Source organism: Phaethon aethereus, assembly GCF_964289735.1.
Source record: "Phaethon aethereus genome assembly, chromosome: 2".
NCBI lineage: Eukaryota > Metazoa > Chordata > Aves > Phaethontiformes > Phaethontidae > Phaethon > Phaethon aethereus.
In genome coordinates this window covers 60,079,212-60,223,390 of record NC_138582.1, presented here as the reverse complement: position 1 = coordinate 60,223,390, position 144,179 = coordinate 60,079,212, and the positions used below count along the sequence as shown (strand labels likewise).

Below are 144,179 nucleotides of genomic sequence, written 5' to 3'. Positions count from 1 at the left end.
GCCAAGCAGCAGAGGCAAAATCATTACAATAAGATAGGGAAACATTGTAAAACCTAAGTTACTGGAAAGATTTCAGCAGCTTAGTCATCTCCATGCAGTAGTTAGGACTGATTACATTACTTTAACTGTCACTGATACCAACACAATTCCCAGTGATGAAAACATCTGTGCAATGGAGAGCCAAGTGAGGGAGAAGGGGCAAGAACAGAAGAAACGTGGAAATCCCAAGGAAGAGGGAAGATAGCAGATTCAAGCAGCTTTGGAAACTGCAAAGGCAGGCAGTGAACTGAAAATGTATTTTCTAAAAACATAGACTATTTTATCTGACAGTTACATAGTTTTGTTAATGGATAACATTTCCTTAATATATAATTTCTATATGGAAACATTAAAAGAAGGAAAAAGGGAGAAAAACAGCAAGTGACATATACAAAAATTGCCAAGTCCTTTCTGTCCATGGCCATCTTTTTCATCTCCAGTCTGTTGTGGAGCATCTACAGTGTTAACACGGAGAGAAGGCTGTAACTAGAAGCTTAAGTATGACAGAACACAGACACTTGCCTTGCATGCACACTGTCATTGTGAATTAGGCATGAGCTGACAAGCTAAAGACCTGGCTTGCAGTCTCATCATTCAATCATCCATCCCATCTCAGCAATTGAGCAAGGCAGTAACACATGTCCCCTCCAGCTTAAATGACAGCAAAACTGTGGTTGTAATCACAGGTCATCTTCAAAGGACACACCATTAAGGATGGCTTTGTTCCGAATCAATTGTTTACTGAGAATTACTCTAATTCTCTCTGCTCCTTTTAACTCCTGTATTTAATACTGTTTAGAAGAACATATCAAAATGAGAATTTTATAATTTCTTAGGAATAAGCTAACAATAAATGACATTGGGTAGAATACAAAACTAGCCATTTACAGTCCAAAAACCTTGACAAAAATAAGGTCATCTAGATGAACTTCCACAACTGAATCTTTAGCTAGTGTAAATCTATGGTGCCTTATTTACAGTCTAAACTATTTTAACCACATAGAAGCTGTCTCAAATTACACTGGACATAAAAATTTAAAAAATAAACCAAAATATAAATGAGGTATAGGTACCTTTAAAAAAAACAGTGCCTCATTTACACGTAGCATCTAATGTTTTTGTAACATGTAAAATTCATCCTTTTTTCCAAGTCTGCCAAATCAGGATTTTGTTCTTTATTGCCCTTCTCCAAAAAAGACTGAGCAGTAGTTGTCCTCTCTTTTTATGTAACTTGACGGGCAGTCCTGGACTATGTAAGCCAAAGTGTGACCTCAAAGGATGGAGCCAATGGAAAAATAACAGGAAGAAAAGTTACATTTTTGTAGAAAGGGTAAAAGTAAAGTGAGAATCACTACTTCAGTGAGAGGACAGGCTCATCTGGAGCTCATTCACCAGTTTTTAAACAGCAAGAATTACTTTATAAAAAGGGCTCAAATCCTACAGACACCATAGCAGCATCTCTGGGAAATGATAGAAAGAAGGACAGATTCTCCACCCATTAGAGAAACATAATTAAATCTCTATTAACATCATTTGCTTTGTCATAGTTTACATCAGCTGAGGATCTGCCTTGAGGATAACTGGAAATTTGTTTGTTCTCTCACATCGCCAGACATGACGCACACTCTTCCCAAATTCTACCAAGCTTAAACAAAATTCTAACCACCCGGCGCAGACATTCCATCACAAGTTTATTTTTCTCTATTGCACCCTCACCACCTTCCCAAGCATATCAATCTCAAACATTTGATAACAGCTACACAAAACAGGGAATAGAGTTCTGTGACAGCATATAAACACTACCGAAAAAATACTTTATTATCAGAAAATGTGTTTTAAAATTTGCACTTAGTGAACTGTTAAACATCCCATTTTTCCATCACTCTGACAGGAATATTTTTATCCAAGTCAAAAGTAAGGAACAGCTTTTAGATAAGGATATACACTTTTCCAAATAACTGCACTCTCAATAAGATTGCTATTATATTTTAACCAGATTCATATTTTCACCTCAGTGATGTTATAAATTATCCCACATATCCCACTCCAGAAACTGGAGTACCTGAACTATGCTTCAAACTCATCCTCCCCATGCAATCTGTCCCCTCTGCAAGCTCTCCCATCCAGCCTGGATGCATCCTTTGCAGCTGACCTTTTTGCCTCAATTTCAAGGAATTTTCAACAAAATTTTTTTATTGTTACAGAAACTGAATGATGGAAGATGTAACGTAGAAGTAATTACCTACTCTCTCTATGTCTGTATCAGGTGTAATTATTACCAGCTTGTGAAAAAAGATCACTTCAGGTTAGCAAATGGTTCAACAGCATTCAGTTCAGGGTAACAGTCAGTCCAGGATAAGTCCTTAAACCAAAAAACACACTAAAAACTATTTTAAATAATAAAATTTAGAAGCCAAGGATCAGTTTAAAGCTCAACTTCTTTTTTATTAAAAAGTTTATTTTTTTTAAGCAGAGTAATACCACAAATATTGGTATTTTTTTTCTTTCGTAGAGCAATCATGATTACTGTTAAGACAAAAATTAAGTTACTGAACTGCAAAATAAAAGTATTTCTATTTTCAAATGAAATACTTCGCATCGTCTTAACTCTGGAAGTATTTTTTACCCATGCAACTACAGACTCACAATCTCATTTTCACTGAATCATGTATTTTAACTTCAAAAACATACCAAATAGTCATGACAAGTCAAAAAATGCAGAGAGGAAACCATGTGTGTCAATATTGCAGACTATTTTAGACAATGCAAGTGCTGCTATTATAAACATGAGCGGATAGTGAGAACGGATGAATTTGAGAAGCCATGGCATAGTAAAGTAAGCTAACTGTGAATTTGAAGAGAAACTAACATTAAAACCACCAGATATTTAATAACTGGTGTTGCTAATATCAGGGAGAAATATTAGTACGGCTGCAACTTGATTATTCCAAAAATTAAGAACAAAAAAGAGGCTAAATGCACACAGAACAACGCAAGTACTTTGGGATACACACAGACTCCGTCACTTGTATTTATTTTTCTTCAAGCTCTAACTCATTCTATATCCTCAAAGCTACCTTTTTATTTGATCTTTGGCCAAATACACTTTCTTTCCTCACACAGATGACAAATTACTTTCATTACAGTTCTCAAGTGGGGGAGAGGGAGTACTAAAGCTTACCTTGGTATAGTTAAAATAATTGTCTAACAAAAAAGATGACTCCTAAACCAAGATTTAAAGAAGAACCTGGAAAATTAATTCAGATGTCCAAGAAGAACTGTAAAACTAACACAGAGAGTACCCAAGAAAAATGAGCAATGAGAGAAATACTACCGTTGGCACATCTTGATGACAACAAGCTCGATGCAAGCCCTGAGGAATGGTAGATATTCTGTAATTTCTTTCCAGCCACTTCTTTATATTTCACTTCAAATGTAAATGACAGGCTTCCACTTTCAGACCCCCACTGCTCCTGTGAAGGCCACGTACCCAACCAGGGACACCAGAAATGGTTGCTATTTCCTGCAGTTAATATAGCCACCACCTCGCTACGTTGGTATGGAAGTCCTCACACCGGTAGTTCTTGTGGTATAACTCTTTACATAAGTAGCAAAAGATCTGATGAAAAGAAGAATCTGACCCAGAACAGCTCCAGTCAAACATGAAACATGCTCTCGCTGTACGATAAAGCAAATCCAAAAGTCAGAAGGCAGACAAGGTATGTCAGTATGCTTTAGTATGACCTCCCCACCAACAAGGATCCTGCAGTGATTAACTGCAGGTTTATGTAGCGGTACTGCAGGATATTAGCACAGCATATCTTAAAAAGAAAAAAAAAAAGCAGGGGAAAAAAAAAACAACAACAACTTGCAACTCAGTTTTTTGTATCCTCCTAGAATTATAACAGTTCTTAAGTAACTAGTTAAAGAAAAAGTAAACTTGAACCTACACACTATACCTAGTAACTTTTTTTTTCTGAAACAGGGCTTAGTTAGGAGGAATTCAAGTTCAAGGTGACAGACTGGCAGTAATGAAATGTGAACTCTTCCATTTCTCTTCAAAATGATAAGCAACAACACAGGGAGCTTCTCACATTGTCCAGTTCAATTTCCTTCTCACTTAATTATAGATCAGGAGTAATTCCACTACAATTAATTAAGTTACATCAGAGGCTGACAAGAGAGGCAGCAGTCTGTCTGTAACGTGACGCAGGGGAAAGACGACTGTTCTTCTACCATGGCCATTCATTTTTAGCCTCAAAGAACATTAGCCCATTACATTTGAACTAATGACCAGAGCCATTCAATCAAAGGGCAATTAAAGCTCTGCAAAATTCAAGTCCTAAGATCCAATCCTACTTTTTAGGAAAGTACCTTAATGAATAAAGACAAGCCTCAGAGAAGGGCTCTCCAGCCTTCCTGTTTAAATTGACACAAAAGCAGAGGAAAGGAGGGGCATCCACCACTGGAGAAGACCCCTCCAGCTATAGTCCTCACCAAGACTCCTGCTTTTGGCATTGCCTTTGGCAAACGTCCAACACTTGTTGGACAAAATGAAAACATTTTTTCAGGGTTTTTTTTTTTTTATTTGCTGCTTCACAGCCATAGTACTGACTGCTATGGATCCTATTTTCAAGTTTAACTCTCCTTTTTCATTGCAGAGGGAACAAAATGCTCTGGCAAACTCAGATGGGTGTATGACATCCACCCCAGAACCAAGAAGCTAGAAGTCCAGAGCACTACACCTCAATGCATTTGTGAGTCTGCCCCAAAGTGTGCAAGACATCAGACGTAACGTGAGAGTTTTCAGGCATGGGCTGGATGCGAGTAAGTGGACTACAGGTGAAATTCAGCTATAACCAAGTTTCTTGACTTGGAAAGTGAGGGGAATTAAAAAAAATTAAAATGTAACAGAACTCTTCACCACCATTTCTGGATATTTTTTAATAGTATCTAATCCTTTTTGGTCACAATTCGCCGCTCCTGTGTTCTGTTTTTAGTTTATCCATTGGTTTCTCCCACATCCTCCTCCGACCTTCAGCATTCTCTCGGTCAATCTCTGCCCTGCTCTGTTCATTTTCCCTCCACTTACTCCTTCTCTCTAGTCCTTTACCATACACAGCACCTCCACGCTCTCTCTCCAGACGGTACCACCTCACTTATGTTTCACCAAGAGGAGAATGAACCTGACTAATTCTTACCTGGTCATTGACAGGTCACCATGGAGTATCTCAGCGACCGACCCCAGTTTCACTGAGTTGCTAGTGCAGACTGCAAACTGGCACTAGGAAGACAGACCTTAAGGGCAGAAGGGGGAAGAGAAGAAAGCAGAGAGAAGCAGGGAAGCAGATGCACCCCGTATTCTTTCAGGGGCTCTGTACTGCACAGATGTTGCCTTACTCAGCTCATCATAGGAAGCAGCATGTGAACAAGAATCCTGGTGCTTCAGACACTTTCAATGAAAAGACTACCCAACTACTGGAATGCAGTAGAACAAAAAATAGAATGCACAGGACACAAAATTTCTAATGGAAATACAAATTAGATACCAGAGGGCTAAGAAATTACCATAGGTTGCATGACAGCAGGAACAGTTTTCATACTTAAAAATTTGTGCATTTTATTAGCATTGGGAAAAATAAAATGGAAGTGACCAGTTCATGACTGAGTAGAATTAAAAACAAAAAGGTGAGCTACACAAATCTGAAAGAGTCAGCTTTACTCAGTGGTGGCTGCCACAAACATGAGCTGCAGGGTGGGTAGGCACTTTCCAATCCAAGCAAGGCAGTGCAAGTCAAGAGACTGTCAGCTCCTCTCTACATTGCATCTACATCAAAAAGCCACGACCTTAACATGAAACTATTTTAAGTCAGTACCCAAACAGCATTTTAGAACTTTCTGTTTGTACTTCAGTATTCCCCTTCTCTCGATTACAATTACAGAAGATGGAGACACACCGCTGGCTCTGATCCATCCAAAACCACATGGGTCCTCTATATTCCTAACAATATTTACTGACATTTTGATGGGGTCACCCTTACTAAACATGAGAACAAAGATGTTACTTATTAACCTGTGTGACAGATGGACATAAGTCTGCTTTAACCAGCCACTCCAGATCCATTTCCACTTTTTATGACAGCATATGTTGTTGTTATTTACTGGGAGTGATCACATAGGTTACTGGTGAACTTCACAGCAACCTGTTTGGTTTTTCTTCCTCAGACAATGCGTATTTCTGTATTTAGCCTGATGGCTTAAAGTGAAATAAGTCTATTAGCCTAGCCATTTCCTCTGTTAAACAGGGATTTCTGGGTTCTGCAGGTCTTCAAGCCCCACTTTAATCTACAGTTCCCCTGCAAGAACCTGTAGCATAATGGTGACAAATTGCATAGAAGGAAGAGAGTCAGAAGCTATGCATCCTACCAGCTGCAGCCTAAGCACCTATATGGAAGCCTGGCCTCACTGAAGTCAATGACTGGTACCATATAGATCAACTCCAACCAATGGGGATGTTTTTTCATCTGTTTTTAAGTCAGTTTTTAAAAAAATGCCAACCATTGCTGTCATGCAATATGGTAGGGAAAGTTATTTTTCCATAGGTATTCTTCACATCACTCTTTCACCCACATCACCCTTCCCTCGACTCACTCCCAAATCCAGCTACTTCCAGTTGCTGGCACAATTAAACAAACATTTTTATAATACTGGTCCCGTACTGGGTCATTTATAGAGGCTCCTTGTTTCTAAACAGGTTTTTTTCCTTGTTATTTTTCTTATAAATTCCTCCTGCTACCCCCTGCAGATTTTTACATGCAGGCAGGACTTAGGACCCCTGGGAGAAGCATTTTCCCCAAACAAATGAGTACTCTTTATTCACATACATATGACCAAGATCACAGATACATGTGCGCCCAAAGTGCTGATGGTGAGATTCAACCTATCAAGAAATCATCATTTAAGCACAGTTTATATTCTCTTAAACAAGATACTTCCAAGTAAAATGTAACATGGTACCCCTGCTAGATGGAAGATCAGCTTCAGCAGCAGGGCTTGCTTGAGAGATTTCGACCCCAGCTGGCCCCTCCATTCACAGCCTGCAGATTGCTGGCCTTTCCTCTTCTTCCCCCACTCCAGTTTTGCCTCCACAACCGCTTGCAGGGCTGCAAACTGGATGGCTGAAACAATCTGCATTAGCATTAACTCCCTTCCTGTTCCCACTTGGAGGGTTAGTCTAAATCCAGATCCTTTCAGCAACACGCTTTAAAGCACAATGCCACCAACAGCTGTACTGGCACAGCTCCAGCAATGGTCAACCACCAACTGACAAGTCTTCCCTCTAAGAGAGACTGTCACGAATGGGTGAGACCTTCCCACTGGGACCACACTGACTGCTTTCTTTCCTCAATTCACGCTCAGAAATACTTCAACTGATTTGTTGCACCTGAAATACCTTCCAGCCCAAAATAACAAGTCAAAAGCAGATCATCAGCAGAGAAAATTTCAGCTCCAACAACACTCACATTTGAGAAAGTTACAAACAAGTGAAATAGTCCTACCAAACTGAAAGCAACAGGCAACCTCAGCTACAGATGCTCAGTCTATTATAATTTGAGCATATATTTTTCCCTTTATACTAACTTATATTTAATATAGTGTTATGTTTTTGCATTTTTTGCTCCTGAGGATCACTAGAAAGTGTTTTGGGCAGGCTATTATTATAGCCACTTTTTATCTGAGAGCCATTCTCTCAAACTGATTGATACTAGTCATAAAGGCATATAAACTAAAGTATTAAGCATAATCCAGAAGACTTAAGTTCTTTGTCCATACAACTTAGTTATCTTTATTAAGACATTAAGGCCATATGTATGACAGTCCAAAAAATCACCGACAAAAATGAAAGACGAAAAGTTCTATTCAAGATAGAGACAGTTTCTCTAACTTCTGTTGAATGCCCACTTTTACAGCTGTTCAAAGAAAAGGGCAAGTAAGCATACAACTTCTCTCCTGGTTAAACTCAAACTCGAGAAGATTCTCTTCCATAAGAATTTCTCAAGACAGATTCTAAGCACAGTGGTTCAAAGAAGGCAGACAAAGGATGGAGCTCCATGACCATCTGAGAAGTCACATAAATACCAGTTTCCATATTTCAGACAGTGAAAAACAACAGCAACGAAGTGTAATACGCCAAGGTGTAAAATGAGATGGGGGGAGAGGGGGCAAGTACGTAACATCCTCCAGAAATAAAAGAATAGAAACTTGAAACCTACACCTCTTATCATCAGCTTAATAGTCTTGACTATTGGCTTTCTCTTCATAACATCACCAGATTTAAGATATACATTTCAAGAAAATATGAGGAAAACTGTTACCTTTCTACCATGAATTTAAACGAGAGAGGACATCACAGTCCGAGTGGCACGTCCCCAAAGCACCTCGTCTCCGCAATTTTATGCAAAGTAAACTGCAGTGATTATTCATATTGCTACAGATTAGAAAACTGACATCAACATGCTTTTGGGCTACTTTTTTACAGAAGACTCTTCCCTTCCAGGTTCAGCAGAGGACACCAGAAACAAAGGGTTTATCAGATTACATCCAAGGCATAGATCAGTTATTCAAGATGCCTCCTGCAGAAGGCAACAGAATGAAGAGAGGGATGGACAGCAACGGGGGGTCTTCTAGTCTGAGGCGCACACAGGTACAGTATCAGATCACACCCCAATCATCTCCAGTGTTATGTGGTAAACGAATAATGTATTTCTGAACAAAGGCATTCTGTAATAAAAGGGCCTCTCTCAGAGGTGATCTTTCACAGTTCCAGCAAGGTAGTAATCTTACCAGCACATGTGATTTTAAATACAATATCCATTCTTTCACAAATAGTTAAAAAAATAGATCCCACTGTTAAATCTCTCTTTTAAAACCACAGATGGAAGGACAAGAAGTGAGCTTGTCCAAACTCGTTTACGTTAACTCCCACTCCAAACTGCAGTCATGCAAAGCCCCCCACTACAGATGACATCCTTACTGTTGTTTAACAGTTCTTCCTCTCCACTCCAGAAACACTCCGGAGGTAACTCAGATTCTTCCTGGGTTTTTGCGCCATAAGTAAACATGACATTTACATGTGATTTCTGATACAAATTATTCATGCTTCCTCCCTACAGCACCCTAAACCCAGAGAAACCACTTAATGCAGAGCCAGAACTGCTGTTCTTCCTCAGAATGAGGATCAGAACTTAAGTTCTGCATTTTGAGATCTATTCACACCCTGCCCTGGGAAGATGTATTAGCACAGCAGAAATGCTGGGGAGCTATCTGGCTCTTCTGGGGAAGAAAAAAAAAAAAAGATAGACAAAGTCTAATACTCTAAGAGTTTGTATATCGTTCATACTACTGTAGTACATAAGCGCTTGCCACTATGCGCGAAGTGCAAGCTGTTGAAGACTGGGTAAGTGCCTTTCACCCTAAAAAGAACTGCAATGGGTCCACTGAAAAAACAACAAAGTTGAATAGTAAAACTAAATGGATGACAGTCAACAGTTTTCTCCAGTGTTTCCAACTGTCACGTTACATGCCACTGCCTCTGCTCTATTACCTCCCAACCACAAAACAAATCATACTGGAAATTCAACTTTAAAATGGTTAAGAGAGTAAGTGGGAGAGGAAAAGGAAACTATTAATTTTCTAGTGGAGGATAAAAATCACAATGAATCTATTACTTGGCTCTCCAAGTGAAAGCCAGGGTTCTTCTGAAGCATACGCAGTACGTTGGATTGACATGATGACTCCCAATCAAATTGCAACGCACCCTTGAAATTTTAAGTCACTGAAAGGTAAGCAAGAGCCATTACAGTGCAAATAAAACAGTTGTCTTTGCAGAAAACTAGCACAGGAAACACATTTTATCACAGAAAAACAGATACAGATGAACTCTACTATAAAACTACAGTGCCACAGTGAAGCCTGAGCTCTTTGTGCTACTGATCTAAAACACAAAACATTTGTCTTCAGATCAGCTCTCAAACTCAAGAATAAGTTTGAATTTTGTAATAATTATGATATATTTGGACTTGTGGTTTCTTTAGTTATCTATTATTAGCTGGAGTTTAGTTGTCAAGACAACAGTTTCCACTTCTACAAAATGCTTTAACTGCAAGCAAAATGTCACAGTCAATATCAACAGTTCACCAGACTGGCCTTGTCGATAGCCAGAAATGAGAGCATCTCCTTAGGACAGGGTCAGGCTGCCACCAGAACAATGGCAATCAAATACAAGGAGGCTCGATATTTCTAAAAGATCACATCCACCTGGTAGAAACTGAAGGATTCAAGGAACAGTCCACCTTACACAAGATCTGCTGCCCTACTTTGGCTTCTGTGCAGTACCATACTACAATAGCCACTCCAAAGTAGAGTATGTATGTGTAACATAGCTGATGAATGTATATGTTTTAACAGAGAAAAGATCAGATTTTACATATCAGAGATAATTTAGTGTATGGCAAAAACACCCCAAAAACATCATAGTGCAATGAATTCATACTACCAGAGAAATGGAAGTCAAAGGAACACAGCAGTTAGATACATATCCCATGCAGCAATGCAGGGCTCATATCATGACAGAAAGTGAATGGACACCTAAATACATGGGTTTTTTTTACTATGTAATGTAGGCATGATAGCAATAAACATAATGCAACATGAGTCACACCCAAAAGTCTGTAACTCGCAAGGTTCCTCCACGTCCAAAAGTCACCATTAGGAAAGCCTCCAATATGCAGCTTAGTTTTTGTAAAACCAAGTACCTTAGGACTGTATCTATTTTCCTTATACTCTATTTTTCTCTCAAAATAAGTATTTTGTATTTAAAAAACATACACAGACAGTAGACTAACATAATAAAATAATGCGGCTATCCTCTTTACAGTCCCAGACTCAGACTCTTCACTGTGTAACTAGTCTCATGTACAGAGACAGCACAACACACAGCTCCTCAGAAGGCAGCTGTGTAATCTGCTCCCTCTTTCAAGCCATCTTCACATTTACATGAGCCATTGGTTGAAACAACAGCGTTAACAGCCTACCCAAAGCTTTTTTCCCCACCCCACTGGTATTCATTCACTATAGAACAAAAAAGGACAGAGGGAAGGATACTCCGAAGGATTTAGAATTGGTTATCATTAGTCATTTCATTTTAAAGATCCATGTGACCGTTTTTTTCTTTATGTAGAATGTATATACCCATGCATGTACACTACCCCTACGCAGTCATCTTCTGCCTTGTGTCTCTTTGCATCTCGAAATACATGCTTACTTTACCTTAGAGAAAGCAACCATACCCTACACCGTACCCTATACCCCAACCTCAGATGCAATCCTTCCCCTCTGATGGAATGCTTCATGAATACTTCTGGTGTTTAGTCGGGAAATTTATTTTGTTGCAAGAACAGATGGGAATAAGCTACCTGAAAGTATCAGTATTAGCTCTTGTTAACTCAGTCTGCAGGAAACCAGAATAGCTCACTGGCAGCAAAACAAAGATGTGAAGGAAAGGCAAGAGAGGAGAGGACATCGGTGTACAAATAACCTCCTCAATATGCCACAATGAGGATTATGTGGGGAAGTTGTCTGGCAGATTGAAAGCAGTCCTCTTGAGCAACAGATATTTTTGTCAAATTTGCATTTTCAGGGATACAAGAGTATTGTTGCCTGCATCCCTATGTTGGAACCGCTCCTCAGGTCAGTCAAGGTGCCCAGCACTCATTCGTCAGATTTAAATCTTCTGGCCTCTCCTTTTTAAACATTATGTTTTATTTTTATCTCGCAGGTTGTTTTCAAAATGTGGTAAAGTATAATATCTAAACAAATAATTTCCTTTGCATTAAACAGTGCCACTGATAATCTATTCAGATATGCTTCTTTGCCTTTAAGTTTCCACAGTTTGAAACCTACACATCATGAAGGAAGGTTACAGTTGCCTGGGTGGTTGTTTTTAATTATCATTTCATATTAAGACTTAATGAATATATATACCTTTTTTTTAGTTAAAGGTCATTGTTTCTTTCAATATCTTTGATAATACATTGTAAGCATCATATAAAAATACAAAACTTCAGCAGCTGACATTGAAGTTTTTGATCCCTAACAGTAAAACAAAGCTTAGATGCTCAAAGTACACTGATTCCTAAGCATGAGCAATAGGCAATATTGCCTATTGTCACATTGTATTAAAGTACTTGTGGTCCTGGTTTTAGAAAAGAATCTTTCCTACTGAAGTCTGTAAGTTAACCATCTTTTTCTGTATCTGGCATACAATATAAGAAAATCACCACAGATCTGTGAACACTGCTAAAATTACACTGCTAACATTTTTCTTTCAGCCACAATCAAAAGACTATTTAGCTACTGGGATGCTTCTACAGAGTCTACTAACCTTAAGTTAAAGCAGATTGATTTTTTTTCTTACGCACACCCCAAAACACAAAATACCAAGGTGAGCGTTCCTAAAGCGTTACAGAGAGCAAATCTTGATGTGTTCAGTAACTCTCCTCACATCAAGAGGACCTACATTTGCACAGACACAATATGCAATAACTTAAAACGTAAAGACATTTTTCCCCTCACAGACATGAACAGAGGTTCAAACTTGAATATATTCCACATTTTCAGTTACAAACACAGACTTAGGTGTAAAAGGAGAATCTGTCTTGAGAGTAGTCAACATGTTTTCCTGGTTATAATCTCGTTCATGAACAGTCCTCTTGCCAGTGAGCACAGCCAGCTGTCAACATCAGCACAGGACTCCTGCAGAGTTGGGACCAGTAAACTTGCTTTCCTGAAAATCATATATAGGAAATATTTAATTTAAGCTCAATCATCTGGTAAGTTGAGCAGAACAGGGGAGGGAGGAAAATCACGCTTCATAAAAAAATTAAAAAATAAATAAAAAAGCACTGATCAGGGAAAACACCACTGTGTAGTTGTTTATAAAGACATTTCCATCTCTTCTACTTTCCCCATTTCCATGGCAACTGTTAACTTGGAGTTTGGGACAGGAAGAGGCTGTTGGGGAGGTTTTTTTTTTAAATACAGAATCCAAACCACAGGACCAAATTGATCTCTTGCAGTGAAATAGGCAGTATTGTCCATTTACAATTCATGCCTGTTCCCCTTTGCAGCACTGAGAGCAAAGTTGGTGGCAAAGTTTGCCACTTTTCTGCCACCCTGGCAAGGTTTCTTGCACTAGGAGGATGACATAAGCTCTACATCCCATCCAGAGTCCAAAAGTGACCTACTCAAGAAGGCTACTTGAAGACTCACAAAGTCAAATTGAGACCCAGCACCCAGGAAACTCTTACTAAGCTAAGATTCCCAGAGTTTGTGGAAATGGATGGAGACATAGTCTGAACAGCAGTGAGAGGAAAATTAAATTAACAGTGACAAGAAGGTCCAGAAGTCATCTTGGTGGTTCTGGATGGCAGATGGTCATCTACACCAGCCAGTTTAATTAAAGAATGTATGGAGCAAGAGAGTGTAAAATAACACAAGAAATAGTCTTGTTCCTTTCTTAAACATTTGAGATGGCACAAATCTAACAGCTGCTCATGCAAAGAGAAGAAAAAGAATAACTGAATTTTTTTGTAAAATTACTACAAGCCTCTGCAATATATACTTTTTTTTTGGTAAGTCTTTGCTCTAGCTCATACTGGGTTTCAAACATTCATGAACTTTCAATTTCCCTATATGCTAGCTTCATTTTAAAACAACATTTGTAAAACTAATGAATGTATTTATATGCATTATAAGCATGTTTGGGCTTTCCATTAGCCATATTACTCTACCCCACTTTATCAGTAGCTTTCAATTATACAGGGTATTGTATTTGTACTGTTTACCTTTCACAGGCTATCTAAAAATAAGATGAAAAACATGAATAAGATCTGTAGCTTTTTTTTTATTTACCATTAACAGACAGAACAATGTTTTCAAACAAGTATCATAATGAATAATTACTCGACAATTATTCTTAAAAAAAAATGCAAAAAAACATTTCATGGTCAGCTCTTTGCAGGACCATTTGACACTACATAGGGAATACGGTGTTCATAGCATAGGCACAAAAACAGTGCAGAGGAGATTGCATAATGATACTCACGCCACTTTAATCAAACTCTAATTAATCTGATGGATTTACATTCTGACAGAGTTTTGGTGAAAACAGACATACCTAATTACAACACAACTTGTTTCTCCAGCAGCGTATAAGGTTTTGACTGTAAAAGTGATGTTCACAAAACAAATGCATGCTGTAGCACGTAACTTACTTTGATATGAAAAACCTTGAACAAAAAAATTGTGCTGTGTCAGCAGACAGCTAAACAGAAATTAAAAAGGTGGCTAATTGTTTCAGCAGACCTAAATAGCAAGTAATTTAAAACAAAGTGAGTGTTATCTTATATTCTACCATTTTTAGTAGATGAGACGTTGATGTGATAACTCACCACAGTTTGTTCCACTACTAAAGTTAGACATGGTGTCCATCCCTAATTGCACATTCAAGGTCTAGCCCCTGTTAAGCAATGTTGAAATAAACCTGTTGGCTCTTACAGCATTCAAACCTGCCACACATTCAAGCTCACTGAAGAAATTTTCAAGGCAAAAGTCAAAGATGCTCTTCTTTTTCAATTATTTTCTAAGCCTTTTTCCTTTAACTTAAGTAGCATAAAGTCTGTAACACAAAACAGTGCCAACAGAAACCCCTCAGCATCAAGCATAAAGACTTTCCAAAGTCAAACATCTGTGTATGTCCCTTCTACCCCCACCCCCCTTTGTCTACAAAGACAAGGACTTAAAACTCTATCACTGAGACACCCAAGCAACAGCATTGCAGAAATTACTCCAGGAAGATGTACCACCATCCTGCATTGTCATTCTTTGATTGTAATAGTAGCCCTGTGGCAAAAGGAATACAAATAAAAAACCATACATTCATATCAGTGAAGAATTGCCAGCTGTTTTAGTATACATAAACTAAATCAGAGAAGACAGTCCAATTTTATGCTAATTGCTTCAGCATATGTCAAGCACGTAATACTCTTTTGTAACACAGCACTTCTGCGTAACTGGACAGGAACATTTAATGACAGGAAAATCATATACACATCAACACATATGAAGTGCTGAAAGAAGGAAAACACTTGGCTGATGGGAAGAAAAGTTGACATGGCCAGTACTATGCTCGTCAGATGCAAAACCTTGTTTGGTTTATTATTAGCCTTAATTCAAAGTGAACAGAAACATAAAGTGGGTTCAAAATGATTAGGCTTCTGTATAAATCTTCTTCCATTTGAAGGAACTGTTAAACTACATAGGATTAGTAGCAGGTAAACAAAACTGGGAAATGGGCAGTAGGAGATACAAAAAATACAAAAATAATTAGGAACTTGCATAGTACCTGGACATGTAAGAAAGGATGAAAAGAAGATTAATATTGCTAGCTATCAAGTCAGACAAACCATGTTCAATAGCTGAGACCAATCAGAAAGATAACCCATCTTTTATACAGTAATATATACTCTTACACAGTAAAACAAATACGAAGAGGAATGAAGCAACAGAACAGAATGAAGCATCAGAACAACAGAATTTTAGTAATCTCCCCAATCAAGTTCCAAATTTGCAGTGGAAATGCAAAGAAAGTAAAGGAACTCTGAAGGAAAAAAAAAACAACACAAAAAACCCCACAAAAACCAAATATAATTAAATAATACAAAGCAAAGCTCCCAACCAAGAATTCTTCAGTTCTTGTCAGAAATACTCCTGTGGATCTGTTTTCCATCAGAAAATCCAATGCATCAAAACAGAAATATTTCTTGTAAAGTATCCTTTTGATGACACTAATCATGAAATAATTGAAATAGGCATTTCATATGGTATTTCATAACATTATTTCATAACATTATGACTTTTCTAAATTATTTTTTATTTTATTTTGCATAGTATCATACAAGACTACAGAAGAACACATCAATCCAACAGAAATGTAATTTTTGTGGAAAAGGGCAAAAATGCTTTTTTCACTCTGTTTTAAAACAATCAAGTTTTGATATAGTAAGCTTTCCAGCAACATTTAAAATCCCTTTCTCACCAAAAGCTTACTCAATGTTACCCTGACCTGACTTCTATGTTTTTATATGGTGATGTGGAAAACATTCTTTGATTGTGTTTTATTTAAACAATGAATAGTAGCCCTGTGGCAAAAGGAATACAAATAAAAATACATACATTCAGATCAGTGAAGAATTGTCAGCTATCTCCCTTCTCAGAAAGTTAAACTGCAAGAGTCTTTACTAATTACACAGACAACACTTAGAAGAGAACATCGCAAGGAAATAAAATAGCATTGATTAAAGACATGCAACAGCTTCCAGCTACTCATGAGATGGTAACTCCCTCCTACTTGAGACAAGAGTTCGTGTCAACTTTGCTCCTTTTTGGCACTTACTCAGAATCTCTATAATTGTCTTTTTTCTTACTTTATTTTCTTCCACTTGACCTTTATGGAACTCCTGCCCAAACACAAGCAATTCAAAACATACAAAAAAACATCAATTTTTGAAAATTAAGATCTAAATAACACATTTCTAGATTCAAGAGTATTTCTTCAGAAGATCCTTAGTCCTATTACTGCAGGTTGGGCTAGATGAACTCCAGAAGGTTCCTTCTGACCTGAATTATTCCACGATTCTCTTTGTATCATCAGAAGACGAAGCAACAGTGAATACAGCTCACCTCTTTGATCTCTGTTTCACCTGGACAACTCTACGCTCCCCCATGGAATTGTCCTGATTTTACTTTCACCTACTTTTTCAGCTGAGAGCTGCTACTATGTCCACAAAAAAATGTTTTACACCTGTAAGAAGAGAGGCCCCTAGCGTACAGCCAAGAAACAATTTTTCTTCTGTGCCTTATTTAGGATCTATTTCTCAGCTTTATTTAGGACCTGCACAGACTACAGATTTTTTGTTGAAGTTCGCTAAATATTTTTATCCATGTCCACTAATTTTTAAACAATGACTGTCATGTAAAATTTACCCAACTCAGTAGCTAGCACTGCATTGGCTCCAATCACATGAACAGCTCTATTCAGAAAAAGCTGCGATGGTCTCTCAATTCCCACCAAAATCAATGTGATGCTGCATGTAGACTCCCTTGCAAGATACGAATGAAGATTTACTGATGGACCCGGTTGTATAGTGGTTTGTCTGAATACACATATGCATTTTTCCACATTAAATTCACCAGATTGCCTCAACACAGATTAGTAAAATTGCCATTAATATAAAACATTCTTTTCATCTAGATTTGCATTTCTCCTGTTGTTTTCCCCCTTCTCAACTCAACTCTGACTCACAGACAGATTAGAAATCAGATCAGCCTAGAATTTGCAACAGTGACTTAGCCTCCTTGGGCTAAGAAGAAACAGCAGATAGAGCGGCTGGGAAAAAAAAAATATTGACAACAGTCAATCCCGATGTGCTCTATTTTACCACAGAAGAATGAGCAGTATCTGAAGTTTACAGGGCTTCTCTTCCCACAGTACATTTCCACCACAATCCCTGCAGCTCTGACTTTGCAGCGCCATCAGAGAATACAGCTGTCTAGAATATGTATGTTGAAGACTGTGAACCTCTTAATCTTGAATAAAGATTTCTATTAAAGCTAGAGAGTGAAATAATCACACGATTTACTCTGTGTAGCTGGGCAAGACGTTTACTATTACAATTCCAGCTCTGACTGCTGCAGGATGAAATCCTCACACAGCTCCCTGGACTAAAATAATACCCTAAAGTAGCAGCAGCATGATTGGATTTCTACATGCATCTAAGGTCACCCAGGTCTTGCGTCTAGTCTGTTGATCCCTCTGCCACCCAGACACCTGCACCACATGGGCTCCCCGCACAGCACGGCTGAAGCCATCTCCTAACAACGTGCTCATTCGGAATTTGGGAGTGCAACATCCTGAAGTAGATAGATGAATCCCATCAAGCCACAAACTTCCTGACATTCTCCAGAATGGGCAGGGTTTTTTTCTCCAGAGCATGGAGGTTTTGGTATTAATTTGAACAGGGAGGAAAGCTGGAGTCTGCTATGCAGAAACATCTAGTCAAATAAATACGTCATTAAGCTAACTAGCTACAGGATTGTCTAGCAGATGGATGACATCTTGGTTGCTAGTGGAACACTTTTCTATAGCCTTGTTTGAGGCAGACACATATGGCTCTCCCAAGCATTGATGCAAGTTCCCAGATGGACTAGATCACTGCTGACACCTTACTATAAACCCTAGAGATGAAAGAAGGGAGCACAATTTTTGAATCACAACACAGGACTCTGAAATATTCAGACTTCCTAAAAATCAAGTTTACAACAGAATATTTTAACTTCTTTCTGTTGAAAGAAGCTACTTCTAACCAGGAACAGAAAATAGGGGAAAATGCTTTATCAAGGATGATTAGAAGAGCCTTGAGGAAACTTAAAGACCGGAAGATCCTTACTGTAAATGTGTATCATAACTACATATATGGAGTTACAACTAATACAGCTCTGAGGATGCAAAAAATTATCTGCTGTGCAGCTGTTACTGACACGAAAGAGCTTCCATCTGGAATTTCTTGATTGGGGTGGAAAGGGAAAGGAGAGAAGAGGAAGCCATTTAGACATTACAGATACATGACATCTCTGAAATGTCTGTATCCTAAGGGACTATGGAGAGAGAGAGAAGTCTAGCTACAGGAGCAACAGGAAAACTAGCAGAAATACGTGGGATAGAACAGAACCAGTTGCATACAACATTTAGTTTTTGGTAGGTGTCAGGGACACCTGAGAACACCTCAAGTACACGAGGGGACTATGCCATACTTTACACATTGAAGTCAGAAACAGGAAAAAAAATATTCTTTTGACATTTTTACACTGTGAAAAGAGACTATCCTCAGCATCCAGTAAGACTTTTACTCTTCTGCACCCAAATGTAAGATTCAATATATCAGGAAGATGACTTTTTCCATATTTTCTCTTGTCTGTAATACCATGCTAACCAAGAAAGTTAGATCTTTGAGACTATTATAACTCTGTGACAAAACTTTTCAATTTCAAAACCACATCAACTCACTGACCCTGGGAATATGTTAGGGATTCTGTACATTCATGAGTCAGGGAGATGCTTAAGCTGCTAAAATTTATCTGCCTCTATGGCAGTGGCCATAAACTCAACACGTATGCAAACCATCTTGGAAGCATCAGCTAAATGCACACCAGCTAATATATCAAAACTCATTTGTCTCTTCACTTTCTAAAGGGACAATTGCACTTTCAGTGTAGTCAACCATACAATAATTTCAATGTATTGAAATCAGAGTTGCTCCCAAGTTTTCATGCACAGCTTTTAGTGAGGCTTTTTATCTTCTTGACCAACTGAAAGTTCAGAAGGTTTTTCTTACAGGGAGAATACATGCAGCCTTGAATCATCTTATAAAACAGAATGTTTATAAATAAAGAGACAAGAGTATCCTTTTTTAGAGAAATAATACAATCTCTACCTCCATCACATCATGGACCTCAACAGGAATGTCCAGGAAAAGTCTCAGTTTTGTAAAGGTCACTTACAAAAGGGTGTAGGTGGAACAGGATTTCCAGCTACGTACACTGCATCTGCAACTACTTCAACTAGACAGTTCTTCTTCTCTGCAATACAACTGCCCTTCTGGGAGACAATGCAACAGCCAGACAAAAATAGAAAAAAAGATGACAACTGTCTCTGTTCTTTCTCAGAACCCTGAAGAATATACACTTCACCGTTCTTTTTAATCTGTTAGAATATAAAAACTTCATTATATTCTTTCCTTTATGTAAGTCTTCCTATGCAAGACATCGGGAAGTGCAACTTGCAAACCTCTGTGGTCAGGGCTGATATGACAAAGGGTAAATTAAAGCCTTTAAGCAACAGAGGCTTTGGTTCTCCTGATGTACTCCTTGAGATGAACTCCAGATTCAAAAGAAAGGGGAAGAGAAATATTAATTGGCATCCATGAAAGCATAATGAAACACAGCTCAGACTAGAACTAGACAACTTCTGGGCTGCAAGATTTCCAATATTATTTATTTATCTCAAAACAGACAAACGCCAAAGAACTCCCAATTTTCTACCAACCGAAGGCTTCAGTTTTACAACTGTCAAACAGAATGGATTTTTTTTTTTCTTGGTTTTATTCTTTAGATGATGGACAGTTTCAATATGTAGATACAGATGATCACCGCAGGTCCCCAAATCTGAGGTGGGTCCACAGAGATTTCTTCAGTCCTTGACTTTGCAGCAGACTTCTCACGCAGACTGTCCAAGGAAACCACATGTTCCTAGAAACACAGTGTCCCTGGTCACAAAGTGGAATCCTTGGCAGTTCAGCTCCATGCTGAGGACTCTGAAAACACCAGCCTCTAGCCATAACACAGTTGAACCAGGGAATCAAAGAGAGGTTGTGTCTTATTCTGATTTCAGTGAAAGTCTGTCAAATCTAAAATATCTGCAATGAAACATCCCACGTTCAATGAACTGCCATTTTCTGACTAAATTAAGTTCACTTGAAAGTTTGCAATTAGCTCCATCTAAGATGCCTCTTAATAGCAGCGTCATGAAAACTGATCAATAACAAGTGAGATAAATCAAGTACAGTATAAAACGCCAAAGTTAAAGCATGGTAAACATCTATGTCAAGAGACTCTTATTCGTACACAGATGGGTTTAGATCACTGTAATTTAACTTATGTTCTGAATGATGTTCTCCTTCAGATGTAAAATGACCTTTGATTGATTCAAGCTAAATATATAAGGCTGTTCTATATTCAACACAGCATTCACACACAAGTTTAACATACTTTAACATATACATCTTGACTCGACACTTCAAGTGATTTCCTTCGGTGTCTCTATGTAGACATGATTAAAGGCTTTTACCTTCAACCTCTAACAATACCCAGGGGAAAACAGGGAATGGGAAAAGGCAGAGTCTGTTGTTGGTTGCATATTCAACTGCAGAGACAACTCATCGTTTCAAAAGACACTTTCAGATTATCTTGCACATTTAAGTACCACCCTACAACCGACAGAAGCCCTCTCTTTCCTCTCTGTATTTCTTTTAATTCCTCTTGGTTTGCTATGTTTTTAGGTAACTTCAAACAAAATTAAAAAGAATCATGAACCAAATGCTTCTTAACTCTTTACTGTGCATTATCAGCACTAACACACATCAGCACTGTGATACTTCTTTCTTGAAATTTACCTACTTGCCCAGCCACCACCTGTGAAAGAAAGGAGACCAATCTACATAGATTACTGGAGCTTTCTGCTGTAGAAACTTTACATTATTCCAGTCATTTTCATCAAAAGGCTGTAAAGATCATTAAGACAGAACAGTGATTTTCACCTACAGCTGTTGAGTTAGAATACTCATCTCTCTACCCACTGCAGGTGGCTTCCTCTTGCAACTGAAGAGGTATTTATCTCCCTAATCCTTGGTACATTAATCCCTACATTAAAAAGTGATACCACTGTTGTTATCAATATCTATTCCTAATAAGGCACTGTAGGAATAAAGATATTTGTAAAATGCTTTGATGAGATAGCTTTGCCATAAGGTGCTAAGCAGAACAGGTCAGATAAAGCACGCATTTGACAAACACTGGCAGTATTTCTGTTCATCAACAGATGGTAGGTTTTTTTAAAAAAAAAAAAATTATTATAAGCTATGTGAAAGCAGGCACCAAACAGTACCTGTATTCAACATTATGCAAGCTGCTTTGATTGGATAGATGGATCACATTAGGCTTCCCAATTAAACAAGGATAACCCATAATTTAAGACATTTTAAGTGAAAATTGGGTACTTGCAGAAAGTTAATCTCAAATGTGTTGTTTCTAAAAACCTACTAGGAAGGTTATTACAATAGTAAGAGGAATGTGAAAGGGTCACAAACACAGAAAACATCCGTGTTGGAAATATTCATAGAACCCACTTCCTCTCCACTTCCACTACCCATACAAGTTTGGTGAGGAATTATAGTCAACACAAACCTTTTGTACAACAAAACACCTACATATGAAGCACACTGGCCAACAGAGGCTATCAGACAGCCCTCATCTAACTTTTATATGACCAGATGCAATCTTTAATTTAGGAGTAGTGGATCTTATCTACACGTATTTTTACAAACGTTCAATTTAATTTTGCTTAACACTAGTTAAGCAAAACCTACAAAACCAGTCATCCATTTAGGTAAAATTATAAGAGAAGAACACACACCAATTTGGTATTTCACAGAAGGCGCCAGTTCAACAGCTATGGAGATTAAGTTAGGTTATTTATAAGCATTCCTCAAATCTTCTCTCCCACACCTTCTGCTATGCTACTCGACTCTGACCCATAGGGCAGAAGCCAGGCAACTCACTTTTGTCTTATGAAAATCCCAAGCAAACCATGGCAAACGTCCAGTTGAAATTCTATATAATACAGGCCAAAATATGCTCTATGAATTAACATCACTTGACTCAATAACTAATGGTTACGCAAAAGCAGAAAATGAAGCAATACCATGTACACCCAATAACTTAAGAAATACTGCTACATTTAGGCAATTACATATTGTACATCACTACTAGACATAGGACTAAGAAATTCGTATTAATTCTTGCTTCATGTGTCATTAACACCTAATGGAATGTTTAAAGGTGTTTACAAGTCCAAAGTAATAATGGATCACTCTTAATTAACACACAGTAAAAATTTCATGAAAGTCGCAGTCGAAGAAGGTGGTTGTTGAAGAGATTGCTTCATATCTCAGTCACAGACTGCTCCCTCCTTTCCCTCTATGAAATGGAGAACAAGTAGGTTACAGGTGTGAGAAACCAAAATAACAGGCTCAGTACACAACATAAAGAGGTAATTAAAAAAGAATCACACATTTTCCTTCCAATAATCTTTGAAATCAAGAAGAGTGGAAGCGGTATTTACAAAAGAGAGTACTGTTTGAAGATGCTTGCAAGTACTGGATGCTGAAAATACAACGACAAAGCACAGTAGGCCTTACACTAGCATATGCTAGATAATGCTAGGCAGATGAGTCAACTCTTATTTTAGAATTCTGAGTAAAAAAATCAAGGTTTATCCAGAAGAAAATAGTGTTTTCCAGTCTTCTCTCAGTGTGGGAGAGATTCTAGATTTTACTTTATTAAGCATTAATATTTATTCTAACAGAAACTCTAACAGAATGTTGTACTGCCCTCTAAAATCGTGACTTAAATACATTCGGTGGACAAAGATTATGACAGAATCATCCAAACCTCAAGATATTTTATCATACAAACATTCAAAAAAGCACATCTTCCCTAAAAGCCAGTACATCTTTTACAGATGATTTCAGAACATAGGAACAAAATTAAATACTGAACACAAACAATGGGAATCTCCAAACTCATCTTTCACAGGCAATAGCAAGTTCAGTATTGTGACCATGTTTTTTCAGAAGCAGATTTATTATCAGTTTTCAACAAAAACGGTACCAGGGTGTTTAGCATGGAAGAAAATCAAGAGCACTAGGAGATGGAAACACAATGAAATTCCTACAGAGGCTTCATGAACCCACTCCATTCTCATGTGCAGCATTTGAGCAGTGTATCTTTTCTAGGAGATACTGTCCTGCTTTTTAGAACTAATTCTAAACACGTGCTGGTTTAAAACTTGGGTACAACGTCCACCACTCTCATCACTTGTTTTCCCTGTCCTATAGGCAGCCAGGAGTCAGTGTCAACACAGATAAAACTTTGCAAAGATCCCCGTACAACTGTCAAAACATACTTGTCCTTTTTTCTACTGCAACCAGCATTGAAGTCCAATTACTTTAATATTTTCATCTCAGCTTAGTGAAAACAAACAAAACCAAACAGGAGCATCTGGATTACAATTTAGTCCTACTCAAAAGTACGCATCAAGTAGATGCCACTATTCTAGTGAGTAAAATTCCTCTTAAGAGGAATAGTTCTCCAAAACTGTAAAATACACAACTGAAAGGCAAGTAACAAGCACACACATTTCCAAATTCAGCCAGGTACAAAAAACTCCTATTAGAATAATTTTGGCTTAAAAAAATGTTTTCAGTCATGCCTACCAACCAAATGTCCATTTATAAATTTGTCTAGATAGGAGTAATGCTTTTTTAGCTAGGTAGGAGACACACTAAAGCCTGGGAAAAAAGTTGAAAATGTTCGTGCTTTAAATGTCTGAAATAATATTCAGTTCAGAATACAACTAAGTTTTCTTAATCAGTTTCAGCCTTTAAGACTAAACATTTGATTCAACATGAAACAATATATACTGTTTCTAATGGCACTCAGTGGAGAAATGCCTCAGCTTGGCATATGACAATTTTTTTTAAGTTACCTAGCCATCAGAGAGTCTATTACACCTGCAATTCTACTTAACATGTAGTAAAACCTAACACAGTGACATCCAACAGAGCTACACACCACAGGTTTATGCTGAGTATAAGTGTTTTAGCAGCAGTAGCTTATTTATCCCTGCCATGTAGCTTTAACAGCCTTTCTGTGTGGATGCTGGCAATCACTGATTTCCATTGTCCCCTAAATTGTCTAACAACATCTTCAAATGCTTTTCAGTTTTAGTAGATAATAAAACACAAAATCACTATCATTTCCCATCCTCTTTTGGCGCTCCCCTCAAAAACTAACGCCCTTAACTCATAAATTACTTTCGCATTTCTATGAGAACACAGCTACCTCAGTTTGGAGCATCCAGACTCCTGCGCCCAATGAATTTTCAAAATCCAGTGGTAAGGATTTCTGCTCAGTTTCTCTGCAAAATGCAGATTTTAAAAATAAATTATGGATGTGGATGTGTCGCCTTCCCAGCCCTCTCCCCACCGCACGCACTTCCACCCCCAACTTATTTGCTGGTTTTCATGCAGATTTGTGCCAGACATTCGGCATCCTCATTAAGTGGTGTCTGGCAACCTGCCTAAGTTTTAGTGGGTTCTGGGAATGCCAATATATTAACCAGAACCTTTTTTGCATACTCTGGAGAGATTTTATTCTAGAAAAGTCAACCATTTGGCACAAAGGTAAGTTACTTCAAATCTAGAAAAGCTCTCCATTGGCAATAGGAAGAGAAATTGCATTTAGATTCTTCTTAATTTCTGTCTCCTATCCGAAAGAGAAGTTTTATGTAGAGCAAGATCATCCCACCACAGTTTAAAAGGTCAGAATGCTGTTTGTAGTAGGATTTTAGAGAAAAGAAAAACAGATACGAACAATATGGACACAGCACAAGATCAAGAAAATGATTCATTTTAATTCCTTTGCCTCTTGTGACCAAAATAACCTTCATCAGGAAGATTAAATTTACCCATTATTATACTGAGTGATAATGAATGGTGACATCGGTACTTGCAAATTTCCATTGCTGAACTAAACAGTAAGAAAAAGCATTTAGTACAATGCATCTACATTTGGCATTTTCCAAATATGCAAAATCAAGGCATACGCTACTGAAATGCATATATTAAATATAGACGATGAATACAGAGACATTTTGCCAGCATGAAATACAGAACACACTGCAGTGTTGTGATCACTCTTACTCAACTACAGCATTCTTTCTACTGCAGTTCCGATACAGTTACTATTACTCACCTGACAGTCTCAGAAGTAAGCAAAAAAAACTCCTCTCTAAAATAAAGAGCTTAAGCTTCTTTTCCAAATACAAGGTTCAGAAAAACATGATGGAAAAAAAGGTCAATAGCTTTCCTTCACTGGAATATTCTGCCTGTGCAACACGTAGTAAAAAGTTAGAAGTATGCTGGGCAAACGTGTCATTATTTCATTCCGAGACCATTTCTGCAGGCTTATATACCTAGAGAATCCCATTCATTTCAATAAGTTATTCAGGTAGTCTGCTATCATTTAGATATTGCTACCCATTATTATTAGAAATTACTTCTAACTGCCATTTACTTCAAACTCATCATCTTGGTTTGTACAAAAAATTGCTGACGTCCTGACAGCAGCTCCAAAATGTCACAATCCCTTTACAATGACCAATTAGGAGAAGAGATTTAGCAAGAATCAATTAAAATCAATTACATTTAAATGTTTTAGTGTACATATTAGAAGCCTGGCAAAAATAAGATTATGTTCGGTGGGAAAGAAATTTTTAGCTATCTAGTCCGCCTTTGCTTAGATACCAACCTTCTAGGCAAGACGGCTATCTTTAAAAATAGCTGTCAACTGAGAAAAGAAAATGTATATGTATGAATCGTTTCACTACAGGGTTGGATTCCCAGCAACTGATGCACCACTGTTCTGGCATCGGTGCCTTTAACGATCAGCTGATACTAGCTTGGTGCCATTGAAGAATTTCACGGTTACCACAGAATCAATCTGCAGAAAAATTAATCTCTAAACTCCTAGAAGCATTTGTATTCCATAACTGGCAATTCACTCGCAAGGAGCTGTTTTAAGCTATTAGAAACCAGACCAAAAAAAACTTTTCCGAGACCACTCACAAATTAAATGCAACAACCACGCCTGCCGATGCAAGAGTTGTTGGGCAAGCATGCACTTTTTAACAACTCATTTCTCTTAGAGATTATATTGAGTTAAAGTACTTTTAAGATACCTCTCTTATTTCAATAATCATTTACTTCTTTCTGGCACATCATATCCTGAAAGTATTCCAAATTATTTTAGGCAGAGTCACTGATATGCAACTAGTTCTTGATGGAAGGGCAGCAGCCACTAGACAAGAGTACTGCAGGGCAGCTGTGAAAAAAGAGAACTGAATTTGGGTCAAGAAAATCAGAGAGAAAACTTCTCTCCCCTACCCTCTCTCCTCCTCCCACCTCCCCCCCTCCAAAAAAAGACATGGTGCCTTCAGTGCACGGAAAACTAACACCTCATCTTTTCAAGCCTCACCTTAAACGTCCTATGCAGAGAAAACAGCATTTTATCTTCTCAGAAAATAACAGGACAGGTTAGTTTTAAATTCTCAGGTTAAGCTACTGTTCAACAGTTCTTACTAAACTTAATAGAACTGTGCCTCAATCTTGAACACCAATTTCTTTCTACTTCCACAAGTTTTCTTATAACGAGTCTAAGATGCTGAAGACTGAATTCAAACTTCATCAGCCAAATGCTGCCTAGTGCCTATAATGTTTCAATTAACATAAAGCAATGGTCTGAAATATACTCAGATTGTTAACTCATTCTGCATTACACACTTACCATCTAGGCTCGCGATGGCATCTGAATTTACTGGTCAATACCGATATGCCTTATACATATACAACAACGATCTTCACATACCTGAGTCAGAATTAAATACGCTGCTATAAACACAGATTATATAAAAAGATGTATTTTTACTTGTATGCATAACAGCATATAGTTGACACATTCCAATTTAAAGTCTCCTCATGCTGGTTGCTTTATGTATCACAGTAACTTAATACCTGGTGCTAACACACCAGTACGGATTTAGATGTTTAGAGTACCATCACTACTTCAGCTAATATGGATGAGGGGATGTTGATTAGACTGTTTCCCACCAGTGCCCTGTTTTTTCAGCAAAACTTCCCCTTTTATTTACAGACACGAAGCCATAATATTTATATTCTCATTAGTGGAACCATACACATGTGCACCACACGCACAGTTCAATTCTCCTCAACACTGCATCATACGTTATTTAAAAAACTCTGGATCGTTGCAAAGAGTAGATTTCCCAAAACATTATCCTAGAAATGAAATTGGAAGGCAGAATAACAGTTTGGTCTAACCAACATACTCGGGGGTTGAAGGATGAAAACCAAAGGACGCTTTCCAGAAAGGAGCATTACCGTACTTATGCATCACCTCTGTTCTTACCTCATCTATGCCTACCAGTAATTGCCTCTCGGGCTTTCTTACCGGCAAAAAGTCTCTCCCTTTTTGGCTAGCCTCAGCTGTACGACGCTGCATGCATTTCACTCAGGTTACATGGTGCACCTTTCCAGCCCACAAACGTTTTAATGCAAGAATGTTTTGTTTGTAAGAACAGACAAACCTCTTAAAGAGTTTTCCTTCCTGACAAGAAGATGCCTGTGTTTTAAATCAATAAACTTTTATAACACCAAAGACTATTTCTAGTACCATTTGAAATTATTCACCAGATTTCAGTTCTCTTGCACACATCACTTACTATTGAGAAAAGGTTGGGAACAGTAAAAAAAAAAGTCCCACTGAAACCTTTATCATTCCAGGCGTTCAGCTAAGACCTCCTAACGAAACAGAAGTTACTTTTGCATTTTGCCCGTTTCCTGCTTATTGTTTAGTGAACCTAAACCTACACACAACGGTGTGTCCGTCTTTTCAGCAAGCATCAAACCGTAACTACCTACCCATCTACCCGGTGGAAAATCCGGGACACCGTTCAGAAATCGGGGATGCACATATTTCACGCAAACAATGCAGGCAGACGGCAGATACAGAGAAGCAAAGCCAGACTTCTGCTAATAAACTTTTTTTTTTTTTAAATAAGGCATTTCATTAAATAGGGGAGTGCGGGAGCCCGGTAGCCACCCTGCTGCTTTTCCTTCCAGCCTCAGTTGCCTGCTTGGACCCGGGCGCACGCCGCTGCAGAGAGCCCCGCCAGGGTCCCTCCCGCCGGGCTGGGCAGGACACCGCCACAGGGCCGCTCCGCCAGCGCCGCCCGCCGAGCTGCGGGACACCAACGCCGCGCCGCGGGAAGCGTCCAGACGGAGCTGCCAGTATTTACACTTGGAGCAACCGGGGTGGACGTGCCGCACGCTCCGTCTTCCCCCGGCGCCCTGCTCGCTGCGCCGCCTCCCCTGCGGAGCTCCGGGGCTCTCCTCTCCGCCCCGCCGGTCTGACTTCTCCTCCCCGGCTGCGCGGAGCAGCGCGGAGGCGGCGGGCGGCGGCGGGGCTCGCCGGCGTCCAGGCCGCCCCCCGCCAACGGCGCTACCTGTCACCGCTGCCCCTCGCGCCGGCCAACGGCCGCCCGACACCCCGCCAGGCAGCACCCTCCGCGCCCGCCCGGGCGCCGCCGCCTCGTCCCTCGCACGCTCCCGGACCTTCACCTCGGGCCTCCCCGCACTTTTCCCCGGCACTTTCCGCCGCGGCGACACCCGCCCGGCCCCGGCCCCGCCGCGGCGGGCAGCCGGCCGCACTCACTCACCTCCCCCCGGCCCCCGCCGCTCGCCCCCGCGCCGGGCTGGCCTCCTCCGGAGCGGACGGGGCGCCTCGCCGCCTCCCCCTGCCTGTCTCCGGCCGCCTCTCTCCCTGCGCTGAGGCTGTGCCTGCCTCCAACTCATCCCCAGCCTCTCCTCCTCCTCCTCCTCCTCCTCCTCCTCCTCCTCTTCTTCTTCTTCTTCTTCCTCCTCCTCCTCCTCCTCCTCTCCCCCCGCCCTGCCCGCTCCGCGGGCTGCCGCCTGTCTGCAGCGAGTCTGGCTCTGGCGGACGGGCGCGGGGGCCGCCGGCGGCGGCGGGGGGAGGGAGGGGAAGGGGCGGGGGAGGGGCGGTGGCGCCCCCCTCCTCCCCCCGCCGCCCCCCCCGCTGCCGCCCGGCTCCGCAGCTCACACTGACACCTGCCGGGCGGGTGTGCGCGGCGGCAGCGGGGCCCACGGCGGCAGCGCGGCCCCGCCAGCGGCGCGGCGCGGAGGGGGCCGTCTCCTTCGAGGAGACGCTTCTGTGGGGAAAGGCCGGCCGCTGCCGCGCCCGTTGCCACCAAGGCCCTGGGGGGGGAGAAGAGAGGGGCACGGGTCGAAGTGAAACTTGCGGCGAGGAGGCGCCCCCCCCCGCCCCCGTCGGTAGGGCCCTGCCGCGCCCGCCGCCCAGCCCTGCCGGGAGAGGGGCCTCCACCGCCCCCACGGGGGCAGCCAGCGGCCCGGAGCGCCCCCGCCCCGCTGTTAGGGACAGGGTCGGGGGGCAAAAAAAAAAAAAAAAAGTACACTTTGTCCCATGCAGAGCGAGCAATTTTTTGACATTTCGAAAAATGTTGCAAGACAGGAAAACCCAGTTCTGGTGGCGGCCGGGCGGGCAGGAGCCCAGGGACGGCTTCTGCCCTGCCGGCGCTCCCTCGCAGCCGCCGCCCGCCCCAGCGCCGGCAGCCCCGGCAGAGCCCGGCGGGGCCGCCCGGCCCGCCCTTGCCGTCGTCCCCCCGCCTCTCCGCCAATAGCCTGCGGGACGCCGGGCTGGGGCACGGGTCGCTGAGCCGGGCGGCCGCGTTTCAGCTCAGCTATGCCCAAGCCCGTCGAGAGCAGCTGGAAGTTGTAAGTCTGTGTTTAAAGGCGGAAATATTTATGAACGCCATTCCCCCGGGAAAAAAAAGAAAAAAAAATACATACATATGCCTTGATTCTGTGATTTAAATCACATTTGTCTTGGAAATCCCTCCATGCATGTTCATCAAGAACATGCCAATTACTATTATAGAGGAAAACAATAGCAACAGCTTCAATTAAAATACCATTTTTACTACATTTTAAAACACAAAATTTTCCAGTAGAGAGCAACCTGATCTAGTGAAAGATGTCCCTGCCCATGACAAGGGGAGATGGACTAGGTGATCTTTAAAGATCCCTTCCTGCCCAGACCATTCTATGACGCTGTGATTCTTTTTCTGTGAATTCAGATCAGCCACCATCCACATTCCCATCCATGATGCACTCTGAAGATTTTTCCCTTCCCTGCTGTACCTGTGGCCCTAAGAATGAAGAGAAGAAATAGCAGGGAGCAGGTAACAACATATTGTAAAGGTTGCTAACTTAAGCATGCACACTTTTGCCTCAAATGTGCTTTTTAAGTGTAGTTTCTTTCCCTTCTTGCCTCACCTCTCCCTAGTTGCAAGTTGGAAGGAAGATGCAAGTCTGCCTGAAGGAGCTGGGAACCTGCCAAATCAGAATTAAGAGCACCAAGCTATGAAGATCGTGGAGGTGATGGCCTGCAGTCTGTGCTGCCCGTCACCAGATCTGTTGGGGAACCAGTGGAATAGTTCCGAAACACAGAAACAGTCAGATCAGCAGTGAAAGATGATTTTAGCAAATACACTTTGGATTAATCTGCAAGGAGCCAAAGGAACATTAAACAACACAGGCAAGAAGAGCTTCCAGTAATCTGGATGACATACTGGGGCTACTTGTCCTGAAAGTTGCAAAAATCATAAAAAGGTCACAGGGTGAATAATCACCATAATCAACTATTAATTGGTATTTATGATTGATTTATAATCTAACAAATTGAGAGAACCTTGATTTCAAGTTTGCTCTATAGTTAGCCATCAAGAGCCCAGTGCTCCATTTCCAAGAGCGCCTCAGTCATACCGCGGCTCTGTACACACTTCATAACAACTGAGTGTGACGTGCTTCAGCTGTCTTCCCTTGCGCGACCTCTCACGGCAAAGAAGTCGTCATTTGCTTCCGTCAGAGATTCTTGCCATGTCCAAAGGAATATCCCTAACCCATGGAAAACTTTTTAAAGCGTAACAAAATCACCTATCAATTAACAAATTACTTCTATACAATACCTCTTGGGTGGAAAAATTTGCCTGGCAGCAATTTGAGATATTGCGAGCATGTAGAAGGAGGACAACAAAAACCAGTGAAAATGCACAGACTCATGCAGATGCTCAGAAAGCACTATGTATGGATTCATGTCTGGAAAGCAAGACGCAGAGAACACTCAATACTGCTGGTACTCTTGTTCCTATCCAAGATTATCTCTGGAAGAGGCAATCTGCAACTTAATATACTGGCACCTGCCAGAGGACAACAATTCCTCAGATACATAAATTCCTTTCCTTTTTAATCACAAAAATTACCATTACAAGTTCTGTTCAGTGCCTGGCTCCACTTAAATGTGTCGGAAGAATGCCAGTATTTCTGAAGCTTGAAGAGAGACAGTCTAAGAGGAGTGTTAACATTTATCACTGATTAAGTTATAAATCATAGGAGACCTTGGAGCTGTGTAGAGGTTTAACTCTGAAGAGAATCACAGAGAGAGTTTGGTTATATGAAGAAACTTATCTTTAAAAAAAACCAAAACCAAACACCGCTAAAAAAAAAAAACCCAACAAAAAAAACCCAAACCATCTCTTCAGTGAAAACAATACTCACAGTATCACGAAACTGGGTTTTCATACCCATGAGGTTGCATAAGCATCCTGACAATTTGTTTCCTGGAAAAGTAAGAGAAAGTTCTTATACTTGATTTAAGGTATAGGCAAATCTATGTGTGATTTTCTTTCTTTTCTTTATCCTCCTCTCTAAATCTAGTAATGACATAGTTAATATGTGGACTGTTGGGGGAGTTGTTTTGGTTTTTTTTTTACTACTTTGTCATTTGTCTTATAATAACAATTACTTCAACATTACTGGTAGACAGCATGGTGCTGCGTTCCTAAGGGTGTAACTTAACAACAGGAGCAGCCACTCACCCCTGCCATGTCCAGAACCCCAATGCAAGAACCGAGGAAACCTGGAAGTCAGGTTCTCTGCTGCCTCTATAAAAACTACTTGGCCCAATCGTGCTATTAGGTACAGCAGGAGATACAGAACCTGGTGAAGCACGTGGTCTGAGTGTCTATATCCATCATCGCTGGTAGGGCCCCTTCTCTGGGCGTGTTACATATGCTGTCACTGCTGTCACCTCTTCCTTCCCAGGCTTGCAGCCCACAAGGTGTGCCACACTGCTAGGGAGGAAGCCAGTGGAGAAAGCAGGTATTTGAACAATTAGACCAAGAGGAACAAATTTGAATCCAGGGACATAATACCTGTTGGTTTTAGCTACTGGTGACTCATCTTGTTTCCTACCAGGCAGCCACAGATCAGTGTATTTCAAGTATTACTGATTCCTATTATCTGTTATGCTGAGAGAACAAGGAGGAAGAAATTAAAAATATTCAAACCGCAGTAAGAACATAGCCAAATAACATATGGGCACATGTAGTAAGCCAGTCTTACTAAACTAGGCTAAAAGCATGCTACAATTAAAACAACACTTAAAACTAGTTAGAAGAGTATTCGTTAGGGTTTTTCACCCAAGAGGTCATCCAGATTTATCACCCAGTTGTCCACCCTGAGCAGATAAGCACTGCTCATAATACTAACCTGCTGCTGTTTCACAAAAAGAGACTGCAACTTTACTGGCACTCTGCAGCACATAGGGACGGAAAAATCTTCAATATGCTAACTTCCAAAAGACACTACTCAATCAAGCCCTTGGGGTAGGGGGAGGTGGGTTTCAGTGGTTTGATATTTTTCTTCTTGTTGTTTTGGTTTTTTATCATGGCAGAATCTAGTGAGAGAAGACACTACAAGAGAGAAAGAGGTGACAATTCTCTCTTGCTAAAGCCAGGAAGTTATATTCTTTCTCTTGGATGATTCCCAAGAAGGTAATTCCTTCCACTCTCCTTCCTGATGAGACTAACAAGAGTATGTCAGGGAAGAAAATTTCTATGTTAGGTGATGTATGGAACTAATGGCAAGCAATCAAATCTCCTCAAATTTTTAAAAATTAGTAGCATATGAAAAACATACCACAAACTTGCCATAATGTTTTTGCCCATTTCAAAGGAAAAAGGTCTGACAAATATTTTTATAGAAGATTTTGAAATTTTCCAAAGTGGTTCAAGATCTTAATGCAAATTCTAATGCTTCAGTCACAGAGGGACAGAGACCTCAGCCTGCACTGAGCTTCAGAGTAGGTGTGAAATTACTGCAAAATATTCTCCTTGGAAATCAAAGAAAATCTGTTCATGTAACACTGTTTAAAAACGGCAATGTTGGGTCATTCTTTATTTTATGAGGATGAGTAAAGGAGAGAATTGACACACACCTCAATGCCCAAGCAGATGTGTGCAGGTGGACTCGTAGGGCCCCTTGACCACACTCACTGGGTTCCAGGGCCCAGACTGTATTTCCCAACAGCATTGACAGTGGTGTGCAATTGTGTCACTCCAGTGACTGCACCATCACAGAAAAGGACCACTGTGTATGCCTTGTTAAGTAGATGGTAGGTACTAAAGCAATGATGGGGGGGAGAGTACGTAAGGATGTAAGGAAGGCAGCACAAGAAAGATTACTCATAACATTTTGCTGTCGTACAAAATCCTCTGTTCTAGTCATTCACTGAAATTAGACTCCAGCTAGTTTGTTGTTCATGGATGCGCACACACACACAAACACGCCCATTCTGCAACGTGTTGTTCATCTGCCAATTCTACCCACACACCTGCAGACCCCTCCACTAGATGTCAATCTCAGTTTTAAATAATCATAGAAATCTTAAGAGGTGTTTTGGTTTTCTTGTCATGATGGACATAACGAAAAAGATTTTCACGCCAAATAAAATGCAATGTCAGACTGTAAACTTAGTGAGAGCTATGAATATCTGGATTGCATCCTCAGGTTTTAACAATAAGGTAACATTACAGAGCATATATTTCTTTGTTCTTGACCATAAAAAGGCTTGGAAAGGACATCAATTAGACAAAGTACTATAGAGACAGCAATCAGTTGAGTCCAGACTGGAACCCTCCCAGATACCATACACAGTAAGTAATCTAAGAGCTTGGGTGAGGCATAGCAAAAATCTCAGTGGAACACACGTGCTGTATTCCTTGTTGAAATTTCAAAAACTGTACTGTTGGTCATGATGACGTTTCTAGAAGACAGAACCAGTGAATTCAGAGCTTTTAAAAAACAGTGGATGAAAATCTCTGGCCACTCTTACTGTCTCAGAATTTATACATCTGACACACAGCTAAAAGAACCAGCACTCCCAAGACTCTCCAAACTGTAACAGCAGTAACACCCTGCTCTTTTTGTAAAAGAAGGCCTAATGCAAAATACTCCACTGGGAAACAGCATAGATCAGGTTGCCAGGTCTACCTTTAGCTTCTGATAAATCGGCAAGAAAGCTATGATGTGGAAACCCTCTGCGAGGAACCAAGAGACATGGACTGGAATCGGATCATATCACATAAGCTACCAAATACCACATACACTACCATAATAAAGAGAGAAATTACATTCCCTGTTAAGAGGGGCTGGATGACTGAACAGCAATCGAAATGGAGTTCTGTATCGACATCTTATTATATAGAGTCAATAATGTATGTAGCAATTAGACAATATTAGATCACCAAATACGAAACAAATTTTTGTCTTAACCTGGCTATTCTTTTTTTATAAAAGAACCCCAAACCATTTTTCTTGGAGTTAGCAGATCCCTACAGATGTACCAGGTGTCTTATGAGGCAGAACAGAAAGAACGGAATTTTTCCTTTTGACAGCATTGCTTTAAAATAAAAATGGCAACTACAGTTCTGAATTGATTCCCTGACTTGTAAGTATTTGAAATACCAAACTGTCTAGTTTGCTGAAATGTCAATAGCATTACCACATTAAAATAGAAAGATATTTAGCAACTTCCATATGCTTTCATATCCATTTATCTGCTTTACAAATTAGTCAGATCAGGAAAAAAAACCCTCCAGTATGCAGATAAATAATGGTAATAAAATGCTATTTCCAAACACACAGCACTAACGCACTTCGGACACTGATTCAGTAATCTAACACGAATTTATACACAGGAATTTACATTGAATTTGTAAATTGTTTGTAAATTGTTATCAATTTACAAACAATTTACAAATAGGTGTATTTTCTGCTTTGCAAAAAGTCTCTGCAATGTGAAAGATACAAGATCTTGTTTGTAACAAAATTTCCCAAATATGTTTCCATTTTCATTCCCAAGCCTCAGATTGATTTGTGTTGGAGGATAAGCCTTAGTATTTCCATGATACAGATAGAGAATCTAAGTCATAAAAGAAATATGGTTTGCCTTAAGAATGTACTGTGAGAACAGGCAGAATCAGGAACTGATCCAAATTCTCCTGGTTTATTCTACAGTGTTCTGTCTACTGGACCACAAAGCAGCTATTCACTGCCTGTTATTCTACAATTTTTAACTTTTAAAGTACTACCAAAACCCCCTTTTTCTCCAAAACCATAGCCAGAATTACTTTCTTAGCTACTGGTCCTACTGTACTGGTTTTTGTTAGTTGTGAAGGAAGTAATTAGTTTGCAAAGCACTTTTAAAAGAAAGAATTGACAAATATTCTTGAACAAGATCCTAACTCTTTTCAGGTCCACACCAGAAATCCCACTTAACTTCAGTAGGACCAGGATTAGACTCATTTTACGTACGCAGACACACACACACAAAACCTATAGAAAAAGTATTCGATAAAGAATGCTGTGCCCATCTACTACTCAAATGAAGCCATGACCCAAAAACCGCAAAACTTTGCATAGTTTTGCATGAAAAGAGGGAAATCATACGAGTAGGATGTGTAACAGAACTGATTATCAGTAACAGCACAATCATCTTACGCTTAACTGTAATGGGAGAATCAGTATTACAATCTATAAGCTTCTGTCTCTTCTGTTCACTAATACAATCATTCCTATTCAGCTGCCCACACTCCTAGCTGTCAAATCCTTCCCAGTAACTTGACACATCCACCTGTGTTTAAAAGCTACTCTATTCTTCTTCCTTTGGGCTTCACAGAATAATTCTACCTTTCTATTTACACATTTAAAAAAAAAATTGCCTTATGTTTTGTGATAAGGATCATCTTCACTGTGTCCCTGGTACAGTACAGAGCACCTGGTCAGTGCTTAAACTTTAATTGCCTTCATTTTAAGAACTCTACATTGCAATAAATTTCTCTTCATTCTGCCGTTCAACCCTCCCCAAGGATAAAGCTGGAGAGCTCTGAGAAGTTCCCAGTGTCCACGTACTACAACTATTTCCTTTTTCTTTCTCCCTTTTCCCCTCCCCTGCTTTTGGACTCCTTTTAAATTAAAGCCTTTGCATTAATGCAGCATTGAGAAATCCGAAGGATTTACTATGACGGAAGACAAAATTAAGGCAAATAGGTTGGACAAATTGCATACATTGTCATATGAGTAGTAGCTGAGTGTTTTTCATGCCTAAGAGGCAACTGTACATCACCTTCAGGCATCCCAGGCTAACACTGCCCGCTGAATCGGATACCTGTATTATCCAGAATGAGAACAAGTGGGACCTGCTGCCTCCTTTGCTTCATCTGCTGCTGTGACCAAATGCATTTTTTCATGTCTGGAAAAATACTTCTACAATTGCTTACAGAAATACTGCAAATAAGACTGTTAGATTGTTCCCTTCTAGCTTACTCCTCCCAAAGGGATCTTAGGAACTGTCTCTTTGCTCTTTCATGTTAAATGTATCCTAGTGACTTTTTTTTATGCTCCCCACTGCATTTGCAGGTCATCTATAATATATTTTTAATATTGAAAATCTGCATAGCACACAGTCATTTAATGCCTTCCATTAAAGGCTCTCAAAGCATTTTGTTGTCACTCATCAGTTCAACCTCACCAACTCAGACGTACACAAGCATTATACCTATTCTATAGAAAAGAAAACAACTACAGAGAAGGCTGAGTGTCAGAATTCATTCCTCCATTCAAACTCCAACCACTAGATCATGAAGAGCTTGAAAAAAGACAAACCGTTCTCTAACGCTCAGATCTGTACAACTGTATTAACAGGAGTTCTTCCAATAACTTGCTGTCTCTTCTCTCATACTTCCTTAGCTACTCATTTATTTATACGTAGGCTACCTACAGATCTTAACATACCTTACAGACACCAAGAACAGAGGCTAATATAAAAAAAGCTGTTAAAAAGGATCTCTCCCAGTTATTTTAGCATCAGTATAACAAGTTGCAAGAATGCAAAATACATTAAAATGATAGATTTTAACATCTTTTTCCTTTAACACACTGACTATTCCTTTGGCTGGCATCTTCAGTGCTCTTCACTGACAGCTGAACCGCTTTAAACAAGACACTACTAGAAAAACACATCCAAAATTTGTGGGGAAAAAAAAAATGTTTCTACATCTCAAAATTTTAACTCCAAAGCTCTGTTATCATCATTATAGGTACCATCCTAACAGGTCATTCACATCTCTCTCTAGTGAGTGCTAACCAAGATGTGCCCTGTCATGTTGTGAAAATGATATCCTGATTCAGAAGTTTAACGTAATGAGATGTAAGAAAACCCCCTGTATTTCTCTCTCAAATCTAAGGAATGAGAAGGTACTGTGTTCAAGGACAGTCTGCTGCAACTGATTAGAAATGCTATGCATTAGATAGTAATATGGACTTTCACAAGTAAAAATGAAAAAAGTTTTCCCAGGTTAGGAAACTATTTACACAATAGGTAGTGATGCCATATACAAAAGTTTGGGGTTGTTTTTTAAATGTTAAGTGAAAGGATGGATTGTAATCCTAACATTGAAAAACTCCTGTCGCAGATTAATGCAACTTCAAAAATTCTTCTGATAAAATATCATCATTTGCAGAAATATGAGTCAATTTACACTGTGACGTTAACCTCTATTTTTGTTCATTTTCTATTATTACACGTTATCGTTTCTACAAGAGTTTTCCCTTCATTGCACAGAGTGGAGACTGCCCAAAGGATGAATCAGGAATACATACAGAAAGAGTTCCCCTTGGTAGAAGCTCTGCCTCACTTGTGCAGATTAACATCTCGCTCTTGTTTAGCATCATATTCACTACGCCACGCTCTAACAGTGGGAATTAATGAACAAATCGTCACACGTTAAGCGGGGATGTCAAATTTACTACAAATCAGTTGATCTGCAATGACTTTCTATAAAATGTATACTCATTTTGCCCCAGCAACACGTGCAACAGGAGTTGGTCTTTAACCAAGGAAGTAAATGGCTTCGAATTAGCTCGTATTGACCTGACGATAACAATTTGCATGCAGGCACAGCCGACTTGCAGCAATTTACTTGGCATGAGGAGCTAGAGACCGAGCAGGTTATTCGTGTATGTATACTCTCAATATACATGCACTTACATTATGTCAGCCAGTTGGGCAACATTTTTATAAAATGCAGCCACACCTATATCTTACGCCAATCTAAGTCACATTGTTTCCAGAAAATTTCACTTCTTCAAGCTATGTCTTTCTGGCAAGATGACAAATGTGTGAAATAATCTCTCTGTTCCTCAAACTTCAGACTTTTCACCAGTGTGCATACATGGGCAAATAAATACCTGCTTATGGTTTATCTGTAGCTATACCATTCACAGCTTTTTAGCACATAACTATCCCAAACTCTGTTGCTTCAAAACACGACAACGGTAAGACAATGTTCCTGCTCACAGGTATTAGAACTACCTAATTCGTGTTTATTTTTGTTTAATCATCGTTTTTACAGTGGTATTTATTTATTTCTCTGCTCTACTCCGTTTGTTTTCCCGAAAGCGTGAGAGATGAGCCACATCAAAACTTGAGTTACACCCCATGGCCGTGAGGCCAGGCAGAGACCTCAGAGCCTCCCCAGGCAAACAGGCACAATGTTACCTCCAAGCCCCTTTCTCCCTCCAAATATCTGCCTTTCTGCTGGGGGCAAGGCAGCAGAGCAAAGAAGGTGATGTTCTGTTCAACCCCATTCCAGGCACCGCAGCCCGGCAGCGGCGTGGCAGCCTTGGCAGGGAAGACCAGCGCTGGGAGGGTTTGACCAGCGGCGTGGGGCATGCAGCCAGAGGCTGCCCAGCTGCTGCTGGAAGAGGCCCCAAGCGACCCTCTCACCTACTGGGGCTCTCTGGTTTCACAGACCGCTCCCTGACGCAGGGAAGGCTGTAGCAACATCAAGGAGACTTCCTCCCTCGCCCCGTCCGCAAGTCCTATGATTAACTGGTATAGACTCTGCTTGGTCGTTAACTGCAACGACCCACGCACAGGCTAGATGACGAGTTTGTTCAAAGAAGCCTCCAAGAACGTCAGACTCACATCTGCCACCAGAAATGAAACCAAAACTGCTTTGGAGACAGTCTAGCTGTGATTTGTCTCTTCTTAAAGAGAATTACATGATCATAGGAATTTATTTGCCAGTGGGCAGTCCCAGCTTTCTACCAGACATACGATTTTATATGAAATCCAGATGTCATTTAGAACAGTGTCAAAAGTCAGACTAAAATTAGTATTCATCGAATGACTTTTTTAAAGAAAAAATATGCTCTGCAGTGTAAAGAAAGAATTGTAAAAATATCTCAGATTCGTGTATTTCTCTTACCAATGTAATTGAGTTTTCTCTCGTACAGACATATAAGCCTAAAGAATCATGAGTGGAAATATTTTCCATGTTCCTGTTTGGATCTGGCTCATAACTCAGGATCAATTTATGAGTCTTAGTAGTTCCTCCCTGGTAAAAAGCTGTCCACCACTATAGTTTGATTTACGTGCACAGTATCTACCTACATGAAAAGTCTTGATACATTGGAGAAGACCAAGATGGGTTTTATACATTTATTTAGCAAATTAAATTACTTTCAACAGTCTTAGGTTTTCTTAGGCAGTATTAGAACTGCCTGCACACTACTCTACTAGTTGGTACAAGCAGGGAAAAAAAAAACAAAACCCAAAAAACACCATTGCATATTTTGTTCTGAGACAGCCACCCCAAAGTTCTACCTAACACTCCACAGAGTGAGTTCACCTTCATGCCATGCTGTGCCTACCCAAATTGTAGCAGTCAGCCACTTTCACTGAATAAAATAGTACTTTATTTGCAAAGATTGAAATAAAGCTCTTTCTGTTCATGAAAGATCTCTATTCTTTTCAGCAAAAGGCATGATCTCATCATTCTGATATAATTGTCCCATTAATTGCATGAAAGAAACTTTGCATTGCCACAGCTGAGACAGACCACTCTAGAAGGTGAATCTGGGAGTCTAGAGGAATGTCTACAATTTACCTCATCAACAGGAAGAAGAATATGTGTCATTTAGCTATTCCCCAAGAATGAGAAAAAGCAAAATCAGCGCAGGGCTAGGCTGACATCGAGATGCCAGTCAAAGAGTATCCAGCCCCAACAATGTCTCAGCCTCATAAGCCTTTTACAATCAGTTAGTCCCCAGCTGCCTTGCAAAATTTCATCTTAGAAAGGGATTAAAGATGTCTTTTAGCCAGGAACATTCAACTGCACCTTCAGGAACACCTCTTTATTTTAATGGTTGGTGTTGATATTTTCTGCTGCATGGTCGTCTCTAAGTTCTGCAAAGACATACTGTATGTAGCTTTTTGTTCAATTGCAGGGTTTTGATTTAAAATTGTTTAGATTTGTAAGTCACAGCAAGGCAAATTTCAGAAAGACAATGATATTATTATAGGGTTTTTTAGAAGAAAACATTGTGGTCATACAATAAATAAATGTCTCTGTTGTAATAGATACTACCACTCTTAATACAGTTTTTGAGCCTAGTGACTGTCTTCCAAGTCACTCATCCTTCCAGAGTTCTAAACAAAGAAGTGAATAAGAGATGATCAGATACAATGGCTGTATGAAAGAAAAATCCCTTCCTTCAGATGCATCCCAGTACACAGATTGTTTCAGCAACTTAACACTTACTCTTGAACTGACATGAGTACTCAAGACGTTTCTGAAACAGACATCACAGGAGTTAGCTACACTAGGAACATGTTACCCTTCAGTGCTTTGAGACTTTTAATTCATCAAGACTGACAATCTACAGAAGCTTGATGCTGAAAGAGCAGTACTGATCTGGGTAAAAGGATGCTACATTAAATGGCCAGCTTGTTCCGTAAGTCCCACTAAAAAGCCTGAAGTCCTTGTGATTAGACAGTGTTCCTGGCGATTAAAGCCAGAGATTCAGGAATGTGGAGTTACAAGGTTAGGCCCATACCCTAATCGCTACAGAAGGCAAGACCAAGTAAAGCACGATCTCCACCATGGGTCCTTCTCCTTTTCTCAGCTGGATGTAGTGGTGCACATCAACGCTTCCTATGCCAGAACAGACTTTTCACCTTTCTCTTATACTCTTGTGGCCCTAGGATTGCAGTCCTACCCTTGTACTCCCACCACTTCCACTTGTATTTCATCTAAAAGATTGGGTTTGCATCTGGCACACCTGACTCCACAGGCGCAGCTGTTCATCTGCTTTTCCTGACATGATTTCTTGGACTTTGGGCCTGAGTACAAATATATCTATCTCCATCTTCAAGCAGGAAGATCCATTTGAGGGATATATTAGTCTGACCTGCTAGATCTTAGGCCTATCATATTAACACAGAAAATGGACCTCATCCTATCCCTGAATAATCACATAGGGCAGATTCTTGGCAAGAGTAACCAAAATTTGCCTCCTTTAGATATCAATATTTCTTATGTTTCATATCCTGAGATACCAGTGTGGTGATTCTCTGCAGAGAGGAAGTACTGCCTCCCACACTAATAAGTCCTCAACTCATGCATCCAGAAGAACAAATGCTTGAGCACACTGACCTGCATTGGCTTTGTTGCTTTAGGTGGGGAATATGACTTATTTCTGCACTGCCTACAGATCTGTTGAAAACTGCTGCTCATAAAAAGCTAATCTCACCACAGGCTGCTTCCCTCCCCGTTTGAGAAGCAGGATGTCAGCTTTTTCACAGACCTGACCAAATGGTCGCAGGCTTTTTTCTTGGATATTTGTTTTGGTGTGCCAAAGTGACTAAAAGAGTATTTTATGCAGGTCAAAAAGGGACCAGCCTCTGGCCAGCAAGTATTGGTGCATGTACCTCTTCATGCCTGGACCCTCTGCACCAAGAGTCTTTCACATGACAAGAATCTGCCTAAGCAAGCAGCATGGGCTTTACCCATCAAAAGTGCAACGTATGAAGCCCACTGTTCCCCAAGGCAATTGTCATGCAACTCCCACATAACCAAATTAACAAAAAAGCATCTTAAGACAACCTCCGTGTTACCACTTCAGCACAAATAAACTGGATTATTGAGGAAGCAGGTTTTCAAGAACGGCAGTGCACTCCAGGGCGTTAACAGACCACCCCGTCTCTGCTGTCGCTGCTGCAGCAGCTGTTCCCCCTTTTGTTGCAGTTAGGGGACAAGAGCATCTGGGTTTCAACCCAATCTCAGGACGTCCAGAAAAAACAGCACCTGTAGGCGGGCTGGTCTTCAGTCAAACTGACAAAGGCATCCTCATACTTGGCATCACTGTTCCAAGCTGGCCTGCTTTCCACCCCAGCATATATTTCTGACCCGAACAGGCTCTAAATACTGACACCCTCCTCTAAGTCTCACGCCTATAGAAGGGAGCAGATCAGCAGCACGGGTGGCTCCTGGCTGTGGAAACGCCAGAAGCAGCTTTCCAGGGTGAGGGGTGTCTCTAAGACCTCCGCCCCTGCACCAGTTATGCTTGCTTCTGCCCAAGTTTTGGAATAACTAACGTGTCTTAAAAAACTCCTCCAGCTCAGAAGAGGTTACAACCTCCAGCCGCCTGTCATCACCCTTCTGCTAGAGATAATCTGCTGGAGGGGCTCTTATTACAAATGTTCCACAATCTGTTGCCTTCAAAGTGAACTAAGTTAACTTAACAAAAAAAAAAAAAAAAAGCAAGCATCTTTCTAACCTAACTCATTTTGACAGACAAGTTAGCAAATGACAACACACACAACGAACAGATCTCAGATGATGATAATCACCAGCTGAAAAGATGGTGACAAGCAGCTGAGGGGCAGTTACCTCTTCTGCAAGCGTAGCAAGATCCAGACCATAACTTCTGCCCATTACTTCATTAAACTACAATTTTGTCTTCTGAAAGGAAGCTTATTTTCTGTACATTGCTAGAATCAAGAAAAATTATATTAGTATATTACTCATCTGTGTTGCTAAAGCTAACAGCATCTACTTGATCCATAAACAACACTTTCTGCACAGCCAAGTGTCAAAAGTATCCAAAATCTCTTCCCAAAACCTTTGTTTAAAAGACCTCACAACTTCCTTACCTTCAATAAGTCAACATTTTTCACCTGTTTGTTTGTCTCATTCTCTACTGCACCAAAATAAAAAACTGTTTTAAATTATTGTTAATGTTCCAAATGCAAGCTTCCTTTGAGTAGATGAATTTCTCTTTCATTCTACAGTCATAAATGTGCTTTTGCAATTACACAAAATAAAATTCATCTTTCTACAAAAGACTGGATGAGAACCTCCATGCCATAAAATAAGATCCATTATAACCCCCTTACTGAAGCGGTGCAGAAGCATCTTACCTAGATCCTTCCTAAGAGGGTAACTACTACAGGGCGGCAGCATAGCTGCTTTCGTTTCTGGTGATGCTAGTGATTATTCTTCTTTTGAGTAATTCTATATTATTATAGCAGTTCTGGGAAACAGCCTCAGTTCTTCTGTGAGAGATTTCTGTTCATTTGTTTTGGGTTTGGTGGAGTTTTTTAAACTCACAAACACCTTTTCTTGTTTACAGCAGTACTGAAAACCCAAACAGACTGGTTCTATAGGCCACACAGAGATGCCTGGAGCTATGACAGTAGTTCCTCTGAGGACTCCAGGGGTGACCACAAGGGAGGGAGGTACCCAGAAACTGTAGAGTCTACGCAAGAAATACGCAGCGTATCGAAAAGGCTTTGAAATTACTTCCTAACATACACCAGCTGCCTAACACATATTGTTTGAACCCAGGAAAAGCTGTGCAGGTGTGAAGGGGCAGCAAAAGGGTTTTGGGGAAGTACATCATTTGCCTGTATTAAATGGTTTACGCAACTAAATAGCAAGAGTAAGCACCACTTGTTGTTGCAAATGCTTTGAAAATTCCATCCCATGATTTAATTTACTTGATTTCTAAAAATATCAAACCTATTAAATTCCTGTTCAATTACACAACACGTTGCTAGCCTGTAAGCCAGCATTCTTTCCAGAGACAGCTTTTAAGCTCATGGTCATGTTTTCACAACTAAAACCAGGTAAGGATCTTTACCTCATGATCTTAGGTTACGTTCACATCCTCTTCATGCACATCTTGCTTTCTGTTTTGTGGCAAGGACAATACAGCTTAGATACTTTGTACTACCACTTCTGTCTTTTCATTTAATTCTTTTAGTTCCTTAATTCTTGTAATACATATTCCATTTTCAGCTATTGCCGGCAACTAAGTGCATCAAAATTTTCCTTTCTTCTTTTTGACTCTCTAGAGAGAAAGCTAAGGGGCTGGTGGGTGTGTGAAGTTTAAAAATTTAAAACAAAAAACATTACATTTAATGCTGTTAGTCCATTTCCTCCATGGTTTTTCATATCAAATATGCTACATTTAGAAGAAAGACTTCTTTGAATTGCCAGTACAATCAACTATAAAAAACAAAACCAGGTTTTTAACTATATGGTAGAATTATACTCAGATAATAACAACGTATATATTTATATAATCTACATCTGCAAAAGTTCTACTTGCAATAAAACTGAGATTGCACCACATTATGGGACATGCCCCTCTGATCCTAATGCACAATTCCTGTTTATTCCATAGAAGAAACCATAAAGTATGCAAGGTAAGCCTTCAAAAGGCATGGTTTTGTGAGAGATTCTTCTAGGTACCATCTGTTTAAATCATTAGGAAATAAACTTTAACATTTCACTAAAAATTGTTTTGTCAGGTCATCTCTAGATTCCATTAAATGCATCTTCTGTCCCTAACACTTAGCAGAACAATTTAGAAAGGAAAGCATGTTTGTTCAAGAGCGGCTTAGAATAGAACACAAGGTGCAAATATTCTTGAATTTTGGGAAGTCTTCTCCACACTGTTGTCTTTAATTACACTGGGAGAGACAGAAAACTGTGAGGAGCTGTATTAATAACAAAGTGAGGAGGATATTTTAATACTTTGCCTTTGCATCCAATGTTTCCCATAAGAAAAATAAATCCAGAAACCACTCCACTTCATTGCAATCCAAAACATTGCAATGAAAATTCAAAAAAAAAAAACCCAAACCACAACCCAATACTAAAAGCTCCTAAACCCTACAAGGACATACTCTCAGAGAATCAACAGGGTGACATACCCTGATTTACCTGAAAGGAAGAAATTTTTCCTGCTCTTTGGATCTTACACATGCCAGTGGGTTCAATTACGAGCCTTCGTTGCTTTAGCATTCCCTTCCCTCTCCGTGGAGGCCCTGGTCTCCAAACACTGATAGCATCCACAATACCAAACAAACAAAAGTTCTGAGCTTATTTTCACACAATTGCTGAAAACCTGCAAGACAAAGGTGAAGAACACCTGAACAGATTATTGAAAAACAAAAAACCTGCAAAATGAAGACACAAGATACTTCTGAATACAGACGCCCCACTTGCCTCACTATCATCCGTTACTACGAACAAACTTTCAAAGACAGTTTCTCTCTAGTACTCATGAGTCATTTTCTAACATTGGGTCTTTGGCGGTTTGAAGCATTTTGAAAGTGGAAAGCAAACAAAATTGCTTTTAATGCACTCATAAGAGGGTACTTCAGGTTTTTTAAAAGCCATTTTTTCTCTATCTTTTAGCTGCTAGGAGGCTTTAAATGGGACCCCTGTAGGTTTTTGTCTGTAAACCATACGAGAGCATAAAAGCTGGGAAAACTTGCAGAGATTCTGAAGCAGGTTCACACAGCTTCATTGAAACTGTGTGTGGTTTTGAAGCTCACCAGGACTCTACTCACCAGGAACCATTTAAAATTGCCAACTTAAAAAATAGATTTAAAACTCATAAAGGATTATGATGAAAACCTAGGACTTATTTTGTAGGCTTCCAGCTTGAAAGAAAAAATACTGTTCTGTAAATAGGGAGGAATGGGTCTTCATTCTCTAAAGGTTTTTGAGTTTTGTTTCTTTGAAAACACATATAGTAGCCTGAAAAGGGGATCAGAGTAACCTTTGTAAACACAGCCTGAATTAACCTGCATCAAAGCAATTTACCTGTATCAAAAGAATCAAACTGATCAATCCATTATACCAGCGCATGGTGGCTCGACTACCCTAAAAGCATTTGCAGGATTGTTACAATGGAAGTGTGTCAAATCTTTCCCTGTCTTTGGAGGTGACTCTTCTCAGCCCATTTCAGTATCAATCAGAAAAGAAGGCTTGGAAAACCACCACTGCCATCCATAAATACCATGAGAAATGTGAAACTACTTTCATTTATAGGAAGAATCAGTCAAATACAATTTTTCTGACTAACACCGTTATCTTGCTATCACCAATTTCTCATTTTACATTGTAAGGTTTACTAGAACTTGGTGCTGAGAAAGAAAATGGAAAAGTATTGTTTTGAATGTTAAGGGAGACATGAAAAATTCATCACGGTAGGGTCTAATATGGCATTTCTTGTACATACACAGCCATCATTGAAGCCTGTGAAAGTTCTGTGAGGAAAGATTGCCAGACTGGATTTTTACTTCAGTCAACACTGAAATTCTAGTAAGATACCAAGAAATTAATGACCAGAAATGAAACTGTGTTTTTCATGTTTTCTGATGGCAAATGGTACAATGGATGGAGGATGTTTCATATTATTTAAGTCTGCTATGGGATTGATTTTGCCATTAGTAGTTGCTTTTAGCTTTTATACTCATTACTTATAAATTGTATACTCATCACTGGTGAAGAATACTCAGCAGTGCTGTTGGTTTCAGATTAACCATTCAATATGTCAGCAGCTGTGCAATGCCAGGCAATCAATGTAGCTGTTCACTAGGATCACAAAGAACATGGGGTTGGTCATGGAAGCTTATTTTTCCACAGTGACAACCAGCCACAGAATTAATTCCTAACTCAGGAAGGCCTATGTAACATCTCTTCTGTTGATGTATAATACTCCAAAAGATGTTGACATTTTTTCCTAGCATCCTATTTGGCCAGGAACCCATTAACCCACATTAAATGACCAAAATCTATAATATGTGAGCCCTAGCTTAAGAGCAGGAGAGAGAAGAAATCAACAATTTCCTCAGTCCTTACAACAGCTGAGATCTTAAAGAGCTCCCAGAGGTACAAAGGAAAAGGTTCAAACCATGAAGAGGAAACCAAAACAATTATCCCTGACCATTTGGACTGGAGGGGACAGAGGACCTGACCCCAAATCTAGTGACAGGAAGCAAAATACACTGACCAGGTGCTTAAAAGACTTTATTGCCAGAGAAAGCATCGGTATACTCTGCCAACCTTGTGTGTACACTTGTAGCAACCTTCAGTGCTTCAGAAGAAGGGAGGAAAATGAGAACAGAGGGGAAAAAAATCCAAGTAAACCAAACCAACCAACCAAAAAAAAAAAACAAAAACAAACCCCAACCTTTTGAAGGGAAGGAAGAAGGGAAGGGAGAAGGGAGAAGGGAGAAGGGAGAAGGGAGAAGGGAGAAGGGAGAAGGGAGAAGGGAGAAGGGAGAAGGGAGAAGGGAGAAGGGAGAAGGGAGAAGGGAAGGGAAGGGAAGGGAAGGGAAGGGAAGGGAAGGGAAGGGAAGGGAAGGGAAGGGAAGGGAAGGGAAGGGAAGGGAAGGGAAGGGAAGGGAAGGGAAGGGAAGGGAAGGGAAGGGAAGGGAAGGGAAGGGAAGGGAAGGGAAGGGAAGGGAAGGGAAGGGAAGGGAAGGGAAGGGAAGGGAAGGGAAGGGAAGGGAAGGGAAGGGAAGGGAAGGGAAGGGAAGGGAAGGGAAGGGAAGGGAAGGGAAGGGAAGGGAAGGGAAGGGAAGGGAAGGGAAGGGAAGGGAAGGGAAGGGAAGGGAAGGGAAGGGAAGGGAAGGGAAGGGAAGGGAAGGGAAGGGAAGGGAAGGGAAGGGAAGGGAAGGGAAGGGAGGAAGGGAAGGGAAGGGAAGGGAAGGGAAGGGAAGGGAAGGGAAGGGAAGGGAAGGGAAGGGAAGGGAAGGGAAGGGAAGGGAAGGGAAGGGAAGGGAAGGGAAGGGAAGGGAAGGGAAGGGAAGGGAAGGGAAGGGAAGGGAAGGGAAGGGAAGGGAAGGGAAGGGAAGGGAAGGGAAGGGAAGGGAAGGGAAGGGAAGGGAAGGGAAGGGAAGGGAAGGGAAGGGAAGGGAAGGGAAGGGAAGGGAAGGGAAGGGAAGGGAAGGGAAGGGAAGGGAAGGGAAGGGAAGGGAAGGGAAGGGAAGGGAGGGGAAGGGAAGGGAAGGGAAGGGAAGGGAAGGGAAGGGAAGGGAAGGGAAGGGAAGGGAAGGGAAGGGAAGGGAAGGGAAGGGAAGGGAAGGGAAGGGAAGGGAAGGGAAGGGAAGGGAAGGGAAGGGAAGGGAAGGGAAGGGAAGGGAAGGGAAGGGAAGGGAAGGGAAGGGAAGGGAAGGGAAGGGAAGGGAAGGGAAGGGAAGGGAAGGGAAGGGAAGGGAAGGGAAGGGAAGGGAAGGGAAGGGAAGGAAGGGAAGGGAAGGGAAGGGAAGGGAAGGGAAGGGAAGGGAAGGGAAGGGAAGGGAAGGGAAGGGAAGGGAAGGGAAGGGAAGGGAAGGGAAGGGAAGGGAAGGGAAGGGAAGGGAAGGGAAGGGAAGGGAAGGGAAGGGAAGGGAAGGGAAGGGAAATTCCTTCCTGGATCCTACAGGTAAATAGCAATTCTGGAGCATGGCATTAATACAGCACAAGTGTAATGTAAACAGATACGCAAGTAGTCTCACTGTTTAAAAAAACAGGAGGGGGGAGGAGGAGAGGTACTATTCAAAGTACTACTCAAAGAGAGTAAAGTCTGGAAGAGCACGGCCCATGGCTGGCATCTCAGTATTTCTTTTCCATCACTTAGACCAATTTGAAGAAAATCCCTGCAAAGAAGCTTTCATAAGATGGCATTTTTGTGATTCAGTATAGCACCAATATTCCTTTTGAGTTTTATAACTGTTCCTAGAACATTCTTGGCAATGAATTTAAACTTTTTGAAAGAGGTTGCATTTCACTGTAAATGGTTATCTGGTATTCACAACACAAAATAAGCATTTGAATATTTATTGTGAGCACATTGCATTTTAGGGAGAACACACAAAGATTCTTACCACAATTATCTTGTTCCAGCTTTAATATATTAGCTGTCACCTCTTTAATGGATCTTGTGAGAAAGGAAAGTTTCTTTCTTTAACTCTCTTTTCCCCCTGAACGCAATTACCACCTCATTCAGAGCTCTTTGTGTCCACCTAATCTCTCTGATTATGTCTCTGACACCACCACAATACTACATGACTGACATACCTGACAGCTGTGACTAGTGACAGAATACTCACAATGAAAACCAGCTCTATGCAGGATGAGTATTACCTACCGCCAGCCTCACAGAACAAACATGGAAGGAAGGTAAAAAAGGGGTGGGGGCATTTCACGACTAGCCTAACCCCTACCGATTTTTCCTCCTTTTAGAGCCAAACAGCATTGACAAGCAGAGCCTCTTTGTACATACCTACCTAATGAACCAATTGTTGGATGAATACAAAAGAACACCCATTAGTATTTTAATTTTGAATTTATAGAGTAGAAAATGCATGTTTGGAGACCTGACTTACAAGTAGGACTTGATGGATCATTTTGTCTCTCTCCAATCCTTTTATGCTTCTCCGGGTCATAACTCCCAGCTGGTGCTCAACTGTCAGATTTAGGCAGGTGGCAATAGATGAAAGCCTGTGAGGAAAGCTATACCTGAAAATGTCATTCCCAGACAACAAGCTGCCACTGGAATCAAGCACAAACTAATTCAGAATTCAGCATTTTGAGCCATAAAGACATGAAGTAGTATTACAAATAATTGGCTAATACAATAGCAGTAATGAATACACTAATCAGGAAAAATATTAAGGTAGAGTGCTTTACAAAGTGTCTTATACTTAAAACATTCCAGGTTTTTAAGTGGCATTTCTACATTAAAAGTTTCATCTTGTCAGCACTGACTTCCTTCCCCCCCCCCCCCATTAAAAACAAGATGAGAAATTTGGGAATAAGGGTGAGGCAGATTTTTCTAAATATATTGAATATATAAACAAACAACTTAGTTGCATCTTTCTGAGCTCTTGAGCAACTTCAGAAATTACACATTCCCAGAATCAGAGAGAAGGAGCAGAAATCAAACTCGCATTTTCAAACTGGAATGTCTAGAGCCAAAATGTGCCACTCAGGCATCCAGTTTTCAGAGATGATCAGATACTATTCACAGAAAATTAATCTGAGTGCTTCACATCTATCTGATTTTACATCTAAAAATTGCTTCTTTAAGAGTTTCCTCAGACAATCATACAGCAAAAATAAAACATGCGACCTTGAAGGATATGCTTAGGAAAGCTTTGTGGTCAAACAGCACGTTATTGAAAGTTGAATTTTTCATTTTCTATCTTAACTTTCTTGTGCTGCGAGTAAGGTCTTCATGCTGTTACTATAGATTCAGCACAACATTACATTAAGTTTGAAAAGGGTTAAGGAGCAGTTTAATTAAATTAATAAAATATTTAAAGAAAACCCTCTTTTTAATCCATCATGTTCCAGCTTGCAGTACTTGTTTATTCTGTACTTTAATTTACCACTACCTAGGAACCTGTAACATAGATTCCATGTTGCATGATGTATCAGTGAATGAAGGCAGTGTTGTAAAGAAAAATATTCATTAATGTTGATACGCACACTGAGAAAAATCTCTTCTACTGTTAATGCCAACTCAAATTTTCAAATGGGAAGCTAGAATCAATATTCTACTTACCAGCTGGTAAATTCGGTGAGAAAATTGGTATGATGTAAATACTGACCCTTAAAAAAATTATTAGCAGTCATCTTTCCTACTGACTATGAGGCATCACTGCAGGCAGGTAGATTCTTCACACAAATACTTCATGTTTGTCGTACTGATTTTAAGACATGCATACTCTTCATGGATGCTAAACAATGAAAGCAGTAAGGCATGAACTTCTATTACCCAGTTTTGGGGGGGGAAATTAGAACAAGATAGCTGTGAATAAAAGTCAGGATATTCAATTACAGTCCCAGGGACAACTGATCTTATGACAAATGCCCACTCTTTCATTAGCTTCCAAGGACTTTTGTTCCTGTAATGCCTTTTCTCATTTCCAAAGATGCTACAATACAGAAAGCTAACATGCATCACATATGTAAGATACATTACCTACTAACCTCGTAGTGAACTCTGATAGCCTTGTAGCCCCTCAACTCCTCACAAATCGTAGGAGCAACAATATACCAGCATTTCACCTGACAGGCATTGCTACCACAGCAATGCCTGAAAGTCTTTAATACTGTTATTTGAAAAAGCCAGCACTGCCCTCAGTAACTTACTTTATACACAAAAAAACCCTCAAAAACTCTTTTTACCATTTTAACCTTTTATATGATAAAAATAATTTTCTAGACAGACAGACCTTCATATGCACCTTTACTAGGTTTTCTGAACACTAATTAGCTTCAGATGCCAGGGCAACAATCTCCAAAACACACTGAAGCACGTGTACGGAATGTATTATAACTCCATTTGTAATCAACGATGTGAAAACTTTACAAAGCTGTTGAATAATTATGATTACTAATATCCCAATTAGGTTAAGCAAGTACAAAGACATCCTCAGTGTAAGACACTTAATGGATTTTTAAAAATAATTTATTTCTGAATTTCTCTCCAACTGGTCTTAAAACCAACAAGTAAAATTACTATAATTAAAGAGACATTGTTTGGGGTTGTTTTGTTTTGTTTCTTTTTTAGTTTGCCTGCTTGGGATGTTTGAGCCAGTCTTCCCAGTCTGAGACAAAGGACTGCATCCAACAACAGGAGAAAATTGAAAAAAGTTCCAAAACTGACAGTGACCAAAATGAGAAAATAATTATACCCAAAAATAATTCCGATTCTTTTATCAAAAGTATCATGGTTTAAACTCTGAATCCAATTTGTAGTCTTTGAGAATTGGTCAGAATTGTTTTATTTTTCTGTAACCCTAAAAGATGTAGAGACAGAGATCAGGGCTTCTTCACGGTAAGCACTGGACAACTCAAAGCAAGATCGTCTCGACTACAAAAGTTTACTACATAGATAATGCAATCATGGGAAAAGGAAGCAGTCCCATTTATGGACTAGGACTGGAAGCAGTTTGAAGTGATGTCCTCAAGACTTTTGAAGTCTCACTGATGATGTCACTTTGCAAGTAAAAATATATTGGCTACGCTCCAGCTCTTACACCTTCATTACTGGGGAAAAACTTCATCCAGGAGTGATGAATCAACTGTCTATCAAACACTGTCTATCAAACACTGACTGGTTGACAGACCCTTGGGAGGCAGTCCTGAAGGGCAAAGGAGTCCAGGAAGGCTGGACATTCTTCAAGAAAGAAGGTGCAGGAGCAGACCGTCCCCATGTACCAAAAGATGAGCCAGCGGGGAAGACCAGCCTGGCTAAACAGAGAGCTTTGGCTGCAACTCAAGAAAAAAAAGGCGAGTTTATGACCTTTGGAAGAAGGGGCAGGCAACTCAGGAGGACTACAAAGATGTCGTGAGGTTATACAGGGAGAAAATTAGAAGGGCCAAAGCCCAACTAAAACTTAACCTGGTTACTGCCGTAAAAGACAATAAAAAAATGTTTCCATAAATACATTAGTAAGAAAAGGAAGGCTAAGGAGAATCTCCACCCTCTGTTGGAAGTGGGGGGAAAGATAGCCACAAGGGATGAGGAAAGTCTTTAATAGTAAGACCAGTTGTTTTCCGGGTACCCATCCCCCTGAGGTGGAAGACAGAGAGAGGGAGCAGAATGAAGCTCCCATAATCCAAGGGGAAACGGTGAGCGACCTGCTACACCACTTAGACACACACAAGTCAATAGGGCCAGATGGCACCGACCCAAGACTACTGAGGGAGCTGGCAGCAGTGCTCACCAAGCCCCTTTCCATCATTTATCAGCAGTCCTAGTTAACAGGCGATGTCCCAGATGACTGGAGACTTGCCAATGTGATGCCCATCTACAAGAAGAGCTGGAAGGAGCCTGTCAGCCTGACGTCCGTACCGGGGAAGATTATGGAGAGGTTCATCTTGAGGGCGCTTACAGGGCATGTGCAGGACAACCAAGGGATCAGGTCCAGCCACCAAAGGTTTATGAAAGGCAGGTCCTGCTTGACCAATCTGATCTCCTTCTACAAGGTGACCCACTTAGCGGATGGGGGAAAGGCTGTGGATGTTGTCGACCTGAACTTTAGTAAAGCCTTTGACACCATCTCCCACAGCATTCTCCTGGAGAAACTGGTGGCTTGTGGCTTAGACAGGTGCACTCTTTGCTGGGTAAAGAACTGGCTGGACAGCTGAACCCAGAGAGTTGTGGTGAATGGCATTAAATCCAGTTGGCGGCCAGTGTTCCCCAGGGCTCAGTATCAGGGCCAGTTCTGTTTAATATCTTTATCAATGAAGGGATGAGGAGATCAAGTGCTCCCTCAGTAAGTTTGCAGACACCACCAAGTTGGGTGGGAGTGTTGATCTGCTGGAGGGCAGGAGGGCTCTGCAAAGGGATCTGGACAGGGTGGATGGGCCAAAGTCAACTGTATTACGTTCAACGAGGCCAAGTGCCAAATCCTGCACCTGGGTCACAACAAACCCCATGCACCGCTACAGGCTTGGGAAGGAGTGGCTGGAGAGCTGCTCAGCAGAAAAAGACCTGAATATAAGCTGAAAGTGTGCCCAGGTGGCCAAGAAGGCCAAGAGTGTCCTGGTCTATATCAGAAATAGTGTGGCCAGCAGGAGTAGGGAAGTGATCGTGCCACTGTACTCGGCACTGGTGAGGCCGCACCTTGAATCCTGTGTTCAGTGTTGGGCCCCTCACTACAAGAAGGACAGTGAGGTGCTCAAGCATGTCTAAAGAAGGGCAATGAAGCTGGTGAGGGGGCTGGATGAGGAGCAGCTGAGGGAACTGGGGTTGTTTAGTTGGATGAGGAGCAGCTGAGGGAACTGGGGTTGTTTAGTCTAGGGAAGAGGAGGCTGGGGGGAGACCTTATCGCTCTCTACAACTACCTGAAAGGGGGTTGTACTGAGGTGGGTGTTGGTTTCTTCTCCCAAGTAACAACTGATAGGACAAGAGGAAACAGCCTCAAGTTGTGCCAGGGGAGGTTTAGATTGGATATTAGGAACATTTTCTTCACTGAAAGGGTTGTCAAGCCTTCAAACAGGCTGCCCAGGGAATTAGGTATTTAGAAGACATGTAGATGTGGTGCTTAGGGACGTGGTTTACAGAATCACAGAATCATTAGGGTTGGAAAAGACCTTTAAGATCATCAAGTCCAACCATCAACCCAACACCACCATGCCCACTGAACTGTGTCCCAAAGTGCCACATACACACGTTTTTTGAACACTTCCAGAAATGGCAACTCCACCACCTCCCTAGGCAGCCTGTTCCAATGCTTGACCACTCTGTCCATAAAGAAATTTTTCCTAATATCCAATCTAAACCTCCCCTGGCGCAACTTGAGGCCATTTCCTCTTGTCCTATCACTAGTTACTTGGGAGAAGAGACCAACACCCTCGTCGCCACAACCCCCTTTCAGGTAGTTGCAGAGAGCAATAAGGTCTCCCCTCAGCCTCCTCTTCTCCAGACTGAACAACCCCAGTTCCCTCAGCTGCTCCTCATAAGACTTGTGCTCCAGACCAGCTTCGTTGCCCTTCTTAGGACACGCTTGAGCACCTCAGTGTCCCTCTTCTAGGTTTAGTGGTGGACTTGGCAGGGCTAGGTTAATGGCTGATGATCTTAAAAGTCTTTTCCAACCTCAATGCTTCTATGAATCTATGACTTGGGCTTCCACTGAAGTATGCCCTCCTTCCTCAGCTTCTCTGTCTCACCAAAAAAGAAAAAAAAAAATCTGTCTTGAAGTTTACATTGCACACACTAGAGCATATCTTTTCCTAGAGGTAATTTTCTTTACCCATATATTACAAGGTTCAAGTCTAGAGATAATTATTGCCAATACACCCAATGACTGTTATAAACATACCAAAATAGTATGGAGGTACTTAAATTGGAGGAGAAAAAAAAAAAAAGTCATGCACAATTTATTCTTCTTTAGAGCAGAGGGCAGCTGGAAGATATCCAACTAGGAAATGCAAAGGCTTTGGAGATAGTAACATTGAGCTCTGTCTTTCTTCCAGCTCTGGAAGGGACTTCTGATTATGCTTCTAAAACTGAACCAACATAGGATTTTGGACACTAGGGTCTTTCTCAAAGGAAGCAGACGAGCCTGTTGAGGTAAGGCAGCAGACAGAAGATTCCCTCCATTCCAATTCGGTATTCAGGAGAAGCACACAGGCATCACATCAACTAGGGAAATGTGCAAGCAACATCTGGCAGAGTGAGGGCAAGAGGAACATGGTCACAGTATCTAGCAGACAGGAGCTTACATATTGATGGGAGAATAAGGAGACGGCAAGTCTTCTGAGGTCTAGTTTAATTTCTTTTATCAAATCTTCCCTTCCTCGTTTCCATATTGCTGAGAAACAAGGTTTTATGAAGAAATAGCAGCTTTAGTATACTTTAAGATAATACTGATGGCATGTATCAAAGGCAATGCACTAGGTACTTCAGGGTTTTCCTCCCAGATTTTTCTAATTTCAGTTGTTTGAAAAAGCAGTTAAATGAACAATCTCATATCAAAAGGAACTTCACTCACACTTCTACCAATCTGAAGAAAGGAATAATGTACATATGCTACGACAGAACTGTACTACCAAAAAGCTACACTTCTAGCTTAAGGCAACTTCATACTTACAGTTCCACTCTACAGAAATAAATAGCAGAGACAAAGTGTACAAAGGACATGGTAACAACAGGTAAGCTGATTGTGGAACTGTTGTTCATTGAATCCTACAATATGAGAACTGAAGAGTACTCAACAAAATTAGAACGAAGCCAGTTTAGTACACCAAAAATAACTTTTGTTAGAAGGGCACATGGTGAACTTTTAGAGCTTGCTGACACATGAAGTTGTGGAAACAAGGTGTCAAAAGGGTTCAAAAAGTTGAACAGAAATTCACAAACAGGTCCCTATATGAAAAAAAAAGGGAGAGCTGGGAACCTACCTCCCATCCCTAACCCAATGACTGCAGATGCTGAGAAAATGCAAGTGAAGTGAGCCATAGGCAGCAGCCAGGCTTATGTCATCTCTCAAAGCAACATTTTTTCACCGCTGTCAGAGACAGAATACTGGGTTAGGTGAATCGTTCTGGAGTGCTGAAGGCAGTATTGCTCATGTTTAAGTTACACCACTACCACATTGTTGGAGTTCAAAACAATGCTTATGCCTGCCACTGAACTGCATAAAAAAATTAGGGGCTGATTGTCAGATCATCAATCTGGTCCCAGCTTTACCAGGTGGAGACATGACATTAACAGGTCAGCTTCTCTACTGCAATCCCTCCCCCTGGTTCCCAAAATCCCCCCAAAAATTAGCATTGCCTAAGAATAGGCAGCTTGATCCCTCACCTACAACAAAGAATCCTCTAACCAGAGACAGAAATCAGGTAGAATCAACTGTTAACACATAAATTTTATTTCTGTATTTACAATGCTTAAAATAAAATATATCAGTATCTAGCTATTCCTAATAAATGCAAAAATAGAAAACTTCCCTTTTCAACAAAAGTGCAGAAACATAAATTAGAACATGGTAACTTTAAAACATACAATGCTATTTCTCAGTGGTTTTACTATGAAAAGAGACTTGTAAAACAAGCACCATAATTGATCTTACAGAAGACCTTCCATCAAAGCAGCATCACAGGGCAAAACAAGTAGGACGTTAGTACAGAAATGTAGTAGCAAATCTTTGAATGTTTTAAATGGCATAAACTGTATAAATGATTATCAAGAGTTATAAAAGTGTTCTGACTATTTTTTTGCAATAGCTTTACCACATAGCCGAATATTAACTGAGCCATATTTGGTCGTCAGCACAATGAAGAGACCTTCAAATTTTCCTTCTGCCTTTGGCTTGAACTGGACTGGAACATTGATGTAATGATGGGACCTGTAAAAAGGCAATTATGTGCATATTCATTGTTAATAAACAAGTAAATCCTACCAGATAGAGAAATTTTTGTATAGTTTTGATTTTCACAAAAATAGTATATTGGATGTGCACTGGATCACCAAGTTTATTTTTATAGATTTTATTACCTGTTATTCTTCTGAGGGACTTTCATTGTAAAGGTCATTCTTTGCTACTGATTATACAAAGTACTACCATACTTTATTGCAGCTGGTTTACCTAGATAACCTTGGTCTGCCTCTCTGCAATAATATTGACAGTGTATAAACTACATTTAGAGCAAAGTTTTCCTTCCCTTCAGAAGTCATGTGACAAGTACACTAAAATTTCCAATTCTTTTTGAAATTCCATCAATTTGAAGCTAGTAAAATAATTTCCATTACTTTTAATTGCCCCCACATTAAGAAATATTTTGCTAAATCATTGCAAGTCAATATAGTCTTCCTCAAACAGTGTTTTAAAGATTTTACATTACACCTTTTTAGGTTATATAATTCCTCTTCTATTCAGATTGTATTAAAATATACCAAGTGTAATGGGTGGCTGTCTTAATTGTCAAAAGCCTCCAGTGAATGTTTTAAAAATATAAGCTATACAAGCAACAAGCTGGAAATGTTGCGTGGCAGCCTGTTGGATTCCACGGCATCCAGCGGAAATACCCATCACTAACAGACAGGTAACAGTAACAGGCACATACTGGCATAAGGAAAAATGAACAGCATCACCGAGTAAGACAAAGAAAGAAAAGATGGCTTTGTTTTCTTTTATTGTAGCTTCAGTTTTCTCCCCTTAATAGTATTTAGTATTATCCATCGGCCTCTGGAATATGCTTATTTCCCCTACTTTTTCATATTTTGTTCCTACCTTTTCATATTCCTTTCCTCTACACTACTTCAACCTATCATAATCAGTCTGTGCTCCTACCCTTCTCCTCCATTTGTAAATCATAATATTGGTCCCACATATAAGCCTGACTCCAACCTCACTTGTTTAGTATTGTCCTTAGTGCTAAAATTGTCACTCTAGCAATTTTATTTTGATTTTTTTCTTTTATTTTTTGTTAAACAGTTCCTGGTCAATCAAGTAACTTCAAACTACACACTTTCAGAATAAAGACTGGTATGCTACTGTATTTTTTTAATTGGATTAATATAAAAGCAAAGCACTAATTACGTTCTACTGAACTACAATCAACAATACAGCAAAGGAGTACAGCCAGATCAGGATTTCATGTCTCATACTTGACTGCTGAGTGTTGTATAACAAACCTGGCATGCTCTGTCTCTTCATCCATCAATAATATATGGGATGAAGATATTTACTCAGCTTTATTTTTAAAAATCCATTTTATAAATGAAGAACATCAGTATGACTATTTATGTGTAACAGAAGCATCATTTTAGGATGAATACAAATTTTAGTAAGAATACAGTCTGAAGCTGCATACAACCAGGCTCCTGAGAATTTACAAAAATAAAGGTAAATTCAGTAGAAAGTCAGGAGGGATGCACAAGTCTCTATCATCATCTCCAAAACAGTGTATGTATGCTTCCTTATATATCCTAACACTTACTCGAAAAGAACAACATAACCAAACTCAAAACTTAACAGTAAGTCATGTATTTCTCTTTTAAAGAGATGGCCACATCTGGCTGTCAAATACTAATTTTCAGAATACGTACTATATGACCTCAGTGATACAGAGGCAGAGCACAGTTCCTTAGCATACGACAGCTATATTCAATTCCATTTGACCTCTAAATTCAGGTGTCCAGTTGGTGGGTGCTATACACTTTATCGTTCTTTTCTAAAAGCAGAATTAGTCAGACATTACGTAGATTTTGTTCTGTAGCAGTCAGTTGATTTCTCACAATTGGGATAAGGCTCAACACACTTGAATTCTCATGCCTCCTAATCCAAAGGGAAAGATGCTATTTTCATTTTCTTCAACTAACAAAATGGGAAAGTTCAGACTCCAGCTACAACAGTTCTTTGGGCTACTACAAAGCGTAAGCGTTCTTAGAAATGAAGCAACTTGGAGGATTTTTCTCAAGTACGGTAGCCAGAAACTAGTCAAGAAGTATAGTGTCAGGACAACCAGAATTCCCCTGCAATTAACTGTTGTTCTCTTAATGAAAAGTTTTACTTCAAATTTTTCACTATGCCTGCAACTCAGTTAGTCTATGAATACTATATTGCCTTTACAGCTTATTGCATCAATTTCAAGTGGTATTTCTGAGAAGTCAGGTATGTCTGAAGTTTACGTCACAGACAAACTAATACTGTAGTCCCCTAAACACACTAGCAGCAATAGGTAAGCTTAAAAGGAACAGTATGGATAAGCTGCATCTAAGCCATAGAAACGAGACTTCTGACACCCAGAATGGTGGCTAGTGGAAACAAAAATAATTAGCCAAGCAAAAAACAATTTTACCTTTTAGTAATATCTCAAGTATCTACTACCCCGAAATCAGCTTTTCAGATGGTTTCTGAAGGCAATACAGCAGAAACATCCTAGTTTTCAAACTTTTTTTAGTAGTTTAACCTGGTAGTCCTTCTAGAAACAGAACTTCGCCAAAGGTTTTTTAAAAAGTCATGTGGGTTTTTCTTTATGTTTCATCCATATGTTTATATCACTTAAGAGTCATCTTGTTAAAGGTACTCTCTTTGCAGTAAAAAAAAAAAAAAAAAATCTACTGTCAACAGATAGAACTCTTCTTTTGAATGTGAACTCCAGACAGAATTCCTTCCCACCCATTCTTTGCAGGACTTATAATATTAGCTAAATGACATCTCTCTAGTTAAAAAACAAAATATACACTTTAAGATATTTGGTGAAGATTGTTAATTTTTTTGCTTGTTTGTTTGTTTAGAGTTTTCGCTGCAAGATACTGTATTTGGATAAAGCCTGTTACTATTCTCAACTAAGCAAAATACGGTAGAGGAACCAGCAGTGCTATGTATTGGTACTTGTGATGACATAACCAATTGAACAAGAACGGGCAAGCCACTATACCAACTTCTGAGGATCAGACTCCTGATATGAAATAGAAATACAAACTTGCAATTCCATTATCCAGATTTAAAACTTGATTACACAGGTTTGCTTTCAAATTTGGCCCTCAAGATGAAGAGCACGCAACAGACCATGTTTACTACATGACACATCTTTGGTCCAAAAAATATAAGTAGGTGGTACTTTCTATTTTTACACTCCTATTTACAGACTAATATTCCAAGTTCCTGCAAACAGTTTTCTTATCCAATTACTTTTGAACATTACTTTGTAAGATGCCCAGTTAACTTAGTTCAGAAAGAAACAGCTAACATTCGCTTTCTTGAAATCCTCCTTGATGCTGTTCTCAAATAAAAGCCATTTAAAGGCGTTCTTTTAACACTTGTTTAAAAAGCATCTACCCAAGTCAAGTAATTCTTCTGTACTTTATGCTCTCAAATGAGACAGCTTCTTCAGAGAGCTATGTTGACTTCAGATAAATGGATTTTAAAAAAGCTAAGAAAGGCCAATATTTACAACAGAAGAAAAAACAGCCAAAATTACTAGAAAAAAAGGTTGTAGAATGTTATTAGAACATGCATTATATTCGGTTGGTAGGCTTTAGAAATGGTAGTCTGAATTTTAAACTTGTTAAGTCTACTTGGGGTAAATGCAATGGGAGTTTATCATCTTTCATAGGTGTACAGCCTCAGACAGATCTAGTTAGTCATTTTTATTTGGACAGATTTTATCTTGGTCACTGCCTCCAATAAAAAACCCTTCTGTGCCGCCTGATGTGACATATTTAATAAAAAGATGCCAATTAAATAGAAACGTTGGAACACATGCCTAAGTGGAATTATAACGCTTTGCACTGAAAAGTGGCTTTAAGAATACCTTGAATACCTGTGGCTAACACCACCACAGCCTTCTCTTTATTATAAATGCTAAGTATCATTGGCAGACACAAAACTAGATTATCTAGTTAACTAATAGGAACTAGTACCTAGTTCCTATTCTAGTATCTAGTTTATTTAAAAGTAAAATTTATTATTTTGCTCACGATTTCTGTTCTGTATAACCTTAGTTTCCCTGTGTTTAAAACGGGGACCCGTTTGAACACCGAGAACATATGCTGTATGACTTCTAATGAAATGGTTGCATTTCTGTCTTCTGACAATCCCACTGTTACAGATGAGCACTTGAGATGCAATACTTCTTGAAGAGATGACTAACAGGACTGTCAAATACTTGTTGTAATTAACTCCAAAGATGACTGGTATTATTTTGAGGGATTGTTATCACCAACTTGAAAATTCCTTTTATGCAGGTAATATGCTGAAATACTTGTTATGACCCGGCAATTCCACTCGCTGCTCAAACCTTGTATTTGCAGAGAATCTTTGATGCAGCTCTGCAGGTTTGTCAAATTAGAAGCATGATGAAGGCAATTTGCTTGGTCTGTTGTGCAGAAACTATAAATGGAAGGAATGACTTGATTGTGCACAGCATGCCAAATGGTTAAATGAAGCATTAGGCTTAGCATTAAAAGCAGCAGCACTGTTAGAAACAATTTGCAGGGAAGAAATTGGCAGATGCAGAAATAACTGTGTGGGCTCATTCTGCTTCTAACCAAGATTACAGAGTACAGCTTAAGAAAAAAAAATAACCAAACAAAAACCTTTAACTAGACAGCCAGAATGTTGGATATTTATATCTACATTTTAGCACTGTACATACAGAGAAGATACTTATCTTACTGAATTACTTGTTTAATTTTTTTGTTAGGAGAGAACGTTAGCATATGCATTACTCACCTTAGAGAGTATTTTGAGTGCTTGATGTAGAAAGGCTCTCTGGGACTTACAAATTTCAGCTGCAATTTAATACAAAATGCTTAAAAGTGCACCATATCTAAGCCTATCATATTCAACTTATAGCATCCTTAAGATAAATCAGGTCACTTACACATACAGCTTTACACAGACCCAAGGTTTAAAAACAAAGCATGCCTAGATTTGTGCGTACTAAGAAAAATACACATATCGCTATTTTAATGAAGTTAAAAAAGAAAAATAAATCAGGATAATAACAAACCTATGCAAACTATGACCTATTATTTTTTCCATTGCAAATACATTACAAATACACTCAGTGGTTCAGTCAGACAAAAGAAAAGAGAAAAATCACAGGAAAGCAAAATTCTTCAAATATAATATTGGCTTTTGAAACTAACAAAGACTTGTACTATTGCAATCTTCTGTCGAGTAAAAAAAACCAACAGTGCAGTTGAACTGTTGGAAGGACTTATGAAAATGTATTTAAAATAAAGTCTGTCAAACTTACCAAGTGTGTCGTAAAGGAATTATTCCGCAAGTTGACCTTTAATGTGCATGATTCCCCAACTCTAGTTGGGGGAAAAGTGTACAGGTCTTCTGGTGCATATACCCCTCGAATTATCTCATTTTGCCTGATTTGAAAAAGAAATTTACGATATTAAGATTTCCTACTTATATGGTCTGGATTGCATACTTCAAGGTAACAGGTGCATTTTCTGAGACTAAATCAGGAAAAACAGGAAGATTCTGAAGGCATCAACTCTCTCACCTTAAATTTTATAGGCAATACATTTTAGCCAGAAAGAATAATGAAAGCATCACTGTGGCATAAATATATGTACATTTACTCATACACACTTTCATAATCTGATTTCCGTGCCCCCCCATATGCTTTACTATAGAATAAGACTCTTCTCAGAGATGCCATGTTTAAGCAAAACATTTTACTCCCCTGCCATGTTCACATCGTACCATAGTAGAAGAACTGGAAATCATCTTAAGACTGAATAACAGCAAGGTTAAGACGTGCAGTAGAGTGGTTTTCTCAGAAGTGACTTTACAGTTCTACAGAGTCTCCGAAAGGGGAGTATACAAGAAGTATACACAAGATTCTACTGCTAATACCAGTTCATTTACAAATCATGGTTAGGCAACTTAGAAACCCAACTGAAAAGAAAATAGGTGATTGAACAATACAAAGCCATTAAGAGGTCGGGCAAGTCTGGTTTTTGCAGCTATTTACTCTTTAACATAGAATCATCAGATAATTCAGGTCAGAAGACATCCAGGAGGTCTCTAGTTCAACCTCTTCCTCTAATCAGGGTCAGCTGTAAGGTGAGACCCAGCTGCTCAGGGCTTTGTCCAGTCAGATCCAAAAAACCTTCAAGGACAGACTGCACAGCCTCTCTGTGCAGCCTGTTCCACCTTATAGCTGTCCTAATGGTAAAAGGGTTTTGGCTGTGGGGATGTTTTTTGTCTGGGGGGTGTGTGTGTCCCCCTGCCCTTACCCAGTTGCAGACTCCCGTTTCAAGTTTTTGTCCATACATACCCTGCTTTAATTGTACATGCTTCAGAGTAAACTTTCATTTCTGGTATAACTGGAAGCTCAGTTTTTGTGAGGGCACTTGCAGAAGCTTTCACAATTGAAGTTTCATTTTCTGTTTTAGTACCCTATTGGCAAAAATAGAGAAGCCTTTAAACTTTGCATTCAAAAGTGTTTAAGTACTCAAGTATGTAAGTCATCTCCCTTACCCAATCCAAGACTTTTTATTTAAAGTATAACCTTTCAGGAATGGCAGAGTCTGGATCATTGAGACAGAAGCAATGATTTAGGAAGAATATTTTAAAAGGCTTCTTTAAGGGTAAGAACACCTCTGCAGGTATTCTGCCCATATGCCTCAAGCACAGGAAAGTTGGCTAAACAACTGCTTAGAGAGAAGGAAGGTGTAAGTCATCATTATAGTTTGAATTCTCACAACAGCAAAAAGCTTTGTCATAATTTTGTATTATGAACAATACATCCTTCTCAAAGAAAGGTCTCTACAGAGAAACAGAATCTAATGCATTATATGGTAATTGTTACATTCAGAAATTAGGCCAAAATATTTACCATTGTCAGGACCTTCCTTCAGTATACTCTAACATAAGGAGACCAGATCACCCTAAAGGAATACTTCACTAAGTAGCCAATTTCAAATTCTGCGTTGTTTAACAAATCTAGCCAGATACTGTTCTGAGCTCCTTGGGTCACACCACCTTGAACAAAGTCAAAGAACCGCCTATATTTATGGTTGTACAACATTATCTCAATTTTTGAAACGGTACTGACATTTTACACAAGCAGTTGATTCCCTTATGCAGAGAAGATTAAAAAAAAAGATTAATCTTCAATAGAGCTGCTACGACAAACTTGTGTTTTAGACATTCACTTCTATTGAAAGAGCTGCTGATCATTCTGTCAGAAATAGCAACAGCCAAAAAAAAAAAAAAGTTTTGATTTTAAAGAATATTTTTCAGTTGCAAATAACCCATGAACCACAGCAAAACGCAATACATAAAGACAAGAAAGGATCTGTACATATGTCTTGCTTCAAGAGCTTTTCATTTTCCATGTAGTGAAAAATTATTGGGTGTCATGCCTCAGTGTTATCATTCAAATTCTAATTTATCAATAAGGCAAGTTTACTGCATGAGAATAAGTCACATTACGGAGAACAATCAGAAGTTCCCCCAGTTTTTATAAGGGCATCTTGAAGTACTGCATGCTTTACCATAGCCCATACTGACTTTTCCTGTTTTAAATGGAAGCAGTACGTTAACACTGTCCAAATGGGTACAACTGAGTGCTGTTCCAAAGCAACCTCAGGAGCACAGAAATTTGTTTAGCTCTGAAATCGGAATTATTTTGCTCAGACAGCTTAAAAAGATTTTTCCTTCTGCTGCTGCTGGGATATCTGAAGAAGATGAAGCTTTGTACTGCTGATAATAATCAAATCAGGACTCTTAGTTAGCAGTATGTTTTGTGTTAAGTATTCAGAAATTCATCTCAGTTTGTCACAAAATGAAACATTGAAAACTTACATAGCTACGCAGCTAAAGTACATAAACCATGTACTTTAAAAAAAGGTATGCACTTAACATTTGTAATATCTTCAAACAACAGTTGGGATTCTTTATGCAGTCCTCAACTTCCCATGCGCTAAAGGAGCAATCGGAACTTAGGTGCTGCCTCAGCCTTCCTAGCAGGCTCTTGCTAGTTCCCCATTTCACCCAGAAGGGACCAACAATTAGACCAAAACACCAACCCAAGACTTTTGTGCACAATGACAATAAACATTCTTAGCTCAACGATCTCAGAACAATACCTCATAGCAGCCTAAATAATGTTTCTCAGGAAAAGAAAAAAGTAAGTTTGAATGGCCAGTATTGAGAGGTTGGGGCTGCAAAGCACATGTAAAATCCCTCCTTTCTTTGTCTCTGGGATCAGTTTTGGAGACATGATCTTCTGGGCTCCTGACTATGGTTTCCAGTGGTGGGGACTGCAAACGCATGCAGAGCATAAGTGCAGTCACAGTTAATTGTTTTTTTTGGGAAAAAATGAAAATGGCAAGTGACACTGATTTTCCTAACTTCACCTTGTTCTTTTAGTTCTTTCTTGAGCTCTTCCAAATTCTTAATTTCTTTTGAAGCGGTGCTATAAATAAATACTACTCAGTCACTCTGAATGACAGTCAGTCAGTCTTCCCACTTCGTCCTGTCAAAAGTCACATTAAGCAGAGCTGTAACCCTCTGCCTCAGCAAACCCAGAAGGATCCCCGTCCTTTTCAAAGTTCACAGAATCACAGTATAAACTCTTGATCCCTGGGACATAACAGATCATAATTGACTTGTCTTCTTGACTGAAAGTGGATCTGATTAAAAAGCTGCAACAATCTAAGTAAAGGTTCGGTGTTGACCCCTCTTCCAAACCGAAGTATAGGTATAGATATATACCCAGTTGATAAACATTCCCTTTCAACTCTTTTTCAAAACAATTGTGACACATTTCAAGTATTTTCTACAATTTTTTTCCCACATGCACAAAGAGATGCTGGAAAGATCTAATTGTTAACACCTTTGGGGGGGGGGGGGGAAATCAAGTGGAACAAATCTACCATGGTAGTTCAAAAACATTAATACCAAGTTGTGCCACTCGATGAGTTATACAACTCTGACAACTAGTCACATTTTAAGAAGAAAATTTTTTAAAACTCTAGATTTCTGAAAGAATTTGTCATCTCTCAATTTCAACTAGCTTTAAACAGACAAATGACACAGACATTTTCCTCATTTTAAGGAAAATTATGCTTAAAGAATTAGATGAAAGCTGAATAAAAAACCCTCCCAAACCAAACATTATACAGGTCTCATTCTTCATGCCAAAATTAGAAGTCATTTAACATATACTTTTTTAACAAGTCCCCTTTTCAACACAATCAACTACTGGGAAGAACAAAGACCCTACAAAATAAAAGGTAAGGTACTCCAGCAAGAAGGGTAAATAAGGTTCCTACTACTGAAACAGGCTTGGTACTCTAAAGATCCCAAATCTTTATCTGGGCTTCTTAGAAAAATCAAGTCAAACTCTCTGGAGAAGACAGCAAAGCATATATAGCAATCACGCAATACTGAACGTACAAAGGCCTTCATATTCATCTCATTTAACTAATCATTCAAATTAATTCTTCCCAATAGTAACAGATTCTCTGTCCTGTGTAGACTCCTCTTGTATGGATGGTGAGGTAGGGATTAAAAGCAAGGTAAGGAGCAAGAGCACAGAAAATCAGTTTTAACTCCCAAACACCTCCTTCCACCATAAAGTTAGAGCTGTAGAACAGGGGAGCAAGGGAGACCTCAATCTAATCACTCCCATGTACCAATCTCAAAAATCACCCCCAGCTACATTGTAACTCTGACAAAATATTCTAACAGGTTCTATCAGAGACACATTCATATCTCCAATACGGATATTTGAAAAATCCAATACTGCATTAAGTTACATATTATAGCAAAGCTCAGTTACTTTGTTATTTATTTACAAAAATAAAACCAATCCACTTAGTGTCTGAGACAAACAAATCTGCACCTACAGAAACAATTCCCACAGAGGGAAATTTTGTCTCTACTTTCTCTGAGAAAAATAAAATTTTACATCTTAAATGGCAAAAGATAACACATTATCACATAAGCAAGATGAAAAAAGTATTTTTTTAACATAAGAAAACCAGTATAGTTTAATCCAACAAAAATATCAGCAGGGTTTATTTTCACAATACTATTTCTCATGCATATGAGAAATAGTACTGTAGGGTAAAATTAAGATGTTAGAAAAAATTTGTGCTCAGGACAGCGTTTATAGCATTTATATACTCACTGCTCCAGAAAGTTGAAATCTTAATTTGTGTTTCCAACTAGGTTTTTCAACTGGGTGACACTCAAGGTCCCAGAACTGGGAGTAATCCCCTTTATCTCTAGGTAAGAAGATTACAGCAACCTAGCAAAACAAGAAAAATTTTGCAGAAGTTTATTAAAATAATCTATACATCTTCATAATTTTACCTACACAAAGTTACAGTTAAGACAGCACAAAATTTACACACTACAGAACATACATTCCACACACAGGTGATCTCACAGAAATTCCGATGAAATAGGTTGTGCAAGCAATCTTGAACAAAATTTGAGTTCAGCTAATGTGCTTTAAGCAAAGTCAGCAAGTGCTTGCACAATTATTTCTATTAGTAAAATGGGGGAGAAGGTGACCAGGAGGGAAAATACAAGCAGCTGAAAAACAGCAGTACCTTCCTTCATCTGTCAGCTAAGCTGTGAACAACTGTACTCCTCCAGCTCTAAGTCTGTAAGCACACTGTGCTACAATTACTAGAAGGCCTGAAATTTAAACCAACTTGGAGGCTATGCATTTGATCATCCTTAAAGGTCACCTATGTAACAAAGGCTTGTCTCCATACAGTGCTGTACCAGGTTAATTCAAGGGTAAACTTGCATTCTTTTCAGAGTTGAGGTTGGGGGAAGACAGAGAAGGGGAGCAACAGATTGGAATAGATCACTACAACTATATCTAATTAGCCAAATATTATCATACCCACTGCAAAAAACAGCAAATCATGATAGCACTGTACCTTATCAGCTCCAGCCAACAGCCTGACATGCCAATAATGTAAATGTTATTCATAACATCCTGAACTACGATGGCTAAGGCAAAGACAATTGTTTAAATTCAAATAATTGTTTTCAATATGATGAAATAACTATGAAACTGGACAGGAGTAAGTTTTTTTATGTCTTGTAAATAAGATTACAAACTGCATCATCATGTAAGTAATGTTAGTTAAGCAATGTCATAATAATCCATGAACAGATAGAATTGAAGTAGCATTAAGGGAGAAGGTGAGGCACAAAAGCCCTGTAGAAACCCATTCAGTGTGTCCTTGGATGTGCTTTATAATTGTGGTTATGAAACCCTCTACTGGCCAGGAGATAATACTGTAAGTCAAATTAAATCAATTTTAGGAACAGGCAACTCTTCTTGAACAAGTATGACAAGACTGCTTCTAAGGAAGGGAAATCTTTCTCACACCAGTTTCCTCAGAACCCAGTATTATTTGCAATTTTCTTGTGGATATTTACAAAACATTTAAAAACAATTTTCTATTCTAGAATAATTTATCTTTAAAAAAAAAATAACAAAACACAAAAACCACCACCACGTCAAAATACAGATTGCATGAATTCTTAGAATCAACTCAGCTGACATTGTAACAGCTGTGGTTAGCAGATGCTGACTACATAATACACCCCAGAACCCAGTTTTGGAAGGCCAACATTTTATTGTTATCATATAAAGTATGAGCAGTTTAAAAAACTCAACTGTTATTTCAGAGAATCTCTCATGTAAAATCCTATTTTAATGGATTATTATCCACTAATACGCTTGAAATATTTATAAATAATATATTTATAATATTTATAATATTTATAATATTTATTAAATATTTATTAATAAACTTTACCTTCTCTTCTCCGTGAGCTTCAAGAGTACCAGAGACATGAGAACATCGGAATGCAGAGTAAGTAACCCTATAAACACAACCAGTTCCATCCACATCCTGCAAATAAAGTTATGAGCCAGATTCAGAAGGTAAAGAAAAAAAATCAACCAATCAACCAAACCACACAATACACCCTTACACACAATACGCCCTTACACATGCCATCCTCGCAAAGGACTGAAGAAAATACACCCAACCAAGCCGCTTTCAATAATACTGACTCCCTACAAGCAAAGGAATAAAGACTAAAACTACTACAATATTTATGCAGTCACTATGACTACTGACTTCCAGTTTAGAGGTGGTGCACTGGCTAGAACACAGCCTACTCAGTCTTCTGGTCTACAGCTGACAGTGCTACATAACCATTTTTCATCATTTCATGACAACAGACCACAATAATTCTAGCATAAAATCAAAGTGACCATCACAGCATTTCAGACTATCAAAAAAAATAGGGAAGCATTTACAAATATCAATGGTACAGCTACAGTAATCGCACAGGCAACAGCACTGTAATTCAAATACCCTTGACCTAACTTAAATTACCTACAGAGATGCCATGTACAGTGTAATTCCAGCAGCACAAGCTTCAAAACAAGGCAAGTCTACATTCTAGAACCAAAAAGGACACCCATCTTTCATGTATGCTTGACTACTTAATGCAACCTGGATGATGATACTGGATGAGCACAAGCAAACTCTATACGCCAGTAAGTGAACCAGAAATTGTCCTGCAGAGCACTGATTGATTCACAGTTAGGGAGCGCATCAGAGACGAAAAAAGGAGTAAAAGATTTCCCTGATATGGACAGAGGCAAAAAAGAAACTTTGTACCTGAGTTCATGCTCAAATATATATTCTTTCTTGAAAAGATGGAGGGAGAAAGAGAGAGCAGCAGCAGGAGAGATGGAAAAAACCCAAGAGATTTGCATAAAACTACCAATGCAAGCATTCACTCACTTTAACATAGGGTGGTGCAAAAGATGACAAATGCCACTTCACGTTTTCATCCCCTTTATTCTCCATTTCCAGGTAACTCTCTAGAAGAGAAATATCAGACTAGTTATTAAATGTCTTTGTTCCAGTGTTCAAGTATCTTTAGTGGAAAGAGTTTAAATAGAAACTATGTTTCAAGACACGCTGAAGTTTAATGGAAACAACTCTCACCATGCCAACTCCAAGGGCAGACTCAAAAGCTTAGACAAAAGGAATTTGGAAGTAAAGTCTCCTAGTGAAGAATCATACTGAAGATGCTTACAAGAAACAAAGTGAGACCTAAATCTCACTCTCAATAACCCTAAAACAATAAGAGATAATCCTCCAAAAGAACCCGAAGCATATCATGCAGTATTATGTGAATGTATTGTGGTAGTAGGAAGTTAGCGTCTTATATATGCATAACATGACATAGCAGAGATCTAAGTCACCTCCAACAGTCTCAGTTTATTGCATTCAGATTTTTGGCATACACCTTTACATACTGATGTACAAAAAAATATCAAAAAACCCTGACAAGATACCCAACTCCCTCCCAAGATATTATTTGACTATTCAGGGGAAAAACACTGACAGCATTCTAGTTTTTGGGGACAATCAAATAAAGTTCCATCGCATAAAATCTGTTCTCAACCTAGTATGGATTTGTTACTCAGCGTACACACACATATGTAAATATGAAACCTCAACATAAAGCTTATGCTTGACTTGCAGAAAGGAGAACAACTCACTGACATTATTGGAAAATCCCAACTTTGACGGTATCAATAAAGCATATTTCACACTGTGAAATGTGCCTCTTGCCAAGAATCAACAGGATATTCGTAAGATCATCTCAGTCTAGAGTAACATTTCAGGGAAGTTTAGCTGCATATATTATTATATGGGACATTTCTAAAAATAGGAAAGGAGTATAATATCATACTCCTCTTTCGTTAGTGTAGCAAAAAACCACAGATAGAATTGATAAATTAAGCCTTGAAAATTCTGAAGTCTGTTAAATAAAAATGTAGTATCAGTCAGTCATTTAAAAAAAAAAGTCTTCATAACCAAGAAAACTAAGCACTACCAAAAAAATCTGGTATCTAGATAACAGAATAATAGTTTCATACAGTAATTTGGAGAATTTTAAGCATTACTGGAATTAAAAGTGCAGGCAGAGGATTTGAGACTCCATTATCAACAAGTGTCCGCCTCGATTATTAAGTACAAGACACGGGTAGCCGGACCCGTAGCTGACATTCCTATCATCTTAAGGAATAACGCTTATTTCTCTACTACATGCAGATAGATTTATCTCACACCTTAGGGACACACACACAGATGAGGAGAATGGGTCTACTGCAGAAGTCCATCGACTCAAAAGAGCTTCAACAAAACGCAGTAACCTCATAGTCCCCTCCTTGCCCAGGCACAGCATGGTTGCATTCATCATAGTTGCTTAAAAAATTGGCAAACTAACTGCCTGAATGCTAACCTATCTGTGTGAAAAAGTATGGCTATACTGCACAAGGAGAAGGGAAAAAAAAAAAAAAAGAAAAAAAAGAATAAAAAAAAAAAGGACTTCTGAAACTAGTTCCAAGGAGTAACATTTCAAACTGAAGTCAGAAGAGAGGAACTGGTCAATCACACTCACCAGACTAAAAGAACAAAACCAAAGTCAAGGCATTCAAGTTTCCAAACATTCAACACAGTAAACAAAGACCTCCGAACACAAGGTACTACAGATGTTGCATTTACTAAGTAAGCAATATTACCTGAGCTTTGGCCAGGTCTGGTTTTAGGAAAAACAATGGTTCTGTTCTTTATTTCCATTTTTGTTAGAGGAAGCACTGAGAGAGGTTTTGCCACATGAACGGTAGGACCTTCAGACTGTGGAGTAAATATCTCACATCTTCTAGATGGAAAGTCTGCTCCAGAGACACTCTGTGTGACTGCCTCTCGAATCTGCACTTTAATAAACTTTTGCACAATTTGGAGAAAAAGAAAGATTTAAATAGTGAACATCAATATATTAATAAGTCAAACTACTTAGTTCTATTTCCTTGAGCTGTAAGAGTTCATGTTGTTCAGCTTTACATTCCAACAGATAAAGTCTCATATGTTAAATCACCAGGTCTCCTCTAACTTCAGTTCACAAAGTTTAAAGATTTTAGGACAAGTTTAATTTAAGAGAACAGGAAAATTTACTGAAAATTTGCCACCTAGACATTTTAATTCAGTAGGAATAATAATTTAAACTAGTTAAATTTAATTGACAACTCCTACAATATCTTCTGCTCACACAGAACAGGAACAGGGCTGCCTCACACAGAACGAGATTTGTGTTCACTTCTGCGACATAATTAGCACTTCTAAAAACTCCAGTTAATGCTAGTAAAATCTTAGCATGCTTTTTACTTAACTGGAAAAGAATTGGTAGCAAAGAAATGGCAAAACCATTACCAACTACCAGATCTCTTATAATTTGATTCATTTTGCTACACTCTCTACTTTTGTCCTAGTAGGTTTCTTCTCTTAAATAATTTTCTCAAGTTGTAGACCATAACATAGTTAAATACGTGCACAGCCTCAATTTCCTTCTCAACTCACTCTTTTCAACAACTTCCCTGTTTGTTTAGTGGGTTTTTTTTAAGGCAGTTTCCAATGCTGTATCATACCTCACCTTCCTCCATCAAGAAGGAACGCAGGTAGATACACTGTTTTACCCTTTCTGTGTCTTTTATTTCTCTTCATGCATTGTTACAAGTAACCCAAAATACATACTGACTGTAAAAACAACAAAAAAAACCAAACAGGTGTTTATTTCTTTGGGGGAGATTAACAAGGAGTCTTTCTGCTTTTACAGTGATGAAAGAAGAAACTGTTGGCTTCATAAATTTATTTATACGCCTTAATTTAATCAGGGAAAAGTTCTGTATTAAAATGCATGAAGAGCAAGAACCTGTTCTAGACATTCTTTATCACAGACTTGTTAGCCAGAAGCTTAAATTTACCTTAAGGGAGCTCAAAAGGAGCTATGGTGACTTGTCCAATAACATCCTTTAACTTCTTTTATTTTATTTTGAAATATTATATAGACTACTTTTATATATGCATGTGTACATATATATATTTAGCTTTTCTAGAAAATGATGCATAAGGCGGTGTTAGGTACACAGATGCAATTTTGTTGGCAATTCCCTCTAAAGGTTCACATCAGATTTCTTCAGAGATGAATGAACTAAGAATCTCAGTTTGCAAAACAGCATCTTAACTATGCTTATTCTTTTCTTTTTTTTTTTCCTTAAAAGAGAACTTTACAAATTAGAGAGAATAATGGAAGTTGACAGAACTGATGTCTCACGCCTAAAAGGTTTTAGCAACATTACTAGACTTTATCCAAAGTAAAATAAACAGTTGCAATCTCAACTCTCCAGTAAGCCACGTACCTTTTGTCCATTATCACAATGGATATAGATTAGGCCACTCCAAGGAATTAATGAAGGCTTTGTGGCAAGTGATGGATTAGGACTCACCAGAATTAGTGTACTGCTCCTAATAAAAGAAAAAAAATATTAGCATGATCCTCAGATTAGAATGAGTATCTACAACAGATCTCACTAGCCATCCCCACCCGCCAAAAGGATGCACTGTTAAGATAGCAAGTAACTGAAGATGATCTAGAAAGAGTTAAATTTAAGGTATTCAGATCTCCAATATATTATCAAGTTTTAGTAGTTAGAAACTTAACACTAACACACTTTATAAACTTATTCATATAAGGGGTATAAGGGGTCATAGGGAAAGACCTTCTCCCTTGTTAACATATGCAACCAGTTAGGCTATGTAAAGCAGATATATAACTACATGTTTCAGAAAAATAAGCTTCAATACTAGTCAACAAGGGAATTGTACTGTTCAAAAAAGTACACTGCACAAACTACATGTCAACAATGTTGTAAACTAATTCTAGTTTTAGAGAAGCACCTTGCTTTCCTTCATCCAAGGCAGAACTGATCTTGGAGAAAAGAAAAGCCTTTTAATGTTATCAGTGCTTTCTATAGTTATTTAGACTAGGGGACGCTGAAGAGTCTAAACTCACTTGAAGCAGTTATGGCATCACACAATAATTTAACCAGTAGGAACATAAATTCTGATTTACAGTGTTCCATGTTCTATACTAGAGACATTTAAATAAAGGAGGGAAGAAAGTAAGCAATGAAGTATTTAAAAAACTAAGTACAAAATTGCTAAAGTAAAGGTCATTGGTTGTATGTTAGCAAAAGCACTCAAGCTACACCTGAAGAATTAGCTCAACATGTCATTAGCACAGCACTTTGCATTTGAAAAGTTTAGTGTAGGAACAAGATCAGTCCCCACAGAAAAGTCAGTTCCATAATCATTGTCACAATATGATCATGTCTACAAACTTCAACTAACAGATGCTAATGTCCTAAAATATTAAATATTAAAGGATTGTGGGTTGGTTTTTTTCTAATCTCAGCAGTTTTCAGAATTTTTTCACTCATGGTTCTCTCTCTCACGTACGAGCTGGGTACGTGAGAATATGATGTACTAAAGTACACATACTATCCGTTATCACAAACCATTCCACTGTCTTTACTCCTACCAGCTTGTCTTTGACATTTACTGCAAACTTCTCATGCAAATCCAACTTGCATGGGGTCACAAACCACATGTCTCTCAAAAGAGTCATACTCAACCTAAAGACACTACCTCTCAGTGCTTTCATTGCCATGGAAAGGAGCAGAGCCTAGGGAAGAAACACTTTCCCAAGGTGGCTCTTGCAGCCTTTGGAGATTCCAACACTCCCTGCTCCAAAAGTGCAATTGCTTTCACAACACTTACAAATACTCCCAACACTGAGGCAGAACAACATGCCAGAAGCTAGTTTCAGTTCACCTCCATGAGAAAAATCTCTTTGAATACTACCAAATTCAGCAGGGACTCAGGACTTCATTATTCCACATTCAGGCAGGTTAGAGATTGCCTTTAGCTCACTCCATGGAATTTAAGGGGTTTAGTCAAGGTGAAACAGGGGGTGGTCTGCTTGCTCTAGCAAGGCAGTCAGTCCTTGATCTTAGGATCTTCTTTCACCATCACTGAGAAATAAGACCTTCTCCTTTTCTGGCCCAAATCAGTTCAAGAATTCTGTCGGCCCCAGCCACCACAATGCATAGTATAAAAGATTCTGGCTGGCTCCTGTCCCAACAGGATGACCGCTCTTGGCACTGCAGGGAGATGGTCATGGAAAGGAGAAAACTGGGCAAGCACAGCTCGCTGTGCTTAAATCAGCTGTTCCCACGGGTCTGTTTCCTACTTGCAGGCCTCTGTTCTTGATCCAGACTACTTACTTGGACCCAACATGTGAGGTTTCAGCTCATTCTTTTCTAGTGAAGGGTATACATTTTAAAATTATGCACTGCAAGAAAAATGCTTGCAGAAGGCCTTGAATTCCCTCTTTTTAAGAAATCATTCCACAGACTGAGTCTAGGGTATGAGACATTCAAGATGTCCTTACTGTCACAGCTACTAGAAAGTTGTTCATCGTTCTCTTTTTGAAACTGTTGTTCTCATTACCGACTGAATCTGCAGAGAGTGGCAGATATCCTAGCCCTTCCAGGGAATCCTCTTTATTTTGTTCTCACTAGCAATGAAAGTTCCCCAGCAACAGATCCAAGAATTTACATCTACATGAATACGGAATTAAGTGTTAAATGTATCATGTCTTGCACAGTAATGCAGGACTGAAAAGAAAGTATCTGCTTTGGGCAAACTCCTACAAAGTTAAAGCAACTATTTAAATAAAAAAGCAAAACCTATTTTTGTGGAACATAAGACTTTTTTTTTTTTTTTGAAAATGAGAACAGTTTAATAACAGGGTCTGAAAAGCCTCTCTGACCTTAAAAAAACCCCATAACTTTAGAAGTGAGAGGTGGTCAGAACTTTCAAGCGTTTTACTGTGGCAGACTTTGCTGACATCTATGATAAGTCTCATACACACATGCAGCGATATTGTAACTACTGTTCCAAAATACTGCTAATTAAGACACAGGTGATCTGACACTGGCCTGTCATTCTTTTCATACGTATAGATATTGAGAAGCCAAAGGCTGAGTGGCAAAAACTGGTTTTGTCAGGATACAAAAACAACCCACAATCAAGTTCTGATGAATATTGGCACATTTGCAAAAGAAAACTCTAAGTCGCCAGAAGAGCAGCATTCTATAAGAACTGTTATTTTTGGGTTGGTTGGTTGGTTTGGTGGTGGTGGGAGGGAAGAAGTCCATTTTGGTTTTAAACACACAGGTCATTTTTAAACAAAAAAATATTGTGACAGGAGATTAAGATTTCAATTTTGTTGACCATCCAGCTCCTGGAAAATTATGCAATAATAATAGTATTTCCAGGCACAGAAAATTCCTGGCCTCCAGGTATCTTTGTCAGTGGAAGAAGAACATTCCTCCTATACAGAACTATAAAGGAAAGGTCCTAAAACAGAAACGCTACATTCGCATGTTAGCTAACAAGGACAAACTAAAATAAATCCCTAAAAACAAACTAAAATTGCTAAATTAACTAAATTCCTAAACTAACTAAAAATAAATTCCTCCAAAATCTCTCCACACTTTCACACATAAAGGAAACCTATGAAAAGAAACTTACTCTGGTTCAATCACTCCATGTTGTGGGGTTATGGTAAGGCAGTGAGCTGGCCATGAAAGCTCAAATGTCAACATCCTATTAGAATGGTTGACCACTTGTACATGTCCAGTGTCTGCTGTTCCACCTGTAATATAAAAAAAGCTGTAAAAAGCTAACACGTACAAAAATTCACAGAAGCACCCAAAATACAGAGAAGCACCAATTAAGATAAAGCATTTTCTGCCCTATTTTTACCTTCACAGTGCTTTAAAATCTCCATAGCTATGCAGCGCATATTATATGTATGTGCAGACAGAGAACACTACACTTCTGACACTTTAAGCAAGTGTTCAAACCAAGTTTACTGTTTAGATGTAAAAGTTACCGCAGCAAGATTATTGGCAAAGCCACATTCACAAACACAAAATAATTACAAACACAGTATGCAGTACAGTTATTTTAATACTAGAATGGTTATTTTATTAACTCCAAAAAATACTTACTAATAGAAGGAGATGTCAAAGTCAAGTACTCAGGTTTAACAGCCCAAGTCTGTTGAGCATCTGATTTATTCTGAACCAGATTATCAGTTTTTACAGGTAATGGAGGACCCTGAGGTCCTTTAACAGGAAGAACATCCAAAGTTGCACTGATATGTCGAACAGAGTTCTCCAATCTGAAAATCAGATTGCATTAAGCAAAAGTAGTCATAAAAATAACTTATGGGTAATTATAATAGATGACTTTCAGTATTTCTCAAAATTTAGTACTGAAATACAATGTTCTTTACACAGGCCTTCGATTTAATTAGATTTTCCATTATTAAGAAAAAATTAATTCAGCAGCTATATCACGACAGCTTTTTCACAAAATGTTTAGAAGTGTAAGGTACCATTCAGAATGAAAGGTACTAAAATAAACAATTATCTTTGGGTGCTAATAAAGTAAAATGGTTTCTCTATACATGTATCATTCAGATTAAGAAGGTACTGTGGAGAGAAATAAGGCAATGTTGCCTTTCAAAGAATGCTGGAGGTCAGTAGGGACCTCTGGAGACCACCTAGTCCAACACCCCTGCTCAAAGCAGGGTCAGCTAGAGCAGGTTACTCAGGGCATTGTCCAGTCGGGTTTTCAATTTCTCCACAGAGGAAGACTTTAAAACCTCTCTGGGCAACCTGTTCCAGTGTCTGACCACCCTCACCAGAGAGAAAAAAAAGTTTGGTTTTTTAAAGGTTTAAATTGAGTTTCTTGCATTTCAGTTTGTGTCCACTGCGTCTTGTCCTGTCACTGGACACCACTGGGAAGACTCTGTCTTCCTCTTCTTTACTTCCCTATTAAGTATTGATACACATCAATAAAATCCTCCCCCTGCTCAAGCCTTCTCTGCTTGACACTAAACAAACACAGCTCTTAGACTCTCCTTGCAAGACAGATGCTCCAATCCCTTTGTCACCTTCATGGTCTAGCATTTCACAGAACCACAGAATCATTAAGGTTGGAAAAGACCTTTAAGATCATCAAGTCCAACTATCAACCCAACACCACCAGGCCCACTAAACCATGTCCCGAAGTGCCACATCCATGCGTTTTTTTGAACACTTCCAGTGATGGTGATTCCACCACCTCCCTGGGAAGCCTGTTCCGATGCTTGACCACTCTCTCAGTAAAGAAATTTTTCCTAATACCCAATCTAAACCTCCCCTGGTGCAACTTGAGGCCATTTCCTCTTGTCCTATCACTAGTTACTTGGGAGAAGAGACCAACACCCGCCTCACCACAACTCCCTTTCAGGTAGTTGTAGAAAGCGATAAGGTCTCCCCTCAGCCTCCTCTCTTCCAGACTGAACACCCCCAGTTCCCTCAGCTGCTCCTCATAAGACTTGTGCGCCAGACCCCTCACCAGCTTCATTGCCCCTGTCTGGACACGCTCCAGCACCTCAACATCCTTCTTGTAGTGAGGGGCCCAAAACTGAACACAGTCTTCGAGGTGCGGCCTCACCAGTTCTGAGTACAGGGGCACAGTCACTTCCCTAAGTGATTTCACACCTTTGCTTGCAAAACACATGGCAGATAAGCTCATATATGAAAGCCGGGAAGCTATTATTTTAGGATGCAGCATATTTTCTTAAGTTAAAAGCTTAACTCACAACAAGTTTGATTTTAAGTACTAAAATAAAACCAGAAATCAACAATTAAAGGAAAAATAGGTAACTTTTGCTGCATACAACGTTGTGCAAATGTACAGTTCTTCTTCCTATTATTTCTACTTCTACTTTTAACGCTTCTGAGAATCTTGACTCAGTTCAGGATAGCTGAACTGAGAATTCATCCCTTAAGATAGGAGTGGAACCAAGAAGGCAACTGATTCACATAATTCATTGATAGGGAATTTCCTCTAAGTCAGATTAGTAATTAACATGCTCAGATCTCTTCTGAAATTAGTCTACTCAGAAAATGAAGATCCACATGATGCTTAGCCAGGGAATAAATTCAAATCTAGAAGAACTGATAAGGGTATTGAGTGGAAAAAAACAAACAAATGACAACCACAAAATAAGAGAAATGTCCTGCTTGCTGCTGCAGACACTTGTTTCTAAGCTCTAGCTTCACAATCCCACTATGCCTGACAAACACCTTGCTAGCCACCAAATCTGTCAAGTGCCCCAAAGTGTTCAGCATCTGGAGTTCAACAGGTACAAGCAATTCCAAGACAGTAACTACATATGTAGATGTTAAACACAACAGGACTAGGTAGGACCCTTTTGTCACCTGTGTAACAGGATCTTGAGAAGAAAAAACATGAAGACTCAAGAAACAACCTATGCAAATATATTCCTTATAGTGTTAAAGTTAACCCATTTTTATTTAGTTGTTATGCTACGCTATCTTAGTAAGTAGGACTTGTACAGGATTTGGACATTTCTTTCCTTTTTCAGGGGTCCAAATGCTACAGCAACCCATCTAAACAGAAGTGAGAGGTCTATTTTTAAAGACCAGGTCTCTGCCAGTCCTCCAAAGAAATCCTCCCACTAATGGACCACTTCATTCCAGGGAGTGACGGGGTTGGGCGTAGCCTCAGCACTGATCATTCTTTTGACAAGTATAGTACACACTACACTGAAAGGCTAGCACATGGCCTGGACAAATCCACCCCAGACATCAAAAATTCATTACAAGGAAATAAGTGGTTATACTCCTATTAGGACTACAACAACAAATGCACTTCGGACGTGACTATGGGAAAAAAACAGTTTCTTCAGCTGAAGAATAGGAAGTTGCAGATAAAATTAATGGTGTCAGCTGAAGGAATAGTTTAGAAGTTTACATAACAGTTTAAACAGACTATGTACAGAAAAATAGTGAGAAGAGCCACCTAGATACTAATTGGAGCCATTCTCGTCACAGAGCCAGGTCTTTAAATTGTAAAGCAAGTCAATTTTCATCACTGACACTAAAACCTTCAATGAAAGGAGATGCACTTCAGCTAGGTGTTATTTGATAGTTAGCTTTATAATTACATCACCTGTCTGATTCCAAATGACGTCCAGGAGACTGATGACATCCGTCCTGATCAAAAGTGGAATATCCAACCACAGAAAGGATAACCTTTCGCATATTTGCGTAGAAAAGATGGATATCATTTGTCCCCCGTGGGATATCACATACTAAAAATGAGAGTAATAGAGCAATTCTAGTAAGAACAAATCTATAATACTCAGAAATTACACAACAGAGATTTAGGATATAGACCTAGTTAATAATCTGTTGGCTAAGATATCCTAGATAATTCAAAAATTACTTACTACAAGTTCAGTTATCAGGTATAAAGCAACATTAACATGAGAAGTAACATATAAATCTAAGTACACACTAATTTTAGCTTTTTAATTTTAAGATAGATGTTTTCCACCTTTATACAAATGGTACCTACTAATCTGATTCTACGTCAAATTAAAGCATAGAGTTTTACTATTTTTAAAATTTTACTTTTTTTACCCTGACAAATAAGACTAATACATTCCTACAGCTTCACAGAAAGAGATTCAACGTGACAGAAGTTATTTTTCAATTACTCAGTCTATTCAATCTAACATTTCATTATTTAATTCATTATACCTGTAAATATTTAAAAGGTCAGGAATGTTAAAAGCATGATTTAAAATACTAAAATGTTCCATCAAAATGTTTAATGATCAAGCCAGTTTTCTCTTTTGATTTAAGCCATTTCATGTTGCATAGACAGAATGAAGAAGTGAACAGTTCTCACAGAAGATACATTTGATCCAGCCATTATTTCCTTTGCTGCGTAGTAGATACCAGGGACAATTATTAATATTTGTATATAGCTTCTACAACTCAGCTATGGACAAGACAGAGCAACAAATGTTTTAGAAGTGCTTTTAGTTAGAGTTTACATGCATCCAGAAACCTGTTAACAAAGCGAAGTCTTGAAAAAGGACGTCTAGCAGAATGTGTTTTTTTGAAGAAATAATTTCTTTATTCTGTCATCTATAACAAAATTCAGTACAGAAAGATGTTCCTTCTTTAGGATGACCATTATTTCTACTCTAAGTTTCTTTTATTCCTTCCCCCACCTCCCAACTGAATTCCGTTCAGTTTGGGAAAACCCAATTTTCAAATATCCCATTAAAATACTTCACTCTTACAACCTATCTCATTTTCACCAACGTAAATTATCAAAATGGTTAGTTCATGATATCATTAGGGTAACTTTGAATGCCAAGGCCAACTCTGAATGCCAAGTGCACACAATTCCAGACCCAAAAGTGTCAGACCCAAATCAGAGCATGCAAACAGCATGATGGTGCCACCTTCACAATCACAACAGACAGAAACAGTTTTATACAAAGGCTTATATCCTATAAAATACAGTGAAGTACATCGTATGATGCGCAAGAGGATCTTGTGAAGAATACTTGATCAGAATTCCTTCCCTCCTCTTTAACAATACATCCATATGCTGACAAGAGGCTAATATGCAGTGGAAACTAAATTCATTTTAACGACCCAAGTACAGAAGGCACAAAACATTTCAGACTGCTTTAGAATAAAAAAAGTCGCTAGATGTTAAATATCAACAACCACTGTGTCTGTTCAACTAGTAATTGAAGCATACCTTAGCAACTAGAAATACTTGATCAGTATGTGAAGATATTTGATTAGCGCAGCAAAGCACATTAGTGTTAGGGAGTAACTGTATCTGGCAGCCTGGTGAGGCTGCCACAGGTCCAAGCAGTAGCAAGGCTGAGCACGTGTTCCCAGTACGCACCCACTCACACGTGCACACACGGAGCCAGCCGCACAGACCAACGCTCGGCACTCGCGCAAGCACCAACAGCACCAACGGCCTCATCCTCTCCCTCCCCTCCAGCTGATCAGGATGAAGGCTCGTTACTGGGAACGTACATATGTACAATGTGGATCTCTCCAGCTGCCAGCCCTAGACCACACCACACTGATGCATCAAGTGAGCAGACTGGTGAAAAACTGATACCATGCTATTTCAAACACTAAGATTAGTATGTAACTTCTTAATAGGTTTTTCAAATATCTCTGAGGATTAAGGCAATGAAGAATGGAGACCAAAACAGTCTAGGGGTCCAACTTTACATTAAAAGCAATCCTTATAGACAAGGCATTCTATTCTTTCAGCTTTTTTTCAGCAACATCTCTTTAACAGTCTTTAACTTAAAAGGCAAAAAAGTAAAAAAAGCATTTAGATGTTGAAAAAATAACTTACTTTTCCCCCAAAAGGGGGGTAGGGGGATCATATTTCTTAATTCTAGGTACTACTATTACTTCCTGCAAAGTATTTGACTTACAAGAACATGTAACAAAAAACAAAAAACAAACAAACAAACAAAAACCTGTGGATATCCCCACTGAAAAGTCATTGAACAATAATCTGTATAAAGTAAGATTGTACTATTCACACTGGACATCACTGGGTGACAAGAAGGTAAGGAAGGGCTTGAAAATTGTATCATCGTAAAAATGAGTAAGAATAACCTAGTTTACTTTTCTAAGAGCTACTCTTCCAGCAGCACTCCTTGAAGGCATATCTGCAGTGTTATACAAGTCTGCCTCCTACTTTATTTGTAACAGTCTTCATCTTAAATTTATGGATTGACTACAGAAAGTAGTACATAAGAGGGCAAGGATCTTTCATGTCCAAGATAAGTAAGTTTGAGTAAATAAAACAATTGTGACCAAATGGGGAACAATAACCTATATTTCACAAATTCAGGAAAGTACGCTCTCAAAGAGAGAGAGAAAAACATGAAGATGCAAGATGTAGGCCTTGTTTTCTACAGAAAGAAAAAAAAAGTTAAGCTACCATTAGTAAAACTCTAGTAATAAGGCAGTAAGAGATAATCAAGGATGTCTAGGTTCTGGCCTAACAACTTCAGAGCATACTCCAGAACACAAGTATCTTATCTTCACTAGGATTTCACCTCAACCAAGATGAATGATCAACAATCTTTACTTTTCCAAGGAAAGACAACATACAACCTATCGAGGAAGACTCTGACTACAACATTTATTCAGGTGTAGTAGCCTTACAATAATAAAATCTTTCCACATGTGAATAGAAACAGGCTTTGACAGTAAACTTCTTGATGACACACAGTTTGGGGAGGGGGAGTTGTTTGGGGTTTCTTTGGGGGGGGTGTTATTTTTTTTAAGGACAACTTTACAATATACTACATTCTTTTACAATAATTTCCTTGTTAACACAAGCAGAAGTACAAAAAAAAGAAGTTACTTAATTTGGGAAGGGAAAAAGGTATTTTAATGTCAGCAAAGTTGTCTGCCTCTCAATTTTCAAATATAAGATATTTCTGTGTACGAGAAACTGAATCCTTCTCCATTATTAATAAGGCAAATACTCTCCAAATAAATGGAGCATTTTTAATGCTACAACATTCATAGACTGGGGTTTCATTTTGCTAGGAGAAAAGTACAGTAAATTGTTTAAGTAGACAGGCCTTGAACAAAAGAAAGCAACTTCCATTGTGGTGGGTTGACCCTGCACCAGGTGCCCACCAAAGCCACTCTACCATTCCCCTCCTCAGCTGGACAGGGGAGAGAAAATACAGTGAAAGGCTCATGGGTTGAGGTTAGGACAGGGAGAGAACACTCAGCAATTACCGTCACAGGCTTGTGGAAATTAATTTATTGCCAATCAAAGCACAGTAGGATTAATGAGAAATAAAAACAGATCTTGAAAACACCTTCCCCCCACCCCTCCCTTCTTCCCAGGCTCAACTTCACTCCTGATTTTTCTACCTCCTCCCCTCTGAGTGGCACAGGGGGACAGGGAATGGGGGTTGTGGTCAGTTCATCACACGTTATCTCTGCCACTCCTTCCTCCTCAGTGGGACTCCTCCTCACACTCTTTCCCTGCTCCAGGGTGGGCTCCCTCGCAAGCGAGACAGTCCTCCACCAACTTCTCCAACATGAGTCCTTCCCACAGGTTTGCAGTTCTTCACCAACTGCTCCAGCCTGGAACCCTTCCACAGGGTGCCATCCTTCAGGAACAGACTGCTCCAGCCTGGGCTCCTCCCTCCAGGGGGCCAGAGGTCCTGCCAGGAGCCTGCTCGCACGCAGCCCTCCCATGGGGTCACAGCCTCCTTTGGGCATCCACCTGCTCCACCATTGAGCTCCATGGGCTGCAGGGGGACAGCCTGCTTTACCCTGCTCTTCACCACAGGCTGCAGGGGAATCTCCGTGCCGGTGCCTGGAGCACCTCCCGCCCCTCCTGCTTCACTGGCCGTGGTGTTTGCAGAGTTGTTTCTCTCACACATTCTTACTCCTCTCTTTCGGCTGCTATCACACAGCAACTTTTTCTCTTTCTTAACTCTGTTCTCCCTGAGGTGCTACCACCATCACTGATGGGCTTGGCCTTGGCCAGTGGTGGGTCTGTCTTGGAGCTGGCTGGCATTGGCTCTATCAGACACAGGGGAAGTTTCTAGCAGCTTCTCACAGAAGCCACCCCGGTAGCTCCCCCCACTACCAAAACCCTGCCACACAAACCCAAGACATGCATTCAAATTGAGAATTTTGCTTCTACGTTTATTAAAAAAGAAACAGTGGAAAAATAACTAAGGTTCAAGCCTAAAAGCACATTTTTCCACACAAAAATAAAGTACTGCACTTTTCTTTTAGCAAGTCATAGGCTTACCTTCTGTCACAAGCTGCTCCCCTTGAAATTCTTCATCAAATACAATATTTCTCAATAAGCTCTTTTCTGGGATTATGTGTTTTTCCACCTCAGGTTTATACATCATAGCTCTGTTAAAGAGATAAAGAAAAAAAGTCATTAAGTTACACATAGTACCGGAAACAACATTTTAAAAAAGTTTATAAGATTGGTAAGAATCCAGCATAAATTTATCTATCATTTTTTGAATACACTAAGCTCCAATCTGGAAGCATTCGCTTAAAACTGAAATATTTTCATAATCTTAAAATGGTTAAAGAAATACCTGCTCTATTGCTGCATAGTAAAAAGAATCACTGAAATAATGGCTACCATACACTTGCCTTTCCAAAATAGTTGTTCTCAGCTGTCAGTCACATCTACCTAGATTTCTGATAAGTACATCAGGCAACTGAATGATTTTTCAATCACCACATGAAGCAAGAGAATGCTGTTTTGGTCACAAGTGAAAGCCTTTTGAGGGGAAAAATTGACTAGTCAATGGCAGAGTGGCAGCAGGTGCCAGCCAACAGCAGGAACATGGAGCCAAGGAGCGTGACTGCCAACAGGACAGAAAAGACTGGGAGGCATAGGGATATACACAGTCCTGGGAAAAATGAGCAGCTACAGGTCAGTAAGAGGAAACCTGGCACTCGGAGCAGGTCAGAGCTGCGGAGGGGGAAAGAATACCTCAGCACTACTAAGTCTCAGGTGTAAGCTACTTACCAGGCTGCTGACTATGTATATTTTTGGAGTAAAGAACTTGAGCCAGAAGTTGGCAGACTAGGCAGATTACTCATTTCACATTCCTGCCCCTAAGTCCCAAATCATATACTCGTTCTAGTACACAATTAGAGAATGGGGTTTGTTTGACTGGCTGACAGTACTCAGTTGTTTCAAGAAATAAGCATCTCTCTCAGATTATCAAGGGAGACTTCAGAGAAGCTCCCACCAAGAAACAACCAACTAGACCACCATGTTCAAGAACCAAATGCCACACCTGCTGACTAATAAAATCAGCAACTAATAATTTCACTCATGTACCAATGTCCAGAGTCTGAATAAAAGTTTCCGAGACTACTTATATAGGTGCATCAAGCTTCTTAATGGGTTTTCTGTTGATCAGTAGATCAAAGCTTTTCCCTAAGCATCTTTGCCCTTTGAGAAGGATTCAATGATAGTGAGCATTGCCTCACACAAGAGTTCATGCAAAATCAGTAAAAAGCATCTTCTGAGATACCTGAGAAGCAAATTGTCTATCAAGTAGTCACAAATGCAGCTATTCCATGAGTTTTTTATTCAAAGTCAGACAGTTAAATTCAGCTGTGTTTAATACCTTACTTGGATAACAATACATACAGTGATTACCATAAAGTTTCAGGCAGATACATTTAAAAGCAACAGTGAAATACTGCCATTCTGAAATTTTGCACTGAATGATGACCATCAGCACCTTCGTGCTCTGCCTATTCTTAACATTTTGCCTTATCACTATACACCACACACAGCACAAAAGTGCCACTTACGTCATTAAAGGCAGAGTATGCCATTTTTATGCATTTGAGTTATGCAAATTGAAAGGCAGAGTAATGTAGCTTCTATTTAAGCTCAGTAAGATATAATATACAAATTTCCTCAGTGTTACAATCATATGTGGATGTTATTTCTCTCAAACACACATCTATTCAAACATTGTCTTTTTCAACAGAATTCAGCAAAGCAAGATGCGAATCTTGTTCAAAACTTAATACTACTGAATTTCAGTACTACTCCTCTCATAAGCCTTTTCTTTAAAAATTAAAGCTACATATGTATGGAAAGAGAGATACCAAGACAGAACACAACTCTCTTCTGACACAAAAAAGCAAAAATTTTCCCCCAAACCCACCACACTCAAACACAAGAATGTAAAAAGAAAATAAAACCCTTAACTAGGATTGTGGCTACAGCATGTAAACAAAGCCACAAATAAACAAACCAAACGCCCATCAAACAACCTACCAGATGTAAGACTTAAGAGATATCTCCATATCATCGCTGTCTTTTGGTTTATTCTTGCTATTTTGAGAAGTATATTAAGACCATACTCATGGTAGCATGCACCTCTAATTTTAACTTTTTATTAAACATCTGTCTCTGTTACAACAGTAAAGTACACCTTACCTACGATACTGCTGCCTAGAAACTTCATCTCCACAAAAAAAACATACTGTTGATACCAATGTGTTTGTTTTATGGAAGTTCTTTTCCTTTTCCATTGGATTCCATGTTATAGTAATCACCTGATAAAAAAAACAGACAACATACTCAGAATAAAAATATCGTTGTTAGTACTAACATTTGGAATACGAGTCAACAAATTCTGCAATACAAGTGAAACAGTATTTTACACAAGTTAAATGAGATTTTAATAAAGAACTAGTCAGACACATTCTCATTGATCATTCTCATTGATTTAAATTTAATTTAAATTAATAAAATTTGATCAGAATCAGGTATTATACTTACTTCATGTGTTCCTTCTTTTAGTACAAACTTCTCTGGAGATACCATCATTACCTGAGGATCCATAATTGTTTTTGTCCGTAGGTTTGCAAAGCACAGTGCTTTAACATAGGCAGCCCGAGAACCTGTATTTCTTAAGCAGAAGGAAGCTTTCCTTAATCTTGCAGGCAGTAGTCCATCCAGTGTTACCATGTAACTATCTGACAGTTTTTTAACGTTGTCTAAAGTTATACTGCTTGTTCCTCCATATCCAGATAACGGTATCTTGGGGGGTGGAAGAAAGAAAAAAAAACACACACAAAAAAACCCACTACTTCAACTGAAAGAAAGCTTCTTCCTAAAATTTCTGTACAACTATGGTGAACAAAAGAGTTACAGAAAGACAAATGAAAATGCTTAAAATGTGAACTGAAAAGACTGCAAGAAATAAAAAAAGCCTAAGTTTATTCAATCTTTTTCAAGTTCTACTGAAAATAAATTTAAGGCCTACCTATAGAACAAGACAAGTTCAGATTTTTTGACAGGTCTAGAGTTACAAATCTTAGGCTACTTTTAATAAAGTACATAAAATCTTCCTTCTTCCTTCACAAGGGGAAAAACAGCATGCAAAATTGAGGCTAGTGTTCAAACTGTAAAATTTAGTGCCCAAGCAACCTTTAACAAGTATGCAGATACGCATAGTGTATACCTTGAAAAGTTTCAGCTTTTTGATAGAAACAGTTATTCAGTGATAGATTTTAAATAATTATGAAAAATGTATGTTTGAATTTATTAGAAGTTAGGTTTGGACTCTTACACTAAACTTAATTCCTGGCTGTGATCGAATCCCCAACTGTTTGATTTCCAGCTTCGCAAAAAAGCAAGTTATTCGAGTAGGTGTAAACATCAAGTATATGTTAGTATCTTCTTTGGGATGGATTTTGAGTTCCCAATTACTAGTTAAGCGTTCTTCTGATCCAAATATACTTTGCAGCTATAAAAAAAGAAGACACCAAAAGCAAGTGACTACAATAGGAAAAACATATAGCAGTAAAACTTAACTTCACTAGTAACCCAGAATTGAGTCCTTCAAAATCTGGATTAACTCAGTTGACAATGGCATAAATTTAAAGTTGCAATGCTTAATATGCAACAAAAAAGACCAAGTTCAAGGTACTTTATATTCCCACAATGAGCATATCAATGCCTCTCAGTTTAGACCACAGGGGTTTTTGCCTTCCATCCACAATAAAGTAAGGCTGAGCTTAACAAGCACTACATTAATTCTCTCTCAGTTTAAGATTTTAGATATCAAATCTGAACATCTGAGTAGAAAAGGGGATATAAATGTATGTGGACTACGTGACAAAAAAAAAATCTCTAATTATGGTAATTCCCAAAGGCTAATTCCAGTTTTTCTTTCCTCCCTCCCTCATATACACAGAGTCATTTTGGAGTGAGGTCTGGAATCCCTCCTGCAAGAAGGGCCACTGACAGATCACTCCAAGTATTGACTTTGTTGTGCTACAGCAGCTTAAAGAGCTGTAAAATGAGCTCCAATTTGCTGCAGCACTCTCATCCTTCCAGCTCTTCCTAAGGCTGCCAATGTAGCTTATGCACTGCTACCATGTCCATCCTAGCAGTCTCAGAGCAAATACTCACACAGCCTGCCAGTCACTGACATTTATAAAAAGAACACCACTGACTTATAAAGGCAAAGACATTTTTATTATAAACATATCCTGATTAATTGTCATAAACACTGAAAAGACATTTTCATGACAGTTACCTGAAAGCAGTCTTGATCCTGGCCTCTTATCAACAGTCTTAAATGCTGGGTCACAGATGGAGAGTCATTTCTTAGAGTTAACTTCTGCTGGCTGAAAAATATGAAGTTTAGTTATACTTTACAGCAAGTGTAAATTAACTGCATATATTTATTCATGGAAACAATGGAAATAGAACAGTCAATTTTAAGGTAATTTCACGACAAAAAAACTCACCTCTTGAAACAACAGAATAGGTTAGCCAATTACTCCTGTATTCTCAAACTTGCAGACCTTGCAACGTTATACACCATTACACATCAATCCTCATGCAGCAAAACCACCCCAAAATATATATAAACACAGCTTTTCTGAAGTTCAAGTATTGTACTTAACAGCTTGAACTTTTAAAGCAAACAACAGTTGTGTCAATACAAAAATCCCTTTAAAAAAAAAAACACTTTAAGACACAATAATAATTAGATTATCCAGAGCCACTTAGTTATGCAGAAACAGTCTTGCGTGTAGTCTGGCCCAGATTCACTGGAACACTTGTAAAGAACTAATTTAGGACGATTTTTCCTTTTCATGCACTTTTCAACATGATAGTATCACAGAAAGTTATGGCCACTTGGCAGCATCACCTTGACCAAAAAGTAATTTTTTTCTCTCTGATATATCCTGGATTGACCAGGTTTCTGGTACTCAGATCTTTCCTCAACAGAGGAAGGAAACCTCACCAGCAAGAAGAGTGAATGCCTTTGTAATTTTAACAAGTCAAACACAACCACAGAAGGATGTGACAAGCCCTGGTAAAAACTGGTAAAAACATGAAGGAAGAGGAAGGATCATGCAGTTAGAATTAGAGGAAGAGGGAGAGAGAGCACAGCCTGTCCCCAGTTTTCAGTGGCAGACACTGTTTTCTACTCACCTAGAACAAAAATTCTAAAAATAATTGCAGCTTCCTAAAACCAATGGTACATCAGAACTTTTTTTCAGGAGGAACAGAAAATAAAAGGTAGCAGCACACAGGGAAGAGAAAATAATTCCCAAACACCAATGAGCCAAAACTACTATGTTATAAATACACTATCTTAACAAAACATAAAAATAAGAATATAGCTGCCGGAAACGGTTCTTGGCAACCAACATGGATCACTTTTCAACAATCAGGAACATTATTAGATTCCTCAAAAAGTTCAGTATCAAAAACAACAGTGGATTCGTCCCTAAAGTAATACTTACTAGAAGTCCAGAGATCTGCAAAACTTGCAGCCTTTACATACAAAAGCAGAAAAGTGTATCTAAGCAATTACAAACAGTTTCACTAAATCATGGAATATTAAAGCTATGAACATGAAACTAGAGAAGTTCAGACAAGAACTAGTCTGAAGGATAAAGCAATCATAATTAGAGTTGCAGTGGATTCTCCATCACTAGAAGTTTTAACATTGAACATCTCTTAATTTATCTATCTGAATTTTGAGTGTGTTTCAACAGCCTATGCTATTCAGATTGTCAAATTACATTACAGACTAGATTCTTCTAGTCTTAATGGATGAACTGAACATAAACAAGCATAGATATTTCCAGCAAGAGATACGTGTCAAAAGAACCAACAGAATTTTTCCACCAACTTACTTGGAACATATTTTCCACTACATTTCTACTTGTATACCACACCTTACAGAATCAGATATTATTCTAATGATAACTACAGAGTCCTGAAGAATACAAAAAGCTCAAACAAGATCACAGTTTGTTTCCAAAAATTTCTTGCACAAAAAAATAATTGTATTATACTGCTTCTCTCACTTGTGTCATAAAACAGCTTAGTTTATCACCTTTGGATTATTAATGTTAATAGGTAGTTTTACTTCAAGTAAGTGCAATGTAAAATATACTTACACAGATGCTCCAAGTGTTACTCCTCCCCAGGCAATGAACTGCTTGTTGGAGAGAATGGGTGGGATGTCTGAGCAGCCAGCAGCTGTAGACACAGGTTTATTCTCCTCAGATTCCACCTCACCTTTTATCACCACTTCATACTGAGGCCCAGATGGCAGCACAAGGATTTTCAAAGTACTTCAAAAATAAATAAATAAATTTAAATCCCACCACAGAACAAGATTAAGCTGATGAAAACAAAACATAACCGAAAACAAAAAATAAACAAACCTATAGACAGGCCTTTTTGAACTACCTTCTTAAGGGGAAAATACAAATACTTTATTTTACGACAAAGGCCAGCTTTAGGCAAAGTTTTAGCAAAATTTAAATCCTTTGGACTGTAAATATGCATGCCATATGTACCTCAAGCAATCTTCTGAAGTATTTAATCTGGAAATGGTCCAGATAAGTCTAGACAAATTATTTTTTGCCAATGCTAACTTCTGACTGACAGACTAATTTTGGAGAGAAACAAAGCGTGGCTGTCTCTACAGAGATGAAACAGATGCTGTTTGAAATACCTGCGGAACTTCAATGAAGTTTTACAAGTGTGAGATACACGGGAGTGTCAAAATTAAACTGAGTCCTGTTAACAATGGTAGTGTTCTAAGCCACAAACCCAAGGGTTTTTTCCCCACTTTGTTTCCTGCGATTGCTTAGAGAAAGAACACTGAGCCCACAGACAGAGAACCAGCCACCTACAGCTGGCTTTTCATGATACAGCCTCTACCCTACAGGACACAAGCACAGTGCAGATGACTACTGCCTTCTTCAGGCAGAGAAGAGAAACACGAATGAGAGCATCAGGAGTACAGATTCAAACAATGAAGTAGAAAGAAATGGGCTAATACTGAATAGGAAAGCTAGACCTAAATAGCAAAGAAAACAGAGAAGAAACTAAACACACAGAAAAAAAAAACAGAAGAGGAACCAGGAAAAAGAAAGTGCTGCCTAATTAAGAGGGACGGAAGGCAACAAAGAAATAAAACAAAAGGCTCAAGTATATAGGGAAGGAAGTGGAGACTGGAAGTATCTAACCAACGATACAGGGAATGAGGGGAAAAACAATCAGAAAAACAAACCAGAAAAAGAATCTAGAAAAAAGGCATAGGGCAGGAAGGAAATCAAGCTTTTAAAGAACAGGATGAAACATTTGCTATAGCACAGACCCACAAAAGCCAGGAATGAAACTCAAGAAACTCCTAGCGGTCAGTTGAATTCTTATGATGCCTACTGACAGAGCCCTGCATCCCATAAATAGGGAACATGAACCCTTGTTACTGCTTTACTTAGTTTATTAGTCTTTTGGCAGCACTTGCAAGTGGACTGCAAGTTTCAACCCTACTGAGTATCTTGATGCTGTAAAGCAAAGCAGTTTTATGCATAAGACACAGGAAAGCAAAGACCAATCACTTTGTCTGTCTATCCATTAGGATCATACTGTCATTAGCACAAGACTTATCATTGTTTAATTTAATGCACTGGGTAGGCCTAGTTAAGCTAGATAGTGAAACTGAACATATTTTGGACAGATTCCTTTGTCCATTCTTGCTCTATTACAGCAGAAACTCCAAAACATGTAACGAAAAAGCTGCTCTGGAGAATTGAGTCAGACCCCTGCCATTGTCAAAAAAACTCTGACATGACACCAGAATGGACAGTTGAACCCATCAAGTCTACTTCACAGAATGAAGTTTGACAGGTGCTAATGTGCAAAAATATGAATGCTTACATCAGCAAATGGAACACGGACATAAGTGCTGTACAGGATTTAGAGCCAAACTTTTATTTGATTATGGCAGACAAAATGAATGAGTACTTTTGATCCTACCTATGCTTGAGTTTTTTCATATGTGAAACTGAAGTAAAATTTCCCTTCTCTCAGTGGACTGAAGAAGAGGAAAGCAACTGAAGAAGCTGCTGAGGGTAAGTATTTTAAACCTTTCCTGTACTTTAGAAACATGTACCATATAAATAGCGTCAGGGACTTACTCCATTTATTTACACTAAAAAAGTCTCAGGACATCTGTTGATCTCTGAGGGGAAATACCAGCTACTCATTAACTTATGTACAGCAAAAGAGGCAGGAAATCTATGGAACAGGTGAACCTTAGCAAAAATCTACTTTGTAATGAATGAGGACTCTCACAAAAACAACTGAAGTCAAAGCCTCCCTCGTGGGTAAAACTTTCAATTTCTTTATAACCTTAAGGCCTAAAGTAGTTCTGTTTAAAACAGGCAGAATAAAATCAGTTATGTTACCTTTCTGTAGTCATTACGTTTTTTGGAAAAAACAGGACAGTCACCTCTCGTTCTTCTCCAGGAAGAAGGAAAAGATTCCCAGGTTCAACAGCAAAGCAGCTGTCCTGATTTGATGTCTAAATGTGGGCACAGGGAAAAGGGAGGCTTGGTTACTTATTTTAAGGGAGTAAACATTTCTACAACATACAATACAATTTGGGTGTGCATCTACTGTACATACAGTTCAGACAATTCAAATGCACCTGGCACCTTCAGAACTTTCACATAATCCTGCACTACTTAAACTCTTCTAAAAATTTGGACTATAATACAAATACCTCTAAAAGAGGAATCTTAAGACATCAACTGTGTATACAACGCTGAAGGGGCCACAAACAGATTTAAAACACTTAACAGAAGTACCACATGGCAACAGTACACCACTAGTGAAGTAACATCACCATTCTCAACAGTGTTACCAACGATTACTGGTATCAGTTAGTATCCAATATCATCATGTTAATGTGGCATTTGTGATACTTACTAGTCATGCATCCTATTTCCACGGCCTGTAAGTCATGGAAACTACATATAAGCCATGCCATTGTGTAAGGTCACAGGGCCATGTCTCCTCAGCTCAGAAACAATACAATAGGATGGGAAAAATTTGGAGAAAACAGCAGTTTTAAGAGACATGTAAAGGCTTATGTACAAAGAAAACTGGGGGTCCTTATCATAGAATAGTTTGGGTTGGAAGGGACCTTTAAAGGTCATCTAGTCCAACCCCCCTGCAATGAGCAGGGACATCTTCAACTACAGCAGGTTGCTCAGAGCCCTGTCCAGCCTGACCTTGAATGTTTCCAAGGATGGGGCATCTACCACCTCTCTGGGCAACATATGCCAGTGTTTCACCACCCTCGTTGTAAAAAATTTCTTCCTTCTACGTGGTCTGAACCTACCCTCTTTTAGTTTAAAACCATTACCCCTTGTCCTATCGCTACAGGCCCTGCTAAAAAGTCTGTCCCCATCTTTCTTAGAAGCCCGCTTTAAGTACTGGAAGGCTGCAATAAGGCCTCCCTGGAGCCTTGTCTTCTCCAGGCTGAACAATCCCAACTCTCTCAGCCTGTTCTCACAGAAGAGGTGTTCCATCCCTCTGATCATTTTGGTGGCCCTCCCCTGGACCCTCTCCAACAGCTCCATGTCTTTCCTGGGCTGAGGGCTCCAGAGCTGGACGCAGGAGTCCAGGAGGAGTTACTCCAAAGTGGAGTAAAAGGGGAGAATCACCTTCTTTTTTGGCCACGCTTGTTTTGATGCATCTCAGGATATGGTTGGCCTTCTGGGCTGCGAGTTCACATTGCTGGCTCATGTCCAGCTTTTCATCCACCACTACTCCCAAGTCCTTCTTGGCAGGGCTGTTTTCAATCCCTTAAACCCCCAGCCTGTACTGATACCACCGCTTGCCCCAACCCAGGTGCAGGAGCCTCCACTTGGCCTTGTTGAACCTCATGAAGTTCACACAGGCCCACTTCTCAAGTTTGTCCAGGTCCCTCTGGACAGCATCCCATCCCTCAGGCATGTCAACTGCACCACTCTGCTTCGTGTCATGTGCAAACATGCTGAGGGGGCACTCGATCCCACTGTACATGTCATTGATGAAGACAGTAAACAGTACTAGTTCCAGTACAGATCCCTGATGGACACGACTCATCACCCATCTCCATTTGGACGTTGAGCTGTTGACCACTACCCTCTGGATGCGACCATCCAACCAATTCCTCTTCTACCCAACAGTCCACCCATCAAATCCATCTCTCTCCAATTTAGAGAGAAGGGTGTTGTGGGGGACTGTGTCAGAGGCCTTACAGAAGTCCAGATAGACAACATCTGTAGCTCTTCTGTTATTCACTGATGTGGTCACTCCATCAGAGAAGGCCACTAGGTTGGTCAGGCAGGACATGCCCTTGGTGAAGCCATGCTGGCTGTCTTGAGTCACCTCCCTGTCCTCCACATGCCTTAGCATAGCTTCTAGGAGGATCTGTTCCATGATCTTCCCAGGCACAGAGGTGAGGCTGACAGGTTGGTAGTTCCCAGGGATCTCCTTTGTACCCATGTTAAAATGGGTGCAATGTTTCCCTTTTTCCAGTCTCCAGGGACTTCACCTGACTGCCAGGCCTTTTCAAATATCATGGAGAGTCATTTGGCAACTACATCAGCCAGTTTCCTCAGGACTCTGGGATGCATCTCATCAGGTCCCATAAACTTAAGTATGTTCAGGTTCCTCGTGTGGTCTCGAACCTGTTCTCTTAAAGTGGGAGGGACTTTGCTCCTCCAGTCCCCATCTTGCAGGCCATGCCCTTGAGAGGTGTGGGAAGAGAGATTGCCAGTGAAGACTGAGGCAAAGAAGTTGTTGAGACCTCAGCCTTCTCTTCATCTATTGTTACCAGTCTGCCAGTCTTGCTCATCAAGGGGCGTATGGTTTCTTTAGCTTTCCTTTTCTGGCTGACATACCTGTTAGAAGCCCTTATGATTCTTCACATCCCTTGCCAAGTTCAGCTCCAGACGCGCCTTAGCCTTCCTGACCCCATCCCTACACAAGCAGGCATTGTCCCTGTTACTCTTCCCAGGACACCTGTCCCTGCTTCCACTGCCTGTGCATTTACTTCCTGCCCTTTAGTTTGACCAGCAGGTCTCCACTCAGCCATGCCAGTCTCTTGCCTTCCTTTCCTGATTTCTTAAACCTGGGGATCAAGAGCTCTTGCGCTTTGTGGAAAGCAACCTTAAAGACCTGCCAGCTCTGTTCTGCTCCCTTGTCCCTTATGGCAGTTTCCCAGGGGGGCCTACCGACTAACTCCCTAAAGAGCTGGAAGTTTGTTTTCCTAAAATTCAGGGTCCCGACTTTACTCTTCATCTGACCCATATCCCTCAGGACTGCGAACTCCACCAATGCGTGATGAGTGCGGCTCAGGCTGCTTCCAATCTTGATGTCACCAATTACCTCACTTAAGAAGTTATCCTCCATGCATTCCAGGAGTCTCCTGGATTGCCTACAGCTCACTGTGCTACTTTTCCAGCAGATGTCAGAGTGGCTGAAGTCCCCCAGCAGGATGAGAGCCTGCGAGCATGATGCCTCCTGTAGTTGGAGTAAGAAGTCTTCACCAACAGACTCCCCTTGTTTGGGCAGTCTGTAGTAGACACCAACCATAAGTCTTGCTTTGTTGCCATGGTCTCTAATTCTTACCCATAAGCTTTCAACCTGCTCATGGCTATTCGTCAGAGGCAGCTCTTCACACTCTGTCCATTTCTTGATGTAGAAGGCAACGCCTTTCCCCTCCTTCTTTACCTGTCCCTTCTGAACAGCCTGTAGCCATTAATAGCTGCACTCCAGTAGTGGGATTCATCCCACCAAGTTTCAGGAATGGCAACTAGGTTGTAGCTTTTTAGCAGCATGGTGGCTTCCAGCTCCTACTGTTTGGTTGCCCATGCTGCATGCATTGGTGTAGAGGCACTTCAGCTGGGCTGTCGGCAGCATCACCTTCTTAGAGGAACACCCCTTAATTCATTTGACGTATTTCACTGGCGTTTCCCTGTCGGCTCCTATTACCTCAGGAGCCCCCAGCTTATCTCCCTAAGACTTCAACTGTGCTGCAGTGTAGCCAGCACATCTCAAAGCAACAGGCTGAGGGCCCTTGCTAGCACCCCGTCCCTCTAGCCTTGGCATGTCATCCCACAGCTTGTCACAGGCTTCCCCCTTCAAATCTAGTTTAAACCTCTGTCAATAAGACCTGCCAGCTTGTGAGCCACAACCTTCTTCCCCCTTTGAGAAAGGTGAATCCCATCTGACGTCAGCAAGCATGGTGCTGTGTAGGCCATCCCATTATTGAAAAACCCAAAACTGTGGCAGTGACACCAGCCACAGAGCCATGCATTAATAGACTGGCCCCATCTGTTTCTTCCAATGTCACTGCCTGCAACTGGAAGGACAGAGATAAAAATAACCTGTGCTCCAGATTCCCTAATGTAAACCTTTTCTCAAACCACACAGTGAATCTAGCATTGCAAGGCTTGGCTCTAGCTTCAATACAACATTAACAGCACAAAACTCATGATTTCAAGAGGAAGAAGCCAACCTACCTTAACTTTCAAATATACACCAATGTTTCCAGCATTTTTCAATGGCAGCTGCTGTTTGGCGGTGGAACCCACACTAGCAGACAGATACATTGTCTGGAAAACGTAAAGAAGTGTGTATGTATGTATATATGCATATATAATAAAACTAAACATTACAAAAGAAGCAGGCTAGGAGAGACACACTATTATTAAAACACATTTCATAAATACATGCAAACCTGTAAGTCCTTTGGAGCATGTATCCTTGCTGTTCCAGCTCTTGCTCGGAGGGGAATACTTTTAATTACACTGCTAGGTCCTGGACTATCCACTTCCACATCAACTCTTGCCAAGAATTCATCTGCTGGACCCAAGGAATCTAGGAACAATTCCATGAGTAACAAAGGCAAGCAAGTCTGCTAGCAGCAAAGGACATTCCTATGGATGCATGTCTCACTTCAGCTACTGTCCAAACTTAACACATTAATGTTGTGGTAACATTAACAGAAACTCTCCCCATTATCCCAGCAACATTTTTTTCTTTTATTTAAAGTCTCTCAGGATTTTATTTAAGATTTTTACCTTTCTGTCAAATGTGGCTGGAATTGTCCTTAAAGCAAACAACAAAAACATCCTATACTAGCCAAATTAGTTGATATATGTACTCTCTACTGCTTGGTGTCGTGGTTTAGCCCCAGCTGGCAACTAAGCACCACGCAGCCGCTCGCTCACTCCCCCTCCCACAGTGGGACAGGGGAGAGAATTAGGAAAAACCTCGTGGGTTGAGATGAACACGGTTTAATAGGACAGAAAGAAAGAAGGGAACAATAATGATAATACCAACAAAGGAATGTACAAGAACAAGTGCGGCCCAATACAGAAATTGCTCACCACCCCGTGATCGACAGCCCGTCCCCGAGCAGCGATTTCCGCCCCCCGGCCAACTCCAGTTTATGTACTGGGCATGACATCGGATGGTAGGGAATATCTCTTTGGCCAGTCTGGGTCAGCTGTCCCAGCTGTGTCCCCTCCCAGCTCCCCGTGCACCCCCAGCCTGCTTGCTGGCAGGCCAGCACAAGAAGCTGGACTGTCCTTGACTGCTCAGCAACAACCCAAAACATCAGCACATTATCAACAGTTCCTCATCCCAAATCCAAAACACAGTCTCACACTGGCTTCTGTGAAGAAAACCAGCTCTATCCTGGCTGAAACCAGGACACTTGGGAAGCCAGAAAAACTCTGGCTTTTTGGAAGCCAGAGAAATTAGAAGAGGTTTCTTCCAATTTCTTTTCTACTTTGCAACCAGTGCAGTGTTGTAATCAATGATGATTTAATTCCCTCAGAAAAAGGAGTAAAGCAAATTCCACACATCTTGCAGTAGCTAACCGCTTCGTACAGCTTAATAGTGAAGTATAAATACCCCTGTTAGCATCTAAATGATTAAGACATGGAAGTATTCCACCTCCTTCAGTTATGAAAACTAACACGATATCCAAAATATTAGGACACAAACCAAAGATGGAATATTTGATTTCAAATTTGCAGCCTGTTCCTGCAATTCTAAGACATGCATACACTAGAAGTCGAATTTGTTTTAGCTGAAACGAAAATCAAGTTGCTATACCTGAACAAGAAATTTGTTTCTTAGGTGCATGGAACAGAACCCAAACTGTTAAAGCTTCCGGATCCTGAAAAAGAAATTGGTAGACTCATCTTATGGCGGGGAATTACTGAAGAGAAAAAAAAAAAAAATTAAATAAAGCTAGCAACAAAACTCTACTGCTCGAATAGGTAGACCCCCCAAAAATCATTACTGTCAACCCAGATATTCACAACCATCATTTCAGACAGCAAGTAACAGGAAGAATCAGACAACTACAAAACTACTCACTTGCCCATCATAGCTTGCATGTATCACATGATTTACGACTGACGGAGCTGGTATCTGAGAAACTGCATCTGTTTGAAGTGATTGTTCATTAGAAGCATTAACTGGTTCCTTGGAAAACGTGAAGCAACGCCAAGCTACTGCATTCTGTCAAAGAAATAAAACATTAAAAGTATTAAATCTCTTATTGTCACTAGCAATAATGCTGACAAAGCTGATAAATACGAGGCAATCTCTGAACAATCTAAGCAGTTTGGAAAAAAACAATCAAAGATTAGCCTGTAGTTTCAGTCAGTATGTGATAATCCAGCAAATCCTCTAAAAATAGTCAGAAATCCTTCTGCAGTAAAGGAGGCAAGCTGGAACTGTTTAGTTTAAGCCTTCAGGAAGTTTGGCTGTTCAAGACCAAAACTCACTAGTCATTAAGATGACCATCCAATCCTAACATAAGGCCAGTCCTTTCTTGTTCCCCACATAAGGAAACAAGACCAGCCCTTCCCACAGCAGAAAACAGCAGCAGCCTAGCCAAAAATCTGAAATTTCCATTGCCACAGAGAGATGCAGAGGAGCATACTGTAGCCTATAATACAGGCTATTATTTTCTAGCGTGAGACAAAGGAGATAGAGTGAAGAATCCTGCTCTTGCTCCTGCAGAGGAAGAGAGAATATGTTAAACTTGCTACGAAGAAAGTTTGCCTGCTTGTTTGAACAGTCAACTGTTCCACTTGAACAGTGGACTTCTCGGAGGGAAGGATTAAGCAACCCAATCCTTTCGCTATCTGCTGCCCTGTGCTATCAAATCAGGCAACACAGAGGCAGCAGTCCATGGCTGGGCTGTGAAAAGCTGGGGGGGGGGGGGGCAGGAAAAAAAAAAACCAAAAAATTAAACCACTAAACAAAACCCCACACCTATCCCAGAAGCATTTTTGTTGGTACCTTTACCATGATAGCTGAATCAGATTATCACCCTGCAAAAAGAAAAAAAAAAATTTCCTGCCTAACCAAAGATTTCTTGGGAATCTTACATCTAGTGTCCAGGGTATATTTCTTAATGACACATAATATAAAGTGTTTTGGTATTATATTTCATTACCACAAGAAGTTAACTTTCACATACAGGAAGTTTACTGTACTTACAGCATTAATAATAAGTCTAATCGGCACAAAAGCATGGGTTTTGTTGATAAGTTTTAGTGGAAGAGCTTTCCAACTGCCAGAAGTCAAGTCACCAAAATCCAGATAATCTCTCTTTCCTGTTTCCACCTGGTTTTAAGGAAAAGCAGAACTTCAAAGGAAGGATAAAGTCCTAAAACTTATCTAAAACTTTACTGTTTTGGACTCCAAAATACACTACCATACAAAAGCACCAGGAAAATAAGGACATTATTCAACTATTCCATACTCTTAATGCTATACCCACATACAATACACACCTCCTACCTGAGGTAGGAGGAGTCTAAGAAATGTTTCCTTTGATATCAAAAAGGTTTACACTCAATTGGCTATCTCCCACATATTTTGCCTCAGTCAATTAAGACAATCTTAGTGCAATATTTATCCACTAAAACCCAGTACACAATCAAATTATTTTGGCTAATTTAAAATAAAAATAAATCTAAACTATGATTATTGCTAGCAAGTAAGAAATGTCAGGTTTAGATCATTAAAATGTCATTTTAGCAAGTTAAAAGTTAAGAAACAAAGTAGTTAACTACTAGAGAGTAGTTAATTTTTGTTAGCAGTGTCATGATCTGCAGCAACATACAGCATTTATTTGGTACTTTTTCCAATCTGAGGAATATAACAAGACATGCAGAGATAGAGAATAAGGTTTAATTTTAACTTAAACATGAAGCAAGTTTGAATGAACTGTACCATAAAGAACATGGAGAATGATGGATTTTGCCAAACTATGTATTAAAAAATGCATTAAAAATTAAATCAAAATTTATGGAAGAAGCATTATAAATTATATTCATTCATGTGTATTCAACTAGAATATCATTACTTTAAAACATATACTTAGCCCAAAGCAAGTTAACAGACCACCTTAAAACGGAAAAAAATTGTTAGCTGTGGTTAATGGCTGAAAATTTTACTTTTATCAGCAATGTCAGAGTATCATATAATTTTTTCAGTCACCTCCAAAAGTACCATTAAGCCCATTTCTGCTTGTCCATACTCTTTACATTTAGGACTACATAAAGCCAGATTTAATTCTTACCATCATACTGTCTCCCACCTGGTTGTTTTTCATGGTACGAAACAAGACAAAGTATTTTATACATCCACTTACTTTTAATTTTTATTTAGTCCAAAATAGGAAAACATTCTCTACAACCATAAATAAGCTGAAGGTAATAAGAAACCAAGACAAAGCCTACTTGATGTAAAAACTAAAGAAATCCTTACAACTGGAAATAAATGCTTTTTGTTGCATTTTAATGCCCAATGGTATCCAACATAGCAGATACTTAGAAAGCATTAGATGTTTAAGATCTCATCCAGTCTTTTAATAATGAAAAAGTAATACCTTTTAATTTATTTTTTTCAGCCTAGTTATAGGCTTCTCATAAACATTCTCCTATATTCCTTCCCCACTCCAAACATACGAAATTCCAGGTTCCTTTGAGGAACAACCTAGTGCTCCTGTTCTTTTCCAGTGACATTAAACTATTCGTAAAATCCCCACCCCCACAAAATAAACCCAACACAATAAGCAGCTACTTACCTCTAAATTAGGATTTTCAGCGACTGCTGTCAGAACTACCCTACTTGCCAAAGCTTCTGCCTGAACAATTGTCTCGGCATCTGCAGAAACCGGCCAAGATGAAACATTGAGAATACACTGAAAGATCCCCGAATGACAAGGTAAGAAAAGTATTTTCAGATCATTGGTAGAATAGGATCCTACGATGGTTTTGTTCTTGAAAACCAGACATTGATATTTCACAGGATCCATCTGAAAAACAAAATGTCTGTCACTTTCAACAGGCCTCTTGCCAGAGGACAGCTTCTTTCAAACTAGCACATTTATCTGGTGCCACTGCTCAGCAGTGGTTTGTATATCTTTTGCTTAATATTAATTACTGCATCTTCATATTCATGCCCCACTTCCATCCCACTCAACTGTGGGCATCTTCTTTTAATTTAAAGAGTTAGATAAGTCAGTCTGAAAGTTGCTGGGGTTTCTTCCCAGCATCTAGTGAGAGATTAACACTGGGATTATAGTATTTATTATATTTGAAACTGAATTCAAGTCATTGTGCCCCTGTACTCGGCACTAGTGAGGCCGCAGCTTGAATACTGTTTTCAGTTTTGGGCCCCTCACTACAAGAAGGACCTTGAGGTGCTGGAGCGTGTCCAGAGAAGGGCAACGAAGCTGGTGAGGGGTCTGGAGCACAAGTCTTATGAGGAACGGCTGAGGGAACTGGGGTTGTTTAGTTTGGAGAAGAGGAGGCTGAGGGGAGACCTTATCGCTCTCTACAACTACCTGAAAGGGGGTTGTGGCGACGAGGGTGTTGGCCTCTTCTCCCAAGTAACCAGTGATAGGACGAGAGAAAATGGCCTCAAGTTGCGCCAGGGGAGGTTTAGATTGGATATTAGGAAAAATTTCTTCACTGAGAGGGTGGTCAGGCATTGGAACAGGCTGCCCAGGGAGGTGGTGGAGTCACCATCTCTGGAAGTGTTCAAAAAACGTGTGGATGTGGCACTTCAGGACGTGGTTTAGGGAACACGGTGGCGCTGGATTAATGGTTGGACTTTATGATCTTGAAGGTCCTTTCCAACCTAGTGATTCTGTGATTCTGTGAATTCTTAAGTAAAACTCTGATTTTTGAGAAAGAACAGCGGCAAAATAAACAAAGCCAATTCTGCTTGGTGCTTTCTGCCCTCAAAGATGGGAGGAAGAATTATGGTGGAAGCCTAATGGAAAGGTCAGTGGATGGAGGTCACCAGTACATCCTAGCGCAGGATTTACTTTCTGTTGCGAACATATTCATAATCTTCAAGCAGAAGAGACAGACTGCAAGTCACACTCAGTGTATCTCAAAGTTAACCTGACTGAAAAAAGTGAGTTTTAATTATATTGTGCAACAAACAAATTACATTTATGTATTTGTTCATGGAAACAACTGAAAATGGGACTGACAACTATAAAGTAATTTAATGAAAAAAAAAAAAATCACTTCCTGGTACAACAGAATATCATGTTTGAAGAGCTGCATAAGAGCCCCATGACATTGAGTGACTAGAAAAATCTTAACTCTCATATACACACATGTATATATACATACACACAGAATTGTGGTTTGGTGGTTTTTAAAGAGGAAACATTCAGAGAAAAGGAGAGCAAAACTACAATTCATACTCCTGGAGAGACACGTGCTATGTCTGCTGGAAAAAGATACCTAAGGACGGATATGATAAGGATTTTTAAGACTTACAGGCAACAATATATAAGTGAATTTATATACCATTGTTTTTTGGTAATAAAGACCATCAAACAAAACCAGTGAGAACCAGATTTTAAAAAGGAAAAAAGTAGTACTGCATAGAATCCACAACTGAACTGAACTGTGGACAATACTACAGAATTTCAAAAGATTAACTAGATAAAGAATAGTCCATCAAAAACTAGTAAGAACAGAAAAAACATCTAGCTCAGAAGTTCCCAAGCATCGAAGTGCCAGAAGCTCAGAGTATACTATGCTTGTTCTGCTGTTATATTCTTCTCTACTAAGAGTATTCATCAGTAAAGGAAGTTAAAGTATACTGATGGACCTTTAATCTAACTCATTCTTAAGTTCTTGAGACCTTTTACCTCTGGAACTATTATTATGATGCCAGGAGTAGACAGAATTTAACAAAATTAAAGGGCAAGATGCCCAAACTATGGCCTACAAGCTACACTGTCCTGGTTTCAGCTGGACTAGAGTTAATTTTCTCCATAGAAGCTGGTGTGAGGCTGTGTTTTGGATTTGGGATGAAAATAATGTTGATAACGTGCTGATGTTTTGGGTTGTTGCTAAGCAGTCGGGGACTGTCCAGCTTTTCATGCTGGATATTTCCTGCCAGGAAGTGGGCTGAGGGTGCACAGGGAGCTGGGAGGGGGCACAGCCAGGACAGCTGACCCAAACTGGCCAAAGAGATATTCCATACCATATGACATCATTCTCAGCATATAAAACTGAGGGAAGAAAAAGGAAGCGAGGGACGTTCGGAGTGATGGCATTTGTCTTCCCAAGTAACCATTACGCGTGATGGAGCCCTGCTTTCCCGGAGATGGCTGAACACCAGCCTGACCATGGGAAGTGGGGAATGAATTCCTTGTTTTGCTTTGCTTGCGTGCACGGCTTTTGCTTTGCTTATTAAACTGTCTCTATCTCAAACCACGAGTTTCCTCACTCTTACTCTTTCGATTCTCTCCCCTGTCCCATCGGGGCGAGTGAGCAAGTGGCTGCATGGTGCAGGGTTGCCACTTAGTAAGCAGCTGGGGTTAAACCATGACATACATATAACCCAAAGAATAACGCATCTAGTTTGAAGCCTGCTCCAAATATTTGTCATTCTCTGTCACGCAAGATCTCCCAATTTCAAGAAAAATGAGAGCAAAGTACACAAAATGTTTTAGCAATAACAGTCCTCAGCATGGATGCTTTCTTTTCTAGAGCGGACTTTTCTTGCATACGAAGGTAGGAGTGAATAAGCGGTGAATCCAAACCTACTACACTTTACGCACGCAAAACAATTCTACAAGTCAATCCTGTCATGTGGCATTTACCTCTCTACACCTACTTGTTGGAGTAGGTCAAGTGGCCTGGCTGAAAGAGGGTAGCACTGCTTTTGTGCACAGTAACTATAAAATGGGAAAAAATTACAAATCTCTACAGAGGGCTGTAATTTTACATACAATCTGGTAAGATTACAGCATTGTTCCTACAGCTTTATTAAAAAAAAAAAAAACACCTTACCTTTTCCCCATTAACTGAAACACTGAGTATTCCAATGCTGACCTGCAACCACCGTTCAGTTGGATTAAAAATGCTAAGAACCGTCTGTGATGCAATTCCCACGCAACAGGCATTAGGGAACTTCAATTCTTCTGGTACTTTCACATGTCCTTTGGAAGAAAATATGCTCATGTTAGTTCCAAGTACCCAGAAAGCAAATCAGCACTCAGGCAACCACCGTATCAAGTTTATAAACTCATTTGACGACTGCTTCATTATGGGAAGGAAATGTTTGACAGTTTTCATTAGAACGTTTTCCACAAGCCTGATACTCAGAATGTCAATCAATTGTTTCTAATTTGCATCTTATTTGGAGTTCTACTATCATGAACAAAAATACTTATGGAAATAACACCTCCCATGCAGACACTAACCCACAAAGCATATCATATAAAACACTCAGTGTTCACAATTTAATCAGTACTAACCCAATTCAGAAAATGTGAATATCAGTATTACAACATCTTTAGAACATTTACACTGACCACAAGGAAAATCTTTTTTTACCGGAGTATTACTGTTACCTTAAAAGTTGTTTGGTCATTTTTTGCTACAGAAAATACTGAGTACTCCTAGAGTAGATTTTTGCTGTAGAAGTGCAGTCATCAAAAGTTATCACCAGATCAAAAAGAAATCCTGCTTCAAATATTTTACTTTCAGGAAGTCCTTACTTCCAAAATATTAAAAATAACTTTTTCAAAGTAATTGCAGCATAATAATGACAACTCACAGCTCAAATGAAGGTAAGAGCTCTCTGGCATGCTGAGGATCTATCTTCATTATATCCAGAAACCCACTAATGGGCAGTCATGTCAAATTAAAAAATTTGATTTCTCAGTTAGAGAAATCACCTGACGTAGTTTTAGTTACTTGAGCAACAAGTTGTTGTGGTTTTTTTAAGCCACACACTGTTGTTCCCCTCCAAAAAAAAAATTTAGCACAAGTATGAAAGTGAAAATATAAACCAAGACTAGCATCACTGGAAATTAAGTTCAAAAACTTAAGTTTGCCAAAAATCAAGTTTAGACTACATAGATACTCAGAGTTCAAACACATGTACAAAATCCTAGAAATTATGTATTTTAAAAACAGGCAAAGAGTAAGATTGTTCAAATTTTACTGTTTTTAAATGCACTAACAAGATCAATGATTTTGAACAATCAATAAACAGAAAATAGCTTATAAACTGTCACAAATTCAAACCTTCAACCCCACTAGCTTGCCATTTCATCTGAAAGAATTAGCCAGAAAAAAGTATAGCAAATAAACAACTAAAGAGATCATAGGTTAAAAGTCATCTTTAAAATGAAACACTTCATTTGCATTGCTTAGGTTTAGAGCTAAGTCAAGATACAGAGAAAGAGCAGAAATTTCCAGAGTATGACTTGTCTTGCCTAGCATAAACTGCTGCTAGGATTTCTCTTCCTCCTATGAAAGACAGTTCTAGATCCTCTAAACAAACACAAAACCACTGAATGCTGAAGAAGAATGCAGAAATTGTTCCAGATTATGAAAAATTTATTTTAAGACCATTAAGGGGACTATAAGAATAGCCACTGAATTCAGAGAACAACATTAAAAAAAGAAAATTAGTAATACCTTTTTCTAAAATGACAAAGCTTGCATAAAGAATAACTGTGGTTACACTTAGCAATCATCTTAATTTTATTTACTATAATATTAGAATCATCACTATCACCATTCTTGTCCACAGCTTTATTTTAAACACACACTAAAAAACACACTTACCAATACCAGGTGACTTCAGCAACTCCCACTCATTTCTACCAGCTCCAAGAGGTTGTCCAGTACAGGATTTTATGTTTAAGATATTCTTGTTCCAGGAAAAAGACTGTGTATTACAAAGTGAAGCTGCACCCAAAGAGCCAGGACCAATATTTGGACCTAAAGGAATTCCTGCCATAAGTGGATTCTCAACATGTCCTGCTGGGATACCAGAACAAGGAAGCCCTCCTGGAAGACCAAAACCTGCAGAGCTGCAGCCATGAAACTGAGACAAAACTGTATTTCCAGTAGATGGTATATTTCCCAGATGCTGTTGTGCAAACGGAGTTGTTGCAAGAGAACGTTCTGTAAGCAGTGTAGGAACAGAAGAAATTGCTTGACTCTCAGAGGTAGTGACATGGGATTTAAAGCTTGAAATAGGAACATACTGTTCAGCAGATGAGTTTTGACTGAATGGCATGTAAGTGCTTAATCCAGGATACACCGGTAACATATTCAAGGAAGGCAATCCTTGTCTCTGTGCTTTGCTTGTTTGATCCTGCCACACTTCTTGCGCATCAACATTAACAGAAAGTGGCTGAAAGATGCAGAATTTACTTGGTAAAGCCGATTTAACATGGTCTAGCTCTTTGTGACTTGCTGCTACATTTGAAGGAATAGATGCGTGCTGCTTTTCGTTCTTTGGAAAACCTTCTTTGGACAGTTCTTGACCCAGTACATCATCAAGTTTTCTTTGAAGAAGTTCTTTTTCTTCTGATTTCTGGGCAATACTAAGCAGTGCTTCATTTCTATTTCTTTGACATGGGTGGTCTTCTAGATTTTCATTTTTATGTTCCTGCGAAGGAGTTGGGCTGGCTCGAATTATTGTTGTGCTCAGTTCACTAGCATTTTCACCCTAGTAAACAAGTGTAATATGCAGTATTACAAATTTTAGAATATTTATAATCACTCGGTAACAAGTGATTGCTTTTACATCACTTCCCTGCCCCCCACTTCACTTATTAAACCATCTTTATCTCAACACACAAGTCCTCCACCCTGCTCTGTTCCCCTTCCAATTCTCCCCTCCATCTTGCTGTGGGGGGAATGAGTGAGAAATGTGGGGGGCTCAGCCACCAGCAGGGGTCAACTCACCACACTAATACAAGAAGAAAGGTCTGATCTCTGAAGTTACCACCAACTAAAAGAGTTTCCACAGAGCCAAAATTGTTGACTTCCTATGATTTTATAAAGCCAATCTATGGGAAAGTAACTGTACTATAAAAAAAAAAAAACACAACAACAAATGGAGCAGATTCCTAATCTCATTGACTGGTTCACAGACATTATTATTCTAAAAAACCAGAGACCTGCAGTGAGTTGTCTTATTTATTGTGTTTGGATCCAATACCAGGAAGATTTTCACATTTAAAAATGCATGAATCAATCCTAAATAGCAGCATCCAAGTATGGTATAGATTATTTCCGTCAGTATTCTTTACGACTTTCTGGAATGCAAAGGTGCTTACTAAGGTCTAAGTTTCTTTTAACAAAAAATGAGAACCCCCAACTATTAAGAGTCCACTAACAAAAAGGTGATGTGATTAGGTATCAAATCTGTACTTAGGCTTCTTAGTAAAAAGGACCTAGAATCAGAAAGTTACAGTAACATCATAGCAGACAGATTCTTTGAGAACAAAAACACTGAAGACATACTTGCCAGCTTTTTAAGAAAAAAAAATTAAAAATCAATGGCCCTGAACCAAATCATTAATCAAAAAAGGATTAAGTTTAAGATGCATGAAAATGCACCTATACAAACACTTTCTTTGTGCACACACACAAAGTAATCAATCCCAAAGACCTTCCATTTTGGCAGGTATGTATGGCGTAGGTGGAATGAGTGCATCTCATCCTCAGAGTCTTGGGATTTTTGTACTTATAAATCAAACCAAGAGAAAAAGAAGTACGAACCATAAATATGCGTACACACAAATGTGTTTCAAGGTATCCCCTATTGAGTTAGAGTGTCAGGAGCAGAAGTGATTACACCCTCTCATGCACTGTTGTAGCTACTAACAATAGCATTGGCCCTAATCAGTGCAGGAGGATTCACCATGGAAGAACCACGCTCCCACAACTGGCATGATACTTGGCAGTCTTCACAGTACAGTGGACAGAACTCCAGCTATCTCCCCTACTGACCTGAAAAATGGAAGTGTTCTTTAGATGTGCTACAAAGGTTAATTTTTTCTTGTGAAGTACATCCAGATCACAGACTCCATTTTCAAAAATGGAGTTTCAAAATAATTTTTAAAAGTTTCAAAACCAAAACTAGACAGTGTGGTATCAAAGCAATCAGACATCAGCTCAGGACACGTGTACCTAGAGGACTCTGACAAAGAGCACTACACAAAAGGGTGAGGAGTATCAACAGTGTAAAGCAATTGTTCAGCTTAAGTAAATAGGACTTGGGAGGCAGGGAAAGGCATGTGAAAAAAGGGTAAAGAACTATAAAGCAGTTGTTCAGATATTGTTGTAGAAAAAAGTAAGCTGCAAGTTACAATCCTTTAAAAAGGGCATTCAGGGCAGCTGCCTGAGGTGAGATGGCTCACCAGGCCAAATCAACCAAACAAGAAATAAAAAAAATATATATTTTTTAAATCATGCACCTTTGACAACCTGACCCTAGTGTTAAAGGGAGAGGGCTGGTTAAACAGTTTGTGCTTTAGGAAGTATTCATATCTGAAGATAACACCAATACAAACACTCTCGTTGTCTGTAAGAAGCTGCAAGCAAGGGACATGAAAGTGGCTCTTAACAAGTACAAATAAGATGAAGATACCTCGGTCTGTCTCTCAGTGTAAAAGATGACTAACCCAAAAGAATAAATTAACACTGCAGCCTTATAAATGGGACTTATAAATGTGCTCATAACACAAATGTAAAACTTTGGTGAAGTACTTGAGGATCTCCTTGCTAAACTACCCTGGGGAACAAAGACTACTCAAAGAGTAACACCTCTTCAAAGCAAAGGGACAAACTAGTAGGCAGCCAGCTATATCAAAGCATCAAGAGCCACCTGTTTGCATGAGATGACAGGAATCGAGAACATTTCAAACATGAAATACACCCAAAAGCGGATGCTATGCCAGCACTGACTGCAAGCAAATACCCATTTAAATTTGCTCTTGGGTGCCTTCCTGCAGGACTGCAATTCCCACTGGAAACATCAAGATGGAAAAGAACAGATACTCCCTGTGTAACTTGAGCAACTAGACCTAGAAAAAAATGGGCTATAGGCCAGAAGACACACTTCTGTCTTCCAGATGCTTTCAACATGAAGGAACACTGGCTGCTGGTGTTCCTATAGGAGGAAGAGAAGGCTTCAATAAGCTTTCAATAGCCACCAGTCCTGAAAAGCCTCACCCTCTGCAAATGAAAAAAAAAATGTATAGCAGAGAGCATTTCTATTTCCTGTGTTAGAGGAATCCACAACTCAAAGATATTACAAAATAAATGTAACCACTCAGATTTACACAGACATGGATGCAGTCAGGGAGGCTCTTCAGCTTTTGTTTGTTTGGTTTTTTTAAAGTTCCATCCACATTTCCACACACTTTGGAAGGGGGGAGGCGTAACAGAAAGATTCCATGGGTTCCAAGGAACCTGTGGACTTAGATAAAAGAATCCAATTATCTTAATCAGCATAAGATTGCAAGTCTGAACAAAAGTTTCATTCTCAGAGTACACTCTTTGCTAAAGCAGTAAGAACAGTCAGAATGACTGTCAGAAGTAGAAAATGGTAACTTCAGTCCTGAAAAAAGAAGTTAAAGCTGAAATACATATTTATAAATGTTTCTCCAAAAAAAAAAAAAAAAAACACCAGGAAAAATATTCTCCTAACAGCTGCAGATGAGCAGAAAGGGAGCCTCAGGGCTGATGAAATCAGACCTAGATCCTACAAACTACTACTGGAATACTGCACTGCATTCCAAGAACAGAATGACTTAACAAGCAATTGAGGGGAAAAAGAAAAAAAAAAATCAAGGGGGAAAATGCACCAACTCTAACTTTTGAAAAAAGTTAGCAGTTCTTTGATTGTTCTACTATGTTTATATTCATTAGGGTTTGTGCATTTAACACAATTTATTTCAGAATTTAAATTTCTGAAACTCAGGAGTAGGGGAGAAGCAGAATACCTTTTCCCTATGCACAGCTTATTCCAAACTGTTCCGAAACCTTTAAGGCTTTTCTAATTTAGAATTATTTTGACCATTTACCAGTTTGGTTTTGGGGTGAGGGAGACGTATTGTTTTGTTTGTTTGTTTGTAAGAAAGGGAATTACTACATATTTAGAGTTCAATATTTTCTTACCCAGTATGTCTCCGGATTATGTATTAAAGCTGTGTTCTTAAGGGTACTGTCAGATGCAGAGACATATGTTAATCTGCTCATGCTAGGACTTGAGAAAACTGACTGAGGTAGTACACTCTCTTTGCAAGAAGACCCTTGATAATGTGACGTGCAAGTAAAGTCAGTTTCAGACCTGAAAAACAGATTCAAAGCATGTCAGCATTAGAATATATTTATAAAGCTGCCCCCAAGAAAAATCAATGCTACAGGTTAGCTATACTATTCTAAAAATCAACTTACTTAGCCTTTCTGTTTAGTACAGTCAGTAGAAATGAGAAATCATCTCTCAGTTAACCCTTAAAAGTTCTGGCTTTGTTGTACATAAAACTCATTTTCATTAGATATAAATCCATAAGGCAAAGCATCAGAGTTCCACAACTGAACTCAGATGCTAAGGCCACAGAAACAACACAACAACTTATTAAAAGAAAAAAGGTGAATCAATATACTTGTATCTAACTAGATGCAAGAATGTCAGATGAAATCATTCAACATCCCAGGCATCACACAATAATATTTCCTATACTGTATTCCACTGCTGAGATTCTCTTCATTTCACACACCTGAAACCACAGGATCTCTCACTGCTTTGTCAAGTATGAAGAGATAACATGAAAACAATTAAAGTCACTGTCAATTTTAACTGTAAATCCCAATGTCTATATAACGAGCTTGCAAAAATACACATACTTCTGCAGATTTTATCTTCCAAGAAATGCCACACAGCCTGTAATTCTAATATCATAGACAACACACTAACTGTAGGTAAATATCCAACAGTGAACTTAAAAGTTAAGGCAAAGAAATCAGCTGCCTCCTCTTCTTATGAGAATGTATATAGCCACTGGCTACTGGCCACGTTTATATGTTTAAGACTACACAATCAACTTCATTGTAATCTTATAGTTTATATAACACTTATTGTTATGGGAGCTCATTTGAAAAACATTGCCCTTTCAGTTGCTAAGAAGAGCCTTAAAACTTAGACACAAGTTGCAGTTTCAAAATATGAAATGGTCAAAAACAATACAAATATTTCTACCCATTCTCTCTCACAACAAGCAGTGGTATGAATCAGAGAACCAAACTAAGTGAAATACTTATAAGTTTAAAAAACACATCTTCACTGCTGGATGAAAAGCCGGACATGAGCCAACAATGTGCGCTCACAGCCCAGGTGGCCAATCGTATCCTGAGCTGCATCAAAAGCAGCATGGCCAGCAGGTCGAGGGAGGGGATTCTGCCCCTCTACTCCGCTCTGGTGAGACCCCACCTGGAGTCCTGTGTCCAGCTCTGGAGCCCTCAGCACAGGAAAGACATGGAGCTGTTGGAGAGGGTCCAGAGGAGGGCCACAAAAATGACCAGAGGGATGGAACACCTCTCCTGTGAGGACAGGCTGAGAGAGCTGGCATTGTTCAGCCTGGAGAAGACAAGGCTCCAGGGACACCTTATTGCAGCCTTTCAGTACTTAAAGGGGCTTCTTAAAAAGATGGGGACAGACTTTTTAGCAGGGCCTGTAGCGATACGACAAGGGGTAATGGCTTTAAACTAAAAGAGGGTAGGTTCAGACTACACAGAAAGAAGAACTTTTTCACAATGAGAGTGGTGAAACCCTGGCCCAGGTTGCCCAGAGAGGTGGTAAATGCCCCACCCCTGGCAACTTTCAAGGTCAGGCTGGACGGGGCTGTGAGCAACCTGCTCTACTTGAAGATGTCCCTGCTCATTGCAGAGGGGTTGGACTAGATGGCCTTAAAAGGTCCCTGCCAACCCAAACCATTCTAGGATTGGTCTATACAATGTCAAGTTTAGTTATCATATAATTAACATCACAAGCCCCAAAATAGCTTTATTTGTAATACATTAATTACACTAGAACAACAATTAATAAATATGGGATTTTATAGCTCCATCAACACAAAAGTTTTAGGTATCTGAGGTATATGACTAGCTAAGAGGCTGAATAGTTTGTACTCTTGCATTACTGGATAATCCTGAGCAGAAACAGCAATGTTCTTATCCAGCTTCACTGTCTCAGACCAGTGAGGAAAATACAAAGTTAGCACTTGCTTAAGACTGCTTCCCCATACACATGATAAAAGCAAACAGAAAGCTTAGTCTAAGAGTGAAGCCTCAGCCTAATAGACATTTTCTATAAACTGAGATAAATGACAACATTCAAACTAAAACTTGATCCCTCAAAAATCCTCACAAAGCATTAATAATTCTTATAACCTGCACCAAGAAATTTACCCTGAAAATGCTGTTCCAGAAGTCTCACTAGGAGAAGAGTGAATTAGTGGTGAAGTTGAAGGTCTGAAGCTATACTGCTCATCCTCCAGAGGCTGGAAGTCACATTCAGGTAGAATGGATTTATGCTCTGGTAAATAAACAGAATTTAATAACAGTATTTGTTTAAGCACAGGGAACAAGTCTACTGTCAGGAAAAGCCTTTTCAACAACTGGTAACATCTATATAGGCTTGCTTACCAGGACTTTTCTGGGAAGTTGGGGAGAGCTTCTCAAAAGTTACATGTTTCACATTCCCACCGCAAGCAGTACTGGCATCTTTGTTTCTCTTCTCTATTTTTGCATTTTGCGTCTTTTCATCATTGTTCAATTTCTGCATTGGCTTTGCTTTTGTAGGACTTACTGAGACGTATTTACTAGATTGCTTGGCAGGTTTTAAGTTGCTGAGTAACAGAGTATTTCCTGTACTTCTCTCCACCAAATCATTACATGGTTCAGGAACAACATCTGTTGCTTGATTTACTGTTTCTGTGTCTCCCCTAATACAGCATCTACTAGTGAGATCATTGGTCTGGTATGCATGCAGACTTTTCTGTGCCACTTCCATTTTTGCTCCTAAAGGAATTCCACACATCTGTGCTTCACTTCCAGTAGGTGAGGTTTGGGTATCAAGCGTATCTGATCCAAGATCAGCATTCACTGACTGTAGATGTTTACTCTTTACTAAATCTGACAACTTTTCTGCATATTTAACACTATTTGCCGTTACGTGTTCATGGTTGGGAACACCAGACAGATTAGTGAAATTCTGAGTATTGTTTTCTTCATTAAAATAATCCAGAAATTGCTTCTCTGTTTCTTGCTGCTTGCCATGATTATTTGTAAACTCTTCTGCAAGAGTATCCTTATTTTTATCTTTACCCAGTAAAAAGGTATCAGGCATAAGGTTCTGGACGGATGCTTCATGTTGCACAGTACTCTCATATTCACTTTCATGTCCGATCTCATCTGTTTTTTTGAGGTATTTTTCCATATCAAATGCACTATTTTCCACTTTGCTGGATAATACCTGATTAGCAGACAGTTCCATCTCTTTAACAATGCCAGGAAGGAAACATGTTCTTTTACTTTTATTAGAGAGTGCCATCATCATAGCAGCTAGCTGGGAAGGATCATCACTGGAGGAAGCATTAGCAATAGCAGATGCAATTGTGCTAATACTCAGGACAGAGTCAGAATGATTAGATAAGCTGTCTTCAAACTTTTCTTTCTGAATTCCATCCTACAAAAAACCAAAAGGAGCTAAGCACCAAATTAAGAAATTTTTGTTTAGTATTTGTTTTGTGTGTTTTGTTTGTTTGCTTTAATTATTTTGCATTTCAGTGTATGGTAATATAGTAACATTTCTAGTTGTCACATTTTTAATTGCTTCTCAAGGAGGAACACTGCATTGCCATAATTCTCACTGCACTGACATTTTAAAGTCTACTCCACAGGTGGTTTTTTTTAAATATTAAATAAAGATTGCCTGCTAGGAAGCCTTAGTTCCTGTAAAACTTTACAAACCCTAAAATGTTTTAATTCACTTGAAAGAACTGGTAGTAAAATCCTATTGGGAACAAACAGCAGAGAAGAAGCTACCATGACCAAACACACCGTATCTTTCCGATTAATTTTAAATCATCTGCCTCTCTACAAGGCAGAAAGCTATTTCTACAGTTTTCTCTAACACAGGTCTGATTTCTTCTTTAGTTTTCATGCTGGCTATTCTTAGAAAAGGGCATGGAATAACTAGACAGTCATGTCTAGACCACAATCTCTTCCCACCTCTCAAATACATGTACATTCAGGAAGAACAAAAAATATCTGTGCTCCTGTAGATATGCATGTATGTCTTCATCAGTCTTTTTATGAAGCTGTTGTGAAGCATGGAGCAGATAAGTAGACCATGACTGGACTGAAAACTGGCTGAACTGCCAGGGTCAAAGAGTTGTGATCAGTAGCACGAAGTCCAGCAAGAGGCCTGCCACTCACTAGTGGAGTACCCCAGGGATCAAGATGAGGGACAGCCCTGTTCAACATCTTCATTAATGACGTGGATGATGGGGCAGAGTGCATCCTCAGCAAGTTCGATCACTGTACAAAATTGGGAGGTGTGGCTGATACACCAGGAAAGTGGGCTGTCATTCAGAGGGACATCGACAGGCCAGAAAAACGGGCTGAGAAGAATCTCATGAAGTTCAAAGGGAAATGCCAAGATCAGCACCTGGGGCAGAATAACCCCATGCACCTACAGGCTGGGAACTGACCAGCTAGAAAGTAGCTTGGCAGAAAAGGACTTGGGAGCCCTGGTAGACATAAAGTTGACCATGAACGTTGCCCCACCAAGGGCACCGATGTGCCCTCGTGGCAAAGGCTGCCAACACCATCCTGGGCTGCAGCAAGAAAGAGTAGCCAGCAGGCATTGGGAGGTGATCCTTCCCCTTTACTCAGCACTGGTGCAATCACATCTGGAGTGCTGTGTCCAGTTATGGACTCCCCAGTAGAAAAGAGACATGGACATACTGGAAAGTGTCTGGTGAAGGGCCACAAAAAGGAGTAAGAGCTTGGAGCATCTGTCATATGAGGAGAGAGCTGGAATTGTTTAGCCTCAAGATGACAAGACTCTGGAGGAAATCTTATCAATGTGTATAAATACCTGATGGGGAGAGGAATGGGGTGGAGAGAAGTAAAGAACATGGACCCAGACTCTTCTCTGAGGTATCCAGTAAGAAGAAAGGAGGCAATGGGCACACTTTTAAATGTGTTTAAATGGAATTTCCTGTAAGGAGAAGATATTCAAAATGTGACTGGACTTTGATCAACCTGTTCTATTTGACCTGGCTTTGAGCAAGAAGGGATGGACTAGATGATCTCCAGGAGTACCTTCTGACCTCAACCATTCTGTGATTTGTCTGTGCTTGAGAACATTTTACCACCTGGATCAGACTGAGGGTGACCTAAACTCGTACAAATTGCGGGTAGGGCAGATTAGAATCCGGATATGCATTATCAAAACCCCAAATTACTCATTTTGTTTCTAGAACAATAGGGATAAGGATAAATAAGAAAGAAAAGCAGTTATGGCAGTACATAGTCAGATGAGCAATGCAACCAGTCCTTCTGCATTTAAGTCTGCAGCTTTCATCATTTTATCTGCTAAACTAAGTCAAACTTGCTAGCTACTGATTCCTTTCAGTGACCATGTAGGAGAAGGGCTGCTTCTGTAACTGAATGGGCCTGGATGTGTTCTGCCTGATCAGAAAAAGAACATGACATGTTAAGGCAGAGAAGGTAGGTGTCTAGTATCACCAAACTGAAAATACACCTTTTTCAGACTTACACCATATTGATATTCTTGAATTTTATCAAGTAAAAGACTTTATTCAGATGCTAAAGACAAATTGTTTCATTTAAAAAAAAAAAAAAAACACAGAAGGGGAAGACATAGCTGAAATTCAGAAACTTGATCGCAGAACAGCAATCGCCTAGGAATCTCTGAAAAACTATGGGCTGACAGACCAAGCAACTCCGAAAGTAAAGTAGGGAGAAAAAGGAATATGAGATGAACATAGTAACACCTGTCTCACTACAGGATCATGGCATTCTAATGAAACTATCCTAACAAACAGTGGCACCTGCTAGGATTCAAATGATCAATATAAAAAGCAGTAAGCTGATATGAAAGTCCAAATTTCGCCGTATTCAAAGGATCAATAATAACTGGAGTTATTTGAATTTTGTTCAAGTTCATAGTTGCACTTAATAGAAAAATACAAGAGAAATACCTTTGTTTTACTTTTGGTAGCAGCTTCTGCATTAATGCTTTTATGTATTCCAGCTGAGGTATCCACCCTATGCCATGCATCTTCACAGCTAGTATAATTTGCATGTTCTTTTGTTTGTGCTTCTAAGTCATCTAAGAACAAAGAAAAAGACAGAGAAATAATTTACAGTAAGTAAATTGTCTAAACACCTGAATTCTTGGAATACACATGCTCCCTTAGAAAAAAAGAGCCGTTATAATGGCACAAATGCAAATACTGCAAGCATCAATTGTTTCCTGTACAGTACTCAAAGTTTACATTCAAGTCACAACATTAGCTGGCATTATGAATACCATGCTCACACTCTTCAAATGTTATTTTCAGGTAGCTTATCATATTAGCATAAGCTAAACAAACCTTTTCACAAAATGGTGTTTGCAAGATGATATGAACATAGACCAAACTGCAATAGAAAACTAGAAGTGTTAAATCTGAATAGAGCCAACTTTCATATGCTGGAGACACGGTTTGACTAAGGTAGATAGCAGTAAACTGGTGATTTTGAAGGATTATGTTTAGCAGGGACAGGTATGTTTCTGAAACCATCAAAACCATGAATAATCCTGATTAGGAGAGCAAACCCAAACTAGGAGGTATTGTTCATATGAGATCTAGAGGCTACCATTTCAACAAATGAGTTCCTGCTTGAAGGAAAACATCTGGACTCCCTAGAACACTAAAACCAACATTTAAAGATGTTCTGACCAGTGAGAAAACAAGTATGAAACAACAAACATCTTTGGGATTTGTGGGTGGCATCGGTTTTTTTGTTTGGTGGTTTTGGGGGATTTTTGGGGTTTTGTGTTTTGGGTTTTTTTTTTCTTTGTTTCTTATTTTGTTTGGTTAGTTTTTTGCATTTTTTTTTCCCCCTTTACTTTCGTTCTTATAGTAGATATTTGGGGTTTGGATATACTTCCTCTCCATCTGCTGCTACTTAAGCAGGAATTGCATACTGGTATTCCTGATAAAGATTATTATTGCCAGTACTACTGAAAATCAGATGGCAGTAATTATTAATATCTTGGCCACAAAGTGACTCAAATACCTACTTTCTCTAGCATTTATAGCAACCCTCATATCAAAAGAGCTACAGGGCACATTTGGGTATTTTTCTATTATTCAAAGCAACAATTATAAACTATAATTTAATTAAACAGATGTCATGAACTCAATGAACTCCTGGTATTTTTTGACAAAAATCCAGACTACTGAATAGTGAATTTAAGCATGCTAACACTAGATTTAAAAAAAAAACAATAATCATTAGAGACCATTTACAAATATTTGCAAGGTCCTAGCCTGAGGAAAATTACAGCTGTAAAGCTGTTTCAAGGAAGTGGGCCCCATAAAAGCCTGATGGATATTTTTCACCAATGCAAAAAAGTATTTAAGTCACTGCACTAACTGTACAAGCAGGTTCACAAAGTTCTACCAAGAGCGGTAGAGATGCTTTAAAATGCACTCATCCTTTCCTAAACATACCTTATTAAGTTGATAGGCATATATATATGCACCAAAATGTGTGCTGTGATCTTTACATATAAAATTTTGGAAGAATCTCCTAAATTACTACATTAAGTTAAGCAGATATCACGGGAGTGTAATTGTTGGTTTTTTTCAAAGATGGTAGGAAAAAACGTAGACTATGTTTTACGCACACACTGTCAGCTCAGCTATAACCTGAATTTTTTTCCTTCCTTCCTTCCCTATATCCTCTATACCTATATGAGCAAACAGCCCAATTTCCTGACATTTTGTTGGTTGGTTGGTTGGTTTTTGGCAACACATTTATACAGCTTTTTCAACAGGAAAACTCTGAACAGACTTTAATTATTACAAAACATTCTGGTAGTTATCCAGTATCTGGAAATGCTGAAATATCCAAGAAAATTTAGGGAAGTACTTGATATTAGAATGTTCTCTCCTCTAAGTGTTTAGGTTCAGTGCTTTTCTAGGGGAAGGGAGGGTAGAGGAGGTGCTCAGAACTAAAAAGATATTTGGTGAATGAAAACTAGAGTCTTTCTATCACGGATTACTCTTAATAGTCTTTAATAGCTATATACAAGTAATTCTTAACTACTGTTATAACCACTGTCTAGGGCTGACCCTTCTGTTCTATAATTACCTGGAAACACCTCAGACAACTGCGAAATCTCTTGGCCGGTGTCACCTCCTGATGAATCAGATTGCCTTAGCAAAGCAACAGGTTGCCTTTTCTTCGGAGATGTAATATAGTAACCGAAAGATGGCTATAAAAAAAAAAAATGACCAGGAATACAGCATGAGTAAATTTAATCATTAATAAATAAGTTCAGTGGACTTGCAAAGCAGTTTCAGTCACAGTGCCTCCCCAGTTGGTGTTTGGCTCTCATACCACTGAGAAATAACATATACCTCCTAGCATTGCAAATGCCGAATCCAACTACATACACTTCCAACATATATATAACATAAACTAACAACTTATTTACACCAGTTAGACAGAAGAAAGTACGTATGCTCTCATCACTTCTGCTCGGAGGCATGCTCTGCTGCTCAGCCTCTGCATGCACCAGAACCGAACATGCCAACTCTACCGACTCACCAGGACACAACTGATTTACACAAGCATATTTGACTTCTTCCTCCCTTTGCACAAACTTCCCTGCTTTTTGTTTTTTGTCTCCAACACACATAAGATACTGTCTATCAACAGCAGGTAAGAGAAAAGTATCAGATGCAAAAAGCATACAGAAGTATGTTGGTAAGTTAAGAGTCTAGATGACCACATTTTTCCTTAAGTTGGGCATTTGCTTAGATAGCACATCAACTATCAACAGACACTGTTCAAATACCCCTGTCTGAGCAGCATTTCATTCAACTATGTGAATCATTTGCCTGGACCTTCAACGTGCACCCCGTATATGGTACACTTTTCTTTCTCTAATCCTACACGTAATTAGTTCCTGACCAAAAGATGAAGATCAAGGTTCATCGGTAACACCAACCAGTCCTCCACATCAGAAATTCCAAGTGGGAAACAAAAGCCAAACCAGACCTGTCATGCATGGAGAATTTTTTTCACAAGTGAACTTAGAAAAAAAGTAGTTCTCACAGAATTAGTTACAATATAAAAACACAAAAGTAGTGCTAGCTCTTGTTGTTCTTGTCCTTTCCTTGTGTCTTAATTAGTAACATTAAGATACATACCCTTTTCACATCACTGCCTCCACCAAGACAACCAAGAGCTTCAGATCTCTGACCAAAGAATTCCCCCAAAGACAAACGTAAATAACTGGCATCTTTATCAAGATCAGATGTTTTCAACAGAACGCAGCTATTGGCAGATTTCCATGAAGTATCTGCTAATTCAGATGCACTTAGAACATCTACTTTTTCTGCCTGCAGACAAAGAGATTTCAGAAGTTGTAACTTGCAAATAAATTAGAGAACTATTCTGCTTACATTGAGATAATTAGTTACCTGCACAAGTTTGTGTGCTTTCTCAAATTCTTCCTGATCTTGTGCAATCATAGCTGCTGCTTCAGCTTAAAAGCAAAGAGCATATTTATTAAAATAAGGCACAAGTTATGAAGTGCTGTCATTACTATTTTGCATGATTATGAAGTACAGCTATTGCAATATTTAATTGAACATCTAAGACAGTTTGGGACACACTAGGAGTTATTCCATCAGGTTACAGTGAGAAAAGTTCATATGAAATTAATTTTTAAAGACTATTCCCTGGATCTTTAAGAGCCAAAGTAAAATCAGCATTTAGCTAATTAAGTTAGTGGTAAATATAGAAAGTCTCTTAAGGCCTTAAGCCCAAACCAAACTATAACTTTTCATAGATTATGCTACTCATACTAGCTAGAATTGAGCATCATATGGCTACTTCCAAACAAACTTTTACTACATTTGGTTTTGAAAATTTCATCAAGGTGGTACCTATGAATTGGAGCAGAAGAAACAGAACGGTTTGTACCAGTTCATTAATTAATTAACTGTGCAAATTAACAGGCCAAATAAATCAATACTTCTTTTAAATTCAAATGCTTGTATTATTTTCACAATTACCATTTACAGAACAATGAACAATTCAAGTCTCTTCACCAAAATTATGTGAAAAATTGCTGATCAAGAGATAGTGGTCTACCACCTTATTTCAAGGTTAATGTATCATCACCAAAGCCCATCAAAACTTAGGAAATATGGGACCTTGTACACACAGCATCCTTAGTCATAGAGGACACAGGGCAAATGGAGGAATAAATCCAGAATGGACACAAACTTGTAAAGTGAATACAGTTGCTGTTCATAAAATTACTTATGGGACATCACAAAACATACTCTGAGGAAAGAAACGAAGTTGGAATACATCTTTATTGGCAATCCAAATGTATTTCCTAAAGGCAACCTAGCACGATCAGCGACACATTGTTATATCCAGTTGAACTCTACCTCAATATCAGTTCTTCCTTAATCCTCCATATAAGCCATACAGCTCTCTAAAGACTTCCTGAAGCACCAAACTCTGTCAAGTGACCAATCCTGCACTATTCTATACAAGAATACACAGTTTGCTGATAGAGACAGACATGTCATAAATGAGACTTCAGAAGCATCAGATGTAACATTTCCTTTCTGTCCCTAAAAATAAAATATTTCAGCTGTCAAGCATCACACTTGAGTGCTGCAGACAGACAGAAAAATGCTAACCACGTTAAATATGTAATTTTCTATCACAGGAACAGGTAAGCCAATTAGCTCAAAAACAGAATTCCTTTTAAAACCCATCAGGTAGGAAAAAGCTAAACAGCCTGAGTCTGAGATGCAGGTAAGTGTCTGAAATATCCTGGCATTTGAAAAATAATGGAGGAACCCTGCTTCACTGACACAGTAGATAGGGATGTTTCTACCACATTGGATGTTCTTTGCTTGTTCCAGCAGAAAACAACTACAGTGTTGAAAAACATTATTTCAATCAATCAACACTCTTTGATCACTCATTCAAAATAAATAATTCTAGATGGCAACATTCTTCCTCTGAAAGAAAGAGGAACCTTAAGTGAACTGTGGTCATCTTTAGAATACATTAGCCCAGTCATACGTCAACTTTAGAAACTAGAAGAGACTAGAAGAAATATTGTTGCACACATTGCTTGACTCTGTATCGTAAAACAGATGACCAGATGACATTTTTCTGCAAAGGAATTGATTTATCTACAGTATTATGCACATATTATCCAAGCCTGTATGACAAACATACAGATTCTCATGAAGATCAGTCTAAAATAGCTTAAGGAAAACAAACAACTTTTTAAGTAAACAGAGGTTCAGAAAGCCTGGATTTTGTTAGAATACGAGAGTTCAGTAAGGCCCCTCAGTAAGCTCCAACATTTTGTAGTACCATTTTTCAGCATCAAGACATTCCTAAGAGGTTTACAAAAAAACCACCAACTACTGAATTCAGCAGCTCTTTCCACATTCTAGTTCATTTTGTAGTAACTTCTCCTTTACAATTATTTCCTGTCTTCAACCATCATGCAAACTACTGTTTCCTCTTCTTGAAAGAAAGGATAACAATAATTAAGGTCCAAACGAAAAACTGCAGAAGTGACAACTACAGGAGTTACTTTTGCTCATACAATAGGTACCAGTGACACATGTTAGAATGCTTTTTGAAACAAAACAAAAGACTCTGTGAAGAGTAGGAAACGTGGGAAGAAGCTATAAACTATTAACTGATTATAATATCATTACAGGCTACTATCAACATTAGCTTTCGAATAATTTGTAGTATCTAAAGCCTGGAGGCTCTGCAACACCAAATACTGATTTGTTGAAGTGAAAAAAAAACAAAGGAAAACACACTATTACAGAAAACAGCTAACTAAAAAGGAAAAAGATTACATACATCCAGTTATGAACTCCTCGTTTATTTTATCATCTTCAGACAGATTTAAATCTTGTTCTTCATCAAAGGAAGTATAATATGCAAGATCAGTTACCCATTTGCCCTCTTCATTTTGATAGACAATGCTGTGTGGTAAATCACCTGAAAGATATATCAAATGCTACACTGTTGATTAAAATAAAAAGGAATATGACAAAGTCTCTTAAGTTTAGATTAAGGAGCTCACTTGCCAGAAGTCAGCAACAAGTTAAAAAAAAAAACATAGCTCAAGTTTTTTTTGCTGCAACTGCAAGCTTAAACTAGTTTCATCATCAAATAAAAAAGTTAAGGGCAATATACAGCAGTCAGTATTTTCTAAAACAAAACCAAGTGAAAATTTATTCATGCTACATTGGTTTTTATTACAAACTTGCATACCTAAAGAAAAATGTACAGCTGACAATTTTATTTCTTTTTACATGCAATGGAGTCTGGTCACAATTGTATAGACGGGTTATATCTAAAGCAACCTACCTTTGTCTGTTGTAGTTAAACTTATGTTCTCACAGCTGTCTGTGGTTGGAGACAGGTAAGTATCAGCAAGACCGACTTTGCATTCTGTTGCATCTGTTTGAGGTATATTTGCACTAAGAAGAACTGGAGGAGTGGTGTAGTGCTCCAAAAATCCTCTTGCTGTGTGTAGTACTTCTGCATCAGAAGTGGTAACATGATACTCCGAGGACTCTATTTCTTGCTTTGGAAGGACATCTGAGACATCAGCTTTATGGCTGCTGATGCGCTGAAGATACAGTGAATCTAATCGCAACTCAGCAGCACTGCAGGAATCTAGCACATCTCCAGTACTCATGGAACTCTGAGAACACAATAATCATTTAAAAAGTGTCAGAAGCGCAGTTGTTAACTGTTTGTGCTAATAGTTTTATGTACAAAATGGTACAAGTTAACTATGTTTGAAAAATACATCTAAAAACAAAGTGGTGTTAATATTATTTTTTTTAAAGAAAGGCTTGGTTGTTAGTTCAACCTCTAACAACTTTTCAAACGCACTGCCATCTTCTACCACAGTCTTACTCTATATGATAAAGAGAAATTTAAATGACAATTTCATACCAGTTGCTGAACTGCTCTGGGCAGCATTTCTCTTTGCACAGGACATCCAGTTATCCCTTGATTTTGTGAATCTTCATCACTAGCATTTCCAGAGTCTACTCCTGTTACAGCCTGGTAAGTGTCAGGAACCTGAAAGTTCTCCTTCTAAAAAAAAAAAATTAAGACTTAAGTTACACTAGAACAGACATATGAAAGAAAAAAAATAACATTACAGTTGTTTTTACAATGTTAAAAAATTCTCTAGTGAAGAGATTAGCACACATTGTTCGCTCATGTGCCACTGCCAGAAGCATCTCTAGCTGCTAGCACCACCACCAAGGACAATAGTTCCTGGCTATGCCAATCCATGCATCTGCCTCCAAGGGCATATACAGCAAGAAGATGGAGGATCCCATCTTATTATCTTAACTTTTATTGATGACCTGAATGAGGGGATCGAGTGCTCCTTCAGTAAGTTTACAGATCACACCAAGTTGGGTGGGAGTGTTGATCTGCTGGAGGGCAGGAGGGCTCTGCAGAAGGATGTGGACAGGTTGGATTGATGGGTCAAGGCCAACTGCATTACGTTCAACAAGGCCAAGTGCCAGGTCCTGCACGTGGGTCACAAAAAACCCTATGCAACGCTACAGGCTTGGGGAGGAGTGGCTGGAGAGCTGCCCAGCGGAAAAAGAGCTGGGGGTGTTGGTCAACAGCTAGCTGAATATAAGCTGAAAGTGTGCCCAGGTGGCCAAGGCGGCCAACAGCATCCTGGTCTGTATCAGAAATAGTGTGGCCAGCAGGAATAGGGAAGTGATTGTGCCCCTGTACTCGGCACTGGTGAGGCCGCACCTCAAATACTGTGTTCAGTTTTGGGTCTCTCACTACAAGCAGGACAGTGAGGTGCTGGAGCATGTCCAAAGAAGGGCAGTGAAGCTGGTGAGGGGTCTGGAGCACAAGTCTTATGAGGAGCGGCTGAGGGAACTGGGGTTGTTCAGTCTGGAGAAGAGGAGGCTGAGGGGAGACCTTATTGCTCTCTACAACTACCTGAAAGGGGGTTGTGGCAACGTGGGTGTTGGTCTCTTCGCCCAAGTAACTAGCGATAGGACAAGAGGAAATGGCCTCAAGTTGCGCCAGGGGAGGTTTAGATTGGATATTAGGAAAAATTTCTTCACCAAGAGAGTGGTCAAGCATTGGAACAGGCTGCCCAGGGAGGTGGTGGAGTCACCATCACCATTCAAAAAACGTGTGGACATGGCGCTTCGGGACATGGTTTAGGAGGCATGGTGGTGTTGGGTTAACAGTTGGACTTGATGATCCTGAAGGTCTTTTCCAACCTTAATGATTCTGTGATTATTCCTACTACATCCTTTCATTCCCTTTAATATCATGCTACTCCTCTTCCCCTTCTGGTTGACCCACTGCTGGATGAGGACTCCAAATCCAACTCAAAACCTGCTGTACCTACTCCACTGCCTATCTACATTGACAGTGAAGCAGGAACATCTTACACAAATAGAGAAGACCTGAGGTCAGAGAGCAGAGCTGTGTTATTCTCATTCTTCAAAGAACCACCTACCACTTTTTTCACGTACAGCCATAAATCAGCAACTGGAAGCCTATGCAAGACTGCATTTATGGGGTTAACATATCACTTTCTACAGCCTGGAAACTCTGATGTCATCTGGGAAATTTCTGAAATTTCAGAAGCTACAGTTCATTTAACTTTAAATCAATCACACTTTCCCATTCTGGTCAAGCATGCAACTGCCAGGATCACATCCATTGTTGCAAAGCCAAGAAAATGGAAAGGCACTTAACCCCCAGCAATCTCTTTATAATGGAGTTAACTGCTGCTCAAAGGCAAATCATAAGCCAGCCAGTTGCTGCTCTACGCTTACCTTTCACACACGGACCAATTATTTTAAGAGACTTATTTACTCTCCTGGAAAAATGAGCCTCTGTGATGCTATACACTGAATAAAACCTTGGACATTGCTATCGAAGATAATAAACCAGTGATCAAAAAGATTTTATAAACTAGTTGTATGAATAGAGAAGTTCCAGCATGTTATCTCAATAGTTGTAGAAACAAAAAATAGAATAGAATCAGTTACAGTTAAAACTGTAACTCTAATTAAGAATAGCAACAAGTTAAACTACTCTTAATTTGTCACAGAACCATCACATTAAAATTAAGCAATTCCTACAAAGACAATAGGCCCATCTCCTGGATATTACAAGTAAGTCACAAGCGAGAACAACAGATGGCCTTAGTTTCAGTTTAGCTGACCAGCTTGCTGGGGCTGGAGGGGATAGGGTAAAGCAAGCATTTTATGGGTATTAGCTTTTTTATGGAGATTCATCTTTCATCAAAAATTCTTTGTATTCAGAAGCTGGTAATCAAAATTAAAATAATGCCATCACAAGACAATGGTATCAGTAGAAGCTTCTGCTTAGTTACCAATGATCTAATTTCCCTTAGTGGACTTAAGAGGATCCTTTACAGGATTTCTCTGAGGACAAGTCTCCATCATCCCAGAGAAGGGGCAGAAATCCAGTCTTAGGAGTTTGGGGTTTTTAGGGGTTTTTTTTTTCCTCTTTGCAAGATCAAGTAACAGAATTGACTGCACAAGGTTCTCTACCAGAGCTGCTTATCAGGAGAAAAAGAGAAGGTTATGCACAGGACAATGAGAAGCGAGAGGAGCAGGGTTAGACAGGGGTGGGAAACCTGAACGGAGACTTGAATAAAGATGACACCGTAATAGGAAACTCTTCCACTTCGCTGCAAGCCTTCCTGACTAATGCCTCTTGGGACAGGCAGCTACTTACCTAACTCCACCTTATCTCATAAACAGCAAGACCTTCTCTAACAAGCAGATGAATCAGCTACTAGCTCTACACTACAAGGAAGAAGAAAATAAATACAAAAGTAGCTAGCTAGCTTCTTTCCTTCCCCCCCACCCCGGGAAAACCTTGCAGAGGGAACAGAAAAAGTCAGAAGCTCACTCAAATGGCTTTGTTTCTAGTTTTGAGCTGTATTTGCTATCTTTAAATTTAAAAAGAATCCTTTGCTGTACAAGCTACCTGTTGGACAGTATTTGAGTTTGTCAGGAAAGAAATAAAACCTAGTTCACCCTTGCAGACAACACTCAATGATGCTAACATGTTTAAGAGCCATTTGGTATACTAAGCCTTGAACTTTACTTTAAACCTACTTGAAGTGAGCCATCTTCAGAAAGCTTCAGCGCTGTACAGCATTCTGAGAGTTTCTGTATGTTGGTGTCTCCTCTTATCATTTCTGGTTGTATCAGCTGCTCAAAATAGGCTTCTAGTCGGTTATCAAAGAACTCTTCATCATCGATATCATCATCTATTGAAAGAGAAGAAAATACCCTATTCAAGTTTCATGGATATTTTAAATCACCTGACATACTATCAAAGCAACTCCATAATTTTTAATACACTGAGTCTCACAACATATTCACACAGTCAGAGCAGAATTATCCTGGTTTTCCCTTAAGATAACTGGGTGACAAAAACATTTAATTGTCTTACTCCGTGACAAGGGATACACAGCAAAACAAGATGACTACAAGCTAGCATCTTACCTCCCAGACTATCAAGTGACTCATCTTCCTCCACGTGATCTATGTACCACCACAGTTCAACTAGCAAATCATATACATAAATTAAAGCATAGTAACATTTTTCAAACTTCACAGAAAGTGATAGAAGCATAGTTCTATATTTCAATGGCAAAAAATGTTAAGTGCTATTACTATGACCAGTACTATTCCTATCTGCCAAGTAAGAAGTTTTCCAAGACACAATTTTTCTTGTTTTGGGGATGTTTTTCTAATTTGTGGGGGCTGGGGCGAGAGGGGAGTTTCCAAGGCTTTTATTTGTTTGTTTGTTTTTAAAAGACCCAGTCAGCTTTTTAGGACACAGTTAAATGCAGTCTTAAAACCACTGTAAAACATATTTCAAGAAGAAGTTTGACATCTTCACTTTTTATTCTTTCATTCCCAGGAAAAAGTATCCTGTTTGTGTTTTTCCTTATAAAAAAACCCAGTATACTCAAACAGGACATGCATTTATAAACTCACAACTATATTTTGTTTTCCACGTAATTAAAGAATGTTCATTTTCAGGTTGATGGTGATGGTTTAAGAATTCTCCATCAATTTTGCCTCTAAGTATTATTTCAATTCTTCATCCCAAAAAGGTAATTCTGAAGAATCCTCTCAGTATTTCCTTCTGCCAAAGAGGTTTACACAATGACAAGATTGTATAGGAAAAAAGTACATATATACATACACAGGTGACACAGAGTCGTCATTGCTTTTGCATTCCCGGTCTTGCCAGTGTCCTGTACAAAGAAGCTGATTTACAGAAGCAAAGTCTTTGAACAAAATGAATTTTAGTTGAACTGGAAGCTACGGATGCTCAGCAACTTTGATATTACAACAGCACAATCAGTATCTGTTACATTTTAGAGTCTATAAATGAAAAAGCTGAACCATGGCTCTGTTTTCATGTATGATACTGGAGAATGTAGAGGGATTAGAGCAGGCTAAGTTTCTTCGATTTTTGAAAGAGGACTAATACCTAACCTCAGCACAAACATCCACAGGATGTTTTAAAAAATATAGAAGGATTACTTAGTTACCTGAATAGTAGACAAATACCTATCACTCAAACTCAAATTAACAACAACATGATAATTGTTTTCATTTACCTATGCCTTGATTTCTTTGTGACACTGAAATAATAATCTGCTATCTTCGAAATAAAGAGGAAAAAAAGATGAATGTATTTTATCTCAGATACCAGAGACTTCCTCCTTATTTTTACAAATACTCAGCTGTCAAATTTACACCAAATACAGAATTGCATGACAAAAATTAGTACATTACACAATGACCAGGAAAAATAGAAAGATCAGTTAGTTTCACCAGTACTGGAACCCTGAATAGGCAAGTATTTCCAGCTAACAACTACCAACTCCTTTGGAGAGCAGTTAAAAGCAATTCCATCCCCTTGGGTAGAAAAAAACTCAGTATTTTTACTCAGCAAACTATTAACTGCATTTTTATACACCTAATACACAAGTAAAGTTATGCAACAAGAACAAGACGACTTCAAAAGACAGTCACGACATCTCTAGATGCCATGGGAAAAATCCAGTAGACCTACTTGAATGCAGGGCTGCTTGATCTCAAGACGGCAGTAAACCTATTTATCACTCTGCCTTGCCCATTCTTGGTGCATCTAAGGACATACCCTGTCATCTTTCACGTTATGTGCAAAGTCAACTGGATTAATAAAGAAGGGCATGTTTGTCCGCCCACGGCAGCCACTGGAAGGGCACACATATTTCAAAACTCTTGCTTAGTAATACAGAACTCAAGCTCTCACTTTTATTCCTGTGGGTAAACTAGACTTCCAACTTGGGTGTCACCCTGCATGTGTGGCATCTAAAGAGAACTGAACTGAAACTCAAGTAAAAGTTAATTCTAACTGCATGTACACAGTCTTCATCATAGAAGTTTATTAAACTAAACTGAAACTGTAGCGAGGGTTACCATTTTATTAAATGAATGTCGCCATTTCTACCTGTATTTTTGATTCACAGTAACTGAGGACTGTTGTTTAATTTTTTAGATTAAACTTACAATTGTGATCTCCTCTGAGAAATTCCATAGCCACCTACTCCTATTACAACTTTAAAATACAGTTTCCCAATGAACACAGTTTTCTTTAATATCCCTAATACTAGTTTTTGATCAAGCATAATCCTGTATTAAATACTTCAGTAAAACAATACCTTTCTTCTCAAGTACGCAGTAACATTGAGTCAGAATTCCAGACTCAACTACCCACAGTTATAAATACACTTACCAGTGGCATCTTCTTCTGAGCTTGCAAGAGATGAAAGTTTCTCATTTTCCAAAAAACTTGAAAGGCTATTGCTAAGATGATCACTTGACATTTCACCTTCCATCAGCTTTTCAGAAGGTTCAGATGGATCAACCTGTGAAAAACACCCATATAGAAATGTTTCTAGGAGTTACTAGCTGTTGTATAAATTCAGTTAATAATAAACAATTAATGAGGTTAATAATATTCCAAAACTGCCTCCCCTTTTCCCCTACTTATTCCAGCAAACATTCTAGTTCCAATGGACTTTGCCTGTTAGCTTCCAGAATGGATACATGCAAGAAATACAGGGATCATAAAGGGGAAAGAGGGAAAAAGCATCTGAATGACACCAAACTTAAAAGACCTCAAAAATACCAAACCATTGCATTAAAGAGTTTACACTTGAAAAAACTGTCCCCCCATCCACTAAGCTGCAATCCCAGCTTAAAAGTAAAGACAACTCTCAATAGTTTCCTATGCTGTGAAAACAGTGCTTCCTCAGAAATAGTACACCAGATCAACTCTGTGTGGATAATTTCTTCAAATGGGCATACTAAGTTACTTACAAAGTAGTATTTCAGCTAAATCTAGCTAACTGTAAATACTGTATCCTGTATATACCTGAATGATTTTTAAAAATAGCACAATGTAATGTCTGTTTTGGATTTGTCTCACATTCTTTGTGATAAACAAATCATCTTTTGCAGACAGCAAAAAAGTCAAAGTTCAGAAAGTAAAGAGTTTGAAAGGAACTGGAATTATGGTTTTCAGATGGCAGCCTGTGAGCATTCACTGCAACTCACTGACCACTGTGGCCCCTAGAAAAATCAAATGAAAGAAAACTAAATCCATTTGGTAAATACTAGCTGGCACATTAAGGAGCACATACTGGACAGCATCTGGCTGCAGCCTGAGGTGTATTTTCTATAAGGGCCACAAGATCTCCCATTCCTGTCTGCCTTGTATCTCTGTGCCCATAACTGTCAGCTTCTCTAAAACAGTAGATAAAAACAGCTGAAGCATAACCCTACCTGTCAATACCTGCAGCTATGATGCTAGCACTGGGATAGAGACACACACACAAAAAAAACATATACACAAAGGCAGCAGGAAAATTTGTGTTCTTACAAATGGTGCAGTTTTTAATTTTGCGGACACTGAAGTCATCTGAACTAATACTCCTCAAAGTAATTAATAAGTACAGGGGCAAGTCAAACCAGGTTGATATTGTCTACTTCAATTTCCAAAAGAATTCCAGAACATTCCTCAAAAGGCTTTCCACTAAGCTAAAGTACAATGTGGATAAAATTTAAGGTCTTTACATGGATGAAGAACTATGAGACAGCAGAGGGTAGGACTAAACAATTTTTCACAATTGAGAAAGATTAGCTGAAGTCATGCCCGCGTAGTACTAATTACATTAAGGGATCTGAAAAAGGGATGCAAAGTGAGGCATGATACATTCAGCGTGTTAGCACTGTTACAAACTTAAGGGATACACGACGTAAGACAATAAACACAGTTCAATTCCCTCCCTCCTCTTCTCGCAGAATTAAGTCTAGTACAAGATTAATATTAGAAAAAAATTAATTTCACTGTATTTAGAAAAGGTTTCACCTTGTTATTCTTACTGTCTGGAAGAAAACATATTCCAGTTGACAAATCTGGAAAAGAATGTAGTGTAATCAGTAATTTGTTATGTTCTTATGTTAAACTACCAAGTGCTAACTGTTCTGTAAGATAGCAGACCAAGCCTCTTGAAGGTCTTGGCATACACCATAAAAATAACACTGAAACATACACTGTACCACCATACCAAAGCTCGTATGTTCTTATAACAATGATGAAAAGTATCCGGGAGTAATTAAAAAGGCAGGGCTTCATCAGGGATAAAACTGTAAAAATTATGAAAGACAATTATTGCCTTAAGGATTTCTATACAGCAGTGCAAAAAATTAAGGAGTCCCCGGTTGCACTAGCAGAAGTAAGAACGACTGTTCTGGCCCACTATTGCATTTCACCTATTGGACCAATTCTTTTTTTGGATCACTTGTAAGCAGCTTCCACTTGTCTTTGTGTTATATCCCCCCATAATCCAATTGCAAGTCCCAAAAGACAGAATATTTTAGACATGCACATAAAGATTTTAGTAAAAAAGTTTCCTAATTCTTAAATAATATATGGGAATAAAAGGCAATTTCCGGACTAGAATCCTAAGCCTTGAATAAGCAACAAGGTAAAAACAATTACCTCAATACAAGTCCAAAACACTGGGCAGTCCCAATTTTCCAAAACATCATGGGGTTTTTTTGCCATAGCTACTGCCACTTCCTCAAGACTACAGTAAGTCACTGAAGTCAACACTTCACTGTTAGAAGTGTGTTTTATAAGGGCCCATTTATATTACAAACCATAGCACTTTCTAACTGAACAGGTACTCTGTTAAATTATTAATACTTACTTCATGAAACCTATGCAAATATTCAGAAAAAGCTTAGAAATGGGTAATGGCTAGAAGTATGTATTTGCTAAGAATATTCACTGAATTTTAAGGAACAAGCAGAATTTAATCACGGGACTGGCCTTAGCAAAAAAACTGAACATCATCAACAGCCACACTTTTAGAACAAGTTACAGAATACTACTTTGCTTCAACTACTCTATTCATACTTCCAAAAAAGCACAGTTTTCATGGCAAGTATTCCAAACTACTTTTTCATGCACCATCTCACTAAAAAAGTGGGTTTCCAAGTTCTAGAATTGCAGTTAAAAATCACCTGTTACAGGTTGCAATAGGGCAAGAAAAAGAGACATTAGTTAAAATATAATCTCATAGACTTACACCTACTGAAATAGAAGGCGTAGAAAACAACTTACATACACTTTTTTCACAAGTTCCTGAAATTAATTCAGATTCCTACCAACATTCTAATTATAGTATTTTATAGCAAACATTATTTTCATCAGCTCCCCGTCTAGCTTCATAGGAGAAATCTAAGAACACAATGTCAACCACAAGTTTCTCTGTTTTTAGTTTGTTCAAATCAAAGAGATTCTCTTTCAAAACCCATTTACACTATGCCATAAACCAGTGAAAGGGTCAAGAGAAGACATCTATAGCGTAAAAAGCTAATTACACTAAGAATAAGTATACAATTTTTCTCAAATTTTAATACCTTCCAATCGTTCAAGTGGCAATACCTCAAGTAAGGTATCTTGACCGCGATTTGAATGCTCAATGACATTCTGATCTTGCTCTCCGTATACTAGGTGGGATTCTTTCAAACTAACAGAAGTTGTCTGAGGTTCTTTAACTTTTGTAGCAACTTCCCTAGAAAGAGAATTATTTCAATGAAAAATCGCTCCGTGAGATATATAGATCAACATTAGCAGACAACATCTCTATATAAAGATCTGATAAATTCTCAAATTTTAATGCCGTTGTCTCTAGGAAATCAGCTGTTCCCATTAATATGGATTCTACAGACCTATTACCTGTCATTTTACAATAAAGGAATAAAAATCAATATTACAAAGGCTTCAGTTTCACAATCTAAAGTGTGAAACAAATAGTTAAACTTAACATTAACATATGCCTCTACTTTTTTCTGTTTGTTCCCTTCTCTTTCATTTCTGTAAAAAAAGGGAAAAGTATAAGGGGAAAACTTATTTTTATTCCGGGTGAGTTCCATGATCCATTTGGGAGCAAGTAAAACCCTAGACAAGACCTTCCTAAGTCCACAATATCAGCACACCTTTTGTAAGGTTAAATTAGGAACTAAATCATAAGCATGACTTACTGAAATTCCATAGAGTTCTGTTAAACAACAGCTTTTATATTTCTGCAGGAAAGTGATTTTTTACTTTCTGGTTTCATAGGACTTCCACCCAGGCAAATAAGGTAATCACTTAAGATGTTAAAATTTCCACACTAAGTGTACTGAACCATATTTTTGCTTTAATATTTGAGCTATATAAATAAAACTAACATTTGAAAGTCTAAAATGCAATTATTCCATATTTTGTATTTTTTGTACTTGAGTATAATCAAGACACTGACTCCCTCCCTTAAATTTTATTTTCTTTGTTTTTATAGGGACATACTGCCTGCAATGCAATTTTATCAGTGAGAAAGACAAACATTGCAGTTTCTATTGCAACAACAGGAACAAATTTGACCTTGGTTAGAATAACCTATGCAAGAGCTTCCAGCACTTCCACCACTTAGTAATGTTCTCTAAATTATTTCACTAACACTAGTTATATCCTAAGAAATAGCAACCACTGAGGCTACAAGGAAGCTAAATTTAATAGAAACTAATGTTGGTTTCTGTATGCAAACTGCATAATACTTATTTGGAACAGATTTAAATCAGTGCAAACTATTATTCACACACATGACATGAACCAGAAACATCAGCTTAATTCTAGATTATGTAATGTAAACTAAGTAAATGCAAGCCAAATTCACATAAGTTAATTAATCACACTTTGGAAATTTTTTATTGGCGTGACAACAAAACATCATAGTTTAAAAGAAAAAATCACTTCTAAAGAGTCATTCCTGTCACGTACATGAAGCCCAATCAGTCAATTAAGCAGCAGAACACTGTTCATTGCACAGGATGCTTCCACATAGCCTGTCACTACCCCTCTTCAGAGAACACGGAGGAGCTGTTTCAGTAGGAAAAGCTGCCCAGCCTGCAAACACGGAAAACTAGCAGGCTAATGCACAGCTCAGCTCTCCAGTTACTGCCATCAAAAGGCCAGCAGTAGAAGTTGTTGTTGAGGTGGGCAGTTCAATTCTGAAGTATTCCGTGATTAGGTTATAGTACATATAAAGCTACATCCTACATACTGGTATGTGCATTTTAGGACAGAATAGGATTTTATCTCTCTCACTTACATGTCATCACGAAAGCTGAGGGCAAATCTCCCCATTGGCTCAGGATCTGACTGACTACTCTGAGAAGATCCTGATGGAGGTGAATGTTTCCCTTCCAAATAGGAGGCACAGATATCAGAAAGCCTATAAAGGTGGGGAGGAAAAAACACACAACAGAATCATTCTAATGCACAGCTCTCTTGTTTTTCAAATAATTGTGGGAAAAAAAAAAAATCATGTTGATGGCCACTCATCTCCTCTAAGTTCAATTATGTGAATATTTCACCATTTTCTAGCCAATCTGTATTTACAGGTACACATATGCACCCAAAATGATCCTCTCCAGTCTTCTGCAGTTCTTTAGACAAATGCCGTATTACCATTTTTAGTGGCTAGTGCTGTCCCATTTGGAATGCACACTTCTGGAAAGACAGGGTATAAAAATCTGATCTTACTTCTTGTTAGGTCACAGGACAGCAGTGAAGTGAGTAAAGGCTTTTAATTGTTACTCTTTGCTCTACTCCTTGCTAACAAGTCATTATAAATTGTGTTAAATTTTAATTTGTATCCATAACACTAGTTCTTATACTACCCTTTCTAAAATGAACCAAGTTAATAGTTAAAGAGAACACACATGTAAAAAACATCATTCTCTGAATGACTTCAAACTTGAGTATACTAAGCTGAAGAGTCGACTTAAAAGAAACTTGTTATCAGTCTAAAAACTTAACTACTCTTTTAAAGGGCAATTTTAATGAATGTTAATTATTTTGAGTTATTAATTTAATGCAGATTTTTCACTGCTCATACAATCAATCCTAGGTTTGCTGATTAGTATCCTACTGATTAGTAAATAGTTTTATCATCATTATTATCATTATTAAATAATCTGTCAAAAAACTTTTTCCTCTCCAAAGTTAAATGTTTCAAACCAGCCCACTGTTTTTTATATTGTCAAATGGTATTAACTGACAGTCTCACCTGTTGTCACAGCCTATTTCACTCCTGACAACAGTTGAAGCTGCAACAGGTAAGCCAGGGTTTGAGGAAACAGTAACATTTTCAAAAATGACACTTGCACTGCTATTCAATGAATGGCCCAAGAAGCTTGGAAATGTCTCATCGGCAATATTCCTGAAGTCTTCCATCATCCTGCAAAAGTTGCTTAAAATAGCACTCTGCTTAGCAACACGATCAGCCCTGGTCCAGCAGCATCTGAAAGTAGGAACAAAACAACTATACGGTTACACAAGTCACAGTAGAGCTGTCAAAAATACGTTATTTATACATCACAGCCAATATTCTTTGGCAATCACCCCACTCTATCCACAAACGTGCTTTGAAAATATTTCCAGTCCTCTCCCCACAAGCCCTTTGGGGGCCACAGAGCTTTGTAGCCTTCTCGGGCTTTCTAAAAAGAGCAGCACTCCTGAAAGTTAAGAGTACCGAGGCTGCAAGACGTGCCAACCTATATTTAGCCTGTAAAGCCACTTGGACCAAGTCAGCCTTCCTCCATTTCCCCAGCAGCGAGCACCTGGGAAGCTATGGACTCCGTGACGCGATCACCGCGGGCCGCTACTTGGCGGGCTACAGCCTGACGCTACTGATGCCAGCACGGAAGGCCCGGGCCCCACGCCCGTCAGCACTCGCTGGAGGCATCACATCACCACCCCCCCGCCGCGGCCCGGGAGAGGCACGACGGCTCGGCCGGGGAGGCGGCCGCCGGCACTCTCCGCCGCGCAGGCCGGGGCAGGGAGCGGCCCGAAGCCAGACACACCCCCCTCCCATTTTCCCCAAACGGGACGAGATCGGCCCTTCCCCTTCCCTTGCCCACCCCGTCCCACCGCAACTCGCCTGAGAAGAGAGGAACGGCGGCCCAACCGCCAAAACTTCAAACCGCCGCTCCCGCCGCCGCGCGCGCCCTCCCGCCCCCGCTGCCCCGGCCCTGCCCCGCCCCACCGAGCAGCGCCCCCCGGCGGGCCCCACCCGCTCACCTGGCTCGCGACGGAAACAACAGCCTTCCCCCCCCTACACCCCCCCCCCTCCTCCAGCCCTTGGCGAGGAGCGCGTGCGCAAGCGCCGCCGCTCACACACACCCCCACCCCCCACCCGCCAAACTTCCCCGAGCCCGCGCGCGCGCTTCGCCCTGCCGCCCGCACCCCGCCTCACCTCGCCCCGCCCCGCCCCGCCTCGCCTCGCCAGCCAATGGGCGAGCCCCAGTCGGAGCCGGCGATTGGCCGGCGGGGCAGGGCAGGAGGAAAAAGTTTGAGGAGGATGTGAGAAGAAGAGCGGGGCGGGAGGAGGGCGATGGTGATTGGGCGAGGGGCGCGCGCGGCACCGCCCAGCCCCGCCTCCTTCCCCCCCAACGGCGGTGCCCCGCCGTCCGTTAGGCGGGAGCTGACGCTGGTAGGGGTCGGTGTCGTTGGTGAGTTCAGGTGTTTGCTTACGGACCGGCGAGGTTTGAATCGCGATACCGGTGAGTAGCTCGGGCCGCCCCCCAGCCACCGCGGAGATGTGCTGCCAGGGATGTCTCACCAGCCGCTCGGCCCTGCTGCCCCGGGCCGGGACATAACCACCTAGAAAGACAAAAGCTTTAGTCGGATCTACTTGCGTCACATTTTTTTAATTTATAGTGACAGGCGTTTATATGGCTGACTTTTTTTTTTTGTTCTTGTTGTTTGTTCTCATATTGTTGCCATATGAGTCACTTAGATGAGGATGAGTAATGTACGCTTTATGTGCAGTACCTGGAAAATTTTATACTTTAATTTTGAAGCATAAATGTCACTTTTTAGTAAAGTAGACGATGAGAAGGCAGCAGATGCCTTCCAAACATACGTGTATATATGTATGACAACTTCAAAAGACCTACATCAAATCGAGTGTTTTTCCAGGACACTTTTACAGTGCACCACTTCTACAATTGTGTTCCTGCTACGGACATTGCAAAAAGCTATAATGAGAGTAAAAAAATCACACACTCAGCATCACCAGAATTTCATACTATGTTCAAATATGTTCAAAACAAAAATAAGTGGTAACAACAACAAAAAACCAAAGCCACCTCCTGGCTACTACAAGACTCAAAAACTTCCAGTGCTGGAAGCTCAGGCCAAGATGCGCCCCAAAGACATAAACAGTTTACGGAATAACACGTATCTTCTTTCAGAAGAAGAAAAGGGACAGCAGCCTTAGAGAGTGCCAGATAAATTTAAAATACTGTAAGTTCCGGCTGTAATGAATCCTTTCTAAGCCCTTCTATAATCTCCCTCCCTGGTGTCGGGATGCGTAAGTTCAAGGTCCTGATCCTGCACAGAAGTACAGTTCATAATTTTGAGTCATGGCAGCAAGAGAGATGAATAAAGAGAGATGCATGACTTTGAGAAAGTGGAGGTGGACAGTCAAGGATATGGAGTGGAAGGTCCTGGTTTGGACAGGTATCAATGCCAAATGGCAGGCATGGGGAAAGGCAAGTATCAGCCCCCAAAACAGCACAAGTTCATTTGTTGAAACCAACTTACTTGGCCAGTCCATTGGAAACGCGACTTGTTTGCACTGTAACAGCATGTTTCCATTAGTTAGAAGTGTGGCCAGAATTAGTCAGAATATCTAATAGTAATACATGGTCAGGACAGATGAAAATAATGTGACCATGCTGAAGTAACTACAAACAAATGCATTAAAAGCTGCAAGAACTTGTCCTTTATTATTACCATACCTGGTTATTCTGGGCTCCTAAAGAATAACAGAAGCAAATTTGGAGGGGGGGGAGGCAAACAGGAATCTTTCCCTTACATCTGGTTTATCAAGGATGGTTATATGTAAAGAATTATCTTTGAATGCATTTTTCATTACTTTGTGTTACGCTGCAGTACCTGAGGCATATCTGACAGACCCTGTAGGGTCTCACAGTACAAACTTCCAGCACAGGAAAACAGGAGCCTGTCTAGGCACTGCCACTTTGCTTTTCTTGATGGCTGCTTAGGAAGGAGCCCTATTTTTTTTTCCTGGTACAAGCAGAAGCGTGGTAAGGGACAGATCAATTGCTGTATTGAAGGGAGGGCCCTTTAAAGGGTTAAGACAGAAATTCTGCAAGTGGCTTAAACCTTCAGAAGTATATTCTGCTGCTTGCATACCCAGAAACAGTTTGTTCTGTTTTAGAAATGAATCCTAGTATAATAGTTTTGGTTGTTGTTTTGGGTTTTTTTTCATTAAATGACTCATTCTCCCACAGAGGAATATCATTACTTCCTACCCTGATTTAAACCTTGTTTTTTAATCAGCTAACATTTCTGTTGTTTACCATACAAAGCATGGCATGGTTCCATAAAAGTTAACTTTTTGGTAAAAAGGTCTAAGTACCTGCTTTTACTAAACTTCCCCCCCCTCCCCAGTTCTGGTCCTGCTAGCTGATCATTACCGGCAGCCTACCTCCATGCACTGTCAGCAAGCACTCTGTAACACCACTATTACCTCTCATGGCTTTTTAGTAAATTAGATTGCTCAGATAAATCAAGAAACAAATGTGGTGTATCTGGGCAAAAATATAGCATCTGAGCAAATCAAGTTCTGCGGAATACAAGTAAAACCCCCAGGAACTTGCTCTCATTTTGGAAGAATGCAGGTTGCCCTCTCCATTACCTTATACTAGTGGTCTAGTCCAGGAAGTAGCATAAGCCCATTTTAGACCACGCTGAAATACAGTGGGTTTCTGCTGCATAGAGCCCACTTTGATCCTTCCTCCCCCTAGGATCTGCAGAACGCGCTCAGCAACGGCATCCTGTACTACAACGCTGCTCCCTAGCAATCCCATGTAGTCATTCTCCAGTTTTATCCTCACGCCTGTCTCACCAGCCAAAGCTTGAGTCAATGCCAGCATGCCAATCCACAGCAATGATGTTCCTGTGCTGACACATCAAAAAAAGGTTTTTAAGTCAATACTCTTTCTTCAAAATGGCCTAAGTGAATTATTGCATCACTGGAAAAGAATTACGTGATAATTTGAAATCCAAAAGCTGTAGTAGTCTTTGTAGATCTTCAACACACCCATGAGAAAAGTCAGAGAACATGCTGTGGCAGAAAAATGTAATATGCAACTGCACATCCAGAGTGGCATGACTCTATAAAAGCAAAACTATGAGAACGGACACATGAATCAAAACAACTCGTGATCAGGAGCCTGTTAAAAAAAAAGAAAAAAGCTTCTATTACAAGAAAAAGCATACTAATACAGACCTTTTAGAATAAGTTTATTAGTCAACTGCAATTATAAAATTTAAATATTTATACAGCAAGATGGAAAATTTTTAAGTAACCAAACACTCCAAACTATTTTGCTGCAGTATACACAGGAATGGTTCTGTTTCTTTTACGAGTTGATCCAGTATCATCCTTTAGTTACTCAACTTTTGAAGGCATGTTCAATTTTGAGAATATATTTCACATTTGTAGTGCAGTATACAAAAGGAAAAAATTTCACCACCAGACTAAATGGATTCCAAATATAAAATAAAAAAAAAAAAAACAGGCACATTGAAGTCAGCTGCTCTGTAAATAGCTCATGGTTAATACTGTATGTATGTGTTGCCATAGTTCAAAGGGTACAGATTAAAATGTTCCTTTGATACACAAACATAAATAACATGTTCCAAATGTTGTGGTTTGTTTTGCAAAACATGCATGAAGTTCCCAGATATTTTAAAAAAAATCTTCTGTATGAGAGAAGAAATACAACGGCAGCCAGAAATGGAAGCATTCACAAATACCAGAATAAGGCCCTTCAGAGTTTATTTAAAGTAACACCTTAAACCCCTTCATTCTCAGGTAATAGATTAAGAGGCCGAGATACACATCGTCTGCGAGGGTGAGGATACTGGAGGTTGGCAGTGTCAGCATCGCAAGAGTGCTCTATCAGAGGAGGAGGAGGAAGGAGCTGGGCATGACTGGACCATCTCGATCCAGCCCGTGGGGAATCCAGAGGGGGAAAGAAATACCTGAAACAATTAAGAAAGGAACAAAACACCAAAACAAAAAAACAAAACAAAACAAAAACAAAACAAGAAAAAGAGAAAGGTAGTAAATACAAGGAGAACCAAAGGGGAGAAAAAGACATGCTGGAAAAAAAAAAAAAGGCTTTAGTATATCCATGCCAAAACCAATAGAACATAATAGCAGAAATCAAGGCTTGTAATTCAAAACAAGACAAATCTGGAAATTGTTCTTTAAAGGAAAAAAATGGTCTTTTCCACTGAAATTCATAGAAAAAAATACCGTAATACTCATCCCAGTGTACATTTTCACAAAAGAACAGATTGCTTTGGAAATCAAAAGGATGTTGTAGCACAGCTATTAACAGGCTTTCATTCTTCCAGAATTCCTGCTATTTGTTAACAGAGCTTTTAGTAACGCTTCATTTGCGACACAAGATATACATTGAATATTAGGTAAGTACATTTTCTGCATATGCATCTAATTCAGATTAACTTCACCGCACTTCTAGAATAGAGGTAAAAACATCATTGTTTTTACAATACTTTAGATTTAATAATATACATTTACAGAGAATAACTGCTTTCAATGACATACAGTCTTTGTGTGTATTTACATATTTCTGCAAAATCCTCAGAGTAAATTTAAGAGTCCTGGTGAATGCAAGACTCAGAATTATGCCATTTCATATCATTTTTCTGCTGTTTTTATTAGAACTTACCCGTAATACTTGTGCATTTTAGTCTAACTACATTAGATACCTACAAATGTTTTCTCATTTACAGTTCTGTGGACTTACATAAAGGAACAGCTATACGATGAATGAAATTTTGGGACAATTCACAGCCAGCTGCATTTTGGTTTCAATCTTCGTATGGCTCAAGTGTTCGTGTTTTTTAGGATACTATGCTTAGAGAATTTTAGTTACTCCCTGGAGTTATTACCATAGGAATGTACAAGTACATATCAGAAAAAGTACTTTCTTCATCCTAACTAAGAAAAGTATGACAGTGCTTACAAAACATTTATTTGAAGTCATACTAAGGTATAAATGAAGCAATACCAAACTATTAAAAGCTACCATCTGTACAATTGTCAAAACACAGTTTTCTTGTTCCTTTAAAACTAACAGTTTCATATATTACAAAGCAGTTACAAACTTGTAATGTTTAGGAATCTTAATCAAATGCTGAACACTATGAAATGCAAACCAAATCAGTTATCAAAACAATTTTAATGAAAATTATTTTAATGGTCACTTCCCTCCTCCCATCCCAATCAAGGACAAAAATTCTCATTTTTAGTCATGAACTAGTTGTTTAATTTAACAAGTTTTCAAAAAAAATGTTTTGATGGAAGTTTTTGGGTTTGGGTTGTTGGTTGGTTGTGGGTTTTTTCCAAACAAGAAGCCTCTCCAAGTATTTTTCTATCAGGAGTTCCAACAGTATCAAACTGTGCAGGCTAGTACAAAAAACGTACACAACGTGTTTTAAAAAGGCTTTTTGAATAGCATTTAGTAGTTAGCAGGCTGCTGGTGTCTTGGGAGAGGTCAAACGGCGTTGGGGAGGGGAAAAAGGAGTTCGTTTTCCATTCCTGTGTGCATGCAACAAGCAGCAAAACACCAAAGTTACTCCAGTTAGCTTGGTATCAGCTCTGCTTTCTGTTAAAAAGGACAACATAATACAAATGGAGAATGGAAATTGTATCATAAATCTAGACACACAATTACATCAACATAACAATATAGCCCTACTGACTTATTTTCCAACAACCTATATCATCTGTTCTGAAACTATATTA

The 144,179-nt window shown here is 39.3% G+C and overlaps 2 protein-coding genes across 2 annotated transcripts in view; both read right to left on the bottom strand.

The window, feature by feature from the left end:
• Positions 1-57,920: 57,920 nt before the first annotated feature.
• Positions 57,921-137,542, bottom strand: CEP192 (centrosomal protein 192; the record flags this gene model as incomplete). The annotated part of the gene is made up of 43 exons (XM_081996640.1): positions 57,921-58,059; positions 62,893-62,951; positions 63,422-63,545; positions 64,463-64,584; positions 68,327-68,446; positions 69,984-70,079; positions 70,986-71,065; positions 72,779-72,983; positions 74,453-74,558; positions 77,691-77,814; positions 78,173-78,345; positions 81,192-81,333; positions 85,875-85,984; positions 88,056-88,174; positions 88,401-88,661; positions 89,194-89,370; positions 90,166-90,256; positions 92,051-92,227; positions 94,355-94,470; positions 98,465-98,557; positions 98,683-98,822; positions 100,068-100,131; positions 100,335-100,478; positions 101,469-101,594; positions 103,063-103,293; positions 106,304-106,452; positions 108,092-108,983; positions 112,445-112,616; positions 114,734-114,860; positions 114,971-116,012; positions 118,558-118,688; positions 120,722-120,845; positions 121,786-121,977; positions 122,059-122,123; positions 124,496-124,636; positions 125,009-125,348; positions 125,606-125,746; positions 128,800-128,954; positions 131,486-131,618; positions 133,124-133,170; positions 134,683-134,837; positions 136,413-136,535; positions 137,373-137,542. The coding sequence occupies 43 exons, from the start codon at positions 137,540-137,542 to the stop codon at positions 57,921-57,923; spliced, it is 7,638 nt and encodes a 2,545-aa protein (XP_081852766.1).
• A 4,081-nt stretch (positions 137,543-141,623) lies between these two features.
• Positions 141,624-144,179, bottom strand: part of SEH1L (SEH1 like nucleoporin) — a gene marked incomplete at its 5' end in the record, with an annotated part of 13,294 nt that continues 10,738 nt past the window's right edge. The window contains one exon of the mRNA XM_081996952.1: positions 141,624-142,384. Within this exon, the coding sequence (XP_081853078.1) occupies positions 142,195-142,384 (190 nt within the window). The 3' untranslated portion in view covers positions 141,624-142,194. The remainder of the gene's footprint in view (positions 142,385-144,179) is intronic.